Source organism: Barbatula barbatula (genome assembly GCF_947034865.1).
Source record: "Barbatula barbatula genome assembly, chromosome: 20".
NCBI lineage: Eukaryota > Metazoa > Chordata > Actinopteri > Cypriniformes > Nemacheilidae > Barbatula > Barbatula barbatula.
In genome coordinates, this window is record NC_136783.1 from 14,269,913 (window position 1) to 14,382,512 (window position 112,600).

General features: G+C 38.4%; 13 protein-coding genes and 1 long non-coding RNA gene across 26 annotated transcripts; 9 read left to right on the plus strand and 5 right to left on the minus strand.

Annotated features, from left to right (window-relative positions):
• Positions 1-8,216: 8,216 nt before the first annotated feature.
• mafbb (v-maf avian musculoaponeurotic fibrosarcoma oncogene homolog Bb) lies at positions 8,217-9,803 on the minus strand. The gene has a single exon (XM_079483973.1). The coding sequence runs from the start codon at positions 9,657-9,659 to the stop codon at positions 8,637-8,639; it is 1,023 nt and encodes a 340-aa protein (XP_079340099.1). The 5' UTR covers positions 9,660-9,803; the 3' UTR covers positions 8,217-8,636.
• Positions 9,804-10,984: 1,181 nt separating this feature from the next.
• Positions 10,985-14,148, plus strand: LOC306909804 (DEP domain-containing mTOR-interacting protein). The gene is made up of 9 exons (XM_079483846.1): positions 10,985-11,115; positions 11,314-11,492; positions 11,660-11,783; positions 11,897-12,075; positions 12,330-12,539; positions 13,265-13,402; positions 13,579-13,649; positions 13,736-13,840; positions 13,920-14,148. The coding sequence occupies exons 1-9, from the start codon at positions 11,033-11,035 to the stop codon at positions 14,046-14,048; spliced, it is 1,218 nt and encodes a 405-aa protein (XP_079339972.1). The 5' UTR covers positions 10,985-11,032; the 3' UTR covers positions 14,049-14,148.
• Positions 14,149-14,254: 106 nt separating this feature from the next.
• adnpa (activity-dependent neuroprotector homeobox a) lies at positions 14,255-20,673 on the plus strand. Of its 4 annotated transcripts, XM_079483220.1 has the most exons (6): positions 14,255-14,350; positions 14,538-14,827; positions 17,225-17,337; positions 17,448-17,537; positions 17,630-18,437; positions 18,540-20,673. In XM_079483220.1, exons 3-6 carry the CDS (start codon positions 17,230-17,232, stop codon positions 20,315-20,317), a joined length of 2,784 nt encoding a protein of 927 aa, XP_079339346.1. In that variant the 5' UTR covers positions 14,255-14,350; positions 14,538-14,827; positions 17,225-17,229; the 3' UTR covers positions 20,318-20,673. The 4 variants fall into 4 exon arrangements, with proteins under 4 accessions (XP_079339346.1, XP_079339344.1, XP_079339343.1 ...); XM_079483218.1 differs by having other exon boundaries at positions 17,630-20,673; XM_079483219.1 differs by lacking the exon at positions 14,255-14,350 and having other exon boundaries at positions 14,452-14,827.
• Positions 20,674-21,706: 1,033 nt separating this feature from the next.
• gata1a (GATA binding protein 1a) lies at positions 21,707-27,598 on the minus strand. 2 transcript variants are annotated; one of them, XM_079483684.1, is made up of 6 exons: positions 27,468-27,598; positions 26,296-26,506; positions 25,643-26,131; positions 25,396-25,541; positions 24,347-24,472; positions 21,707-24,252 (listed from the first exon to the last, which is right to left on the minus strand). In XM_079483684.1, exons 2-6 carry the CDS (start codon positions 26,501-26,503, stop codon positions 23,971-23,973), a joined length of 1,251 nt encoding a protein of 416 aa, XP_079339810.1. In that variant the 5' UTR covers positions 26,504-26,506; positions 27,468-27,598; the 3' UTR covers positions 21,707-23,970. The 2 variants fall into 2 exon arrangements, with proteins under 2 accessions (XP_079339810.1, XP_079339811.1); XM_079483685.1 differs by having other exon boundaries at positions 23,639-24,252; positions 26,296-26,531; positions 27,468-27,597.
• A 2,805-nt stretch (positions 27,599-30,403) lies between these two features.
• Positions 30,404-36,767, plus strand: LOC306909356 (ras-related protein Rab-7a). 2 transcript variants are annotated; one of them, XM_079482958.1, is made up of 6 exons: positions 30,404-30,505; positions 33,673-33,821; positions 34,550-34,676; positions 34,764-34,982; positions 35,061-35,186; positions 36,440-36,767. In XM_079482958.1, exons 2-6 carry the CDS (start codon positions 33,769-33,771, stop codon positions 36,527-36,529), a joined length of 615 nt encoding a protein of 204 aa, XP_079339084.1. In that variant the 5' UTR covers positions 30,404-30,505; positions 33,673-33,768; the 3' UTR covers positions 36,530-36,767. The 2 variants fall into 2 exon arrangements, with proteins under 2 accessions (XP_079339084.1, XP_079339085.1); XM_079482959.1 differs by lacking the exons at positions 30,404-30,505; positions 35,061-35,186 and having other exon boundaries at positions 33,656-33,821; positions 34,764-35,013; positions 36,440-36,620.
• Positions 36,735-54,196, minus strand: hcfc1a (host cell factor C1a). Of its 2 annotated transcripts, none has more exons than XM_079482953.1 (28): positions 54,047-54,196; positions 52,806-53,010; positions 51,077-51,225; positions 50,826-50,986; positions 50,530-50,738; positions 50,359-50,443; positions 50,154-50,260; positions 49,864-50,043; positions 49,382-49,711; positions 46,689-46,840; positions 46,396-46,590; positions 46,056-46,280; positions 45,871-45,975; positions 45,581-45,797; positions 45,205-45,341; positions 44,976-45,114; positions 43,234-43,430; positions 42,271-43,144; positions 42,010-42,137; positions 41,535-41,858; positions 41,145-41,373; positions 40,804-41,064; positions 40,614-40,717; positions 40,394-40,531; positions 40,133-40,318; positions 39,739-40,036; positions 39,595-39,658; positions 36,735-38,170 (listed from the first exon to the last, which is right to left on the minus strand). In XM_079482953.1, the coding sequence occupies exons 2-28, from the start codon at positions 52,999-53,001 to the stop codon at positions 38,131-38,133; spliced, it is 5,430 nt and encodes a 1,809-aa protein (XP_079339079.1). In that variant the 5' UTR covers positions 53,002-53,010; positions 54,047-54,196; the 3' UTR covers positions 36,735-38,130. The 2 variants fall into 2 exon arrangements, with proteins under 2 accessions (XP_079339079.1, XP_079339078.1); XM_079482952.1 differs by having other exon boundaries at positions 46,683-46,840.
• A 3,830-nt stretch (positions 54,197-58,026) lies between these two features.
• On the plus strand, positions 58,027-60,606 carry opn1sw2 (opsin 1 (cone pigments), short-wave-sensitive 2). The gene is made up of 5 exons (XM_079482957.1): positions 58,027-58,727; positions 58,870-59,038; positions 59,489-59,654; positions 59,917-60,156; positions 60,340-60,606. The coding sequence occupies exons 1-5, from the start codon at positions 58,352-58,354 to the stop codon at positions 60,439-60,441; spliced, it is 1,053 nt and encodes a 350-aa protein (XP_079339083.1). The 5' UTR covers positions 58,027-58,351; the 3' UTR covers positions 60,442-60,606.
• Positions 59,210-61,945, minus strand: LOC306909357. Its single transcript, XR_013788081.1, has 3 exons — positions 61,424-61,945; positions 61,130-61,158; positions 59,210-60,465 (listed from the first exon to the last, which is right to left on the minus strand). It is a non-coding gene; the product is annotated as an uncharacterized lncRNA (long non-coding RNA).
• A 749-nt stretch (positions 61,946-62,694) lies between these two features.
• LOC306909353 (red-sensitive opsin) lies at positions 62,695-65,564 on the plus strand. Of its 2 annotated transcripts, none has more exons than XM_079482954.1 (6): positions 62,695-62,976; positions 63,110-63,406; positions 64,003-64,171; positions 64,304-64,469; positions 64,561-64,800; positions 64,884-65,564. In XM_079482954.1, the coding sequence occupies exons 1-6, from the start codon at positions 62,874-62,876 to the stop codon at positions 64,980-64,982; spliced, it is 1,074 nt and encodes a 357-aa protein (XP_079339080.1). In that variant the 5' UTR covers positions 62,695-62,873; the 3' UTR covers positions 64,983-65,564. The 2 variants fall into 2 exon arrangements, with proteins under 2 accessions (XP_079339080.1, XP_079339081.1); XM_079482955.1 differs by having other exon boundaries at positions 62,779-62,976; positions 63,170-63,406; positions 64,884-65,555.
• Positions 65,565-70,202: 4,638 nt separating this feature from the next.
• Positions 70,203-80,551, plus strand: gnl3l (G protein nucleolar 3 like). Its single transcript, XM_079483394.1, is given in 23 exon segments — positions 70,203-70,272; positions 70,357-70,397; positions 70,543-70,650; positions 70,760-70,876; positions 71,176-71,259; positions 71,363-71,498; positions 71,601-71,704; positions 71,785-71,929; positions 72,071-72,158; positions 72,246-72,513; positions 72,517-72,659; positions 72,825-72,961; positions 73,038-73,189; positions 73,312-73,486; positions 76,080-76,084; positions 76,088-76,315; positions 76,488-76,712; positions 77,055-77,150; positions 77,793-77,904; positions 78,029-78,085; positions 78,180-78,255; positions 78,421-78,568; positions 78,651-80,551. Coding segments are annotated over 23 exon segments (3,108 nt in total). The 5' UTR covers positions 70,203-70,259; the 3' UTR covers positions 79,101-80,551.
• Positions 80,552-80,911: 360 nt separating this feature from the next.
• LOC306909772 (uncharacterized protein) lies at positions 80,912-82,258 on the minus strand (the record flags this gene model as incomplete). The annotated part of the gene is made up of 3 exons (XM_079483804.1): positions 80,912-81,225; positions 81,560-81,799; positions 82,138-82,258. The coding sequence occupies 3 exons, from the start codon at positions 82,256-82,258 to the stop codon at positions 80,912-80,914; spliced, it is 675 nt and encodes a 224-aa protein (XP_079339930.1).
• A 1,228-nt stretch (positions 82,259-83,486) lies between these two features.
• cxxc1b (CXXC finger protein 1b) lies at positions 83,487-87,875 on the plus strand. Its single transcript, XM_079483954.1, has 14 exons — positions 83,487-83,762; positions 84,160-84,272; positions 84,412-84,512; positions 84,657-84,781; positions 84,896-85,051; positions 85,143-85,280; positions 85,465-85,566; positions 85,660-85,838; positions 85,950-86,157; positions 86,353-86,463; positions 86,621-86,670; positions 86,755-86,851; positions 86,972-87,124; positions 87,202-87,875. The coding sequence occupies exons 1-14, from the start codon at positions 83,760-83,762 to the stop codon at positions 87,346-87,348; spliced, it is 1,683 nt and encodes a 560-aa protein (XP_079340080.1). The 5' UTR covers positions 83,487-83,759; the 3' UTR covers positions 87,349-87,875.
• Positions 87,876-88,401: 526 nt separating this feature from the next.
• mbd1b (methyl-CpG binding domain protein 1b) lies at positions 88,402-93,836 on the plus strand. 3 transcript variants are annotated; one of them, XM_079483411.1, is made up of 15 exons: positions 88,402-88,505; positions 88,991-89,353; positions 89,440-89,580; positions 89,671-89,797; positions 89,924-90,099; positions 90,324-90,406; positions 90,564-90,595; positions 90,694-90,855; positions 90,970-91,023; positions 91,126-91,155; positions 91,237-91,314; positions 91,512-91,676; positions 91,868-92,089; positions 92,382-92,546; positions 92,674-93,836. In XM_079483411.1, the coding sequence occupies exons 2-15, from the start codon at positions 89,010-89,012 to the stop codon at positions 93,142-93,144; spliced, it is 2,250 nt and encodes a 749-aa protein (XP_079339537.1). In that variant the 5' UTR covers positions 88,402-88,505; positions 88,991-89,009; the 3' UTR covers positions 93,145-93,836. The 3 variants fall into 3 exon arrangements, with proteins under 3 accessions (XP_079339537.1, XP_079339539.1, XP_079339538.1); XM_079483413.1 differs by having other exon boundaries at positions 91,252-91,314; XM_079483412.1 differs by having other exon boundaries at positions 88,495-88,761.
• Positions 93,837-95,007: 1,171 nt separating this feature from the next.
• ccdc120b (coiled-coil domain containing 120b) lies at positions 95,008-110,090 on the plus strand. Of its 4 annotated transcripts, none has more exons than XM_079482735.1 (11): positions 95,008-95,221; positions 102,700-102,821; positions 102,904-103,006; positions 103,094-103,224; positions 103,470-103,577; positions 103,678-103,798; positions 104,643-104,699; positions 104,801-104,957; positions 105,372-105,473; positions 105,966-106,994; positions 107,100-110,090. In XM_079482735.1, the coding sequence occupies exons 3-11, from the start codon at positions 102,958-102,960 to the stop codon at positions 107,197-107,199; spliced, it is 1,854 nt and encodes a 617-aa protein (XP_079338861.1). In that variant the 5' UTR covers positions 95,008-95,221; positions 102,700-102,821; positions 102,904-102,957; the 3' UTR covers positions 107,200-110,090. The 4 variants fall into 4 exon arrangements, with proteins under 4 accessions (XP_079338861.1, XP_079338859.1, XP_079338862.1 ...); XM_079482733.1 differs by lacking the exon at positions 95,008-95,221 and adding an exon at positions 99,002-99,257; XM_079482734.1 differs by lacking the exon at positions 95,008-95,221 and adding an exon at positions 99,095-99,257 and having other exon boundaries at positions 102,901-103,006.
• Positions 110,091-112,600: the final 2,510 nt, after the last annotated feature.

The following is a 112,600-nucleotide window of genomic DNA, read 5'->3' on the forward strand; positions in this document are numbered from 1 at the left end:
ACAATTGAGATAAACAATATGAGATCTGATGCATTTCTCTCAATCGCTCTGTGACCTCGGTTCAAACTTTCAGCAGTCAGTAATACAAGCCACAGTATCGTAACTGCTGCCAGTGAAGGTAACCACTACTTTCTAGATGTGTGTGTGTCAGCACTGAGCTATTAATAGAAGGCAGTGAGTGTCTCAGGTTAAAGCAGTCTTTGTGTCCTGTGGTCTTTGCTGTGTGGGCTGTGCGTTTGTGACCACCAGTGTGCGGTGTGAGGAAGGTGGCAGGTGCAGCTTTGTGCTGGAACAAGCTCATCTGTTTTGCACTTTTGCTTTTTTTAATGCAGGAGCAATGGCAAAAATAGAAGGGAAACACTGAATCTTGATGCTAGATGTTATAGATTGTAATTCATATTATTTCAAACAATTCAGCACGAGCTGCATACTAAAACACTTGTTATGGCTTATAACCACAACTTTTAATATAAATGCGAAGGTAATTCACTTTTTTCCGGATTTAGATGTAAAAATCCGATTGCACGTGATTCAAGAGTTGCCTGAGAGCAGAAGGCAGCTCAAAACAGATAAGGCCCATCTCTGCTTTGCTCAAACACACTCTTCCAGTGTTTTGTGCTAGTCTTATCACCTCTCATCTCTTAGCTTGGATGCACCACAAGCCCCTTGCTCTCATACGGTTTAACCAGCCACAGTCAAGGACGCGCACGCCTGCATTACCAGCTCTCTTTCCATCTGCCTCATCAGTTTATGAAAGAAGTGTGAGGTTACAACAGATACAGAGAGCTGTTAAAGCCTTTATTAAACTTACGCCAGTGGCTATGATCAAGAGATAAGAATGTGAGCTTTTAAAGGCACAGTTCACCCGTCAATCCGAATTCTATCGTAATTTACTCACCACAGTCTTTCGTAATCTGTATGAGTTTCTTTTCATCCGTGGACCACAGACGTTCAGTTAAACTTCTCCTTTGGTGTTCTACAGAAGGAAAACATTTTGGGGAAACCGTTCCTTAAGTAAAGTCTAAAGAAAAATCCTTAAATATTCATCAGATTGTAAAACTGAGTTAAGTGAACTGGTGGAAAAGCGGTTGCTGGTGCTCTGGCTTTTTTTTGGCTATTGATCATCACTTGGTGTTGGTTTCAGTTCACTCGCCATCCACTTATTGATTCGTTTAAATTGATTTCATATTGATTTTGTGATGTAATCTATTAGCCGCTCATGTGTCTGCTGGAGGCTTTTAAATGATCAGACAAATTGAGCGGCAGGTTGAATGAGGGCGAGGTTAATAATCTGAATATGAACTGCAAAAGAAACGAAAACAAGGCAGGGAAACAGAATGTAAATGCTCTGTCATTTCTAAGAAGGAAACGAGGAAGGTTATGGATCAGTCCGACTGTTCATGATGAGTCATTTTAAGATGTGAACAGATAATTCATATTATTCAAATGTTCTGTGCTTTTTATGTGTCATTTAGAGATCCAAAGTACAAAACACCTAAAACATTACAATTATTTTTGAAAAAGAAACGAAAAGTCACACCAATAAAAGTAGATAAAAATAGATTATTGTTCTAATAATGTATTGTTCTAGATCACCTAGAAACTAAACTAAAAAATAGTTTAAAAGTAAACAGTTAACAGTAAATTGAACTGAAATAAATTTTGATGTACAGACTTTTAAATGCGGTTTAATATTTTCATAGGTTTTATAAAACGTGTTGTCATCAGTTTAAATCACACATGGGATTCCTTGACAAAACAGCTTTTATTTTATTTTTTAATTAAACAAAGCAATTGTGTATTTACAAACGTTTGTGACCCTTCAGCAGCCCAGAGGGGGTTAGGTAAGATGTTTGAATGATTGAAAAACTAATGCAATAATGAAACAATTAGTCAAAAGCACTTGTCTTTGTCATTGTGTATGCTGTCTGAATTATGCAGATGGTGCAGTCTGTATCTCTCCTGTGAGCTGCTATGAACTTGAATTAAACTCAAGGGTATATCTAGCTCTCTAAACTGGCTGGCCAAGAGAAGAAAACAAATCGAGGTGACGTCTTCTACACATGCTGACGTTTAACATGGAGCGTTCGCTGGTGGTAATGTGTTTAGACGCGGGACCACCATTTAGGTTTGAGGAGGGGGGATCAACGCTTGTCCTGCAAAATCAGCACAACATTAATTGTATTGATTGACTGCAGAGGACATCTTAAGAGTATGACATTAGTGCATAGAGATCGGAATGTCTATAAATGAACATTTGTAAAATATACATTTAAACACAAAAAGAAATAATGTTATTTGATTTATTTTTTAATTTATGAATTTATTTCACGCATAAATATCTATACATTAAAACAATTTTACTAACAAGAATGTTATAAATTTAAATATTGCAACTAACAGCTTTATGTCCATTTGTTGGTGATACAATTCAAAACATGATATCATGAATTAAATAAGAAAATGAAAAAGTATTGTTTACTATAAAATAGTATTTATATTATGCAAGAATACTGTTTAATATAAATGCCAAAAATACAATGGTTGGTTTATAATTAAATTTTCAATTACATTTCTTTTTTTTATTTATTACTTATTACTATTAAATTAGATCTTGTAAATGATTGGACTGATTATACAATGTCCACAAACACATATCACTGTGAGAACACATAGATATGTGTTTATGTATATTTGTTTATGTTTTACATGTATCTAATTTGATTTCGGATCACAGAACAGGGTTATTTTGTATACAACAATGGACATTACAGACAGTTCTAATCATGTGACTGACAAACATAACAGTTTTCTCACACCACAGAAAGATGTTTCTGCAGACTCAGTGCTTTGTTTATCGGCTGTATTTATACACTTCTTCTTTATGGTGGCTTCTGACAGCAGGGAGTGGCACGCCACTGTTCACTGTATCACAGTTTGTTGTGGAGGTAACCGAATGGATCTTTTCCCAGACTTGTATATTTTTCCTTTTTCTTTATAACAGAAAGTAATTCTTGTTTACACTGCACATGCAGTAAAAAGGGATATTTGCATATATTTTGTACTGGTTTTGCACTTACACACAGACACTGAACTGTTTTCTGACACTTTGTAAATGCAGCAGAGGTTTTTGCGAGCTGACCGTAAAAATGAAGTGCTACGAGTACAGGAAATACTATACAACGTAGATATCATAAAGAAGAAACAGACTGCCTCACCCACTCTACAAGTCCTGTTTTGGTATGAAGACAGATCAAACACTGATGGATAAACAGATAAGATTGGGGCTGAAATGTCAGAACCAGCAGTCTCTCTTTATCAGCTTCTGTGGGAAGGTGTGCGTCCTCACCTTTCCACCAGGTATGAAGGTCAGAGAGAAGAGATGAGGTTGAGTGAAGAGAGACTGACAGGCCCCATGTGCATGAGTGGGGACGAAGCACATGACAGTTTCTCAAGCAACTGTTTGACAGCTGGCTGTTTCTTCAACTTGTTCATGTATGGCCTTTAGTAAACTTTAGTAAATAACCCCCCAACTCATTTTACACTCTCACTAGTTTATTTATTTTGTTAACTAATAGTACAGTAAACGAGTTGTGTATTTTTAACCTGCAAAATCGAATTTTTACGCATCCTAAATTATGTGCTTCTTTGATAACATTCTGCATTGCGGTTGTTGAATAAAATGACACTTCTTTGTTTTCCTAAGACTTTATAGCTAACACGCTGTTTATTATATATACACAATGTTAAAAATATTATTTAATATTAAACATGAATATTAAATGTATAAATATTGCATATAATATGTAATATTTTGTGTTAACTGTAAACCTTTTTTTTATTTGCATGATTTGACCAACATTACAACTTAAAGTGACAGTGCACCCAAAAATGACAATTCTGTCACTATTTAGGCCTACTTGTTCCCTCTATTCTTTCGAAACCTATATGACTTTCTTTCTCCCACAGAACAAAAAATAAGATATTTTAAAGTACTGTATGTTGTTAACCGGCACCAATTGACTTGCAATGGTTTTGTGTCCATACAATAGAAGTACATTTCTTTAAAACCTCTTTTGTGTTTTGCAGAAGAAAGAAGGCATACATGTTTGAAACGACAAGAGGATGAGTGAATAATGACAGAATCTATTTGGTGAAATATCCTAAACATTTAAAAAAATTACATTTGTTTTACTTTGTTGTACCACTTTGTATGCCTTTTTGTTTTGAATTATGTAAATTTTTTATATTATTTTAAAGTAAAAAATCTGGGGGGATTTCAATGCAGCAAAACATAAATGCTAAAAAAATGTGATGATATATTTTTTAAAATGTGACCTTCATTTAACATATAATATATGCATCATCCATCAGCTTTGTGTTAAAATGTTTTGATTATTTGTGTGATGGTTTTATAACATTTAACTAAAAACATTTACATAATTAAGCGTTTTTATGGGAAACGATTATGGCGATAAATGTGTGCGGTTCACAGTCTTGCTGTAAAACGTTACCTCAAATTAACACATTATTTACTACTTCCCTATTCTGTTGATGCTCATAAGCCAGAGTGAGAGTGTCAAATGCTCTCAGTGGAGAAAGTGCTGACAGGCAAGCTCAACATTAGATGGTGAGACCTGATAACACCTTTTTGAGCCAGATCCTTATGCTCTAACTGTGGGAAAGCTCATCTTTACTGTCCCCCATGTCCTTCAGCCATCATGGTCCTGTTACACTACAAGCCGGTTTCAAGATTGGACAGAGACAAAAAAAGCCAAAACATTGGCAATTCTGGATGGAGAAGATTGCCATGGGTTCCAGTGTTTTGTGCACTGCTAAACAAAAATTTTATCAGGTCATCCACTCTAAATTTGACACGGTTTTACCACTGAAATTATTGACAAATTGAGCTTATTCATTATTTGGTAGCAATATGAGTTCCTTTATCCACTCATGTTTTGACGCTTTTAGTAACATTTGTGATATTTTAGATACAAACTTATAATGAGTCAGGTTTTTAGATGCAATAGTGTTGGCAAGAGCTAAATTTGCTGTTATATGCACACGTCCAGCCATTTTCTTTATTGAGGAACTTTAGTCGTTCAGGCAACGTCATTTACTCCGTTACACAATGAATTACTCCAAGTTATTCTGCTAAATCTGACCCCACCTATACTATAATAAGACAACATGAAATCAGGGTGAAAGTCTGTGCCAATGCTTAGATTTAGTTCCACTGAAGAGTGATGACTGTCACTCAAGCTGACTGACTTATGTAGCCTGATCGAGATGTGATGTTAATGTCCGTGTGAAGTACTGCACGCAAAGCATTGTAGGATTACTTCTAGCATATTTGTATCTTGAATTTATAAATAATTATTCATCAGATATCAGCCGAAAACATATCCATAACCATCCTTCACGTCCTTAGAATAGAATCGCGGGTGACATATTTAGAATTTCTTGACTCCAAATTTAAGGCTGTGACAAATTTGTTTTTTTAGCTTAGCGGTCATTAAATATTTAGAGATGTTTTATGTTTGTGGTTTGGGAATAAAAGGCCAAAAAATACTTGCTGAGTTGCACAGACCAGTTTAATCCTGTGCTTAAGCCTGGCTCAAACACAAGTGAATCAGTGCCAGAGAGAGAGGGAAGTGTAGGAGGAAGCTAGAATTCTTCTTACTGGGTCATGTGGATGTTGTGTGCTCATGAATGATGTTGTCATCAGTTCTGACGCACAAGAGACCAGCCAGCAGCTGCTTATCTGAAAAACCTTTATAATCAAAATGTTAAAAAAACGTGTTTGCAATGTAACTCCGAAATTACCTTTAGCCAATATTACATTCATTTATATTTACTGTCCATAGTTACAAGACAGTATGGTCAATATTAATGATATGAATTAATGTAATTTTTAACTAAACTTAATAATTTACAGTTCCAACTTTGCTGAGTCCTTCATCTACATAGCTCTCCATTGTTGTGTGTTATTACCCTAAAATCAGTCTCCACATCTTGACAGGAGGCCATTAGTGCAATGAATTCTAGTGCTTGTGAAACTGTAAATCACAGTGAATCACAATTCCTCAGCTAACCGTCAAAGCTCCAAACATACTGACAAGTGGACATCCTGAGCGGAAACCACTAACCCCACCACCACGTTGCATTCCTTCACTTCATGTCCCCTTACTCTCGAACAAAGTCACATGACCAGACCCCTATTTAGGAAGTGAAAGAGGAAGCTCTATATATCCCCATCCATCCTCACTGCCACACGGCTGCTGCTGGTCACGTGAAGGTGCGAGAGAGAGAGAGGACATTGGTATTATCCACGCTTCAAAACAGCCTAAAAGCAGGAACAGACCAGTTCTGACCAGCCAAGTTCTGGTTGAGAGAACAGGCCCTTTTGACTTGATGTTGATGTTCTGTTGGAGAATGTTTAGCGGTCTAGCTACGCAGATGAGTCGCTCGGGTCAATGTACTGCAGTTACGTAGAACTACAGGAAATCTCTTTTCCTTTTAATAGAAGCTAAAATGTTACATTTTCTTGCAGGTCATTTTCGTTTTCGTCAAATAATGCAATAGGCTTTCAGAGAGTTTGCGCAACAGTTATATTACTATAACTAAACATTGTTCTCCGTCGGAGTAAACCCCTTAAAAATTCTGTACAAACTCATAGTACAAAATCGGTGATGCGGGTTCAGTTTTCAAAATCTAGAGCCATAGCTCTCTGTTTTATAATCCTGCCAGCGTTTTACATTTCAGTGACCCTCTGATGCCATACTGAAGCAGACACCTTGGGCAAAGTGCTGACTCAATGACCCCTCCCCTCCCCCCGGGCAAAGGGAGAGTGGGGGAAGGAGGGGGCTGAAGGGTCCAGACATTATATATCTTAAAGCGCAAGCACAGAGGTTTTTGCAATGGTACTGTATATGCTGTGATAGAGTAAATTAAATATAAACGAATGGCGTGGATGATCTTCAGAAATTAAATAACAGAAAATTGTATACAGTCAACTAAAAGGGAGCTGTGCGATGGTATAGCTGAATATATTCTCAAAACAAACAGAACAATATACTTCGATGTCCGAAACTCAGACTTTCTTCACAATTCTCATTCTTTTAAATGGCAGTGTTAGTCTGAGAAGCTGTATTTTTCTATTCTTTAAGGGAGAATATAAATTCTGTCATAATTTAAGGCCTAGTCACCTTTGAGTTTTTCAAGATCTGTATGTATTTCTTTGCTTTGATTTACACAGGAAAGGTACTTGAATGCTTATAACCAAACAGTTAATGGACCCCATTGACTACCATAGTAATATCATACCATAGTATTTCATGACAGAATTTTCATTTTTGGGTGAAGGAAAGACTACAGCTACTTGTAAATATGTTGCTTAGTAGAAAAAACAGTTTTGCACCTGTGACCCTGTATTGCACAGGTGGCACGTCATTACAAAGAGGTCAATTTTGCTGTAACTGTTAAGAAGCAGTTGACAACAAGGTCAAGGGTTAAAGACCATTTTGCCACACATGTTGTTTGGATCCCGAGAAAAGGAGAGTTGTGTAAATAACAAGCATTGTTTGTGAGCTTGCTTCTGATAGTGTATTTAAAGTGTATGAACTGTAAAACCATCACAACATTACATAAAACTAAATCTGCAATTGATATGTGGCCCGTTTGCACACCTAAATCTACAAATACAAATATTCGAGTTATTCAGATTAACATTTTGCTCAGAAAATGTTGTTTTTCATGGGCTGATGGAAGGATTCATTTCTAGGGAAACCTGTAGTGTTCCTAAACCCATTACTTTCAAGAAAAATACAACATCAGGTCAAATATATGACCTTTATTTTCCTTTTAAGAAGAGGGCAGAAGGCTTAACTTATTTCCACCTAGGTACAATCAGTGCTGTGCAGCTTCTCTCTCAGTCTCTTGAGTCATTAGAAACACAGTTGTCTCAGGAAACAGCCGTTAAGCAAGGTCAAAGGTCGCAGCAAGTAGACATACCTGCGCTCTGGGTCTTTAATGTCCTCTCATTCTCTCTTTTTCCCTTGTGTGAATATGTGTGTATGAGTTCATGTGTTCAGGTCAATCTGTGTTGACATCTCATGGTCATTTATGTTGATGGGTCTATGTTGATTGGTACAAAAGAACTTGCTATAATGCAAGATTCAAGTAAAAACTGCATGCACAAGAAAAAGATTAGGAAGAATGTATTTTTATTGAAAAAATTATTATTCTAAAAATGAAATGTGAATCACAACTGTCTTCAGATGTTTTAAGGGAACATAACTTGGTAATGGTAGGCAACAATTGATTAACAAAACAAAATGGAAGATAAACAAAAGCAACAAAATCTATCTTGATAAGACATTTTGACAAATTATACCAATGCTATGCATCTATTGCCGAAAGGGTCGAATGTCATTTGCATAGCCAGAATGACTGATGGTGTTGTGAAAACAAATGATAAAAGGTACAATATCAAAACCAGCTTGACATCTCGAAGATAAATTCTCTAAAGTAAAAATATAAAATACTAAAATGAGAGAATCAAAACTTTTCTCTGCAAAAGAAAAAAAGTCCAAAGTACATTATTACGTCCATAAAATGCTGGAAACCCGGTTAAATTATCGCAGAAATTCAGGCGATGATGGATTTTCACTGGTGGATCCGTTATTCTGGCAGTTCAGTCCCACAACTAACCTCTCGCATTTCAGTTTATACGCGTCCCTCTCGCGCACAAGCCGGTTGAGCTCGTGCTTCAGCTGCTCCACCTGCGTAACGAGGCTTGTCTTCTCGTGCTCCAGTGTGTGTTTCTGCTGAACCCGTTTGTGTCTGCACGATTGAGCGTATCCACGGTTTTTCAGCGTACGGCGTTTCTGCTTCAGGCGGATAATATCGTCCTTGGTCATGCCACGGAGGTGCCGGTTCAGCTCGCGCACAGACATGGACACCAACTGCTGGTCCGAGAAGCGGCTTTCCACGCTCACGCCGCGCTCGTTTCTTCTGTGCTGCTGCTGTTGGGTATTATGGGATTTCAGCAGGTGTGTCGCACCTTGAGATGAGCAGTCGAGGTGTTGCATGAACTGATCTAGGCTTTTGCCGTGCGCAAACTCGTGCGCACCTGGGCGCACCTGGAGCGCGTCTGGATTCTGCCCGAGTTCGGTGTACTGCTGGTGATGATACTGTTGCATGTTTGACGCGTGGCTGTGGAACTGACCCATGCTCCTGTATCCATCCATATTTGCTTGGGGTTGCTGTTGATGCATCTGTTGATGAGCTCCGTGTCCATGCATAAAATTTGCGCTTAGGGCTTCCCGGACGTCCTCGGGTGTTAGTTCGAGACAGTGTGGATCTGGGTGCTGTTGATAAGCTCCCGTGCTCAGGGTCCAGTAGAGATCATCAGCACCGTTTCTCTGTCCACTTGGGCTGAAGCTGGGCGATGAGGGCACGGAGCTGCACGGGGTGCTCATTGGTGTGGTGGACAAGGAACCCGGTACGTGTACCCCGCACTGTTGAATAAACGCGCGGTCCTGTCCCGCAACCGCCGCCTCTTTTTTCACATCAAATCTCGTCATGTCAAAGTCGCCGTAGTCCAAATTGAGCTGACTTTTGGCCAAATCCAACAGGCCATGCTGCTCCGCCGTCATGATGTCTGTGCCCGTTTCGATGAAGTAAGCAACTTGTACAAAAAGTTATTGCTGTGGTTTAGGCAGCATTAACGTTGACTGAAAATAAGACTCGATCGCTATAAGATATTTTGCGCTTCGTGTTTTTAACATGCAGATGGTCTCTCGGTGACCAGCGCAAGATGTATGTTGAGAAGTAAATCACGTTGCTTTAAAAGCAGCCGCGCTGGAAGGAAACGCCCTCTTTCTACCTCAATCTCACTGGGTGAATCTCTCGAAAACATGTTCAGCTCACATTTCACATAAACACCGAATGAAACTGTTTAACTGTGATAAGAAGTGTATTTGCAAACTTTTCAAGACATTTCAGGATCGTGGTAATAAACACTGCATACTCCCATTTAACTCTTCAATAGGCCAACTTACTTTTAATGGGGATAATGTTTGTTGATTTTGGTATTCATCAAAAAAATAATCAAATGTAGTGTTAGATTACAAACACAAGGCTAGATAAATAAGCAAATTTCATGTACTCATCTTACTCTAATAATATACAGTATATATACATTTTTTGCAATATAAAAATACCATAATACGTCAGTTTTAGATGAAACAGGACACATAGGTGTTCATAAGTTAAAGGTGATTATTTATGTGGATATTTATAATGGCATACGGACGTCCTGTACTAGGTCTACTAGAAATACAGTATACAGTATGTACTGTGCATATTTTCTGTACGCAAGAGTACTCCCACACCTACAGCAAAATAAAACAAATGCACACTGCCTGAGATATTGTATCCCACAATGCGAGCCCTTAATTTCACCTCATTATGCTTTTTTAGTTTTACATCAAATGTTCAGAATAAAAATATATATTAATAATGTAAATTATTATGGTTTATTTTATTGAATACATAATACTTTCAAATTATTTTGAACAACAGTAATACAGTACGCTACACAATATCCAGTTCATTTCATAATAAAAAGCTTACTGAAAACTGTTTGGTGGGAGTGTTTCTCAATTAACTCTTTTACTGACACCATGTGGCCACTATGTAGACATGTCTTCCTGATATCTGATTAGGCAGAAGTTTTTTATTGTGTAAAATATGGCGATGTTTATACAAGATTTAGTCATTTAGCATCAAACAATTCAATCTGTTTATTATTAATGTTTCAAAGGAGGTGTTGGCCATTAACTTGGGACAATAGGCTTACTTTATGCTCCTGGGACAGGGAAGTAGACGGAGAGAATATATTTGTGTTCACAACATGTCACAGTACAGTCGAATGGGTGTCTCAGTTCACTGGATATTTAGTAAACACAAGAGTGCCAATAAAGTGAAGGAAAGAGTAGCACAAACGCAGCGACATGAACGAACATTCATGGAGCTCCTGGGCAGCATTCAATCTACAGTGATGAATAGGCATCAAAAGGCTGAAGTTATGATTGCAGGAGAACAGCTAAGGTATGTTAGATCCAAATAATTGTATTGAATTTATGTTTCAATGACTTTATTATAAATCTAATCAATCTACAACTGCAGGACTTTATACTACTTCAACTATGTGTTGCATATTGAGTGCTGGATTAATTAATGGCAGACAATTGTCCTTATATATGGAAAACAGTGGTTCTGATCTCTGTTTCAATCTCTGTTTTGAAGGTTGCGACTGCATGATAGCAAATTGATCAAGGACCGCAGACACCATTTGCGCACATATCCAAATTGTTTTGTGGCTCAGGAGGTAATCGATTGGCTGATTGCTCATAAGGAAGTGCCAGATCGAGACACCGCTGTACAGCTCATGCAGCACCTCATGGACTGTGATATCACACATCATGGTAAAACATCAATTACTTTCCATCATATGAGAAAGAACACGGTTATGGCACACCATGCTTTGCTACTATGTTAATCTCTATCTACAGACCCATTTGGTTGACTTTGTGTCTGGAGGTATAAATTGCATTTAACATTGTTTAAACTACACTAAGTTTTTGTTTTATAGTGTGTGATAAGTGGCCGGTGTTCAAAGATGCCAAACACTTGTACAGATTCAGAAAGGATGATGGAACGTTTCCGTTTAACATAGAGGTTAAGATCTTTATGCGTGGACAGAGGCTGTATGAACAGTAAGAATATTGTTTAAATATTTAAAACCTTCTTCCATAATTCATACCAGGTTTTTTTTAATGGAAAGCAACGCGCTCCCAATGTTTTTAAAGGCATCTCTTGTTTTTAACAGTCTTATAACATGCAAAGACTCCATCTTACAAGAGAGACAGGAAAAGGGTGTGGCCTATGAACGTTCTTTCCCTGGTTACATGTTAATTGATTGGCTGCTACAGAATGGCGAAATAGAGAGTCGACGACAGGGACTAGATCTCTGCATGGCCCTATTAGAGCATGATATCATTCAACATGGTGAGAACAATATTTAGCATCCATAATTTGCTTTATTTGGTCATTAGCAGGTCTAAATGCAGTGTGTGGTTTTACGGCATCTAATATACATATTAATTTCAGTGTATAGCAGTATACAGTATATGCAGATAATAATGTAACTACCTGCATACAGTACAACATCCTCTTCTTGTGCTGCGATCTCTGCTCCATCAAATGTGCAGTTCCCTCACCATGCTTTTTCGTGCTTAAACACTCCATTTCACTCCACACAGTCTCCCAGAAACATCACTTTTTTGACAGTGGGCTGCTCTATCAATTCTGCATCAACTTTCGCCGGCGACGTCGCCTTTCCGAGCTGTTGCATGAGACAGAAAGTGAGGAACAAGAATGTACAACACAGCAAAATCAAGTCGACCAAGCTGACAGTCCCTTCACGCTACGCAAAACCCCTCCATCTGAGGGCAACAGTAACTTCTCATCTGGTAGCAAAACGACAACACCTACAAAAATAACTCTATTAACTTTAGATAAGTACCATGGTACATTATTTTGGTAAAAATCGCTGATATAGTCTGACATTCATACGGCACAAGTACTTTTAGAAAACTAGATTTCTGTGGTGTGACTGACTACAGAGTTTGACAAGTTTAGAGATGCTGCGCAAACAGTTCTGCCCATATTACCCAAAATTACTTTCAGCACACTAATTGCGGGGACAGCCCCTCTGGAGCAATGCAGACTTAAGTGCTTCGCTCAAGGGCACGGCTGTGATATTAAAGCATCATGAGCTCAGTAACTCTCCAGTTCCTTGCACATCTATACCTGCTACCTTTGTGTTAGCAACCCTTAACCCATTGTGTCTCAAACCTCTTTACCTATACAAAACTAGAAATAAAAATGTGGCTTTTATTTTCTTACTCTCATGTCATACCCAAGATCTAAGAGCTAGGTCAAGAAGGATGATACTGCTCGAATGGTCCCCATTGGCTTGACCATAGCCATTTTTTTACTATGGAAAGTAAATGGGACCATTTTTTTGGGTGAACTATTTCTCTACATGAAAATTAGGGGTAGTGAGGGTGTAAGCCTCTGCATAGCATCTGAACGGAATGCTACCATTAGCATGCTTACGCATTAGTGCAAAAGATCTTACACTATAAAAACAATGCATTGATGTGCTTATGTTAAATTCATTTGACTTTTTCAGTTGAATCTACTAAGGATTTAAATGTGCCTACAAATGGACGATGTGGAAGTTTGGATAATCAAAGGCATGGTTCAAGTGGATACCCCATCACTGCCTCTCTCTCCAATGCCTATGCAGTACAATGCAATCCTAAATCAGGTTATAAGAAAGCATTTGTATGATTGTGAATGCACAATTGCCATATTTTAGCACTTTCTTTATGAGACATACAATTATAAAAGTAAAAATGAATACGGACTCATCTTCGCAAGAAAGACAAAGCCGGCGTTATTCTACCTGTCACCAAAATGCATGTGTATTATTTTTATTGGCAGTGCTAAAAAGAATTGTGACCTGTGAGGAGCTTTTATCTCCAGGTGCGCCTTACGTCAAAAGAGTTCTTACGGTAAGTCATTAATACATCATGCTTAGTTGGCCGTGACAGAAGAAACCTTGAACCACAGTGTGTTTATGAGTGTTTTATAATTACAGATCCTGGGAGATGCCCTAGGCTGGGGCTTTGTAGTACGGGGTAAATCACCTTGTTACATTCAGGCTGTGGATCCCGGAGGCCCCGCTACAGCAGCTGGAGTTAAGGTGACACATGCATACACTGAATCAATTGCCTATACACTAGACGTCCAGAATCCAATATCTACAATATTTCTTTGCTTAGGTACGCCAGTTTGTGTGCCGAGTGAACGGCTGCAACGTGCTTCACCATGACTATCGTGCACTGTCAAAGCTGGTGATGACTGGACCTTGTGTCGTTACTTTGGAAGTGATGGAGCCACTGACAAATTAATTTTACTGCAATTTTCTTCTATATACCCTGTAGAATCCCCCTAAATGTCTTATTTTTCTAAACATTACAGGTCTATGTGAAATAAAATTATGTCAGCTTTAATATTATGGTTTCACATGTTTTGGTCACTTGATATTAAGATTCTTTCTCATGACAGTGTGGTTATTGTGTAACCATAAAGTTTGATTGGCTGAACGACAAATACAACCCACAAACAGTTAAACAAGGGCTGATTTTGGCATTTTCAATTCATCTCAATTCGTATCCAACCTTTTTATTACACAACAACGGCTTCTGCAAATGTAAGTAATTCCCTAAGTATTCCATTTGTTCTTTAACTTACTTGAATAGTCCCTTTTGAACTTACAAAAAACACAAATATGTCACTTCCGCCTGTAACCGTCCGCCATTTTGAACAGGCTGGGCTGGTATGTGGAACAGTCTCGGAGAGAAAAACTCTATTTTTTCAGCCCCGTGTTTGTATTTCAGTTACAAAGCCGGTTTTCTAGAACGCGCACTTGATGAACACATCCATGGGCTTGACAGAAACATCACAGTAATCTTTATAAGTCCAGTCGATGACACATGGTGCCGATTCTCAGAATGAGTTGCCGAGATCCACCGGCGGCAGCAGCAGAAGCGGCGCTAAGGACAACTGCAGCATCTGCTCGGGCCGAATAACCCGCCACAACCGCTTCTTTTCTCTCACCCTGACGATCAGTTGGTGCAACGCAAAACGCTTTACGGGAAATTTCATGCGAGACCGTGAAGAAAATCAGGTAGCGTGACATTATGAACTATTTTCAGTTTTTGCACTCGGCGCTTTTGTGTGTAGTTCAGCGTTTACATCAAACATCCCGCGGCTAGGCTAGCGCGCTACCAGAATATCTGTGCACGGATCATGTGATGTTGCTCTTGTGTTAGTTTTTTGTAAACTAAATTTGATCGTCGTCGAGGTTATAAGGGCTTTTATTTCATTGCGAAGATTTGCTGTTCCGGGTGACGCCTGTGTATGTAACCCGTCAAAGTAAAGCGGGTGTTATTTCGATGAGCCCATCAGTATTAATAAAGGCCTGCTGTGGCCTGTATTGTCTAGTGGAGCTGCACACAATTAGCTTGCATAGGAGCATGTCCTATTCTCTTCAAAAACTCTGTGCAGACTTGACCAAATCTTTTATCTGAACAGCCACAAATTATTTGTTTCTATTATATTCCCACAATTCAATTTCATTGATAGCATAGCATCCGAATCTCATGTTGTTCCCTTGTTAAGTTTTTGTTTTGTTGTAAATTTGATTTAAACCGTGATTGTCTACATACTTAATTTCCTAACCAAACAAATCATCTGTAGTTTAATGTAGGGATGCTCCGATCCGATATTCGTATCGGGTATCGGCGTCGATACGTAATAAAATTCTAGATCGGGTATCGGTGCAATTTGTCACCGATACCCGATCTGACATAAAATTTTTGCTAGACGATGTAAAAGTTCATGGAGACACCGGCGCTTAAACTCTCTCGTGGGCGGCTGTGCATTGCGCAACGTGCGACATCATACGCTAGCAACGTGCCAGCATACGCTAGCAACGTGCGACATCATACGCTAGCAACGTGCTCTGTACGTAGTGCACGTGAACAAGTGAACATATAGCAGCGAACAGCATGGAGCGAGCCAAAATATCTGTCATTTGGAGTTATTTTACAACAGTTACGCCAATAAGTTCCACCGCTTTCATTGTTATGGATGGGCAACCGCTGTCCGTCGTTGCGTATAATGGCTTCAGACTCCTTATAAACCACCTGGAGCCGCAGTACGACACGCCGAAGCGTAAATATTTAACTCTACCTTGAACTGTACCGAAAAGTCTGCAAACACATATCCGAAAAAATTAAAGATGTCAATGCGGTGAGTTTTACAACAGATATCTGGAGCTGCGACGTGTCCCCCGTGTCGCTTTTAAGTTTAACCGCACACTGGTTGGATGAGAATTTTGTGCCACAAAATGCCACGTTAAATGCAACAAACATGTGCAGTTTTACTCAGCTAGGGAAGCTAGCGTTTTATTCATCTGTTTCTGTGTTGGATGTTAAATTTTATTTTCTCTAAACTTTAGTTTAGTTAAGTGGACTTTGCTTTAGTGACTAAAGCATTCAAAAGATCTGATTCATGTTATTTTGAATATCTAAAGCAGTAAAGCTATTACTTTTTTTGCTCAATTTCAGCTGCTTTATTGCGAATTGATTTTTAAATTATTTTTGCACTTTCTTAAAAATTATTAAGAGATTTTGTTTCTATTTATTTTTGCACTTTCTTAAAAATTATTAAGAGATTTTGTTTCTATTTATTTATACCCGTTTATAAAGCTAGTGAAGCTGTTGTTATATTCAGCTGCTTAATTTGCACCTTAATTTTGAATGTCTTTGGTCCAAAGATAGTGAACAGTTTTGTTTTATTTTTCATTTGTTTTGCACCGGTGCTGGTTTAATAAACTATTTACAAAATTTTTGAATCATTAGTTTGTTATTTTGTTTTACGGGGTCAGGAAATTTATGTTAAGTCGAGCCTGATGTCTTGTACTGCAATGCACATAGTTTATTAAGTAATTGTGCACTTTACATTTTTTACCTTAGTATCGGATCGGTACTCGGTATCGGCCAATACTGAATCTCAGGTATCGGAATCGGTATCGGAAGCAAAAAAGGTGGATCGGAGCATCCCTAGTTTAATGCTTTTTTTTAACGCATTTCAAATTTAGGAGTAGTTCACCCAAAAATTGTTGTCATTATTTACTCACCCTCTGCATGAATGACTTTAAATAACGTTGGTAACCGAACAATGCTGGTACACATTCACTTCTATTGAATAGACACAATATTAATGCAAGTCAGTGGGTACAGCTGTTGTTTGTTTACCAACTTTCTTTAACATTTTTTCTCTTGTGGTCTGTAGATGACAAGCCATACAGGTTTGTAAATGATGACCGAATTTCCTTTTTTGGGTGAACTATGCCTTTCATAGTATACTACATACAAAATACATTTTCTACTACATACTTATTTGTTAGCTACATAGTGATTGTCTTGTCTTTGATGCATTCAAGTGTCTCAGAATAAACACAACAGGTGATCCTCAATGATTAAAAGCTTTTGTAACATTCTTGTGTTTCAACATGTAGGAGAGATGTTTCAGCTTCCAGTGAATAACCTCACTCGGTTGAGGAAGGCCAGGAAAAAAGTCAAAACACTGTTGGGTGACATTGGCCTTGATTACTGCAAAGAGCATGTTGAGGTAAAGTGTTCGATTTATATTTTTAACCCTTTGATACATTTTGAATTATTACAGTCTAATTGAACACACAAAGCCTTTCTATATGCATGTTTTTCAATCTCTTTTTCTAGGACTACAAAGAGTTTAGTCCGAGTGATTCTTACATGAACCAAGTGTATCTTGATCTTTGTCTCTGGGATCCCTCTTGGACCAAGTCACAGGTATGTCACACAGAGCCACCGCAACAGTAGCAAAATAGTGGAACATTAAATGGCAACAAACCTTTAAAGTTTCTGCTCTTCATGTGTTGCAGGACTACAGGACAAAGCCGTTTTGCTGCTCAGATTGTCCATTTGCCTCTAAATATTTCTCCGCCTACAAAAACCACTTCCGCAATGTTCACAGAGAAGACTTTGAGAGCCGAATCTCTCTTAACTGCTCCTATTGCACATACAGTGGGAACAAGAGGTCGTTGGAAACCCACGTCAGGCTCTTCCATATGCCCAACAATGTGGTGCGACAGGGTGCTGCTGTTCCTCAGGGAGCCCAGGTGGGGGTTAGGGACGCAGTGCGGGTAGACAAGCCCATGCTGGGCGATCGCAAGGAGCTACCAGTGTACTACTGCAAGAAGTGCACCTATCGGGATAGACTGTACAACGTGGTGCGCAGGCACATCTACAGGGAGCACTTCCAACATGTAACTACGCCTTATCTAGGAAAAAACTCAGAGAAGCAAGAAAACAGCACCGATGCGCCTGGCAACAGTCATGGGATTCACTGCAAGAGCTGCCACTTTTCACCTCGTTCTTACGAAGCGCTGGTGCAGCACGTTATTGAGTTCCACGAGCGCATTGGCCATCAAGTCACCGCCATGATTGGACACACCAATGTTATAGTGCCGAGGCCTCAGCTGAACATAATTCAGAGGGGCGTTACAATCGCTCCTGGTGTGCGACCTCAGACACCTCAGATGAATCGTTTTAATATGCCCAAAATGGTGGGGTTACCCGTGGGCAACCATTATACGCAAAACGTTGCAGGCAATTCTGTGCCTGGACAGGTGCGTGTTACTCTACCCGATAAAGCTTTTGTGTCAGGGGCGGCCTCTCAGTCCCACGCAGGTAAACACCTGGGTGGCTTTGGAGCCCACGGTTCAACGCATATTAACGCTCAGTCTGCTTCTTTCTCTCCCTCACTGAAGAGTCTACCTCTCTCTTCATCAGGCCATGCTGCTGCTGCTGCTACTGCCACGTTGACCTCATTACAGGCCAAGAAAGCTGCAGCCAGTGCTCTCAACACCTCACAAACGCAGAAGTGGAAAATTTGCACCATCTGCAATGAACTCTTCCCTGAGAATGCGTACAGCGCGCACTTTGAAAAAGAACATCAGGCCGAAAAGGTGAGAGCCATGGCTAAATACATCATGAAGATCCACAACTTCACTAGCAAGTGTCTGTATTGTAACCGCTACCTACCCAGCGACTCTTTGTTGAACCATATGCTTGTGCATGGGTTGTCATGCCCACAGTGTCATTCCACATTTCACGAAGTTGAAAAAATCGTAGCGCACAAGCGGCTGGCACATCAAAATGAACCTGTAGACCCACCCACTGGCTCTCCCCTCACTTTTGATCTCACGCTTCAGCAAGGAACTCCAAAGAACGTTCAGCTTCTCGTAACCACCTACAATATGAAGGAGACGCCAGAATCGTCTTCGGCTGCTCAGCCGCAAAACAGCAATGTGACCAAGCCCTTTAAAAGGGCAACAGAGATCCAGAATGATTCTGTAGTCCGAAACATGTCTCAGTCTCCAGCATCACAGAAGAAAGAAGTCGGTAAAACCCTGTGTCCTCTATGCTTCACTATTCTCAAAGGTCCCATCTCGGATGCCCTCTCGCATCACTTAAGAGACTCTCATCAAGTACTTCAAACTCTGCACCCTGTGGAGAAGAAGCTAACCTACAAGTGCATCCACTGCTTGGGTGTGTACACTAGCAACATGACGGCTTCCACAATCACACTTCACTTGGTACACTGTCGAGGTGTTTGCCAGTCACCTAAAGGCCATAGCAGCAAGTCTTTTCCGACTGGATTGTGCTCACCTGGAGCTGGGTCTCTCAAGCGTGAGTTGGTTACCCCTGATGCATCTGACCCTAAGAGAAGAAAAGTGGTTGAGCAGTCTAGGTATTATCCAACAGGCTTTGTCGAGAAGCCAGAAGAGCCTGTTGTGTTGGCATTGGACCCCAAAGGTCACGGCGACGAGTCCTATGAGGCACGGAAAGCTTTCCTCACCTCGTATTTTAATCGACATCCTTACCCTTCCCAACGCGAGGTTGAGAAACTGGCTGCAAGCCTTTGGTTATGGAAGTCGGATGTCTCGAGCCATTTTGCAAACCATAGACGCTCATGTGACCGAGACTTCATCACACGTAAACCTGCTGTATTACTGGGCTTTAACATGCGGGCGATGAGCCAGCTCAAGCATGACATGGACTTCGATGCCGGTTGGCTGTTCAAAGTCTACGACGAGGACAAATGCAGTTTGTCAAGGACCTCCAAATTTGGACTGAATGCTCCTGTCGGTTTCCGTACTGTAGATGGTTCCCGAGCTATTCATTTCAAGGAGGAGAATTTTAACACTGGACAAAGTAGTCAAAGCAACTGTGCCTTCAAGCCATGCCCCGGGTCAGCCTCCGAGCCCATTGCCATTGATTCTGACAGCGAATCCGATCTAGAAGAAATCCCTAATAACAGCAATCAGCATTCAACGTTAAGACCTTCAGCCGTTGAGTCCCACACAAAAGAGACACTGATGCAAGACCGGTTTCGTTATGAGAGAGGGGGGAGCAGTAATCCTCCCAAAGGTCTAGATAGCGCTGTTTCTGCTTCCAGTCCTGAAGAGGCAGCCTGGTCAGGCAGCATGTCTTCTGATGAGAGCCACTTCAGACCGGCAGGACAGTTTGAAGTGAAGGGGAAAAAGGTGGGCTTGCTTGGTAGATGATGGCATGTGGTGATGGTCCCTGCTCCACTAACTCTCCATGTAGGTCAGAGCCCTTACCTCACATATGGTTGACATGAAACTTCATGATATGAACTTTAAGCAAAACCATGTGTAAAGCCAGAGAAGTTACACACTTAACTGAAAGAACTGTTTACTCTCACAATTCTGCTGTCATAGAGCGGAGAAACTAATATACTGTATAATTTTTTTCTTTCAACCGATCCATAGTACTTCGTGATTATTTTTCTTTTTTTGTATACTGCTCTCTGTATTTAATCATACACATGTTAAAATTGTAACAAAATTGATAGGTCTATTGTTTTCCTGATCAAATAAAAGGACAGTGTAAATCACTATCGAGTGCTTGGAGGTTTTTTATTTTTTTTAATGTCTGCTGATTTAGTTAGAAGTGGATTTACAGAACCAGATCACTAATTCAGTTAAAGCTGTAGAATGTTTAAGACGTTTATTTATTAACAGTTTACATCAATGCTACTTTACTCCTATAGTTTTATATTATAATGAACAGGCTGCTGTTTTCAAATAATGTAAAACTGCTGAGAATGAAAGTGCTGAAATGTATTTCCTGTGCTCACTAAATGCATTTTACCCGACATAATAAAGGTAATGCTCTTCATTAGATTATTATTATCTTTGATAATATACATTTAACTTACATTGTTATCTTTGGAAGTTAAAATACATTTTAAAGAAACAAAGTTTTCCTAGTTCATTATGGGTATACTTTATGAGAATAATTACTTAAATATTCCTAATAATTTTTAATTACCTAAATTATAATTTTTTTTGTAGGCCTCTATGAAGAGTTGTATTGTAATTGCATTGTATTTACACTTCACTGCCCTTAGAGGTCACTGTCTGTAAAATCATTTTAATTTATTAATACACATTACAAGAATTTCTAAGACATGCTCATGACAATTGTGTTAATGCCAAGCCAACTGAAACCCTAAAACGTTGTGAAGGTTGTTTTAACTTGAAAATGTTTTATTCCCATTAGCTTATACACCTGACCGATTTAGCTTTGTTTGCCATTGTATCCATATCATATGTGGCCCACATATATGTGCCTATTTGTTACAGTTTGTGCTAAATTTAAATGTAATTCTTTTAGGTTAAACTGATCTGTAAACTATTATGGATGTGATGGTGGATCTTTAAAATATGCTGTTCATATTTGCAAATATTTGACAGGGAAGGATACTGAGGCAGAAGAAACGGATGTTGTTTCAAATTTACTCTGTTGGTCCTGTGGTTGCTAATCTCTTGCAGTCATTTGTCACCATTTCCCCAATATATAGCTGGGCGTCCCAGCAGATAAACACAGCAAGGACAAAATAGAAACCCACCTGCCACTCAGTGTCTATTAGTTCAAGGTTTAAAAAATATATTATGAACAAACATTTATAACACTTTGGATATATGGTTATAATGACATGAAACAACTGCAAGCTATCAAAAAACACCAACAAGAAAAGCAAGATATGAGTTCACATTGCACTGGAAAAGAAAGAGAGATTATTGGAGGAATGCTTGTAAACAAACAGTTTTTGGTCACCATTGACCACCATAGAAGACTTGCTTTAACTTTTTGTTCTGTTGAACACCAAAGAAGATATTTTAAAGAACGTAGGAAAGCGAACAGTTCTGGGCTACTATACTACCATTGTAATTTTACATACTATGGTAGTTACATTTTGGCCGAAAACTGTTTGGCTACAAGCATTCTAACAAATATCTTCTCTGTGTTCATCAGATCAAAGACATTTGACGTCTAAAACCTCACGGAAAACACGAGGCGCGGCTTTCTCTAATCAAATTACTCTGAAAAGTAGAACCATTTCTATCTTGAAAAATGTGTGCACTCCAAAAAAATTTTTTTGTTGAATTTACTTTAAAAAAGCTGCGTCAAGTGGTTCCATGGAGTTAACGCTCATTGAATGAAAAATACAACAAACTCTTTTTAAAACTCAAAATAAATGAACATTAAGGACGGACAAGTATTTTTTCTTTACTGAAAAACACTTAAAATATTTAAGTAAAATTTTCTGCCTAAATGCAGTCTTACGCAAAGCATGCTGGGAACTGAAAATCCCCCACAACCATTCATGTTGAATTAACTTGTTTATATAATGTAAACTCAACAATATTAAAGTGTTTTGCGTTCTACTCAACAATGTTAAGTTGACCAATCAAACACTGTGAACAAGGAAGGGTTAAGTAAACTAACAGCAGAGACCGTTCATTTTTCTTTTAGTGTGCTGCATTTGCGCATAAGACGCGAAATGTGAATCATCACATATACAGATTTGGATCAACTCGTGAGTAAATGTTGCCAGAATTGTTATTTTTGGGTGAACTGTTACAGACTATGTGCCAGTTGCAAGCCAGCAGATTTTTGTAGGTGGTGTCCCCAGATGTTCATGGTGTTTTGTGAGAAGTCATCTGTTCTTCACTCTTGAACCGGTGACAAATGATCAATCATGCAAGGATATTTGGCCGGAATATACCAACATGCAAATAACAATTTATTTCTGGAAGACCTCCATACTATTTATTTCAAGGTCTTCATGGGGAGCAGAAATTGCAGCTGCTGAAATACATTTTAATTTATGTAAGACAAATGTGGGAGGGATCGGTGTTGAGAATGTTGTCAGCATGATAACATATCACTTTCACAGCATTCTAAACTAAATCATTCTAACACCTTAAGCTTGCAAAAATGAAGCGGTTAAAGCACTATAAGGTGATGACACTTCTGCTGCATTTAGTGGAATGATTAGACACAAAGTAGAGCAATTTCACAAAATTCTCTGATACCTTTTTATAGACTCATAGTTATTCAGCACCTAGTTATGATATTGTCTGCGTGAGACGTTTAGTGCAGGTGCAGTTATTTTGCCAGCATCTGAGCACGGGGCGTGTCTGTTTTATGTATACACAGATATAACAGTTTTTCCGTGTGAGTTAAATTTAGGACCTAGTACAAATGGAACTTTGGTAAAGTGTTTTGTCGCCCTCTGCTCGCTTTATGGAAAGTGTTTAATTTGCATGTTCATGCTTCAAACGCAGATCAATTGTCTCTGCATAGAGGATAAATGGACAATGACACTATTATTCTATGGCCAACGTGACCTTAAGTTAAAATAGTGTGCTGTAAACCACAAGGTCTGAAACAGTTCTGAAAATGTAAATACCATTAGAACGCTACAAGACGTTACCTTTTAGAGGACCTTTGTGCATGAACTGAACATTGTTTGTGTGTTGTTATATATCACATAACTGATTCCAAAACAGGGTTGTGAAACGGTATTGTATTATTTTATCAATGCATTTTTTGCCTTCAGTCACATTTATTTAATGTCTCAGAAAAAATATTAATACATCAAACACAATAAGCCTTACAATCATAAATATTCACATTTGTCATAAGTTTCAATGTTTTACACTATTTAAACTCCATTACAGGTTTAAAATCTCAGCAGTTATAGACTGCTATTGTGGACCAGTTTTCAACACATTCTCTCTTCATTTAAAAATGTGAAAGGTAGTCACAAAACACACGTTTACGCAAGATTTATGTACAATGTAATGTACAGTCATGCCTCCTTACGGTCCAGTTGAAGTTTCCCTCACACCAATGAGGGCACCATCCCAGTGTTTGGGTGGTGGATGTAAGACAGACTCGGGGAGGAGTGGAGGGTGGAGGGGGGCAGTAAGTGATTGGTGTGGCTGTAGGACAGAAGTGGTCCTGGGTTTAGAGAGTAGGGTCCACCGTGCTCATTAGGAGGGCCAATGTGTGACATATCAGGGTAAACCTCCGGACCTCCTTTTTTCCCCTTCTTGTTTCTGTTAGACACCTTGCGATTGCGTGTCTGTATTCCATCCTTTTTCATAGTTAAAGGCCTGTTGACCTGCGAAAATGGAGACGGTATTGGCTTTATAGAAAGCTGCTCATATTTTGAAGATTTTTGGATGAATGCAACAGGAATATACGTGCATACTCACATTGTGCAGTTTAAAGTAAAGGCCACAGGCATTACACACAGGCTCACCGTTGGCATTGCGTCTCCATAGTGTTGTAGTGCTTGTGTGGCAGTTGGCACACTGGGTTCCAGCACGCTTGCTTACAATCTGTTGTAAGAGTGTGAAGTTTATAGTGATGGCTCTAAAGTCAGTTAAACCTGTATTGAACGCATGATGACTGCTACAGGCCACTTCACAAGATATAAGCATGGGTCCAAAAGCACTTCCAGTTAAAAAATTTTATTTTTTTAAACCTTTTATGTATAATAAATCTTAAAGACGTTTGTTTAACATTTTGATTCGGTTATAAAAGTTCTAACTGTTGCATTCCGCTGAAACAGTGTTAAAAACAGAAACAGGAAGTTGTTTTGGACTAGCGTTGTTTATGTTTTCCGAAGTAGTCTGTAGGACAGAATCTAATCAAATTGGTTTCAAATTATATATTGAATTATATCAAGTTAAATTAAATTAAATGGCATAGACTGTGGAAAATGTTACTTTATAACACTATAAAGCTTTTTCTTTGTCAATTTGTTTACCTTTTTTACCTTTACTTTCTTACTTTTATTCAAAAACTCAAAATATTTAGCACTATACTACCAAACACCAGAAAGTAACAGATTTGTAATGTATTAAAGGTGAAAACACACACACACACACACACACATATATATATATATATATATATATATATATATATATATATATATATATATATATATATATATATATGAAGTATTCTTTCCTAGGTAGAAACACTGAAAAAGTGTAGATACTTTAAAAATGTACTTAACATTATTAAAAATAATAATACTGTCCACCTCTGGATTATATCAAACATATAACATAGCGCAATTCTGTCAATAGTCTGTACATTCATTCTATTGCTACACAATACTGTCTAGTACACAAACAAGTGTTTAAGTAATTCCTCACATTTAATTCCCACAACTTTAAAAAAGGTTTACTGAGATAATAACTTTTCTGATATAACAGAGAGTTACGTTTTATAATGCTTTTACATAGCCTACCAGTCTCTTTTTTGGTCTGATGAGTGGTCTGTTCTGGCCATTCATCTTATGGTACAGTCCGCAAGCGTTGCAGAGGTAGTGGCCTGTTCCATCTCTACGCCATAGAGGTGTGGCAGTTGCTCCACAGTTGACACATTCACGTGCCTCTGTTGAAATAAATCTCAACGTAATTAACACCTAAGACCACGCAAAATTGTTTCATCTATACATTCACCATAATATATTTTTTTTACAGCAAATGCTTTACCTGGTGGTGATAGTCTCATCTTGTTACGAAGTTTGGGTGAGTAGGATGGGTTCATCCAAGGTCCCACAGTAGAATAGAGTGCAGCTGAACTGTAGTCTTGCGATGTGGCCACGTATGATCCATAAGGACCTAGCATGTGCGGAGAAGGACCGTATACTCCCCCAGCAGGTGAGGTCAGATTGAGAAAACTTCCCCCACCACCACCCATGGGGCTCAATCTCTCAGCTTTCAGGACTTCCTGGAGCCTGGGACTGTCCTTCCCATCATAACTCGGTGAGGTGAAACCCTCTTTGGGAGAGGTGAAAGAGGAGGTGGTGCTACTAGAGTACAAGGGTGGTGAGGTCTGGGGGTGAAGATGGGTCTTTGAGAATGGGCTACCTGTCCAGACTGTGGATGTGGGGTTGTAGGTAGAATTGAGAGAGTGACCTGCAGTATTGTCCAGCCACGGGATGTTTCCCAGAACTGATGGAGAAGAGTAGACCTGGCGAACTATTACAAAAAATATCATGTTAGAATTGTTTATTTTCATTATTCAAACATCCTGACATAGTAACATCAACTCCAGTGTCGTGAGTTTGGGATAGGACCATCGGTTCAGCCATTCACTGTTATGCGAGTATTTCACGGGTCTATAACAGAAGTGAAAATCTCACCTGGGCTGTGTCTATAGGACGACGAGGCTCGGCTCTGGCCGCTGGTGGAATAATATGACGAAATTAAATCAGTCTCTGAGTTCGTGTAGAAAGGCTCATCGTCTTCACTGGGTGGCAGCAGTCCGGGTTCTGCATTGTAACTTGCTAATGGGTCAGGACTGACCAGGTTGGGAGAAACCCATCGAGACTGCTCAGATGAATTCTCCATCTCCTGAGAGGAACATCACGTGTTTGGACTATCGTAAGAAAACTATTAATTGCAAATGAACTGAGCTTTCTTAAACTAGTATAAGTATAATTCATAACAGTAAATTTCAAGCCATTTCGGACCACAAGTTTTTAAAATAGTGAGCATTGGTTGTTGTTGTATGAAAACGATGGCACATGGAGTAGATAGGCTGATGAGATGCTTTTTATATTTTTTCTGTGGGACCCTACAATACTTTAATTATGGTATCTAAACAGTATGGCTTGTCAGACTTCCCTTTGAAAGGTCCTCATTTGACTGTGGCAGAAAGTCAGCGCTAAAAATATATCTATGTCTGAATTGGTCTTAACAACAGTTAGCTTTACCTTACAACAACGGTCAGTCTCTGACTACTAATATTACATGACTAAATATTACAGAAATAAACCCTTGACTTTAAGTTTATACACTATACAAATGCTGGATTGTTTCAACCTATGGTCGGATCAGATTTTGACCTTTTCTGGATTAATTCAAACAAACGGTTGGGTTTGTCCATATGTCCTTATTTTACCCAACTAATGGCTGAAACTATTTTATTTCTTCAAAGTATTTTTTAGCTTTAATTTTAGCTTTTCTTTTTTAGCTTTAAAGCATTCGGCCTTACTTGAGGAATATATACATCAAATTGAAATAATATATACAATACAAGAGACAAATATTTTGATCCTTTACACATATCATTTTTTATTAAAGAAATGTTTTATCCTTTTTAAGTGTTTTATCTATTAAAATTTTCGACTTTCACAATATATCTCCTATTCAAAGTACATTAATTATTTTTCAAATAATAAAGTGCAAAAGGTCATTTAAATTAATTTGTTAATAAAGTCATAATATATTTATAAGAAAACACTTTCCCCTTCAGAAATTAACAAATGAGCACATGTAACGTAAGATTGTGAGACTACATACAAGATCTTACCTGAAGATGATGTATTGTATTGGTCAGCAGATAAGTAGATATATTACGGTGTCCACACCACAGCAGAGGTCATGGAAGTCTACTGGAAAATGAGGCTGTGCACTGGTGCTCTCTTCACTTGCTTATCTCCTTCACTCTTTAGAAACCACTAACTTTATTTAAAATTCTAGGACACCAATGGGTGGAGTTGGGGGTACTTTTTGGACACTCCTACCTTACGGTGCTTAGCGTTTTAAATATTTTATGGCTGATCACCGGCTGACACAGATATAGACTATAGATTAATTTAGTCGTGTGCATAAAACAATGAATGACTTTTGACAAAATATACTTTTTAATGAACATTTACATATAATTTTTCATTTTCAAAAATGATTGGTCTATCAACCATAAGTAATCAAGTTTTGGGGTTTAATTTAATTTCCAATACAGAATCATCGCTGTAAACTATTAGACTTTTACGTAAAATATGATGTCAATTTTATTACAAAAATATATCAAAGGCACACAGACAGCTTGAAACATCTTCATCCATGCAATTAACAAAAAAATTTATATATAAAAAGACCTAAGTGTGTTCCTTGGCTATTAAACCCATGATCTTATACATTATGTGTAGGCTTACAGAAATGCTATGGTTTGAGAAAACAAACAATAAACATAATAAAATAAAATACAGGAGTGACGATTCAAGCTTAGTGTTTAAATACATTCTTAAGAAAAAGTATTCTAAACGTGTGCATGATATACTCCATATTAAAGCGGAGCAAAGAATTAACAAAGAGCAATCCAAATGGAAACAGTGACAGTTAAATGAAGCAAATGAAAATGCAAAAGCACTTTTCCTTGGTGCAGAACAGCAAAGCTGCGTAGAACAGTAATGCAAATAAACTCAAATGCTGCAATCATGGTCAGAGATATGGACCCAGCATGGGCTACCTGAGCACAAGACTCAGACTGTCACTGTCATTTGACAGTCAAAACACCTCCAACTTCCCTCCTCCATTGTTCATTTACAATTTTCGGGGAAACTGGGATGAGATCCAAAAGCAAATTCTTCAACAAGGCCCAGGTTATTGATTTACATAAGACCCCGTTTTAGAATGTAAACATGCAGGAAAATGTAATGTTACACTGTAGTTATTGTGTGTTAAAAACAAACCAATTAGAAGAACACATAGCTTAATTTCTCTCCTAAAATACATATGTAGGGTACTCTGGTACAAATGGTGACGTGATATATCTATAACACAAACTGAAGACCGAAAAAAATTCACTGAAACAAAACTGCCGAAAAGACAGAACTGTCTAAGGACCAGAGAGAGAAAGAGAGAGAGAGAGAGAGAGAGAGAGAGAGAGAGGCAGGAGCAGTGTTGAGGGATGTGGCTGGTGGCCTGGTGTGGGCTGGCTGTTGAACTGTGATAAGAGGTTATCAAGATTGGAGAGGGAGGCTGGGGAATTGTAAGCCATGACACTATGAACCAACTCACATTAGTTTCACACCATTTATTGCCAATGAGACTTACACTCACACATGTACTGTATGTTTTTATACATTGTGGGAACTTTCCAAAGCCGTAATGACTATACACAAACTGTATATTCTATTGCCTTCTAACCCTTGCAGATAACGTTTCATATTTGAAAATAAACTTTTAGTATGTTTAATTATCTGAATCATAGGGACCGGCCAATAGTCCCCACCAGTAGCAAAACGTGACGCATGCGCATGCGCAACCCAACCCCACCAAAACCCACACTCTTAACCTTATTTTTCCTTACTTTGCTTTCCTGTAGAAGTGCGCTTACATCATTATATCATCATACTTACCACATGATATATTTACAATGCTACTCCAGCAGGACATTTATCACCAAAATAACACTCAATACAAATACAAATCCTTATTACACATATGCATTATGATTGGCGTGCCACGTGTATGTGCCCAGTCTGATCATAAAACCAACACAGACTAACGTACACAATACCAGTTTAAAAAGCAACACATCATGACAGCACTCTCAGCAAAGAAAACCTACACTAGCAGACAGTAAACAGAGATTCACCACCAAATAAACTATGATTATAATAAATCTTAATATTAAACTGGTAACGTTACAGTGAACTAAACATATGAAACTGTCCATAGTATATTTAGTTATCTGAAAAAAGATCACTGTCATGCAGAAAACAGCAAATATGAACAAAATGTACTGACCAGTCAAAATCACTCAGAATGAATTGAGGCCTAATAAATCTTAAATATTCAATTTAAAAGTTTTTCGATATAATTTCATACGACAGTTTAGGTCATCACAGAGGGCCTCGAGCGGCCTCAAGGTTTTCTACTGGTACCCGCAATGTAGGTGTGTAAGACTTGTCTGTCATTGTGGGGACATCTGAACCCACACTGTAAAAAGAAACCCACACCCACTTTGCTTAGATGTCTATCCAAGAATCTAAAGTAACAATGGATTTCAATTTTTACAATTGAAGCTTTTAGAATGTCATTGTCAATGAACAGACGCCTGAAGTAGAAGTGAAAATTTTTCCAAAAATAGAAATTCTGTCATCATTTACTCGCCCTCTTGCCATTTCAAACCTTCGTGACTTTCTTTCTTCTGCAGAACACAAAAGAAGATATTTTGAAGAAAGTTAGTAGCCGAACAACACGAAACCAATGCAAGTGAATGGGGCCCGGTTAACAACATTCTTCAAAGTATCTTCTTTTGTGTTCTGCTGAGTCGCTGTTTTCCGCACAACTGGGATATTTTGAAAATGCAGTTGCGGTAAAAATATTGGAGCAACAGGTTTTGGGCTACTTTCAAAATGTACTCTGGACGCCAAAGTGTTTATTTATATTCTAAGGATAAATGTTAATTGATGAGTTTCCTAATGTGTGTTAATACACATTTACTTAGAGTGAATACCTGGCAACTCAAGGACCGGACCCGTTCTCAGAAGTGTGGGGAACGACTGTCTAAAGGCTACAGTACATGGAGAGACGCGGGAAAGAGGACCAAATATAGCGGTGGTAGGAGACAATGCATCCGAATTATGTTTGTACCAATGTTTAGTACTAAGGTGCATATCACGTCGCACATGAGTGTACAACAGTTGATACTTTCGACGCCAAATATCACGTTTGAGTTGCGCTATACACGGTATTGAACAACTAAAACATTGAGGTGCTTGAACACATTGTTCATATTCAATACATTTAACCATTCTTATTTCTGTTTAGCAATTTTTTGCATGTCTTACGAAGAGTTTCTCATCCATTTCCGTGCATGGCCTCTAGCACGAGCACTCATGGGATCTTTTTAAAGGGATACTCCACCCAAAAATGAATATTCTTTTATGAATTACTCACCCTCTAGTTCAGGGGTCTCCAACCTTTTTGTAAGCGAGGGCTACCAAATATCTAAAATCCTCTAGAGAGCTACTTGTTAATAACATACGTTCAAACTTTTAACATGTGATGCTTTATTTTTACATTCACTGAAACAAATTCAGTTTTCTTTCAGATATGTTTGCACTTGAAAATATTAAAGCTTATAAAACTTGCTAATAATAAACTTTCATGACGATGTAGCACTTGGCTGATCGGTATAGTCACATATTTGTCAACTGTCTTGAGCATCATTGGTGAGCCCTGTGTTTAGCGGGCTTTACAGCGTTTGTGTGGGATACCAGGTGCCCACGTTGGAGACCCCTGCTCTAGTTGTTCCAAACCTGTATACATTTCTTTGTTCAGTTGAACACAGAGATGTTTGGAAGAATGTTAGCATCTGAACATTTTGGAGCATCGTTGACTAACATAGAAAGAAATGAAATGGTATAGTCAAATGTGACCCAGAAATCCCTCAAAATATCTTGGGTGTTTAACAGAACAAAACATATACAATACCCAGGAAACCATTCAGATATAGCAATATGCATAGCAATAGAAAACGTCTTTTGGCAGTTGTTAACTATTTTTAACAAATATTATGAGGGGTCATTGGGCTGAAATTATTTCTTGGACCTGTCGGAAGAAAGTCATGCAGATTTGAAATGACTAAAGGGTGAGTAAATGATGAAATCATTTTTGTTTTTGGGTGACCTATCTCTTTAACTTCTGGTCTGTGTTGGTATTCATTTTGTATATTTTGTATATGAACATCAATTCATGTTATAATTTATTGTATATTGATTGTATTAAATTAAAACTAGTCAACCGTTATTGATTCTTTGCGGAGGTCTAATGGAAGTTAAGTTTGGGGCACATAACCTTTGTTATTGTTGTTGCTGCTGAAACCGTCTATACATTATATTATATTTTGAGAAATAATTATGCCTTTAGAAAAGTATCCAGTTCCCCCACATGAACTGTTGAACTGCATGGTCAGTATGATGTGGGGGAAAGAACTGAATGGTCAGAAGGTTGGGGCAGTTGTGGGTTTTTGGGGGGCAGTGCTCCAGTTCCAAGGAAATAAACTTCCATGAAGCAGGTTCTTATCTCTCCCTCACACAGCCAGCTGAGCGATTCACTGTCATCCGAGTACCGCCTCTCTCTCTCGCTCTCTCTCCTCATGCTGCTGTCATCTGCTTCAGCTGCTTATTCACTATTTCCAAATTAATTTCAACCACGCTTCAGAAATATGTACTAAGGATGCACAGTGTTAAGACTAAATTTAGATTTATTCTTAAAATAATTACATATCTCATTCTTAAGACTTAAAAATCATTTCTTGTCAAATGTCTTATCCCAAAGATAAGAAGCCGGAGTGAAAGCTCACAGAATGCTTCTTGTCTGTGGTTCGCAGACTGTAATAGCATATCTGGCCTTAATAATTCCTAGCCTGTCCATCTTCTGCAATATTATTTACAGTTGGGCTATCAAACTCAACTCGATGAGAGCTATTGTTATGCAATGAAACACACCTGAAAACATGTCAAAACCGCTCCCTATGTAGTGCAATACGTTGGTTGGCGGCAATTTTGTGAGCAACTTTATCTTCATACCCAAAATGCACTTTGAATATGAGTGTATAACCAGTGTACACTTGCTACAATATTTCCCAGCTTAAGAAAACAGAAAACCTCATAAATTTGTGATTCTTTTTTTTCATTTATTTTTTACTTTGTAAAATAAACAGATAATATAACAGATAATAAAAATGTATATAATAAACATAAGAGTAAATAAACATGGAGCAGTTGTTTTTATTCTCTTTACCATCAACCAATACAAAAAGCGTAACAAATATGACAAACAGTGAGAAATTGACCTAGTTGTTTAATAATACGACCCATAAATCCCCACAGAAGTTAATTTAAAAAATGCTCACGACAGTGCTGCTTTTTACATGTCAGCTTCCGAAACCGTTCGCTTATTGTCATTAATGTCTTCATCATTGGCTCAAATGTTATTGGCTATCTAGGGAATAGTGAGTTTCAGTTTGAGACACTGAATAATTAGGCAGATGTGTTCATTTAGGGTTGAGACTATACTGTAGCGCATACAAAACAAACAGCAAAAAAGGTCTGCAAAAATCTGTGTTTTAAAATATTTAAAGAGGATGTGCATCTGACCTCAAAGCCACAGCTCCCAAAATTAATAATGTGACCCAAAGGTACGTGCTAAGTTTGTCTGTGTTTTTTAGAGGTAAACAAGTTAAAACCGCGTTTCGGTTGAAGACAACTTGTTGCCATATTCACTGTTACAACGAACAGTTTTGGCCTCCACACCCTTAACTGACACAAAACAAGACACCTCCCATGTGAGGACTTCTCTCGTTTAGTGGGGTCTGCCAATTTTGTCTTGTTTTTATACGTTGAAAGCAACAGGAATTAAACAAACTTATCTCCCTAAATCTGAATTTATCTGAACTGTACTATGCTTTATTTAATTTGCTGAAATATTGTGTAAATTTGGATTAGGTCGAGGTAAATGTCGCACTCTCCCTTATTTTCAGTCTGTGCTGTTTGGTATCTGGTGAATGACATTGGGGAATTCCACTACTAAGTTTTTCAAAGATTTCACTATTGGGCCCATTAAAAACAAAGAGCAATGCCATTTGATGATTTCCAAATGTAATTTATTGTCCAACAAAACACAGACATAGCCGCACCTATTTAGTTTAGCAAGGCGTTTGTTTACCTTTCGCTTACTGTGGTTAACCATTACCTATTTTGCCATGTTTTCATATGGATCAGTGATATGAACAGGTCATGTCCGAAATGCAGTGATGGGATATTAGGATGACCACATAAACAGCCCTTAATGAGGACGGCTTTTGGATATTTTTTATCATGACTGAATGGAGCACACCACATTTGAAAGTGGTTCTCATTGGAAATTCTGGGTGAGTCTGTCTTAAGGGTGCACACTGTATGAATATGGCCACACTATCTGAGACAAATGTAGTCTTTAATTGTTTTTTGTCTTTTTATAAGTTCATTTTATAATTAGCATTGCGATCAATTTTTCATGATCAATTATTCCAGTGTCTGAAATACTGAGATGCAGTCTTGCAGTGTGACATAATCCTCCTGTCTTTTCCTTGTGTCCGTTTTCAAAGCCTTTACTGTCCAACATTGATGACAACTGAGATCCAGTGTGACATGAATTTCAGCTGTACAATCATCTACAAACATCATAAAAGACATAAAATCATACAGTGCGCACCCAGTATTAGACTGTATTTGCTTAAAATTGTTTTTGTATTTTGATTTAAAGTCTATTGAGCATATATGTGTGTTCACAAGTAGGCCTAAGTGCATTTTACATAAAAAGTAAATGAGTAAAAAGCATTGAAACTATAAACATTTTCAAGCTTGTTTACTCAATCTTAAATATGGAATGTTTTTTTATCAGTATTGGGTCAACACTTAATCACAAAACTAACACATTTTGTTTTAATAAAGTTCACATTTATATTTGTCGACAAAACTATTTTAAAGGCAAAGCATTTAGATCAAAACAATTTAAGCTATTGTGAAACAAATTCGTTATGTCTACACTTTCTCTGATATTTGTTTACTGGTTATTATTTTGATCAAAACTTTTTTCTTTTCTTCTGTGTGTTAACAGAGTTGGAAAATCTTCGTTCATGACCCGATTTGTTGATCATCGTTTTACTAATTTGTACCGAGCCACAATCGGGGTCGATTTCCTTACCAAGGAACTCGCTGTTGATAAAACATCAGTGATACTTCAGGTGAGATTTATGTTCTTTCATTTATGTAAAATAGGAGATTTTCAAACATTGTAATGCAACAGTCTGCTGTTCTTGACTTGCACCAAGATCTGGGACACAGCAGGCACAGAGAGGTTTCATTCACTGGGCACTTCACTGTATCGTGGGGTTCACTGCTGCCTCCTGGTGTTTGATGTCACCTCGCTGGCTTCCTTCTCTGCACTCGAGGGTTGGAAGAAAGAGTTCCTGGTGCAAGCTGGACCATCCGACCCCACAGGATTTCCTTTTATAGTAATTGGCAATAAAATGGACTTGGAGAATCGTGAGGTTAGCCAAAATCCCAAATGCAAGCTGAAAAGTAAGACTCGATGCATCTATTAATTGATAGGTGAATTTGATTGACAGGTATCCACCAAAAAAGCAAAGCAGTGGTGTAGTGCTATGGGAGCTGAATATTATGAGTGTAGTGCCAAAGAAGACATAGATGTGGACAAAACCTTTCATAGTGCAGCTCGAGCTGCCCTGCTTTATGTGAGTTGGGAAGTCCTTCATAAATCCACATAGACTTGACTCATAGCTGCAGTGAATACATCCAGACTAAATTCAGACAAATATTTAATGTGGAGGCACATAAAAGCCATTTCTGATTGAACATTTAAAGTAATTGTTCACCCAAAATTAAAATGACCAAATCCAAGCCCAAATGCTTTTCCCCCTTGGAACACAGATTTCCTTGAGGAGTTAATTGACTGATGCAGTATTGATGTATTTTGTAGGCCAAAATCAAAAAGAACTGTACTTTTAAAGTACAATAGCCAAAACTGGGGTGGTCCCCTAATGGTTGCTTTTTGTACTAACTATTAAACTACATAGTTGTACCCCTAAGGACCTATTGTGAGCCTAAAGGTACAGTTCAATGTCACTTTCATCCAAAGCAATTTACAAGAAATAGGAAACAACAAATCTTTATAATTACGAGAAGTTCTACATAAAAAAAGTTACCTGGTTTCACAATCCTTGCCCAATATTTGTTAGAGAAAAAAAATTTGTACCCAAAAATATTTGTCACCTCAGTGACGGTAAATAGCATAGTACTTTATAGACAGTGACTTATGCAAATAAAGTTTTTTGTCAAGGGAACCAAACCTCCAGGTTGATGGCAGCACCTACAAATGGTGACATTTAACTTTTTAACCTAAAAACATTTTGTACATGCTTGCTTGTGCACGGTTTTATGCTATTGGAAGGCACATCATAGCTTTAAAGTACATTCTAAAAATTTAAGGAATTCATCCAAAAATAAAAATGCTTGTAATCAAACAGCTCTTGAATGCCATTGACAACCATAGTAGGAAAAATTACAATGGTAATCAAAAGTGCCCCAGTACGGTTTGCTGTCCTACATTATTCGGGACAAATTATTTTGTGTTCAGCAAAACAGAGAAATTTATTAATATTCATCATCTAATATGGTAGTCAAGAACTGTTTGGTTATAAGCATTCTTCCAAAGATATTTACAAAGATTTTAAACAACTTGAAAGTGATTAAAAGACTTAAAGAATTTTAATTTTTGTGTGAACTGTTCCTATAAACCATTACCCACCGAGACATAGAAGCTATTGACTGTTTTTCCATCTTAACAGCTAGTCACCAAAACTTGAAATGTTTTGTAGTAAATCAATTTTAATTTTGGGTGCAACTATTTTCTTTAATCCAGAGTTTCACCAAACAAGGAGCAGTATTAAATTACCGTTTAATTCTTTGTGCCGCATTCCCTCCACAGCTCAGACGTCATTCGGCTGAAAATGGGAAAGACGTCCAGATTACACAGAAACAACATGACAAGACCACAAATGAAAAATGCCAGTGTTGAAGCACGGTTGGTCTGACAAACTTCTGCACTACTGTGAACTCCTTTACACACATGGAAAATAAAAGCTCACAAACTACTACATAGGAATGATAACTCATCTTAGTATTCATTTCTTTCAAAATATATTCATATTAATGCAAAAGAGCAGACTGTCGACTCTCAGTGCTGAATGAAATATAGCTACTAAAATTCAATTGAACCAGATAGAATCAGGAACAGACACGCTGTACATATATTTCTGTATCTTTTATAAGTCAAGACAAAAAGGCAATCAGGAGATGACAACATGTAAAAACGTTTTGTTACAGGTAAATATATAAAAAGGCCAAGATGTCATCTTTTACCTCTTGCAGTATGAACTATATTACAATCGAATCCATACTTGGCTTTACCAAGAATGAAAACCTCCATCCTCATCCACATGGAGACCATACGGGTATACAATAAACATTTAGCTCGCATACCCTTCAAATAGTCAAAGAAAAAAAAGGCAGAAATTTATTTTATCTTCACATGGACAACTTCCTTCACAATCTAGGGCAGAGAAAATTCTACATAGTTATTTTGTGTGAAAAAGTCGGGAAGGAAATTCAGAGGAAGGGTTCATGAATCATGGCAATTTGGTGAACAAAAAGTTAAGCAATGCTTTATGATTTTTACATCTCTAGGTTTGGCATACACAAAGTAAAAACCAGCGTGGAAATATGCGGCAAACAAAGTAAAAAGCCCTTCAGATGGTCAAATTTGATAACGTTCTTTCAACAAATGAACACTTGGCTTTAGCCTACAAGAGTCAAACAAAAGCATCACCCCTTCAAAAGCCCTACTTCCCTCAAATCCACGAACCAATGGGGGATGAACAAGATTTAAAAAAAAAAAGAATAAGTAGTGAGTTAAAAAAAGCACACAGACATACACACACACAGGAGAAAACTTTAAAAATACAAAAATAAACTACAGAAAAGATCTTCTCCATCATCTCCTCACTAATTTTTTGGGAAGTTTTCGATTTTTTTTCAATTTTTTTCTGTTTATATGGCAAATCTCAGTTCTAGCAAAGTCTCTGTCTAGCCAGTAATGAACGTCCTTTGCCATGTCTTTATCTGCAGTTGTGCAGTGATGACATCACCAGCACACTGGAGTCCAAAATGAATCTTTGCGCAGCTCTTATTTCACTGAACCATATACTTCCGTTTAGTGGAAATCCTCTTGTCTGAGAACAAGTGCTTGGTTTGTTTTCCCCCTACATGACTATGACATCATGACGTTACCGAAAAGTTCACTGTTGAAGTCCATCACAGAAACAAGAGCAACTTCATCTGAGCCCAGCGGATGCATACCAAACACCTTACAAAACAACAAACAGAAAGAAATGGGGGAGCAGAAAGGAAGACTACAATAGAAAAAGCGATTGTTTTTTTCCACACTCCATATAATGCGGCTTCAGTGGAAAATACTCAGAAATGTAAACACTTTTCTCCAATCATTTCAAATAGAGAAAAAGGAACATTTTGCCTAGTTTCTTTCAGACTGTGTGCTGGATGTTTACACTTGTGATGGTGTGCTGGGAAGGATGAGCATTTCTTGTTTTGGAGGCTGAATCACTGGTCCATTCTTGCTTTTTTCTGACCAATCCCTTTCCTGTAGTAAAATGTACATTTTATATACTTTTAACACTTTACAGCTGATGCTTCAACAGACAATTTTAACTACTTGATTTATATCATATGGTCTTGAAAACATTTTCTATAAAATGTTGTATATATAGGTTGTTTGCAAATGACGTCCTGGCTCTGTGCGAAGTGCCGATTGTAGGGCAGCAAGTTATTTTCTCTATTTGAATATATTATAACAAAATATCGGGAGATATGAAATAAACTAAACTTAAACTACATTATTTCAGTGTTTTCGTAAGGCTGCCCCACAATGCGAATCGCAACCAAGCGCTTAATCCACCCCTCCCTTTCGAAACACTACGACGGCAGACCATGGCGAATTACAATCAAGGGAACCCGCGGTTATATGTAGATCGAAATAGCTAATTCTTAGGTAATAAAAACATGACGCTTCATTGTGTAAGCTCTTTATACACCTCTGAAGGCAAAGCTATATATTGCATTTCTATCAATAGATCATCCCAAAAATTACACATCTGACCTTTGAACTAAATTAAAATCTAAAGATTATACTTTCACAGGATATTCTTTACATTATGTTTGTTGCCCTGCTGCAAAAGATAACAGAAGCCTTCCCAAAACACAATAGATGCAGATGGGAATCAATAGAACACCCATTATGCCAAAAACATTTTTTAAATTGTGTAATAGAAAAATTTGTGGTTCATAATTTGTCAGTTAAAATTTTAATGGAAACCACTAAAATTGATGCAATCCTATTTCTTAGCAGGGTGTGTTTATGTATATAGGGTGTGTTTATGAAATAGTATATCACATGTAAAATACTTCATAGGGTTTTCATATGGAATTAATGTAACGAAACAACGACCATGCAAAAGCAAATTTCTATTCAACTTTGATTTTATAAACACTAGCTACTGTTCAAAGAACAAGCACTTATTCCAGGAATAAGAATAGCTCACGTTAAGCATGTTCTTCATTTAAGTTCATTACAAAGAAACCACATAACGTGGCTCAAGGCAGCGACATACTGAGAACATGTAACATTTCTGTAATCATTTTTATGTCTGATATCAGTGATAAACAAATGCATTTATTTTGGCTTTGGTACGTTAAGATGTTTATTTATATTGTATTTCTATGAGGAAGAAACGCTTAACGCAATATTTTTCACTTTCACCATTTTATAAGGACTCGTTCTTTTAATGGAAGCTAGTATTTATTACAAGTAAGGTTTTACAGCAATTTGGGCCTGGTCGTTAAACATAGGTACTTGAGTTTGTGATCGTGAATTCCTCTGGAGGAAAATCACTTGCTGCCCTCCAGGCGCGTCATATAAACCATGTGATTGCAAACAACCTATTGCATGTTACGAAAATAACATTAATCACATTTCTGGAGAAAAGTCTAGATAACATCATCACTCACGCATCTGGTGAAGAAACTGGTCTTTTTGGTGCAGGCTTTGCAGAGACGCCATCTTTGCTCGACTCTACAAAGCAAAAAAAAAACTATCATTGCCTGAACCCATAAGTTTTATCAACCACATAAATTGTTTAAATAGCAAACTACCTTGAAGCCATCGCACTTGGGTAGCTGGGCCGTAACCTTTCTCGTTGCGTGCTGCGATGCGGAAGATGATGGCAGGTTTTGTGGTGTAGTCTATGTGTGCGTTAGACAGGCTGGAGGACTGGACCAGGCAGGAGGGGTTAGGCCCACAGTAAACACGCATGAAAGCGAGCTGGGCTGGGGTAGAGGCTTTGGCCTCGGTGGTCTGGCTACTCTGGATGGCCAAATACACAGAGTACTCTGTGATCTTTCCGGACGTCACGGATGGAGGCTCCCATGTAAGGTGTGCACCATCTGGACTCTAAAGAGAAAATACACCCATTAAGTTAAACCAGAAAGCCAACTTGAGTCCTCAATCTTTTATAACAAAACACCAAGTGCTATTTGATCTACGTACCTTGCTTATCTTAATAGCACACGGTGCCCCTGGGAATCCTGGTAAGCAGGTCTTGAAAGCAGATATTTCAGAAAAAGTGCCACGACCACACGTGTTTACACCCGCCACACGGAACTTGTAGGCAGTCCCAGGCTGAAGCTCCACCCTCTTCATCTGAGTGTAGTCTGGGATTGTGCCAGAATCGTCCTAGAACACACATACTTAGTTTTTCCAAACAAAAAAACTATTTTATATTACAAACTAGAATGTTTAGTGCCTTACCTCAACATAAGCGGAGTCGTCTGCGGGCATGTAAAAATGTGTTACAGCCATGTTGGTCACTTTGACGATGCCAACGTCATACCACTGGTTTTCTTTCTTTACTGGTGGTTTGACGGTAACATTGGGAGGATTTTGTTTCTGTGGAACATAAGAGGATTAAATACAACTTTCATTCTAGAGTGTTTCACAGATGATTATCTTCCGATAAAGCACAACTTACCCCAGCCTCAATTCCATTGGCCACTTCAGTCAGAGCTGCAGCTGCTTGCATCTTGGCTGGACTGGCGACTACAGCAGGTGCTAAAGTGCTAGATGGAGCCAATGCTACAAACAAAAAGTTGGTTTCACATTAATATGACTAATATTAAAACTAGATACATATTGAACCTTAAAACAAAGCTCACACATACTTTCCGTGGTGGTGCGTGGCAATAGTCCGGCCTCTGCACTTGCAGCTGCTATCTCGCCGTGTCCATTGCTCTCTGAAGATGGATCATTTAGGCTGTCGGCCGGGGCCAAGCCCTCTGTGGGCAGAGCTGCCTGGGCAGCGGCCAGTTGCTGGGCTGCCTGGAGCTGTTGCTGCTGTTGAACCAGGGCGGCCAGTTCCTGCTGAGTCAGAATGATGGGTATGGTGTGGGTCTGCTGGTCATCTCTTCCGCCTTCACCAGAACCTGAGAGAAGATGAGAATACCAATCACTTGCTGCATATGGAATAATTAGAGACACAATCATGTAACAAAGTAGCACTTACTCATAACAGCCTGCTGTGCTGCTTGTAACACAGCCTGGATGGCGAGGGCCTGGGCCTCCTCAGTAGCTGCAGCCTGGGCCGCTGCCTCTGCAGCCGCCGTGACAGCCAGCTCCTCCGGGGTCAAACCTGTCACCATTAGCGTTGTGGACTGCCCGTCCGACATTAGCTCCGGGGGCAGGTCCAGAGCCTCAGCATCCTGGGACGTTGATGCCGCCTCTACACCCTCCATCTAGAAAATAAATTCAGTCAAAGTCAGTTCAAATCTGAATTATACTTCTTAAAATGTTCCTTCATAGCAGCGAAAAACAATTGCAAAATTTTGGCAGCAACACTTAGAATGAGTTATTGTTAAACCAATCCAATAAAACCGCTGTGCATGATTCAACGTACCTCTCCTGCTGGTAGCTGTTCTGCAGCCATTTCTCCCTCTGCCATACTAGTGGACTCATGTTCCATGGGCACCGTGCCCATCTCTGCTTGACTTTCCGCCTGCATGGCCTCTGCTTCTCCCTGGAAGTCACTTGGCAAAGCCTCAGCGTCTCCCTGGAAGTCGCTTGGCATGGCCACCGCCACTGCCTCCGCTTGGAACTCAGCCTGCGTGGTGACCGCCTCTGCTTCCGCCTGGCCCTCTGTTTGCAAGGACTCTGCCTCTGAGCTTTCCATAACAACAGCCTCGGCACTTGCCTCCGAGGACTCTGTGATTGAAGAGATAGACTGCAGAGAAAAAAAGGTGACCCTCACAAACCTTAATACTCAAGTAAAACGAGCCAAAAGCTTTCACATTGGCTTTAAAATGAAGTAAACAGAGATATTGTTTCAGGATAACATAACAGCTTCGAAAACAAGCAAAGTTGTGGGAACTTACTGGAACAGCTGGTCCTGGTAGAGGTGTTGATTGTGTGACTATGGTGATGGCTCGGCTCTGAGGTGCAGTAGATGATGGCTGGACTTCTGTGCTGCTGACGGACTCTGATGCTTCACTACTCTGTTGGGCTAAACAGGGGAAAAACCTTCATGAGCCACAACACCAAGTATTGAAGACATACACCAACATGTATGGCCAAGTCTATGAAGATTTAAACCAACAGCTGTTTTTGTATGAATGATAAAAGCGGAAATAAAGCACCTGCTCCCTCATCGGTCTCCATACTGCAGGTGGCGGTAGTGGCCGTGTTGGTGGTACCAGTCTCGTGCGTCTCGCAGGGTGGGTTGGAGCAGACCTTCTGGACTGTTCCTGTTTGGTTTCCACCCATGCTAGATGATGCTGTGGTTGCAGTGTTGGTGGTGCCAGTCTCGTGCGTCTCACAGGGTGGGTTGGAGCAGACCTTCTGGACCGTTCCTGTTTGGTTTCCACCCATGCTAGATGATGCTGTGGTTGCAGTGTTGGTGGTGCCCGTCTCGTGTGTCTCACAGGGTGGATTTGAGCAGACCTTCTGGACCGTTCCTGTTTGGTTTCCACCCATGCTAGATGATGCTGTGGTTGCAGTGTTGGTGGTGCCCGTCTCATGTGTCTCACAGGGTGGGTTGGAGCAGATCTTCTGGACCGTTCCTATTTGGTTTCCACCCATGCTAGATGATGCTGTGGTTGCAGTGTTGGTGGTGCCCGTCTCGTGAGTCTCACAGGGTGGGTTGGAGCAGACCCTCTGAACAGTGGCTGTCTGGGCATTGCCCATATTGGCAGATGCTGTGGTGGCTGTGTTTGTTGTACCCGTTTCGTGTGTTTCGCATGGTGGGTTCGAGCACACCTTCTGGACCGTGCCACTTGGCACAGTGCCCATATTTGCTGTTGCGGTGGTGGCTGTGTTGGTGGTGCCCGTCTCGTGGGTCTCGCACGGGGGGTTGGAGCACACTAGCGTAACAGTGCTGGCAGCGTCACCTGCTCCAGACTCACTAGAAGTGGGCTGCTCAGAGGTAGGAGAAGCCAGGATGGAAACCGGCAGGTCTTGGCCAGGCTGAGCCTCCACACTACTGGGTGTAGTTATGAGGGTGACCTGGGTGGGCTTTAAAAAACCAAGGAGATTTGACCCAATATACCTACAGTGATATTGAAATGAATTTCTGAAAACTAAACATGTGTTGTGGTTCTAACCTGCACTGTAGATGAGACAGTAGTCAGGCTGCTCTGAGCCGCAGACACAGCGGTAGCATTGATGACCTGGCTGGACAGGGTGGCAATGGTGCCGAGAGTGGTAATAGGGGTTGCCAGGGTGGCATTGGCACTGGCTATGCTTCCTCCTGCTAAGCTGGAAGAAACTGTACCTGTGACGGTGCCAAGAGTTGTTGCACCTTAAAAAAGGACAGAAGCAGGTTACATACTTCAATCATTCATAATAGACATTGCCAAACTACATTTGGCACAGAGATGCATTTAAATATTTAAACATGAAAAAATTTATGTTTAGATATTAGTGAAGCGCTGAATTGTTTTAAATCGAATGAATTACATGATGTTGCGATTAATTCATCTAATTTATCGCAATTTAATCACACATTTGAATTATTATAATTAAAGTCTCAAAAATTCTTATGAAATATCTTAATTTTCACAAAAAAAAACTAATTGAGTGGTAAATAAATGTAAATAAGCTGAATTTTGGGGGCAAACTATCACCAATTTTTATAAGTATTGTCATTATTTAACTTTTTTATTTTAATACTGTTAAAATGATTTGAATTAAAAACTGCCAGTAGGTGACGGTAAATGTCATTAATGCAGTACTTCAGACATAAATCAAAATTTGACTAACCCTCAAGGCATCTTAAATGAAAATGTTTTTTTTAAAGAATAATGCAGTCGGAGTTATAACAACACGTATCCTTTTACTTCCAACCAGTAGAATGCAAGTGAATGGGGGGGCAATTTTTCAAGCTCCAAAAACTGCATCCATTAAGAAATGTCTTCTGAAGCGAATCCATGCATTTGTTTCAGAGAAATATCCATATTGACAAGTGCTATTAACGATAATGTCTAACATCCGGACTCCCTCAGCTACAGGAAAATGAGAGGCTGCTTTTCCGCTAAATTATGGTGACGAAAGCTCACACGTACAGGAGGCGGTGTCCTATTGGCTGGAAACGAACAATGCTGTGTTTGTCACAGGAACTTAATTTAAGACTTATCATGTAAGGAGTCTGCGTCATGTGCCGGAAAAACAATCCTCTCGTTTGCTTGCAGCGGATGTTAAACATTATCGTTAATAGCGTTGTCAATATGGAAATTTCTCTTAAACGCATCGCTTCGCTTTAGAAGACCTTTGTTAAGACCACAGAATCGTGTCGAGCCGTTCTTTGATCACTGGATGCAGTTTTTGGAGCTTCAAATAATTGTCCCCCATTCACTCCCATTGTACCACTTGGAAGTAATAGTATATGTGGCATTATACCTATGACTGCATTATTCAAGTAGAAAGTTACATTTACTTAGGATGCCTTGAGGGAAAGTAAAACACAGGAACATTTTAATTTACCTGAAGTATCACTTTAATTCATTAGATCCACTAAATTCGAGACCACTCTGTGTTCCTCGTCACTTCTGCCGAGGCTTTCTAGGTAATATTTTTTTGAAAATTTATATTTTATCAAATATATCTTAAAATTCATTTCTTATTTAATTAACTATTGTTAAAATTAACAACAACTGTCTTTCTGACAGTATTCTGTATGTCATATCCCGCAGTAAGTTGTTGCCGGCATCATATTTGTCACCGGTCAACTGTATGAAGATGACCTACTTATGTCTGGAGCTTTAAAAATTGTTAATCGTGTTAATGTTGAATAACACCCTAATTATAATTAACGCATTAAATGCACAGCCCTAATAGATATGCTTACCAGTCGTTCCCTTGACAACCAGTGTGGTTACAGTTGGCTTGACCCCACTAACTGATACCGGAGACACAAGACGCATTCCTCCCATTGGCATGGTGCGAAGAATGGTTCCGGGTTGACCTGGAGCACCCTTTAAAACAACCTATGAGAACGGGCGAATAAAACAACCCAAGTGAGATAATGACTTTTTATTGCTCCACAAATCAAGATATATTGTGGCTTGCCGCAATACCTGTGTTAGTCCTTGCTGGCCTCCTGCTGTGCCAATCTTTGGCACTGCTGTAATGATTTTGCCTTGAGTTCCAGATGTCATCATTTTAGTAGTGAAGATGGTTATAGGGCTCTTCACCCCTGTACTACTAGTCACACCTTCAACACAAAACAGATTCACTCAAAGAGATCAGAACGAGACAAAATGATACGTTTACCTGTATCCATTTTTAAGACGCTTTTATCCAAAGCGACTTAAATTGCATTATACATTTGTTTCAGACTGTGCAATCCTGTGGGATTGAACCCATGACCTTGGCGTTTCTAGCGCCATGCTCCAACCACTGAGCCAAAGGAAAGCTATTTTACTGTCATTGTTTACAAAACGGACACCTCACCTGCAGCTCCCTGTTGTAAAGCAGACATGGGGATTGTTTTAAAGATAGTGGTGGTGCCCGGTTTGCCGGTGGTACTGGGAGACATGCCACTGATGCCCAGGATGGTGGGCTTGTTTCCTGTGCCCCCTGATTGAGGGGTGGTAATTATGGTGGTTGGTTTTCCATCAGCAGATGTTACCAGCTTCAAAATGGTGCCAGGAGGAAGGGGACCCTTTCCCTAGAAACAGGTGGACATTATTTGTAAAGGCTCCTATATTGTAATTTTATTTAGCAGTAGTGTAGTAATTTACCTGTAAAATCTGAGCTAGTGAATTGGTGGAGGCCTGTCCAGTCATGGCGCCCGTCTGAACTGGTTTGGTCTGAACTACTGACACCACTTTGCCCAAATTAGAGAACTAAACAAAAATAAAATATGTTTGTTTGAAAGCCTTTCAGGTTGGTACATTTTAATGGCAATATGAAAAATATACAGTACCAGGGTGCCACTGCTTCCCATGGAAAGTGGGCTCTTGACAAGAGTTATGGTCTTGGTGACTCCGCCCACCACAGTGGTCACAACTTGTGCCTGCTGAGCTACGGTAACAGTGCCTGACTTGTGCACCGTGATGATGGGGCGAGCAGCTGTAGTGGGACTCGACACTGTTGGACTCCCCACCTGAGCAGCGGCTGTCTTCAGCATGCGTGTGGCAGGATTGCTTACCTACAACAAAAATAAAGATTTTCATGTACTGTACAAAAGATATACAAAACATCATTTTAAAAATCATAGCACAAAATTTGAAGAGCTACGTATAGTGTATACATAATGATATTACCATGACAGGAGATCCCACTTTAACCGTGGCGGGAAGAGTGGTGGATCCAGGTGTCATAGCCAATGTTTTGACTATTGTTGCCCCAGCCGGTACATTAAGAACAGTGGTTCCGGCAGAGGGGGGCATTTTCTGTGTAGCTGCGGCAGCTGCTGCCAAAGCTGCCATTCCACTCATCTGAGGGCTGCTGCCTATGGGCTGAAGAATGCAATGTACAAGATGTTATAAAACAATTCAAATCAATGAAGACATAATGCAATACAGTGTTCATCTCCTGGTTTGTACTTTACCATTACCGTTCCTTGAGTTGTTTGTGTTGGCATGACCATACGAACACCCGCAGGAAGGGATGTCACAGTGACTGGGGATTTTCCAGCTTGGGTGGCTTGTCTCACGGTGACGATTGATGTGCCGGTGCCTGACTGAGGGGCTGCCACTTTTAGAATAGCTTTAAAAAAATTGCATGTTGTATTTATGCATTTGGCAGATGCTTTTTAATTAAAAGAAAATTACATTATACAACTTGCAATAAAATATATCTGACTATCTGTATAGTAAATTTTAAGAGGTTATAACTCAAGACTGTAGTTTCTGTATATCTCATGTTAATCTTGAGTACTAACAGAATAGTATAGCACCCTTCAAATATCCGCAGCGTCTTTAGTTTGATCACATTTATTAAAGAAAGATCCAGCAGTACGATTATTTAAGAAAACATGCAACGCGCATGGGGCAGAACATAACATTGTAAAGAAGTCAGAATGCATGACACACCGTTGCATCACCCCTTTAAATTCAGTGTATTATAAAGAAAAAAATAAGAAATGACATATGATGGTCTCAGCAAACGAGCACCGCCTTGTAATGCCTTCGCATTAGGGCATTAAATCGCTTTCCCGTTCATTCTCTTTCACAACTCCTACCTGGTGGAACATCTCTCACAACCTTCAAAAAACTACTTAAAACACACCACTTCTGTAAATACTTGACAGACAAATGAAACAAAAATGTACACTACCCCACTTCTCTCAACAGGTAGTGGTCTAGCTGTTGTTGAAACTAGTAACTTTGTATTAGCACCTAATGTACTATTACTCTTTCATGACATATCGCGTATTGCTCCCGGAACTCTTTGTAAATCGCTTTGGATTAAATCGTCTGCTAAATGACTAAATGTAAATCTACTTACAGGAAATGTGCAATGGTGATTCATGCATTCTGACTTCTTTACAAATGTTAATCATTTCTCATGCTTGTATTCCACACAGTTGGACGTTTGACATAGTATTTCTGTGCTTGATACACTCCCCCCAGGTTTGTGTACATTTCTGAAAGATTTTTTAAAAATGAAATTCCCTTACATAATAACTTTTCTTAGTCCCTTATTGGACAATTCTCCAGGAAAAGCATGCCCACACCTCAACCACGAGAGCGGGAGAAAGAGCATGCCCACGCATCAACCACCGAGAGCGAGAGAAAGAGCAAGCCCAAGCATCAACCACGAGAGCGGGAGAAAGAGCATGCCCAAGCATCAACCACCGAGAGCGGGAGAAAGAGCATGCCCAAGCATCAACCACCGAGAGCGGGAGAAAGAGCATGCCCAAGCATCAACCACGAGAGCGGGAGAAAGAGCATGCCCATGCATCAACCACCGAGAGCGGGAGAAAGTGCATGCCCACGCATCAACCACCGAGAGCGGGAGAAAGAGCATGCCCAAGCATCAACCACCGAGAGCGGGAGAAAGAGCATGCCCAAGCATCAACCACCGAGAGCGGGAGAAAGAGCATGCCCACGCATCAACCACCGAGAGCGGGAGAAAGAGCAAGCCCAAGCATCAACCACCGAGAGCGGGAGAAAGAGCATGCCCAAGCATCAACCACCGAGAGCGGGAGAAAGAGCATGCCCAAGCATCAACCACGAGAGCGGGAGAAAGAGCATGCCCAAGCATCAACCACAGAGAGCGGGAGAAAGAGCATGCCCACGCATCAACCACCGAGAGCGGGAGAAAGAGCATGCCCACGCATCAACCACCGAGAGCGGGAGAAAGAGCATGCCCAAGCATCAACCACCGAGAGCGGGAGAAAGAGCATGCCCAAGCATCAACCACCGAGAGCGGGAGAAAGAGCATGCCCACGCATCAACCACCGAGAGCGGGAGAAAGAGCATGCCCAAGCATCAACCACCGAGAGCGGGAGAAAGAGCATGCCCAAGCATCAACCACCGAGAGCGGGAGAAAGAGCATGCCCAAGCATCAACCACCGAGAGCGGGAGAAAGAGCATGCCCAAGCATCAACCACCGAGAGTGGGAGAAAGAGCATGCCCAAGCATCAACCACCGAGAGCGGGAGAAAGAGCATGCCCAAGCACCATGCCCACGCGTCAACCATGGAGAGAAAGAACACGCCCATTAATGTGCTCCTTCATCGCAAAGTTCAGCTGTGTTTGTTTGTTCACTGCATTTCGGTGAGGAAGGTTAGATAAATGGTGGATATAACGCTGGATTTGTACAAGGCTTGAAACTGATAGATGGAGCGGTCCCAGTGCTCAAAGAAGCCAGACATGATCTGCACGCGATAAGTGAACGTGCAAAAGGCACACAATAGGAACTAATACTGAATCGACAGTTATGCAGGGAAAATGCGATGATGTATGCATGTGTGATGTATTGCTAGTGCTTTAGTTCAGCCCCCCATGCACGTCTTCGGGGGGCCGTCTGTTTTTGGAAATAATTGTACAGTTGTATCTGTCTTATAAACGTGATCAAACTAAAGACTCTTCAAAGTTATTAAGATTAATATGAGATTGGCAGAAACTGTGTGCGTTACATCCGCTTTAACGTATTTGAGGTAAACCTATAACTACACAATTTCAGTTATAAGTGTTCCCTGTAAATTAAACGCATGGCGACTGTACTACAAGACACATTTTACTGTTGTCCTCTCCCACTTTGTTTAAATTTTGTGACTTTTTACAATAAAACAAATCTGTACCTGGGCCACGAGCTGTGGAGGCCGCCAGAGGACTTCCTGGTGTGACTGAGGCTGTGGGGGATGCAGCCTGCGGGATGAAAGTGATGCCACTCTGCGGCAGACTCTGTGCAGATGGAGCAGCTGCTGCGGGCGCTGGACTCTTTGGCGAGTTTCCAGGGAGAGAGGGAGCTGCGGTGAGGGCTGGTGAGGTGGCAGCAGTGGCGGTTGGGATATCATATTTCTGAAGCTGAAGCAGGTACATATCTGCTGTAGACACAGCTCCCCAGCTAACCTCTAAAGAATTTGTGTTGGCTCGGACAAGCTGTACTCTTGAAGGAGCATTAGGTCGTTCTGCAAGAAAAAACACCCACACAATGTCAAAAACAATGCAAATGTGACTTCAACTGATATACTGAATTTCCACCTAAATAAGCAAAGATTGTTACTGATTCTCTTTGAGAAAATGTAAGCAAGAACATATATTACATAATCGCCACTCTCACCTGTCTCCAGGTACCACAGGTCTTTGCAGCACACCTGATTATTCCAGGCTTTACGATACCCATCTCGTCCACTCCACACGTAAAGCCTGTTGTTAATAGCCACTGTACAATGTCCCGCTCGTGCCCGGGGTATGTTGTCCTCCAAAGTGTCCATCAAAACAGTCTCCCAGGACAACGAGTCTAGAAGAAATTAAAGTCTGATCAATAATCAGCATCTACTACTTTGAATCACTTTTTAAGCACTTTTGCCATTACATCTTCTACACTTTGCCTTCAGAGCAAGTACATACCCATGTTCAGACAGGCCAATGTGTTTGTGCACTTCCATTCCTTCTCATGTGTGGCCACTTTAACATCATCCATCACCAGGGGAACCCAGCCTCCAAATACATACATTCTACAGATCAAAGCAGAATGGGACAAAAGGTCATTATTTCCATAAAACATGTATAATCAATGAATGTGGTGATACAATTTCAATTCATGTTAACGTACTTGTTTGTGATAATGGTGGCCGAGTGAAGACTCCGGGGGAGTGGTGCAGCGCCGCCTATCCCGGGTTTGTTCCAGGTCATTGTATCTGCAAAGCAATGAGTGGTGTAATTATTGATTGATTCAATTGATGACCAACGTGTGCCAGACCGGCTTACGAAACCATGTTCATACCAATGTCTAATGTCCAAAGATCTCCCAAACGACAGCCACTCATTCCTCCGTATATGATGAGACGGGACTTCTTAGTAGTTTTTTCAGTATAAATAACAGCAGTGTGACTCTCTCGTGGAGGAGGCAGAACTCCATACGTGACTGGTATATCCCAACCCGTGATGTTGGAGCCCGGACGAAGCTCAAGAGTATAAAGGTCATTCAAATATCTGAAAATCACATGTGAAATTGTATGAATGAAAGGGTTTAAATATAAAGTGCTTTTAGATGTACAGAAAACTGTCCGGAGAGTGTACCTGGGAATGTTATTCTTGGGGTCTTCGCTGTCATTGGCAAGCCCCCCAAAGAGATAGCACTTGCTGCCCACTAGAGAAAAACTGTGGCCCAGACGTGGACATGGCGGCGCCCCATTTTTTGGGGCCTTTGGTTTCAATTTCTTCCATTCCCATCTGCTTGCCTGACAACAACAACAAAAAAAGATAAAGTTACTGACAGATTCAACAACAATGAAACTAAAACCAGATATACAATAAAAAAGAACCGTTACCTGTAACTCATAAAGGTCATTGCTGTATTTTCCATACTCCACCATTCCACCAAACACCAACAGCCGTGTGCCATCACATACAAAACCGTACGCCGCACAGCCTGGAGGAATGTCTCCACGAACAGCCGGTATAAACCACTGGTTCGTTGCTGAGAAAGATACATACATATTTTATTGTTTGGTCATTATTACAGTGATTAGAAGTACTCTTTCTTGGAAAATGCAACCTATGTCAATACAAAACACTATACATTTATATAATTTCATAACTCTATTTCAGTGGTTTGCAGTACTAAAGTGTGGTGAACCAGAAGTTGGTTTGTGGACTGATTACACAACAAAACTAGTAATGTGAGCTAAGAAACTCAACAGAGTACATTTTGATTTAATGGATACTGCATTGCAAGGCACCCTGTAAAATACATCGATCAAAGAACGGCTCTACACGGCTATGTGGTCTTAGCAAAGGCCTTCTGAAGCGCATCGATGTGTTTAAGAGAAATATCGATATTGACAATGCTATGAGTAATAATGTCTAACTTCTGCTGCAGGCGTACAAATGGCTTGTTTTTCCGCTAAATGATAGTGACAAAAGCTCCCGCCCAGAGGCGGCGGTGTTTCTATTGGCTGAAAATGAAAAATCTTGTGTCCGTCACAAGAACAACACCTGTATCGTTTGCCGGGAAAACAGGCATCTCGTTCGCCTACAGCGGATGTTAGACATTATCTTTAATAGCGTTGTCAATATGGAAATTTCTCTTAAACGCATCGCTTCGCTTAAGAAGACCTTTGTTAAGACCACAGAGCCGTGTCGAGCCGTTCTTTGACCGCTAGATACGATTTTTGGAGCTTCAAAAAAATATAATTCAAAACAATTCACCCGTTCTCTCCCATTGTACTGCTTTGGAAGTAAAAGTATACGTTATATTTTAACGCCAACTGTATTATTCTTAAAGCAAAAAAACACATTCACTTAGGATGCCTTGAGGGAAAGTAAAACATGGGGGACATTTTTATTCAAGCCTGAAGTATCACTTTAAATACTTTTATTGTCTTTATTTTTGACTAAATTTGAAGTTAAGTTTTAACATTATATTATGAATTATTTTGTTGTAGCATTTTCTTCTGATACATTACAGAGACTGATGGTCTGAAAAGTGTGTACTACAAATGTATATTAAATGTTGTCTGTGATATACCTTTTATTCATTAAGTGATTAAATGTTTTCGCTGGTACTTTTGTGAATTCTGTGCTTGCAAGCTCAAAACGTTTTATAGCAAATATTAATAAACCATTCATTACACAAACAATTTTGACACGGAAAACAAAAGGCGCACTGGTGCACGTGCACCATCGGGGGCGTGCGCGTGACGCGGCAGCTTCCTTTTTTTCTGGCGCCTTTTTTCGTCTCATACAACAGTCCACAGAGCAGCAAGCCATAACACGGCGCTTAAATATTACCGATTTTAAAAACACACACATACAAGACGAATCATTTGCATACAATAGCTAAGTCTGTGATATATAAAATCACTATATTTATTTTTTATGTAAGCAGACACTGTTACTACTGCGACAAACGTTTCATGCTCCGGTTAAACGAAATGTGACAAGGTAAAACACCATATAAAGCACCACACTGCCATTATATTGAACAAACATATTGCAAAATCGTGTAGTTAATTCCATATAAACGTTTCTGGTGCCCCTTTTGCACATAAGACTTACCAGTATTATACACATGCAACTCGTCGACGATTCCTTCATTTCCTCCGCCGAAAACAACCATCAGCTCCTTGATGGCCACAGCTCTGTGTCCGTGTCTTGGGCGGGGGACCGGCCCGGACCACCCCAGAACCCGCTTCCATCGGGGCTGCAGCGGAGCTCCGGTGGTTCCAGACACAGTGGAACCTGGGGATGTCATGTCCTTTTACTGAGGGGAAAAAGGGAATGGGCTTCAGAAACGTTCTCACACACAAATATATACAGTAACACCTGTTATTTAAATAACTGCACTATTAAAACCCCAAACAATATGGACAGTCCGGGAACCGCCATTTTAGCGCCCGCTGGGGGGCTAAAAGCCGGTTAGGCTGGGCGTACTATACGCATACAATAAAACGCAGCAACTTGTTCATCCATATATATGTATTTTGAAGACGTCTTGCGCCACGAACTAGTTCATAAGGTTTTACATTATCGGGTTAAAATGTCCCTAATGTAGAAAAGTATGAAGCCATGGAAGTCGCCATCTTGAAACAAGCCTCCGCCAGTCTGAAAAAATGGCGGAACTACAAATAACAACAATTACTACTTAACGTATCTGTACAACACAAGTAAACTACCACGCTCTGCATGCACAAATACTCGAAGTTACAATTAATAACGTACTCAACGAATTGCTGGAAGTGCAAACATGGATAGATATTCGTTAACTAACACTCGAAAACTAGTACCCATTTGCTGCAGACGGCTATTTTCATGCCTCTCTGGGAGTCGCCATCTTGTTAGTCACCCAAAACAGCAGTAATACTTCATATAAATCGTGCAAATTAATTCCAGTGCAAAGCGAACCTAAACAATCACAAACTCGCTGCAGTTTCCAATAGGAATGTACATTTTGGCGATACTTTTAAGCATGCATTACACCCATGCAGCGGAATGCCGCTAGCAACAGCGCAACTAAAATAGCCGACTAGCCTGGTTTAACTCAATGATCCACTAATAAAAACGTGATCACAATTGCATTCCGATACCTACTATTTGTGGATACGTTCGCGCTCTCTCGTCACGCTTCAGATAGAAACAACAGATTAAGTTATTTTATTTAATTCATGCCGCCCCGGTGTAAGCAGCCATCTTGTCGTCAAATCGCTCCGCTAGCAGCTCAAACAAAAAATGGCGTCGAAGTTTATGTTCACCATCCAAAATACGAATTTTAGCGTAATAGTTTTCATCGCCATACGTACGAAAATTGTGTTGCGATATCCAGGGAGATGTTTGATGGTCTTGTTTTGAGAGGATAGCCCGGGTTCGTCCGATTTGTTAAGAAGTATCCACTCTCATGCCTGCCTGGAAGCCGCCATGTTCTCGACAATGCACAGCCGCCCCAACAACCCGTAACAAATATGGCTGCATTACCACGTCCCCCTCAAGAGCTCCTAGCAAAATACAGACTCAAATCCGAATTCAGCTCTATTATAATTTATTATTTTCGGAATGATTTTATAATGACATCATGTAAATGCTCGCATCTTAAATGCGTGTAAACTATCAAGATAATTTTAACGGATTTATATGATTAATATGTATGGGTTATTGTCCCACACTAAGATGGCGACCTGACGTTAAGTTATAGTTGGAGATAGTTGACACATTTCGTGCCGTACATTCATACACATAATTGTAGAATAAATTATTTGTCATTAAAGGGAAGTTTGTAAATTGACCGCAGATGTAAACACAGAGCTTGTATTTTTCTGAAGAAACGCCTCCTTACTGGAGTTTGTGATGCCGCCCGTGGAAAGAACCGAGTAGGCTACTTAGTAGTCTACTTAGCAGTCCACTTGGTGGAGACCGACAAATCTAGACGCCATCTATAGTAATAAAAATCAAATATTTATGATTATACAATAATTAAAAATAGAATGCAGACACTTTAAGCGCACACATTGTGTTTTGCTGATTTATTAATTGCATTGAAATTTACTCTTTATTCTGGTTCTTTTGTTTATTCTTATGTTTGTCATTTCAGAAATTTGAGTTTGTTTACTAGTGAACTGAATATGTTCGATTAAATTTATATTTTAAATTGAAATACCGTAGTAATTATTATTCTTAATTTACAATAACACGAGCGCTAAACGGGACGGGAGTCTTTTGCTCTCTGTAACATCTCATAGCTGCCTAGAATAATCAAATGTAGTCCCTATAACTGTCATGTGAAAGATTCCATCGGTGTTTTTGTTTGTTTACTGCAGATCAAATTGAAATCCAAAGGATTATACAGACTTTCAGTTTCACAAATGATCTATCAGCATGTGTCTCTATATTTATACACTCATTCTCATTGGCATTTAATTAAAATTCTATGGTGTCCACTGGAGTGAACAAAACAGTACTATTTAAAATATATAGTACTTTTTCAAAACTACTATTTAAAATATATAGTAGGCCTACTTTTTCAAAACAGAACTATTTAAAATATATAGTTCTTTTATAGTAGATTTTAAAGCATACATTATTTTTAGATTACTAATTTATGAACTATTTATTGATTTGCATTGTTATATTTCAGCATTAGCAATTGTGTAAAAAAAAAAGCAATTGTGTAGTCCAACTTATAGGTCCAGTTTGTAATTTTTTGAATGATTTATTGATAGAAATGAAATATAATATACATAGCTATACCTTCAGATGTGTATAAAGAGCTTACACAATGAATCGTCGTGTTTTTATTACCTTATAATTACCTTTTTCTATCTACATACACCGCGGGACCCCTTACACGTAGATCGCCATGTTCTGTCAGCCGTCGTAGTGTTTTGAAATGGAGGGGGAGGGGTGGAGTGAGCGGTTGGTTGCATTTCGCAACCTTGCCGCTAGATTTCAATGACTGGACCTTCAAGTGCAATTCAGTTCGATTTCTCAATCCAGATATGTGTGAAAATGGGTCAAAGCTAGGAGCCTTAATGGCTTTGCTGTAATTTTCCACTTTATGTTGGATATTTCTGAATCTAGATAGAATAGCTCTTTGTAGAATTTGAAAAGGAACATCAAAGGTTATTGTTGAAACATTTGCAATAAATAAACTGCGAGCTTCATTTGAAACTTCCTTAGATCTTATCCCTCTTCAGCTCACTGTATTAATGTAATGGCGTAAACATACAATGCCACTGAAAATATGGATCTTGCAAGTGTCTTTTGCCATGGAACTTGGGTATTTTTAGATATAGGCTATAAACATTTCTTCTTGTGTGCTGAACGAGTGAAATGAGGGTGTTGAGGCACCATGAACATTGGTATGTGGTCATGTGGTGAAAGCGGTAGAAAATTTGATGAAAATGGTTATTCTGACATCAGTTAAAAATAACTAACCATTTCCAAAACTAACCATATACTGGTTAACCAAACCATATAATCATATTTATAAGCCCGGTAATAATCTGTTTATCATTATTGAATAACACCATACTTAACCAAACACTTGGGGCAGTTTCCCGGACAGGGATTATTTTAAAACAGGACTAGGCCTTAGTTAAATTAGGATATTAAAGTCATTTTTAAGAAGATAATTTACAAACAAACATTACTGGTGTACACCATAAGACAAAACAATCACACTGATATATTTTAAGATGTCATTGCAAGTTGATTTCGATCAAAAAAACTTCTAACATTTAAATTTGTCTGGGACTAAAGGCTTAAGCCCTGTCCAGGAAAACGCCCCTATAAGAGTTAGTGTAAGTGTTGCAAAAAATATTGGTTTCAACTTCAAGCTTTTCACTATAGGAATAACTGTCCCTAATGACACTTTTACTATAACATCTTATCACTTCAAATCACTGTCTTGCAATAAAATGTTTATTTTTTTCTGTTTTAGAAAAAAAATCTGTTCTTTTAATAATAAATTATCAGGATTATTAATATAAAAAAACTACTGGCAGTGAGCATATTGGCACAAACTCCCTGATACACGGTTTGCTTTGAAGGTTAATTGGTAGAGATAACTGTGTGACGCACTTGGAGGTGCGTCTTTATCCCGGGCTCCCCTCTTAACTCTTCCACACTGACTATGGTAGTTAAGAGCCTTAGCACAAGTCCAATAATGATCCCTGAGCCACTAAACAGATCAATGTATGGGTCATACAAATGAGGAAGAACAGAGATTAAAAGAGGATAGGAGAAAGGGGAAGGAGCTTTGATCACAGGACATGATGAAATTAGCAATTAACAAAAAATTATTTTATCAACCAATACTGATTATTTGCCAGATATTATGTCAATTGGATTCAGTGATCAGGTTTCTGGATTATGAATAAAATATCTAAAAGAGATTAAAAAAATAATTCTGTTTCATCCGTATTTTAGACAAAGTATAGCATCAGATGTACCACATGAAGACAGACTTAATTCTGATTGTGTCATTTATGAGAAAAGTATCAACAACCTTCGAAAAGTAATCCTGTTAAATAGTTTACGTTTTGAATGTTAAGCACCTTCTTTCGTTTTCTTCCTTTCCTTGTTTTATGAACTATAATAATAATACATATTTTATAGATTTATGGTTTCAATAAGTAGCGTGGGAATGTTTGTTTTGAATGAAATAAATGAATAGTTAAAACGTTCTAGCTATACTAAATTCAGCTCTTTGTGCTCATTCACAGTTGTATTTTACATTATCTATACATGTTACAAAACCATCTTATCAAGGTGTTTTTTAAATGAATGAAAGCTAACTAAATGTTGGAAATGTACTGTATTTACAGAAAAAAATATAGCCACAGTGTGTCATGTGATGATAATAAGCAGAACTTCACAACAAGATTATTCACAGCATGTCCTGTATAGCATCTGTACAGATAATATAATTTGCTATCTCAAATCATGATTATCATTGTGTAGGTATGATAAGGTATGAAGGTTATTTCTAAGATATGAACTTTCCTGGACCATTTAGCTTCCGATTCTCAGCTAAGACAGGAACTCTCTGCATACGAGAATGAAGGACAATCCAACTGTCACATATTAGAGGTTCTTCACAAAGGCCGTGATTCAGGCACAAAGCTGGAGATAATACCACAGGAAAGCAGATTACAGAGGGGTTAAATGAGAGCGATTATTTGATTAATCTGCGTTGGCCGGCAGATTAACCGGCACAGCTAACACAGAACCAAACGGCAGAGTGAAAGAGATGATCCGAATTAGCCAGGTTTTGGTGTTGGAAATAAGATTAGGTGTGTCGTTGTGTGGCACAGGTGTAGTTTTGCATTGGGATCCATTTATTGTGTATGTGTGCATGCACAAGAGTTGGTGTGTTTTCTATTATAACAAACCTCAAATCCTTCCATTAAGACTTGATGGGAGGAGCAAAATGATATCTTATGGATCCCTATAAAAGAGGGATCATTTGGCAATAGTTTAAGGGAGGCTTCGTGTCATGATCAACAAAGAGAAATTTGAGATATTTTCAATGCTGGAGTAGGAAACAACACGGCCGGTTTTTAAAACATTTTCAAAAGTTCCTATTGGAGTGGCAGACATATACAAGCAAGATGAAAAAAGGGCAGATTGAGTTTCAAGAAGACTTCTATCTTCCCATTCCTTTAGATACCAACAACATCACAGCTTTCAGCCCTTTTCTGGTCCCTCAGGACCACCTGGGACACCATGGTGTATTTATGGCCATGGCTGCCTTTACATTCTTCCTTTTCATTGGAGGGACAGCAATTAACATTCTCACCATTTTGTGCACAGTTCAGTTCAAGAAACTTAGATCTCACCTTAACTATATTCTTGTGAACCTTGCCATTTCCAATTTGTTGGTATCGTTTTTTGGCTCTTCATTAGCATGCTATTCCTTCTTTAACAAGTACTTCATCTTTGGGTCGACAGGATGTAAAATTGAAGGCTTTGCTTCAACACTTGGAGGTATTATGAGTCGGCATTATTGTGAATGCTTCTGTGTTAGCCTTTTGTTAAACATTTTAGTTGATTCAGATTAATCGATCATTTTTTTAGAAACCTTTAGAATCCGAATAATACGGGAAAATGTCATGCTCTGTTTTGGCAGGAATGGTGGGTTTGTGGTCTCTATCTGTGGTGGCATTTGAAAGGTGGCTGGTTATTTGCAAACCCCTTGGGAACTTTACCTTTAGGACCCAGCATGCCATTGCTGGCTGTATCATTCCTTGGATTTTCGGAAACGTGGCTGCTCTCCCTCCACTACTCGGCTGGAGTCGGTAAGTAAGAAAGAAGAATATAAACACAATTGGTCCAACGCTAAACACCTCTAGTGAATGTAATGAAAGATTAACTAATCAACATTCTGAATTTTTCTGCATCACTCCTTGTAATTTGAAGGAAAGTTCACAGAAAATGTAAAATGATTTTATCATTCACTCACCCTCATTCCAAACCTGTATGACTTTATTCTGCAGAACACAAAGTATACATTTTGAAGAACATTAACTAAACAACATTAGGCCTTATTGACTTGTATTGTATGGCCAAAAACACTGAGACATTTCTCAAAATATCTTCTTTTGTGTGCCACACAAGAAAGATTTGTACGTTTTGAACGACATAAGGGTGAATAAATTATTTTTGCGGTTTTATTTTTGGATGAACTATCCTTGTATGTTTGTGTGAAATTGTATATCCCATAAGCCTTACTAAGATCTGTTTAACAGGTACATACCTGAAGGCTTCCAATGCTCTTGTGGTCCTGATTGGTACACGACTGACAACAAATACAACAATGAATCCTACGTCGCTTTTTTGTTCTGCTTTTGCTTTGCTGTTCCATTTGGCACCATTGTGTTCTGTTATGGTCAGCTACTCATCACACTCAAATCAGTAAGTACATTTTTTATGTCTATTAAAAAAAATATAAATTATTTTACGACGAGTTTTCGGATAAACAAAAGTATTGACTATAAAAACAGCCCCTCAGTTCATCATAAACCTAAAAAATTGGTAACTGTGATTTATTGGTGTTTAAATGCTGTGCAATACATGTTCACATATTCTCCCTGCTCCAGCAGACTATTTCATATATATATATAGTGTTGGCCAGACACAATGGCAGCTGCTTTGATATCCCCCATGTGTCCACTAGGCGGCCAAAGCTCAAGCAGATTCAGCTTCAACCCAGAAGGCTGAGCGGGAGGTGACAAAGATGGTGGTAGTGATGGTGTTTGGCTTCTTAGTATGCTGGGGACCATATGCAAGCTTTGCTGTGTGGGTTGTTTATAACCGTGGTCAACCTTTTGACCTGAGACTGGCGACCATACCGTCCTGCCTCTCTAAAGCCTCTACAGTGTACAATCCTGTCATCTATGTCTTGATGAACAAACAGGTATGGTATTTTATACAAAATGAACATTTGAAGTTTGGCATTACAACATGCAAATACAATATTCACACTAATAAACAAAATCAAACAAATTCCTATTAAAACATTGTAGTAGAATATTACTATTAAATGTACAAGTAATAAAATAATGGCACTGTTCATTTGGTTTCCTTTGAAATCGTGCAGTTCCGTGCATGTATGATGAAGATGGTCTTTGGCAAGAATACTGAGGAAGATGAAGCGTCATCTCAAGTCACCCAGGTCTCCTCTGTTGCACCAGAGAAATGAACCCATTCTCAATGTAACCTCATCCTGCAGACATAAATATTTTTTGCAATGATTGTAAATACTAAACAGAGCTTATAGGAATTTTGCTTTTAATGTTAATTGTTTAATCAGGCTTTACAAGTAGAATGAGTAGATATGTTATCTTAACTATTGTACAATAAATGCAAAGAAAGAAAGAACTGTGTTGTTATTTTTTTTCAATTGAAGAGTAGTGAACAGAAATTACAATTGCTCTAACTTAAAATACTTTAAGCATTTTATAAGTATGTTCATAAAAACAAATGTATAGTATGATGCTATGTAAGTCGCTTTGGATAAAAGCGTCTGCCAAATGCAAAAAAGGTAAATGTAAAATGTATAAACTTATTATTTACATACATAATTAATATCCTTTTTCTCTATTAAGAATATCACATTAAAACAACAGGAGTTGGTTTCATATCATTTTACAAAAAGCAAATCCTATATACATTAATATACATTAAGCACAATAATGATCAAGTAACACATCCAGAGATGGTCTAAAAAAGACAAATAATTAAAGGATGTTGGTACAGAACTGCTTTGAACTTCTGGACAAATAATTAATAATGCGTTATCCACAGTGGGTTTTATTGGCTCTGTGGAAATCGGCCTCAAATTAGTCTTATTGCTCACATAAATGATTTGAGAATTTATGTTTACTTACCATTTTTTTGTCACCAAATAAATAATTAACTTCCAAGCCAAGGAAAAAGGAAGAAAGAATGAAAAAAAGTTAGAAAGTTAGCTTTTTGTATAGTTAGCTCTTCTATTTTCCAAACCAACATAATGAAAAACAAGATCATAGATTATAGTTTGTCTGGAAATTAATCCACAAATGATGTTAGAGAAACAAGGAGCAGCGAAAGTAAACTTTTGCTCATGTTAAATTAACATCAGTTGAATATGGTTTAATTCCATACATTTTAAACGTATACATGAAACGTTCATTACAAAATACCATAAAGATAGCAGATGTCCAATGGCAAGTCGTGTGAGACCAAACTGTGGTATTTTCTTGAGCTTTTGTTGAAAATTCAGGTGTATATCCGAGTTCTGCTAGTAGTGAACTTTTGCCAAACACGAATAGTTCAGAACTAGCGGAATTCCAGACATATGACTGACTGAGCTCTCCAAAAACACCTGCAAAAAGACCTTTCCCGTCTGTTTCTGAAAAATATCCTATTCTGCTACAAATCTGAATATCTGACTTCAATTAATCAAATTAAATTCCAACAATCTTACATAAATGTATTTGAATAAGTGTCCGATTAGTATAATCATATCAAGACATTTCAGGAGCATCATAAATACCTGCTTTAAATGATCAAGTGAAAGGAAGCAACTAAAAGAATAGATAAAAAAAAGTTTACAGACTGCTCTCGTTCTTCCTGTTGGAACCACCTCACCTTGGTATGGTGTCTTCATATCCCAATGTTAACTTCTTACCGCTCTACTTTCTTACACTAGATGAGAGAAGCCCACGATTGGAAAAAACTTCTATCGTCAGAAACAGAGAGAGATTAACTGACCTCATCAAGATTTTCAGATAAACCCTACTTTCCCTAAAGTGAACCATCAATCCATTGGGATTAGGAAGGTTTGGGCTGCATCCTTGTCGATGTTAATTATGCTCTTTTGTGTATGGTACCTGGGTACCCCAGTTGTCCCAATAAGCTGATTTTAGCTCTGACTTTAACCTACATGTCTGACTTACAGTTACCCTCTACATGATGAACATTTGCACAAAAGTGTGTCACATTAACGTTATGAGCCAATGCAAATGAATGAGTGTTATTGTGTGTAAACTGAAGGGCAGTGTTTCTCAAATAAAAAAGATATAATAAAGGCCTAAAATTGAAAAAATTGCACCAGGCTTCCTGTTGTTGATGAAATCTTACAAGCAGGAGTTTTTAAGGATCATACTGCATTAGGGTGAATTTGTTCACAGTAGACAGATGAGCACAACATAAAAAAATTATTTTCTTTTTCTAGAAATACTTAGTTAATACAATTTAGCCAAAGGCAACACAGGAAGACCTTTAACCTAAATTTTAAAGCCTCCAGAAGGCATCACTAAATTGTCACCTTATAATCACTGCCGACGTCACTGTGCCAAATGGCATAGTACAATGTTTTTGTTCACCTTTCGTGGCATCGACAATCCTAGGAAGCAACAGTAGCTTAGGCCTTCTGTAAGCCTAAGAAATGACTCTTTGTTCAGATTCTGGTGCCAGTTTTGACCTAATCACTCAACCTTAAGCCAGGGCATCTTTTTTTGGAGTATAAAAGCACTTCGGTGAGAACTTGAAGTCTGTCGGTGTGAGTCGGCCAGAGATACAAGACAGTAGAAGAGTCCCAAACTTTATCAGCAAATAAAAGAGTAAGGGCTATACAACAACACCAAAAAAATGGCAGATCAATGGGGAGATGCGATGTTCGCAGCCCGGCGAAAGGGAGACGACACAACGCGGGAATCGGCCTTTGTATACACCAACAGCAATAACACCAAGGGTGAGTTTTTGCAACACAGTAGGGACTGATTTAATGCATTCAGTAGGTTGAAAAGAAAATAAGAAAAAAAATCTCAATTTAAAAACATTTATTAACACAATGCTGAAAATTATTCTTTATTGCTCATTTCCAGATCCCTTTGAGGGACCCAACTATCATATTGCCCCTCGATGGGTGTACAATCTTTCAACAGCCTGGATGTTCTTTGTGGTCGTCGCCTCAGTCTTCACCAATGGCCTGGTGCTGGTGGCCACAGCCAAATTCAAGAAGCTCCGCCACCCTTTAAACTGGATCTTGGTCAACCTCGCTATAGCTGATCTTGGAGAGACTCTTCTGGCCAGTACCATCAGTGTCATCAACCAGATCTTCGGCTACTTTATCCTTGGACACCCCATGTGTGTTTTTGAGGGCTATGTAGTCTCTACATGTGGTACGTAACTTTAAACTCAAAGGCAACATTATTGACAAAGTTTTAAATAACAACCACTAAAAATCAAATAGTTTAATACTGTATATGCACGATTTACTGTATTATCATCCATTTCAGTATTGGCCAATAAATGGTTTTAATGTTATAGGTGAAAAAATCAGGCCAATACATTAAAGCTGATTAATTATGAATAATTTCCTCTGGTTGAACCACTTCAGGTGCATGCTGCTTACAGTTCAAATCCAGTATAGTACGATCTTTCTGTCATCATCATTCACTTAATGCTATTAGCAATACATTGTTGATGTAGGTACAGTATGTAATCTTTAAATAGTGTAGGCTTGGTACATGATGTTCGTAAAAAGTAACTAAATGTTACCTTTTTTTCTGAAGTCAATGTTTTAAAATCAAAGCAGTTCATATTTAGAAACTGTATATTGGCCAGTATATCGGTTTTCGGCTTCAAACGTAAAGAATGATCAATTACCGCTATCTGCCAAAATGTACATATTGGTGCATCTCTAATACATACAGTCTAAAATGTACATAAAATAAATAAATGTAATTAGCAATGTCTTTCTGTTTTTCATAAACAGGCATCGCTGGTCTATGGTCTCTGACTGTAATCTCATGGGAGAGATGGGTAGTCGTCTGCAAACCATTTGGAAATGTCAAGTTCGATGGTAAATGGGCATCTGGTGGAATAATTTTCTCCTGGGTTTGGTCTGCATTCTGGTGTGCACCCCCCATCTTTGGATGGAGCAGGTAAAACAGCCTCTCAAATTTATATTTACAAGTAAGACCCTTGACAGCAATGATGTGTCATTAATATCCTGTATAAGTAGGAACATGTGGACAAAGGAAAAGCATGTCTTCATATTTATTTTATCCTCACAGGTATTGGCCTCATGGTCTTAAGACCTCCTGCGGTCCTGATGTATTTAGTGGAAGTGAGGACCCTGGTGTTCAATCCTACATGATTGTACTGATGATCACCTGCTGTATTATCCCTCTAGGAGTCATCATTCTCTGCTACATTGCTGTGTGGTTGGCCATTCGCGCTGTAAGTTATCGCATGGGTGTTGCAAGCACATTGAAGTGCTCATAGTTCATAAAAAGCCACTAAGAACTACCATTGCATTTTTCTTCAACAGGTAGCTCAGCAACAGAAAGATTCTGAGTCTACACAGAAGGCTGAGAAGGAAGTGTCCAGAATGGTGGTTGTCATGATCCTGGCGTACTGTGTTTGCTGGGGACCTTACACATTCTTTGTATGCTTTGCATCAGCAAACCCAGGCTATGCCTTCCATCCATTGGCGGCAGCCTTGCCTGCCTACTTTGCCAAGAGCGCGACCATCTACAACCCGGTTATCTATGTCTTCATGAACCGACAGGTGAGTCTGTGCTTTTTAACAAACCATAAACCTTTAGCACAATGAAAAACAACATAATTTCTCCACAAAAATCTTTCTTGCAGTTCCGCGTGTGCATCATGCAGCTCTTTGGAAAGAAGGTGGATGATGGTTCTGAGGTCTCCACATCAAAAACAGAAGTTTCCTCTGTGGCACCTGCATAAGCCACACATCGAACCTCAGAGCAAGGAACCTGAGCCAGATCAAGTTGGAAATGAGATCAAAATGGGACCTTTTATATTCCTTGTTTGCCCTCGCCATTTGACGACTACGCTTCCAGATATTTCCCCCAGAGAGATGAGGAATGCATTGTTGCATGGTAGTGTGTGTGTTCAAACATTACTTTCTCTACAGCCTGCTGTGGGGCATCCGATACGCAGAAATGACTTCCAGAAATGTTACAGTTTTGATAGCATTCCATTTTCCACACAGTCACTAGCTACAGGTTATTCAGAAAAATGAATGCCTGTACATAGCACTGCTTTGGCGACTACGTGACACTCCAACCAACAGTGAAAACAAATCACCTCATATTGTACAAATGTTTTTGGCTTGACATTCAATGGTGATGTAATGTCTCTGTAACCTTAATTTTGTAGCCATCTTGCAAGAAAGCAAAAATGACAAAAAAAATTGATAGATAGATGCCTGCCCATGTACAGCATGTAATATGGTTCTATTTTTCTTTGTTGAAAATAAAAAAACAAGCACAATAAAAACGAAGTGTTCATTTATTTTGACCTCTTCAGAAAAATGTTTTTATTGTGGCAAGACTTGAAACAGTCAGTGTACTATTCCCTTTCAAAAGTGTACTAACCTTCACTTTTACACACTAAAGAGGGACGCTCCCAAAAATTTAAAATCGGTCAGGAATTACTCATTAAGTTGTTCCAAACCTGTATACATCTATTTGTTTGGTTACGCACAAAGAAAGATATTTGGGTCAATACTGTTTATTATCTGTTAAACACAAAAGATGAAATTTTGAAGAATTTAGGAAAACAAACCTTTGACTACCATATTTTGACAACGTCAGAAATCTCAGTTGCTAACATTCTTTTAAAATATCTTTCTTTGTGTTCAAGAGAACAAAGACATGTATACAGGTTTGAAACAACTTGAGGTTAAGTATTTCATGAAAGAATTTTCATTTTTGGGTGGCGTATTCCTTTAATGTCAATTTCTACCTTACGGAAACAACAAATAAAGTGTGATTAAATCCCTTAAATTACCAAAGGAAATCAACCCAATACATTTCACTAAGTTTCATTGCGCTTGACAGGATTTAAAGCTTGAAAGTCACTTTTAAGTTTACAACTAAGAGCAAGTCAATTGCAATTTCTTTATTTAAGCCTAAGGGGGCTAAGCAATATCCACATGACACTAAGGGAACTTCTTATCTCAGGAAGATTAACCTCAAATTTAGGTCTTACCTTTTGACTCAGAGAATCAAAGTGACCCTGTGCGCCTGCGCACACTCATGTGTGGGTCTATGTTTTTGGAAATGTCTTTGCATTTTGAGTTGTTTGTAGGGAATCCGAGTTTGCATACCTCCGTGTCAGCCTCAATTTGTTACACATCAGTTACAGTGCATATCTTTATGACGACGAGCTGGTTTAAAATGCTTCCGCCCCGTCTTTCAGATTTTTGGTCGCGATCTGAACAAAGGAGGGTCCAACCACCAACGTAGGAAGAGCAGAACCCAATAACAGGTACAAACATGGCCCACTGCACAATTCATAGTCTTCTTACAATTTTTTTAATGAAAAAAGGGTGATGATATTAATTTCATGTCTCTCTTTGAAGATTTAGAAAATGTCAGAGGAGTGGGGAAATGCACTATTCGCTGCCAGGCAACGAGACTATGACAGAACGAGGTTTGTCTACACCAACAGCAAAAAACACAAGGGTGAGGTAATCTTGTAAGCTTTATCAATTGTACAGTATAATTCAATGTTTAATTTTTTCACAGGTCCTTTTGAAGGACCCAACTATCACATTGCCCCTCGATGGGTGTATAACGTTGCAACAATCTGGATGTTATTTCTGGTCATCGACTCAGTCTTCACCAATGGCCTGGTGCTGGTTACCACAGCCAAATTCAAGAAGCTTCGCCACCCTTTAAAGTGGATCTTGGTCAACCTCGCTGTGGCTGACCTTGGAGAGACTCTTTTGGCCAGTACCATCAGTGACATCAACCAGATCTTCGCTCTTCTTTATCCTAGGACACCTCATGTGTATTTTTAAGGGCTACGTTGTCTTTCAAAGACAATTTATTGCCAAAGCATAGACAGTTAGATATAGCTTTAGATAAGATAAGTGATTGAATGTCCAAGATCGTCTTTGGAAATGTTTTATTGGTTTTAAAATACATCCAACAACAACAGGTATCGCTGGTCTGTGGTCTTTGAAAGCAATCTCATGGGAGAGATGGGTTGTTGTCTGCAAACCATTTGGAAATTGTCAAGTTCAATAGTAAATGGGCATCAGCTGGAATTATTTTCTCCTAAGTTTAGGCGGTTGTCTGGTGTGCACCCCCCATCTTTGGGTGGAGCAGGTAAAATCATTATATGGACATTTTATTTATTACAACTCCAAACCTCATTGAAGCAAAGAAAGCTGACAGATGAGAAGCAAGTCTTCTTACAGTATATAATGTATCCAAAACAGAAGTTTCCTCTGTGGCTCATGCACGAACTTTTAAACACAGACATTTAAAGCTCCGATCGAAAACAGGGACAGAGAAAAATATTTAAAAGAACTGAACTCACAGACATGCAATTGTATCAAATATACATACAGAAATCCTTTAATAAAAAATGATTCTCTCCTGGAAAACATTGAACTCAGACTGGACACCATTTAGTAAAACGTGGAGTTTATTTTTGTGTTGACACTCACATGTTATATCAGAAAACATGCTGAGAGTTTTCAAAAACGGGTCCAATTCACAAAATTAACAAGTAGTATTTAAGTCGCAAAATGCTTTTTTTTATGTAGGCCTATATTGTCTTATTACGTTGTCATTTCTTTTCTAACTAACTTAGTGTAACAACAGGTGTATTCTATTTAACATATCTTAATTGCTTAGATTATTTTACTTTATAGGAAGTTTCATACATTTTTAAAATTTCTCAAGAGCATGTGAATAGGCTTTAGTTAAATTATTTACTATTTATTTTCTTTTTTAAACAGCATCTGCCCTTGTATGTTGTTTATTAAGTATATGCTCTAAAACTGGATATAAATCCAATTTGTTGTAGTGGTTTGGTAAAGAATTGATGAAAAAAACAAGTGTAAGTGTGTGTAAGTGGATAGAGGATTGTACCTCCAGTAAAGTCACGACTTTTGCTAGGAGGCTTATATTGAAGAACTCATTAGGTTAAAACACTGCTGAGTGCACATGTGCACGCAGAGGGCGTTATGTGACCTGCTTGTTGATTCTGCATTGTTAATGTGAATGTGCATCCGTGTTTGCTGTGATGTTTGGATGGATACTAATAAGCTTATATTGAATCACTTTGAGGTGGTGTTGTGAAAGACTCTCACACATCCTAATGTTAATGGGTTTAACATTACTAAAAGGAAAAATACACTGTAAAACTTTGCTTACAACATAGTTCTTATATTTTCATTCATAAAACAAGACTTAATATCGTAGATAGCTCTTAAATATCTCTTATCACTTTTCTTGTATCGTAACTGAGGGCTTTTAAATATTTTTACTAGAAAACAAGCACTGTGCAAACATTGCACTGTTGCTGTGCTAATGCCAGTAATGAGAACGGTCTCTCCTTGCTCTTTTTGAATATCAAGTCAAAGTGTATACATTTTTTGATTAAAGTAAAGTTTAATTCAAATTTAAAACAGTACTAATAGGAACATATTAAGTAGTTATTATATCTGCAGTAAGTTACTGGCAAAACCAGCAGTAAAACAGCAAATTTTTACAGTGTCCTTTTAATAAGCTCAATAAAATAAATTTCATGTTAAAAATTGATAACTTGCAAATCAGCAATGTCAACAAAGTGTTTTTTTATCCTGTCGCCATCTCTTTACATTTCAGGTTTAAAATTGCTGGTATATATACACGTCATGATTCTCGTGGTGAGACACAGAGAGAGGACCCAGGTGCAGACAACGGGTAAGGGGTTAACAAATAATAAAACAAAGACCCACGAGGGGGTTACAGAACAAAACATGGACACAATAACATGACTAAGACTAACTACACAAACACTTAACATAAACTCAAAACAAGAACTACAAATACACTGAACTCGACTTGACAAGCCACATGGACTCACCACACAACCACAATGAACCAGCACAAGACAGAAGACACAAGGGCATTAAATAAGGGAGCAAATCAAGAGGGAAACAGGTGAAGGGCATTAATCAATAACGAGGGTAACGAGAGGATGGGAACAAAGACGAGACAGGAGAGAGAGTATGGAAGGCCATAAGAACAATAATTGCCTCTCTCCACACAAAACATTAGATTCTGTCATGATCCTGCCACTAAACCAAGAGAAACATGACATGATGCGGCAGAATCATGACATATATATATATATATATATATATATATATATATATATATATATATTTTATTATTTGTATTAAATACGATTTCCATGTAGAATCATGTATTTGTATTTTTATTGTGTGTTTTACAATGTTTTTGTGTGTAAATATGTACTATATGTGATGCTCTGCTTTTGTTTTTAGGATTTTATTTTAACATTCTGTCAAGAGCCTATACTGAAAGGCTGAATACGTTAAAGCCTACCTAATCACAGTAGCCTGACGGATGAACAAATAAAATTAAAACCTTATGAATAAATAGGATATCTTGTAGGATACTGCATGATCCAAACATAGTATTATTTGATACATTTTTAAAGTTTTCATTACATTTTAGGCATGAAATCCACGCCGAATCCACCCTTCTGATGTGATCAGTTTAATCCAGATATTTTGGATCAAAGTGATCCAAATCCTACAAAAAAGTTCTGAAAAACCCAAACTAAAGGTTTGATCCGGATCAAAACCAAAATGGTATTACGTGATCTAATCCGATTATGTAATCCGTTTTTTCTTTTGAAAAACACATTTTCAAGATTTGATCCAATCCGTTATCCAAAATCCTAGTGGATTACTTTTGAAAAACCGGCCCCAGATGATAGTCTTTCGGCTAATTCTGGCACATTTACAGTAATGTTTATTAATGTGCACTACCCCTGTGAATAAATAAAATAGTTAAATAAGTAACTTTTATTAAAAATCCTTACAAAAACAATAGGTTTTCAGCACTTCGTGCTCGAAACCCTAATAACTAAAGTTTCTATAACGTGCATAGTTTGCTTTTATTTTGAAAAACCGGGTGCTCGTTGCTAGCTTCACGCTAGCACTTTTGGCCTTCCTTCACACGTGCAGTCATGTCTAAAGCAAGTGAGTATATGTAGCGTTACATGGCTTTCAAATGATCACAAACCTCTGCTGACCGACATTCGTTTATTCACTTTCATGTTACAGAACAAAAGCGAGCCAAACGGCTGGGCTTCTGCGGTAAAAAGGTACATCAGTCATCGTGTTTTGAGGCTCTCAACATTAGTTCAGGGTGCATATGACTTTATTATTGATGTCGGCATGTCATGTTGAACATGAAACTAACGAGAAGTCACTTATGTTTGCTGTCATCTGTGCTTCTCATCCTTGAAGGCTAACAATGGACAACAGTCTCAAGGAGGGAAGAGGGATCCTGGTTTACCTGATGTCCGCAGCTTCAAAGAACACACACAGAGACGAGCTGATCTCAGAAAACAAAGGGTGAGAAAGTAAATAATTTACTTGAGATATCATTTTTTAAGAAAGGTTGTATATCCTTGTAGATGCTGGTGTGCTTTGTGTCAGTTTGACTGTGGTGAGTGTTTTGCAGTTGGAGGAGCAACAGGAGAGGCAGAAAAAGTCCAGAGATAAGGAGATGATGAAGAGGAGAAGTCTGGACACTTTCCAGAAAGATATTCAGCTACGACAGAGAGAGTTTGAACAGAGGGTTGGTGTACATGTCATTTTCTAATGATGAGAAAGTATTAGCATTTCCTTTAAGATTTTATTAAATATGTCAAACATTTTCTGTAAGGAACAGTTCTTTGGGACTATGCGCAAGTCACTGACTGTTTTTGTAATCCGTTATTGAATATGATCAATTGTCTGTATCAAGGAACTGTTTTATGTGTAATTTAAATGATAAATATCAGAGACTCTTTAAACACCACTATATAAACACTTTTTTTTTACCAAGTAAACTCTAGTCAAGCTTAATAATGCTTTATTGTTGTTGTCCTGATGCAGGAATTTCAAATGCAAAACCTGGAGAAACATGTCAATTTTGAAAATGAGAACTCAAGAAAAGCATACTGCAGAGAATTTAAAAAGGTACTGTTTACTTTTTCGGTTTTGGACACCTCATTTACTTTATAATGTGGGCATCTAGTGCTAAGTTTCTAAAATCGACTACTTTGATATATTTTCATGGCAGGTAATAGAGGCATCAGATGTTGTTTTAGAGGTTCTGGATGCAAGAGACCCTTTAGGCTGTAGGTGTCCACAGGTTGAACAGGCGGTTGTCCAGAGTGGAACCACCAAGAAAATTGTCCTTGTTTTAAATAAAATTGGTAAGAGAACGTTTTTTGCATGTTGTTTTATAGGATTAAAAATGTAATTATTACGCAGACATTAATATTTATAGTCATGTTTTCTGCTTTGTCTACCTGAAGATTTGGTGTCCAAGGACATTATAGAAAAATGGATCAAGTATCTCCGCAATGAGTTTCCCACTGTGGCTTTCAAATCCTCCACTCAACAGCAGAACAAGAATTTGGTATGAGTGATACATTCACATTTTCTTTTATTGTGTGACATTTCCCACATGATGACATCTCTTTTGTTTGTTATTCACAGAAACGCAGCCGTGTTCCTGTGACCCAAGCTACACAAGAACTCCTCGAGAGCAGCGCATGTGTCGGGGCAGATTGTTTAATGAAACTGCTTGGAAACTACTGCCGTAACCAGGATATTAAAACTGCCATAACTGTAGGAGTTGTTGGTGAGTTTCTCACAACAGCTGGGAAATAGACATTTGATTTTTACATTGTCTTCATTGTAAACTATATTACCTGTCACTAAAAGCAAATTATACAAAGTTATTTTGCATTCACATTGATTCATTTGTTAATAAATGTTTCAGGTTTTCCAAATGTGGGAAAGAGCAGTTTAATTAACAGCTTGAAGCGTGCTCGTGCTTGTAACGTCGGCGCCACACCTGGAGTTACCAAGTGCGTCTAATGTTTTTCTGTTCTCCATTTTGTTTTTAATCATGCAAACTGTTTTCTGCCTTTCACTCAAATCAAGATGTTCCTCAGGTGTTTACAGGAGATCCATCTAGACAAGCATATTAAACTCTTAGATTGCCCTGGTATTGTCATGGCAACATCAACCAGCGATGCTGCCATGATCCTTCGAAACTGTGTGAAGATTGAACAACTTGTAGATCCGATCCCACCAGTCGAAGCCATCTTGAGGCGCTGCAGTACAAGACAGGTACCACCGATAATTGAAGGAGTTTTAGCAAATTACAATATTGCACAATTTTGTGTGTGCCCATTCCCTCGTTATTTTATCTTTTATATATAGATTACAGAGCATTATGGCATTGCAGATTTCCACACAGTACATGAGTTCCTAGCCTTACTGGCCCGTCGGCAAGGAAAGCTCATGAAGGGAGGACTGCCAGACACTGACAAAGCTGCCAAAAGTGTTCTTAATGATTGGACAGGGTAAGGTTGAAGTGACGGCAGTATTTCACCTACCTTTTAACCTACAATTTTGACTTTTAACAATGTAATGGCTAACCCAATGAGCACTTTATTGCTGTTGAAAGCTTACTTTATGCACTACGTATATGTTCACATTATAATAATAAAAGCCTGTGTCTGTTAAAGCGGTCGCATCAGCTACTTCACACATCCTCCAGAAACGCACACTCTGCCAACACATGTCAGTGCTGAGATTGTAACTGAGATGGGCAAAGCATTTGACTGGGATGAACTGGAGAAGGGCAATCTAGAAGCACTTGCTGGTAACCCTGTCAACATTAATAAATAGTGAGATATAGTTTCTCTTAACATTTATAAACCTGTTGTTCTTTTATTTAGAGTGTGGCACATCTGATGCACAAATGGGGTTCTGCATGTCTACATCTGGAATGACACAAGGAGGTCCAGGAAATGAACAAATGGAGGGTTCTTCAGGGGACCCTGAACTCCAGGACACAGCTGAATCAATGGATGCAGATGAGGATGCAGAGGTACATCAATAACATAATTTAGTTACTAATGGAAGAACATGCATTATTTTTGTATCTTTTGGTGCTCTGTTTCAAAAATCCAATGCCATGTTTGGTCTCCGTTTACAATTCATTCAATTAAGTTCGGACCAATGACTGTTGAACTCAAAGTCCCCAAGATAAAGACTGGTGGTGCAGCTGAAGCGGTAGGCCCAAAGCCAGTGGACTTAAAAGAAATACTGGATGTTGACCCACTGCTACAAGGCCAGGCACTTTTGGCTGCCAACAAAAAGCGAAAAAAGCAGCAAAAAAGAGCTGGTAAGACCTCTTATATATCATGCATATCGATAGCATGTTGTCATGGCCTGAATAAGAACATCTTTTTTTTCCCCCTAAAGATAAACTCGGCACCAAACTTTCAGATTCTCTTACGGCGGCTTTGAATTTCTCCTTCTCTGACAACTGATGGCAGCAATAAACCACAATCTGTATTGTATACCATGATTGTTTCTAATGATTTTTAATGACAGATAATGTTCTATATTTGCTCTACGTCATGCAGTAATACACTTGTGCAAAAACACACAGATCCAAAAAGTCTAATTTGTCCAAAATCCAGTTCATTTATTCATCGCATACTGTCCAGTTTTTTTCACTAAACTACCCACTGTAGCTCAATAAACTCCCCACTGGAAGGTTTCAGGACAAGCACGGCGGATACAACTCGAGCCACTTTTTGAGTTTTTATTTAGAACACCTACACAGCTAGTTATGTGTGACGTTTAGCTCGTCATTTTACTAACTGAAAGATCGCTAGGTTGTAAACCTGCAATAAAACCACAAACAATACATCAAAATAAACTAATGAAATTACACAATCTGGAAATATTAACTTTCGATCCAAATTACTGGCAATTCCAGATTACAGATACTCACCGGCAAGCGCACCAGTCCTGATCAACAACAGAATTAAAAAATGAAACTAAAGGCGGCGCCTGCGCACTCACCAACCACACACATACAAATACACAATCTGGTAACTAGGAACAACAATAAACATATCTGCGACCTAGTAAGATTATAACATAAATATTCCCACAATTAGAATGAGTACACTTATTTCCTCAAACAAGAAAAATAAAAAATAACATCCATCAATCCTAATATACCCCGCAAACAGTAGTGACACTCGCAAACAGTAGTAACACCCGCTGGAAAGTTCTACACATACAGCATATGCCCGACTTTCTGACTGGATGCTTTGATGGTTTCACATACGCATTACACTATAACCCATCATTCACTTAATTCTGTTGACATGGACGGCCTCTTTTTTGCTGTGGGTTTCAATGGGGTGGGAGTCATAGTTACCATATTTATACTCGTACTTATTTTTCTGACTGAATGCTCAAATTGTCACTATTGTTTGAATGACTCATACAGGCAACATTGCATGTCCCATATTGGTTTTCCTTCTATACAAATAAGGAGCCTCATTATTTGAAGTGGGTCCCTTTAAAGTTATGTAAATATACACACATATACAAAATAAATAAATAAAACACGAGATTCCAAAGTGTGCATAATATGAAATATCTATAAAGGGCTGAATATATCAGTAAGTCCATGCCAGTGCTGTAACAAGCAAAGTGGACATATGTGGTAAGAGATGTAAATAAAGAATAGGTGGGTGTGTCCAAACTTTTGACGTGTGCATTCGTTTAAATTAGTAAAAGTTACATTTGTGTGAAATCAAACGGTGCTAATCAGAGAAAAGCGAAAACAATTATCAAACGCAGGAGTGCAAGAAGAAGGAGGAGGAACAAGGAAATCCTCATGCGAGTAATGGCGATGACTCCAGCACCCTCGCGTTGCTCCCGCTAACACCAACCAGGTAACATTAACCTAACCTAACTTTTCTTTTGACCTTTATCGGGGTGTCGCGTATTTATACTATTATACAGTTGTGTCATTGGGATGTATTCGGAATTCATAAAGTTACATTTCAGACAACGTGCCAAGCTGACGTCGGTTGACAGGTCAGCTAGCTAACGTTAACTAGCCTAGCGCTAACAGCTGGATGCTGTCAAAAATGAATCTTGCGTCTAACTTGTGTAAGTAAATGTAGTACACAGTTGAAGTCAGGTGTTATTACGGGTATAAATAACTTATAAATAGTTTGTTAGCTAACGCACTTTCTCAGCTTTTAAGTTTTATTCTTCAGCTAAGCACCATTTAGCGATCTATTAACTTACATAACGTATCATCTGTGGTCGCCTATTTAACTGCAAATACTTTTTTTCTATTTTTTGGTGAGACTCAGAATAGTGTTTGTGCTTAGGTTTTGTTATTTAAGGACTGTAACGCCGAATCTAGCGTATTTTTGGTTTAGCAGTTATCTATACTTCCCCATGCTTGTATTACATTCGTACGTTTAACTCACTCATGTCTTATTAAAATGTATTAAATTAAACAAACTTGAGTTTTATGTATATTCAAAATGTTTCAGTTGTTTTTGTGTACTTTTCCTTACTGCCATTTCATTTATTTAGTCATGTTTTTTTGTTTTAAATGGGTAAAATCTGTAATAGTGTACTTTTGCCTGGAGTTTCTTTCTCCCATAGGTTGATTTGACAAAGTAATCCAATACACAGATTTGTGTTTGTTTGAAAACATTCATGATCGTCTTAAGAGTTAAATTTATTTACAAATAGACTGTTGACAGAGTATTAGATTTCTGGAGGAATGTAACTGTGTATGATGACTCGGCCAATTACATTTCCCTTTTTATTAACCCATGCATATCCAAAAGGAGAACTTACAGTAATTTTCTCCCATAGTTCCCTCTTATCCTAGATGCATCTTTTAGAATAGTCTGGCCCATCACTAACTTTCTTGTCCATCATTGCAGCTTGTTAATTCTTCTCACACTTGACCTGTGGAACCTGTGTAGCCATGTCATCTCGAGTGTTGCTACGGCAACAGCTGATGCGGGAGCAGGCTCAGGAGCAGGAAAGGAGGGAGGCGCAGCAGCAGGCATCTGTCGCTCAGCTCCGGCCGACAGATTCCACACCTGCCATCTCGGTCACGGTCCCACCCATGGCTGCATGCCCTCCTCCTGCTCAAGTTCCAGTGGAAGTTCTGAAGGTAGGCTGGGCCTTTCAAAGATGTTGCAGTTTATTCGCCTAAAAGGTTAAGATTGAGTAATCATGGACAATAAACTGTTTAAAATAGAACCAGAAGTCTTTCACTTTAGAGAAATAATAAGAATTAGAGTTACAGATGGGTTTTAATGACCATCACTGTTTTTTTTTTGTAGGTGCAAACTCACCTTGAAAACCCAACTAAATACCACATCCAACAGGCTCAGAGGCAGCAAGTGAAACAGTACTTGTCCACCACACTGGGCAACAAAGTTTTTACACAAACACTCGGTGTGTCCCCTGTTCCGCAGTCAAGCTCCGCCCCTGAGTTGGGACCCTCTACAAGCAGTATCCCCAACAGTCCAATGGCACATCTTAACCTGGGCTCCAACAAAGAAGAGGTACAGCAGCTTTAAGCAGCCCAAAAGCCGTTCTTACCTTAAAAGCATTTAAAACAGCCTTTTATTTTTGTTGTGTAAGCTTTGTTGCATTATTCTGCAAAGTATCACACGGACATCTTTGTTTTTTTTGGCTTTCACACACTATAGAACTTCTGCTTTAGATCCCCTGTAAAAAAATGTCCTTAAGTTCTCTAATTATTAAGAATACTTTTTTTTTTCCCTAAAAACGTGTTAGGTAAACCCTTAAAACTGATTTAGGTTATTTAAGTACTCAACATTTCATTCATTTGAGGTGTTATACCAAACTGTCTAACATCTTTTAATGTTTATGTTGTCCCCCAGATGGATGACGTTATCGATGACATCATTAGCCTAGAGTCCAGCTTCAATGATGACATCATGTCACTTATAGACTCAGGACTGCAACTCCCAAACACGGTAAGCCGAATGATCCTTTTCATTATTCATGATTTCATCCATATCATAACGACTGTGTTCCAAATGAAAGCCCCTTTGAATGGCTGTCGAATTTGTGGTAAACCTCCACAAGTCATTCTAAAAGCAAAGAAGAAAATGCCCTTATACCTCTTAACAGTGAGTGCTAACCACTGCACTTATGAGACGCTATATAAATGGAGTTTCGGACATCAGCAACGGACATAAACATTCACTTCTGAAACATTACTTACACCTGCCAGGCAGGAACTGTGAGGGTAAAGTCAAAAGGGAAACTCCTGTGCCCTAGCACTTCACATTCCCTTTAGAGTATTCTGGAGGAATATGTTAAGAGAACGTACTAACTTTAATTCTTAAAAAAACTCTGCATTGAACCAGTTCTGTTTGAAATGAGAATATAGGTAATTATTGTAAATAATTGCATGTTATAATCTCTAAATTCACTTTGAATAAGTGTCAAAAGATTGTTCCTCAGTTCGTTGCAGTACATAGACATGCTATTTGTAGATTTTTTTTAAATATTTTGGTTTCTTGTTTAATAACTAATTAAAAGTGTGGACAATCAATGTTTTTTTAAAACATTTTGGTTTGTATATTGCATTTATTTCTCTTTAATTTTCCTAGTTACCAGGCAACCTTCTGGATGTCTACAACAGTGCTGGTATGGTGACTCCCAGCATCACCATTAGCAATTCCTGTCCAGCAGATCTGCCTAACATCAAAAGGGAACTTACTGGTAAACACATGTTCCGTCCATTTTCTGTATATATTTTTCATTTCCTTCATTTGTTTGTTTTAGTACTGTACGTGTAGTATTGAATATATGATGTAGTACATACAGTAATCGTTCTCTTTTATAGACACAGAGGCCAGGGCCTTCATGAAGGAAAGACAAAAGAAAGAAAATCATAATCTCAGTGAGTTTTAAAGTAACAGTGTCTTCTGATATATTGTTTGTTTACTTTGAGTAGTTGCACGACACAGCCTTAATATATGCTTTGCTTTGTTCAGTTGAAAGAAGAAGAAGATTTAATATAAATGACAGAATACAGGAGTTAGGGGCTCTTATACCCAAGTCCAGTGATCCGTAAGTTTCTATTTATGAAGATTTAAGGTTGATTCCAATTATAGATTTGTGATTTTCATTTGACATGCAAAAGACTCACTTTGTCACAACAACATATGCCACCAACATTTAAGCCCACTTGACTGATACACATTTTGTATGTAAATGCCTATCCTCAAATGCCAGGGAGATGCGCTGGAACAAGGGAACCATTTTGAAGGCTTCTGTTGACTATATAAGAAAGCTTCAAAAAGAGCAACAGAGAGCCAAAGAGATTGAGATGAGGCAGAAGAAGCTTGAGCAAGCAAACCAGACCTTGCTGCGACATATACAGGTATGTCATCAACAAAATATGTCTGCCAAACCGAATGTTTGCAAAAAGATGGAATGTAACACACTCTGATGTTTGTATGCAGGAATTGGAGATGCGAGCCGGAGTCCATGGCCTCGCCACTTTGTCACCTGGTCCAAGCTCAAACGTTTCGTTTCTTCAGCAGCAGCTACACCAAGCAACCCAGGCTTTGCAGCCCAGAGTTGGAGAAAGCCAAGCTCAAACCCAGCTCACTATGGATGGGGCCATGGCAGAGACTTCCCCTTCTTCCTTCCTCACTGTAGGTTCATCAGGTTCTCTGGCTGGTGCAGTTGTAAGCGGCCCTCTTGATTTGGGTACGTTTAGCTTTGCGGAGCTGGATGAACCATCGGCTTCGGATCTTTACACTGATGTTGGTCTCAATGACATTCTAATGGACGAAGGCTGCACGTTGCCAACCATCAGTTCCTCAGATCCACTTTTCTCCCCAATGTCCCCTGGTGCCTCCAAGCCAAGCAGCCGCAGAAGTAGCATGAACATGGAGGACGACTTGTAAAGGAACTGACCACTATTTGTATGTGTGTGTATGTGTGTGTGAGTGAGCCCCTTATCATCATATGATACGGGTCCCTTTAGGTCTTTCAGGAGTGTCTTCTGATCTAACTAATACCCTTTCCAAAGACTAAGTGATGATTCTGGAGCCAGTGCTCGATCTAGAACTATTCACTAAAGATTACAATTGGTTTCACACCTACCCCTCTAACCTGGTGGTCTTGAAAAATGTGTTTGAGATTCTTTTGGGTACAAATTAATGTTATTTTCATTTCCCCCTCACCTTTATAACATTGAATGTTTTTTTCGGGTAGTCAATAATTACAATAATACAAATTTTTATTCAAATGTTTTGGACTTTTAGCCTTTTTCTAGCTAAAATGTTGGAAGATTAAGCTTTTTATAGCTTTAATGCATAGCTGTAATTCCCTAAGGGTAGTTCATGTTATGTCATTACTGTGTTAGTCTTAGCATTCAGAGCATGCAAGTACACAAACACTTTATAGTGACTTAATGTACCAAAGGGATCTTAATAGCATGTACTTGTGCAGTAATTATTCATATGATGAAAATGTTCAAGCAATATTACAACAACACTCCTGGTTTCATATTTACTACTTTTGAAATGTATACAGCAGTTTATTCGGTTTACATCATTACATCATCAATTCATTTAACCTGTGATGTCAATGTTACGTTGCAAATTACGTTGCTCATGCGTGTTTTTAGGCTTTGCATAGGGAGATGAGCCAATTTAATGCAATACACAAATAGCTTTCCAGGTGTAATGTTTCAAAAGCTACCTCTCTCCAAATTGCTTTTTAACTAGATCTTAATAATCAGAATTTTGTTCAACTAAATATACACATTTGTTCTGTACCTAAATGTATGTGTTGTGCTCATATGCAAATGATGTAAAAATTCTGCCGCTTAAAGCCAAATATAGTTTCCTATCTGATCAAACAGTGTGATGATACTCCTAACTGTGCCTTTAGCATTAAGGAACAAATGTTATTTGTTTGGTTTAAAAATATAAAAAAGACAAGTAAGCAAATTACGCTCCAAATGTAACAAGGGCCTCCTGAGTTATTCTCTGTCAATCCTGCAGCAATTCAGATAAATGTTTTGTTTAAAAGTATACATTTTAAAGATAAAACATCCCTTGTCAAAGATATTTTTAAACTTTAATATTGTAGTAAATGCAATTGCCATATTTTTGTCCAAGGCATAAAGATGGCTATGTTAAGTTATTGAATATAATGAAATCAGAGCAACATTATCATTTTCTGACAATACGCAAGACTTTAGATGTTTTTATTCCCTTCTTTAAATGAATTACATCTTTATTGAAAGGGAATGTGTGTTTTTTTCAAAGCGCATAATTTATTATAATGAGAACCTTTTTCTGTTGGTGGTTTAAGTGGCTAAAATAAACTGATAAGAAAACAGATCATGATCATGCCTGATCTTTTTAATCCATGGATCTTTAGCATATTCATTACAGCATCTTTGCATATAGTTTGAGTTTCATACTGGCTTCGATGAAACATTTGAAACATTTACAATGAACTTATATTCATTTTCACAGTAGATACGAGTTACGGCTTTAATGATTTAATGTAAGAAATTATATATCATCTGGTGCAAATGACAGCATATGCTTCTCATTTAAAAATGCAGTATAAAAGGCTGCAGTGCAATTTCACAGCCACCATCAATCAGCAGATGCATCTGGAATCAGCATGTGACATTTGTTAACATTCCAACTTTATCAGATTGTCATGACTATAAATTAGTTTGAGGTTTCATGAGCCATTAGTGAAACAGAAGTTGAGAGAGTTCCATGCCTAGTTCAAGACACTCAGTAGTCTGTAGACAGAGATCGCAAATGGAGCAGTCAAAGGCGCTCTCTCCACAGCTGCAACCGCATGCATCCATGTATTCGGTACAGCCGCAGCATGGGCAGAAGTCCATACAGACATCCAAAGCAGAGGGGTCGCAGCAACATGCTTTAGAGCAGATAGATGAACAGATAGACGCCACGCAGTATTGACACCCGTCTCCAACAGTTAGAAAGCAATCCCAGAACTTGCAGAACAAACAGGCCAAAAGAAAGGATGCACATAAGTCTAGAAAAGTATGAAAAAAAAATTGATTAATGACTGAATTAGTAAAGTCAAGGCCACTATGAGAAAATACTTCAACTAGCAATTTTGTTTGTATTTTGAGCATCACTATACTGGCCTGAGTTTAAAAGTCATACAGATATACACCACAAAAGAGTGAGTTTGAGTTTGCATCCTCATTAATTGACCTAAATGCCTATGATAAAAGATGAAAAAAAGCGAAAGCTGTTAGCAAGGATTTCAGGTGCATCTATAATGCATTAGATGTCATAAAAATTGAATCACTCACTTCATTGAGTCAACTGTAATCTTAAGTGTTGGCGGAACTGGTGCTTACCTTCTCCAGGAGGTTTCAGGCTTTGCTGACTTTTTGATGTGGAGGTGGAGAGCCTGATTCCACGATGGCGGTGTGTTGTTTTATAGGCAGTGGAATGTGAATGTTTTAGGTGGTTGGCAGGTAGCTGAGTGCAGATAGGAAGACCATCCGAAGAGCAGATGTCCCTGTCAGGTGAGTTCAAAACATTCTGAAATGGCCTTTTCAGTTCCATTGGGGCGTTTTGGATGTGCACTTCTAAATCTAATATGAGGATAAACAAAATCACGTTTAGATGCGTTACATGCAGTGATAGCTTTGTGAATGATCTCCAACATCTGAAGGATTTTATTATTTACCAAACGCAAGTGGATTCGATGTGCCAAGACTGGAAAAAAGGCAGGAGTTTTCCTTTCTGGAAAGGTCTTCGGTTGAGGACAGCTCACTATCCTTTAGACACATACTGGTACATTCATTTTCATTAGAAAACTCTTTATAAACAAACAAAAACACCCTATTAGTTTTCCTTTATATGTTCAAATAACAGAAAAGTCTAACCTATTATATTTCTTCTATATGTAAATAGATTAGAAAAGTCTTACCAGTGTCTTGCAAAGTTGATGCATTAGGAGCAGAATTCATTTTAGGGTCATCTTCATGAAAGCTGGATTTAGATCCATTTAATAAATGGCCACCATAGTTATCCTTACAGTCACAATCCATTTTCAAACTTATTTCACCTTCTGCGCTACAACAAGAATACGTGAATGTAAAGATGTGGAGTGAGAAAGCAAGAGTATTTAAACTCTTAACTGTGTCATTAAATATTCAAACAAAGGAAGCAAAGAATATAGATGTGCCATATTTTTTGGCAATAGGACTATCTGAACACTTGACATGTTGATATTATACAATTTACACGTGTATACTGTCAATTGGTCTGTGTTGTGATTGTGCATTTTACTTTACTGATGTATGTTTTTATAATAGATAAATCTATTAAAAAGTTACATATATGCATGCAAAACAACAGCAAAAAAGAAATATCAGCAAAAAGTACCCTACTGATAAAGCAAGAAGTGGCAGAGTATTTAATCTATTATTAATATCCCATTTGGCAAACATATTGTGTTGGACAGAGATAAGTGGCATAGAAGTAAAGAGGGCAATAAATTTCAGCAACATATAAGGCCAGTGTGTGCTTACACTGAATCTGAGAGATGTCAGGAAAAGTTTCTACAGCACTTAAAATCGTGACAAATGTAAGAATATAAAAGTTTGCATTACACAAACAAAGCAAAATACACTCTGCATTATTTAGTCATCCCAAAGAATTTACAATACAAATATTCGACAGTCATCAAATACAAAAAAGTGATTATTTATTACATTCCTATGCAGTACTGTATAACCAGATACGAATCTATTAAATAACTATACGTTTTATTTATGGGATATTTATCGCAAACAAAAAAACAACAACTTTTAAAACAACATCATATTGTTTACGATGTTTCTCCTTTTTATTTTTCCACCATATAATTTGTACCATTAAAAGAAATACACTAAAACGTGTTATTCTATCGGATTATTCAAGATGATAAAAATTCACTAACCTTTATCACATCCCATCTCCCGTCAATTTCCAGATTGATGATCATAGCGTGTGTGCTGTATAGGTGCTGTAGGCGGATCTAATCCCAACGCTCACAGCGTTGATAGGTTGTAGATGCACACCAAAATAAACAAACAAACAAACAAACGATTGAATAAATACCAGTGTTAATATAATACAAAAATATATATCATAAAGTATAATTTACAACGAACAAAAAAGGTGACGAAATATACAATTTTACTATGAATTATAATTAATAATACATTTACTATGAACTCTATTCGGTTTACTAAACGAATCACTATAAAAGTCTATAAATCACAATCACTCAAAGTACGTTTTCGTTGCAGGCAATTGTCAATGTTTTGTCAGGTGCCTTTTATTATGAAAACCAACCTCCTCCCCAAACAGAACCGACTTTATACTGTTAGCTAGTGACCACAACAACGAGTGGATAGATAGGGTTTCTTGTTTTGTGAGGCAATGTGTACTATTATCGATGACTGTAAACCCAAGACACGTTCACTATTTTAAACAGTAAACCATTTCGTAGTTACACATAGTTTGCATTGTTTAATCAGGTCGTCCACAGGGCGGTGAGCGGCTATGGTAAGTCTGCTATATGATAAGATAGCATGATGGCTACATCTTAATAAAAACGACATAAAACGTCTACTTCTGTCACGAATTTGTTGCAAATGTTGTGACTAGTATTTGATATGCAGTAGTTTGTTGTGCTCCTTGTGTCCGAGCGTGCTATCATGCTAATAGACGTGTATCAATCCGATATTGCACTGTTATAAACGTGTTTTGTTTCTACTAAATGATGTTTTCTCTTTTACACGGCCTAATGTGATACAAATACGGTCCCAGATGAAAGATGTTGAAACGTAAAAACTGGTTGTAGTTCGTATCTTTGTACATCGCTTTCATTTGTTTAGCTTCCGTAAATTACTCAATGATAATAATAATAGTATATTAATGTTGTAATATTCTGTCTTCATAGGACAGTGAAATGTCTGATATGGATCAGACTCCGGGTGGGGATAACACCATGGATGGAGAGAACGCCCCTTTGTACTGCATATGTCGAAAATCAGACATAAACTGCTTCATGATGTAAGGCTCATCTGTACAATCGTGTGTTCGTAAAAGTTGCTCTTCTAATGTCAATGAACCCATAAGATCCTTTAAAAAGCATGAATATTCCATGCCTCTAATAGCCTATGTTAATATGGATCAAATCCTTTCCTTACAGTGGTTGTGATAACTGCAATGAATGGTTCCATGGTCACTGCATAAATGTGACGGAGAAGATGGCTAAAGCCATCAGAGAATGGTACTGCCGTCAGTGTCAGGGTAAGTGACTAATTCCACCTGTCCTAACATTGTGAAAATATGTGGCTTGCTTACTGAATCATGAAATGTACTTCATGACAATTGTATACCAATACAATGGTGTGAATTAGAATAATTTAAAACATTCTTCTACATTTCTCCTAGGAATGGACCCGTCTCTTGAGATAAGGTATCGGAAAAAGAACCGTGATAAAGATGTCGACTCTGAAAGCTATGACAAACGATCCAGTACTTCGGATTATAAGATCGATAAGCGCCGTGGATCTAAAGTAAGTATTTCTTGAGATCACTTTAAGAAATTATCATGTACTAACGCCTATTTGTGAATGTGTTTTACTTTATATACTTTATTTCTAAATAAATGTCCTCTTCCTATTTTCCAGGTAAAGCGTTCTGCTCGTATGTGTGGGGAATGTGAACCCTGTACCAGGACAGAGGATTGTGGCCAATGTGACTTCTGTAAAGATATGAAAAAATTTGGAGGCCCAAACAAGATTCGTCAGAAATGTCGTTTAAGGCAGTGTGTTGTTCGTGCTCGGGTACGCATGTTTTTTTTTTTAGGTTGTTCATTATTCTTTTATATCATTTTTTGTTTAGACATGTTGACCTTATTGCTCACTGTTTTTAAAGAAAATGCTGCGTGTTCGGGATGAGGAGTTTTCTCTCCGTGAGAGGCGAGACAACATAATGCACAGAGGTAGACGATACTCGGATGATTACGACGAGAATGATATGGACTCATACGAGCACTACAGGGACAGAACTGCGGTAATGCCTAATTGCTGTAGCTCAACCACAGGCACTTAAGTCTATAGGTTACTTTTTACTTATACAAATATTTGTTACAGTATACTGTTGATTGTTTCTTTTTTTAACAGCGTCTTGTGGATGACCCTTTAGTTATCGTCATTCAGAAATAAACTTTCTCCTTGTTTTGTGCCTTATATTTAAGTGGGCCAGTGATGACGAAGAGCAGCTTTACAGTCCTGTCCCACGGAAGAAAGCTATAAAAGTCAAGCACGTCAAAAGGAGAGACAAGAAATTTGACAAAAAGGTGCACAGAGTAACAAACAGTGCTTAATAAATTATTTATAAATTAACTGCACTTAATACATTATGTATATCTTGGTCAAACTTGTTGCAACAGAAAGAGTCTCGTCGGCACAAGCAGAAACAGAAGCACCGAGATCGCTTAAGACACACTGAGAGGGGAGATGGCAGAGACATCGGGAACTTTCGGCAGTGCCTGGGGCCAAATTGCATAGAATGTGCACGTCCAAACTCCAGATACTGTTCTGAGGACTGCGGAATGAAGCTGGCTGCCAAGTAGGTCACTCTCATGGATTCACTCCATGTCACCTGCACATATCTAATGTGGAACGGTCATGCTAATGCTTGATTTGAAAAACTGACCGAATGATTTATTGATCTGCACAGCCGGATCTATGAGATCCTTCCCCAGCGTATCCAGCAGTGGCAGCAGAGCCCTTGTATAGCTGAAGAGCAGGGCAAAAAACAGCTGGAGCGCATTCGCAGAGAGCAGCAAGCCGCACGAATGCGCCTAGCCGAAATGGAGCGACGGTTTCATGAACTGGAGGGCATTATTGCAAAGGCCAAACAGCAGGTGGTGCAGCAGGATGAGGATGTAAGTATTCAGTGAGTCTTTGAAAAGTCGTTGACTTTTATAAAATAACTGGTTATATATGGACTTTGTTATTATTAGTGGAGTTTTCTTGGAACACTTGTTTGCACTTGGGATGTGAATAAGAGTTTTTTACTACAAGATAATAAAAATGAGATACATAAGGCTGATTATTGTAATATCTATTTATTCTTGCAGGTTAATGAAACGGACAGTGAGGACACAGACCTTCAGATCTTCTGTGTGTCCTGCAGTCACCCCATCAACCCCAAGGTGGCTCTAAGACACATGGAAAGATGTTATGCCAAGGTGAATAGACGTTGTGCTTTAATCTGTTTGTCTGATTTTTTTTACCAGATTGAATTTCGAACATATCCCAAATAAGTTACTGTTACACATTTTCTAAATTAATTAGTAATATATTAATATTAATAATATAGTAAAACTTGGTATAATATTTTAACAGTATGAAAGCCAGACCTCTTTCGGATCCATTTTCCCAACAAGAATAGAAGGGTAAGAGGACTATAATTTAATTATTATACAGGGCTGTTTTGTTTGAGTGTCTCAATTGTTTAATTTTCTCTTTGCATATTTTAGGGCTACGAGGCTTTTTTGTGATGTATACAACCCACAGAGCAAAACGTACTGCAAAAGACTTCAAGTCCTGTGCCCAGAGCATTCCAGAGACCCAAAGGTGAAAATTTACTGCCATCCCACATATTTTTGTCTAAATTAAACCTTAAGAAATCTCTGTAAAACACATATAAAGGTGCACATATGGAAGTCGTTACTTAATCAATTTTTACTTTTTTAGTTCTCTGTGGATGAGGTTTGTGGATGTCCACTAGTGCGCAATGTTTTTGAGCCGACTGGAGAGTACTGCAGGGTCTCAAAGCGCAAATGCAACAAGCATTACTGCTGGGAGAAACTCAGGAGAGCGGAGGTGGACCTGGAGCGTGTCCGAGTGGTCAGTCATTTTCTAGTCTGACTGTCTAAATTAAGTTAAAATAAAGAACATTGATATACTTGTTTTCCCCTGAACAGTGGTACAAGCTAGACGAGTTGTTTGAACAAGAACGCAATGTGAGGACAGCCATGACCAACAGAGCAGGACTACTGGCCCTGATGCTTCACCAGACCATCCAGCATGACCCATTGACCACTGACCTCCGGAGCAATAAGGACAGATAGCCGTCTGATATCACTTTGTGAAACACTTGTCTATATTTGTATACTTTTCATAATGTATATTTCTCACTGTTTGGACAGTCATTCATATTAAACATGATCTTCATGTTTTATCTCCTCTTCAGTCTGCATTACCTACATTTGTCCAGGCAGTTATGAAATTGGAAGTTTTTTTTAGTTGAACCACATAGGAAACGATTCCTAGTAGATTTTCTTAGTTTGTTGTTGATTGGATTAAGTTTATTAATATTTCATGTTAATTTATTGGTTTATTTTGAGAACGTATTAAGGCAGTGAATCTCCTTTTTTACTTCTAGAGCCCCCCATTGCCCCAACTCACCATTTCTACCCAATAAAATATTCTAAAAAGGTGTATATTTGTTATAAATTTAACACAAATGTCTTTTTAGTTCTTTAGATTATTATATGTGTTTTTTGTATTTTAAAAAGTTGGAAGTTATTTGAGGCCCTCTTATTACAAAATAAAAAATATGAAAATACAGATAATATTGCTACACTAAAACAATCATTTATATATAATCTATTTTCTTTAATACATTTTTATAACATTTAATATGACTCCAAACACTACAGTTTTATCGTTGTAACTATTGTATTTTGTGAAATCTTTGGTTAACAATATTTTTTCTCAAGCACAATTTCACTACATATTTATAAGTGTGTTTCATATCTAATACATTTGACGTACAAATCAAGATAAACTGTAAATAAACCTTTAAAAAATACATAGAATGTATATATACGACGTGTATATCTTGTTTGAATACACGATGTAATTTTAGGTTTCAAAATATAAGCAAATGTGTGCATTTTACTATTTTTAGCAACCTTTTACAAATAGACACGTTTGCAAATAAGCACGTCATGTAATCTTTGGGACAACATTTTAAAGATTTGTGAGATGTGAAAGGATGGAAACAAAGCTTATTTTACTACTGTTGGAGCCCACTGTATATTTAATATCTAATTACCTCTTGAATATTTTGTGTGCACCGACTCACACTTGTAATAAAAAAGTAAAGCGACTTTAATTCTGAAAGGAGATCGCTGTCACGTGCTTCCGGTTTACAAATAACTTCCGGTCCCTCTGCTGTGTCAGTTTAAAATAACGAATGTGAGGCTGGCGTAACGTTTCGCAGGTACGTTTTTAAATTCTAAGCTTCTTTTTATGTAGCTTAGCGTGGCAGGAGCGTTACAGATAAGTAACAAACCATCTATACCACTGTGGCATTGATAGTCACATTTAATGCCCGCGTGCTATCACTTTAGCCACAGCGCTAAATATTGACACCAATGAGTGAGGCTGTGTTTCAAAACCTAGTGAGCTTACTACCTAGACAGCATTTGACGTATCTATAGACGTGGTGTCAAACACGATGAGCTGGTCCAAATAAGGTACCAACATGCTTTAACTCTTGCTACAGGTGACTGAGCTGAGTGCTTTCAATATAGCAGAGAGTCTATTCATACAACTCATAGTAGAGCTGTAAGCCATCCAGACGAACAGACGTTTGACATCAACCTCAGCAAACCAGATGTTTAACAACATGTCCTTTCAATAACAATGCTTTCTGATACATGGACTCTTAATTGTTGCTGTATAACGCACACTTCCTTATTGCAGCTCAAAAACAACAAGGGGCATGGAAACAGAAGAAGTTATAGCTGAGATATCTGCAGAGGTACCTGCACAACCACCAGTTGAAAACAAAGAGCCCACAACAATCACAGACCCTAACGGTGATGTCACAGACAATAAAAAAGACAAGGCTGCAAATGAGGTGAAAGGAGAGTCTTCGGAAGTCATAGATAAACCTGCTTGTGACTGGTTGGAGCCACTTGAAGAAGACTGTGAAGACGTTGATGCCCAGAGCTTTGACCAGGATGGAACAGGAGATGCAGAACTGGAAAGCCTTGCGGGAAGTGAATGGAGTGGGAGTGTGACTAGTCGAAGGAACGTGGGGGAAAGAGGGGGCAGAGGTGGTGGGTAAGTAAATAATCTGGAAAACTCATTTTATATTTAATGACAAGTCGTAACTTCATAATGAAATTTGGCGTTTGTATGTTTTCAAGAGCAAAACCTAGACGGAGGAGAAACTTTGAGCCGAACGAAAACTGGGAGGATTGGCCTATATTAGGTCAAGGATGGAAACGCAGACAGGTTTTCCGTCGATCGGGCACAAGCGAAGGGCGCAGTGACACATACTATATGAGGTAAATCGATCGTTTTTAATTTGCAATACATTAGCCATTTTAAAACTTTGATTATTTATCTTGTTCATTGATGATCATCTGTCTCTTCAGTCCAACCGGTCAAAAAGTAAGAAGTAAGGTTGAGCTTTTGAAATACGTAGACGAATCCTTGGACCTCAGCAACTTCGATTTCAAATCGGGAAAGCTTGTCGATGGTGTGCCTCGAAGAAGAAGAAGGGTGAGAAGCAAATGTTTATCAGCATATAAATTGGTCGAAAGATGGCTCAGTGAACTGACTTGCCTTGAAAGAGACTTTGTCCGTAGTCTAGGACCCTCCATAATTCTCAACTATGGTGCCTTCCAGAAATTTGTTCCATTTTTGAACCAAAAGGATGCAGATGCGACACCACCAAAAAGCAGTCCCCATACATATCCTGTGACAGACGTCAGTCCTACTGAGCCGACTGAAAATCCAGTTACCCCTCCTTCAGGGGAGGGTCTTGTCAATGGCAATGGGGAAACTTCACAATCTTCGTTTCGGTATGCATCCTGTATATGCATAATATTCCACTCTTGTCAGATTTTTTACTTTTAGCAATGGAAAAAAAAGACTCTTTATTCTGAAGATGAGAACATCTTGCTAAGCAAAACAATTACATAGAATTGTTTTGTCATGTAAAAATAAATAGACCTCTACGCTTTAAGTTAAATGCAATAGTTTTAACAGTTTGTTTTCCTTCTGTGTTTATTTTGTATGTATTTAGCGTCTGCGAGAGATGCAATAAAACCTTTTCAGTTGAAGAGGGACAGTCTATATGCCAGAACTGCAGGGGAGAATTGAACGCATGTGAGTCAAAATGTTTTTATTCTCTTGGCAATGTTTTGAGCATTGCTTTAGGTGATAAAGCATCTCTTATTTTTACTTGTTTGTGATATCAAATTGTCATTGCATTTTAACCTTATAATTATTTTCTAAAATGACTAATGTTTGTTATTTGTTTTAGCAATAGATAAACGTCGGAAACCCAACAAAAAGGTTAGTTTCCCATTTGTGTGTTGTCATTTGATGTAATGACTTCATTGTCAAAGAAACTTAAACTTAATTTTTCTTGATATTACTTTGTGTCACTTTAGTGGATTCCATGTGGCCAATGTCGAGCTTGCCAGATTACAGTGGACTGTGGAAAATGTGTTAGTTGCAGAAATATTCATCTTCAGCTAAATGTCCATTCCCGAAAAGTTAAATGTCGCAAACGGAAATGTTTACATCCGATTCGCAGGGACAAAGGCGCAAAGGTACAATTCTAGTTTATTTAAAGTCAACTTTTACTTTTCTAGTGGACAGGTGATGTTTTCTCTTAATAAAGTAATTTAATTTAATAACACCAAATTATTCATGTTTATGAATAGGCATCACAGAAGCTCTTTCTAAACACTGATTCCCTGGACACACCTTATTTTAAAGTGAGAACTACTCTTAAAACAGTACTGCAATATTTTTTATATTTCCTTTCCTGTGCCCTGAAGATATATTTAGTCATTTCTTTACCCTTCTCTTATTTTCAGCCACCAGGCTCCGATTTTGAGGAATCACAGGTAACAGAAACAAATAATCTGTTGGACTGATCCAAAGGATTTTTTAATCAACTACATCATAGTATTTTTTTCTGTAACTAGAGCTCCTTTCTGCAGTACAGCGATTCAGAAGATCTGTCTCTGTTCCTTGGTAATGATGGTGACAGTTACATGGATGAGGTAGAGTTTAACCCAGATGATCTTGATTATTGCTCTGCAGTACTTTGTGTCTTGATCACCAATATGAACAAGAAATGTCTGTCATTTTTTTAAATTAAAGAAGTGTTTGTGTAATGATGTGATCAGAGCATTTTCATTGGAATCCTTTCTGCTTTTCTGAATATAATTCTCTTCGTTTGTTATTTCATTATTTGCAGTTCGGCTCAGCAAAGATACGTCGACGGTCATGTGGATGTTGCAGAGGTTGCATTCGAAGAACAGACTGTGGAACCTGTGATTTTTGCATGGACAAACCAAAGTTTGGAGGCAGAAATAAAAAAAGACAGAAATGCCGTCTAAGGCAGTGCCAAAGGGAGGCTATGGTGGGCTTGTATTTATATTAGATTTCTCACCTTTTTTCTGTAAATCTTTATTATGAACCAACTGTTATTTGTTTCTCATTTGGCTTTAGGAATTTTGTGTCCTGGCTTTTACACTTTCTCTGTACAGATCTTACACTTTAGTCGACACGACATTAAACGAAATACACGTCTCAATGCTTGTTTTTAAACAGAAGCACTTGCTGCCCATGGATGAGAGTCAGATGGAGATGTATATACCTCAGGACTGGGTAAACAGAGGCAGACCAAGGGCACGTGGTAGACCCCAAAGCAGAAAACAGTGGGATTTAGAGCTCTCTGATAATGAGGCAGAGCAGTATGAGAGGGCAAATGCTTCAGGTGCTGCACTTATGGGGAATAGGAAAGCATTCCTTTTTCCCAGTTACAATGGAAAGGTAAAGTAATGGAGTCCTTAGTAGTATCACGCACAGTATTACTGTAGTGTGCTTTCACCAACAGCTTTCTCTGGTTTTGACTTACAGTTTGACTTACAGTTATTCTGACATTTCACCACACATATCTGATGCATGGGGTATTTCTGCTCGTGTATTTGGAGGGCAGCTTAAAATAATGCAGAAATAAAAACATTGTTGTCCATTGAGAATATATGCTTTTAAAATATAGCTTCCTGTGTTTAGTACATCTGATTATGACGCTTTATTATTTTTATTTTCACTTCATTTTTAGAGACCAGGTATGCAGTACAAAGAGCTTTCTGCAGCAAAATATGAGAATTCAACATTTCCACCAAGCTATGTGGGGGAGAGTTTTAGGCCGGAGAAAAGATCACAAATCTCTGCAACTCTGGGACCATATCAAGAACAGCAGCATGAGAGCGAGTCTTCCCCATCGGTAAGGACACATGTATTTGTCAAAATCAAATTTATTGTGTATGGTACTGGTGATCTTTTCAGTACAAACATTTTTACTCTCTATCTAAATGTGCTTCATGACGAGGTTCATTATGCTGATCTTGCAGATCACTCAGATTTTCAGTATGGCCGACAGCGCTACCAAAGGCATTGACGCTGACCACGAGCTGATGCCGCTTCTAAAGTCTCTTCGTAGCATGGTACTTCCTGTCCTCTGGTTCTGCATTGTGGCAGAAGGTCCAAGGTTACAGTTAATGCAGTGCTCCAAGCGTTCAGCTATGGCGGACACCATTGTTAATATTGAACCCAGCTTTCAATATCACATCAGTGTCCAGGGACAGCCCCTCCTGCCCACCCACAAACTCTATGACATCCACCCAACTCGTCTTACTATAACAACAGAGATTGTTGCTCTGCTTACAGACTTGGAAAGGCACTCAGTCTGCCTGGGTTTTGAGAACAAAAATTGCAGACCTGGACCACAGCCTGTTCTTCCCGAGCGGGCTGCGACATGTGACTTTCTTATTTTGCCAGAGTTGGAACGTTGTGCAAAATGCTCTATAAAACATCATGTATAACATGAGGAAATTGGTCTTTAAATAATGCTTTTCACATTTCTTCAGTTGTTAAACATTTCAGTCCACCTATACTTTAACATTTAAATGTCGATGCTACAGATTGCATTGACTGCAAAGTCACTTTGTTAGTTTAATCCACAAGAATGACAGTACAATGTGATCCACGTTACCTCTATATTTTTCAATCTCTTTCCCTTTATTTAATGTTAATTAGTCACCACCGCTCTTTTTTGGGGGTCCAAAAGTAGGTGACAAATATATTTCATTCACATTTATGTAAGAGGAATTTTGAAATATAAAATAAGAACTTGAAAGCAATGAATGGACAAGTTTTATGGTTTAACATTACATTTTTACACAAGTTGTATCTACACATGTTCATACTGAAAATGCTTATGTGCTTCTCAGGGGGGATTTTTCAGAATGCATAAATATCATGGAAGATCCATATTTGATAAAAAGGTTTCATATTTGCTATATCACATGGTGTGAGGCTGCTCTGTTTTGAATAGACAATTTTGTATATAGCCTACCGCAAAAACGATGGCAGATGATTTAGATCAACTAAAGTATTTTTTTTATAATGTTGTTGTTTTCTTCGTTACAAAACACTTTGAATGATCTTTGTATGTGCTTTCATATGATGAATCTGGATTCTGTTTATTTAATAAATCATAATTGGTTGACAGAGATGTTTAAAGGTGATGTTTTCGTTTTGTATTAAGACATCGCTGAACAACCGAATTTAAAATAAATGAACAGATAAGAAGTAATCTGCAGCCGCTGTAATTTGGCATTTATGCATAACAATTCGCAATTTATCATAAAGTTGCCGCAGCATGCGCACATGCGTTTTTTCTTCTGCGGTGTCATGCGTATCGCACATACACCAGTGGGGGAGCCATAACCCAGTGAATGGCACCTTGCATCCAGTTCTTGAAAAGTTAAACCCATTTAAATGCGACTTTTTCTTCACTTATATGTTTTTAATGTGTGCTTTTGAAATGTACCATTTCAAAAAGAAAAGAAAAACATAATTTCTGTATTTTTATGGATTAACTCTGACATCTAATTGCAATAGCCTATACGACTTAAAGCAAGAAGAAAACCTTACATTTCTCGGGTCATGCCCAGGTTTGTGCGGTCATTATTACGCACAATATCTGTCATGAAATATAAAAACGGGCGAGGCTGAAAGAGTTAACCAGACAAGTGGATGCGTGTTGATCTTCCAGTCTTTTCCCAGTGCTGTGACAGCGCTTTGCTCTGCATCATGTGTGGGGTGAATTAACACCGAAATGTGAAAGAAGATATTATAATATTGCCATTCAGTCGCGATGCGGGGATACCATGCATGTGTTTCTCAAGGGGAGGTGATCCGCAAGATGTGACTGAGGAGAGCCACGGATGAATTTTAAGAGGCATCGCAGGTCCGTGTGCATGGTCTTTTTCTCCACATTCCTTCTAAAACATAACGTTTACTCAAGCAAATAACATGTTTGTGCGTGTATAGTGAATGAAAAAGAAATGTCACTCGATTTAAATGCAGCCGGAGACTGCAGGGAACCGCGCAAGATGCTCTAACATTGAGGGACGCATGAAAGGAAATACGCCTCGTGTCCTGTTGTATTTTTCCGACGTTTGGTTGTGTTTATTTAATGTGTGGCGAACCTGTCACGCAAATGTGCATTTTAAACACCGTATCTTATTCACGTTTCATTCTGTCAGCGCGCAGTCGTGCTGCTGATGAAAGCGTCGCGTGCGGCTTTCAATTGGATTTTTCCATGGCATGTTGCTATGCGATAGATTAATGATGCTAAACAGTCACACCTGTTATCTGTAGGTTTGGATGTGATTTGGATTGATTTACAGCAAACGTGTCATCTGTGAATGCGTGTTTCTTCGGTTAAGCCACCGTAATAAGGCTCTGTATCGTCTTACTCAGACCTCATGTTCACGCGAGGGTCTGTTATTTTTGAGAAGTTATCATATTATTCAGAGACCATTTACAATGTCGAATATATACATATATTTGCTATGTATATCATCACAACGGAACAGTCACACAACGTGCGCAGTAAGTTGTAGTTGTGACGTTTTAGGACTTAATTTATATTCCACATGTGTCAGTCCTGTAACCAATATCTTGTGTGTAAATTGTGTTATTTTCTTTCACATTCCATCAATGATTCAAAATGTTTGCCTAAACGATTTACTTCTATTTTCGTGGAACCATAAAAATGATCTGAGAATGGTCACATGATTTGGCATCATGATCTACTCAGATTTTGGAATCTCTTAGGAATCATATGACAACGTTTTAATAGTCAGCAATAGTATTTAATGTATCAGATGCTAACTGCAATAAGTCAAGTTTGATCAGATCTGCACCAACAGCTGTGCCTCTAAAGACTGAAATGTTTCACTACAAGCTTCCATTTGCAGTTAATATTATAATTATATAAATTAGACAAGAAGGAACATATAAATAACAAGTAAAGAATAACAACGCAACATGCATTTTGTGAGATTCCAAGTTGCAGTGAAATAGAAAAAAGTTTTTAGGTGAAATAGGTATTTCTTAAACAACCATCATACTGTCCAGGTACCTGTTTGAAGTACCTCGCAATCGTCATCGGCCTAAGCAAAAACTGTATAATCCCATTGTAATGCTAACTTAATTCAATAAACCAATTAGTCAATTCATTTCAATGAGATATTCACATTTTGCCTCCCATGGCACAGAATGAATTGCGCTTCTATAATTGATGCTTTTGACTTGAGCTCTCAGTATATAGTCACTGCAAACGGAGTACGGCGTGTGTGGTTTGAAGTGTCTAGACTCTGAGTCACTCCACATTGCAAAGCACAGATTTCTTGCTTCAGCTAGCTCTGTCAAGAGTGTGTTTCAATGAAGTCCTTCTGTTCCGAACTCCTCCCATCCGGGGTGCTAAAGCAATAAAAAGTTCAAATTGAGTCAATTGTTACTTGATGTTGTAGCCATACACAAGCTGGAACAAAAAGTCCATGCTAGGGTGACATGTTTTAATTTCCCCTCTGTCCTGGAAACAGCATTATTTTATGTTCTTAGCGGTTAGCTATATATGGGTTGATGCTATAGCGATTGCAGCTACAGACTTGAATACCGGGTTGAGTCATCACCACAAATTACACTACAGGGTGTGAGTGTTAATGTCCAAACAAATGGCTTTTTGTTATGTGTCCACCTCGCTGTCTGACCCCAGGACAGGGTTTAAGGCTCCAAAACAGTGTCTCCACCCTGGCTAAGCTGTGAAATGTTCATGTTTTCACAGAGATTTACCACAGTGTGGCCAAGCTGTTGTCAGCTTTGTTGCTGACTGTCTGTTTTGTCTTTGTTTATCTAGAAGTAAAAAAACATGGAGGAAGGAATTCTGTCTTTCGGAGGAGAGCAGGAGGTCTGTAGTTATAGCAGAAATAACATGATTTTAATATGGTGTTGTTTGGTTGACTTAAAAAAAGTATGTTTGACCTGCTTTAAACGTGGATAAAAAAGACAAACCAAAAGTAGTCCATGTAGACTTCAAAGCACACAGTAAAGCTGCACTTTGATTTGAGCTAATACTTGATCAGACATTCCAGAAAACTAGGGTTTGTTCTTTCCAGAGTGCACTCAACCCGTCTGTTAGACAATGTGTAAAGACTTGAGTTAAGAATGAGGATAAACAAGGAATCTGGGTAAAACGTGAACTTTATAGGATTACGTTTTTGTCTGTACGAACATATGATCTCTACTGCTCAGGCTGTTAAAGACATATAGAATTGTATAGTTCACCCAAAAATAAAAATTATTTAGTTATTTATTCACTCTCATGTCTTTGAAAATATGTATATGACTGATTCATCTGTGGAACACGAAAGAAGATATTTTTAGAATTGTCTCAGTGGTCCATACAATGGAAGTCAACAGGGGTTTATGTTATTAATATTTGGTCACCAACATTTTTCAAAATATATTTTGTGTTCTGCTGATAAATGAAAGTCATACAGGTTTGAAATGTCATGAGGGTGAGTAAAAGTCGAAAGAAGGTTCATTTTTGGATGAATCGCTCTTGTTTACTAATGTTAGGTGCATATAACCACAAATATATTGCATTTATTTGTAGTTGTAAGCATGACCAAAAAAAACAAAATGTCTAATGAACAAAAACATACAACGAATGGAAATGTCTAGTAGACCTGTCCAATTCTGCAGATCATTTCACAAGTACAAGAAATGTTACAGGCTCATTTTTTTGCAGCCATGATTTTAGTGTGTCATCATGTGACCAACGTGGATAATATACAGTACTTGCAAGTTGACTGTGGAAGGTGAACGATTGAAATATTATAAAACTTTAGCATAAAACGCTTAATAGGGCAGGTGTTTGATTCTATAACTGCTAAAACATCTGAACATAGAACTTGTTTGACCCCTGTAATGTGATCTGCATAGATCAAAGTAGGTTGGCAGGAAAGCAGCTGGTTGTTCTTAAGAATCAGCTGTAAGGAAGGAGGGTCATCTCTGGTCACACATGCTCCGAGCTTCAGAGGAAGGCTCTGTTTTACAATATATTGGATGCATGCATTGTCAGTGGTCTATTTAATTGTGTCATTTTAATCAGTTATTTATCTTTCGTTTGTTTATAAAGTGAATTATTGCCCTATGACACCATGATGCTGAAACAAATTTTGTCAACGACCCAGAAACACTCTATATTGCATCTGTGTTGTATTTTGAACTCAAAAGTGATGCAATCTTCAGAGAGAGAGAAAACGGAGAGTAATCTCCAAGCAGTAATCCTGTGATTTTGTGTGGAAGAGCCTTATTGGTGTGCTACAACAGGGCAGTGCAAATGAGAGACAGGTCACGACAAGTCTTTGGAATTGCCTTTGTCTGTTTTGAGAAACCACTTCTCCCCCAATGGCTAACCCAGGACCCTCCAATTTCTGCAAAAAGGTCTCATGGTCACAAATAATGCTAGATGCCCCCTGTTATCATCATTCATCATGTTGTAATCTCTGGAAGAAGTGCACATTAAAGTCCATGTATGAATATATTTTAGTATCCTAGAGAAATTTGGAGTGTTAGCAATTTAAGAAGAAATGAGGGAAAATGGTGAATAATTAATGAAAATGTAATTTTTTTATGCGTGAAAAAGTAAGTCATTAGGCGTTTATACATATTGTTTTGTTTTGTTTAATAAAAAATATGATCAACCTGATATTTCAAGAACTTCTGGAAAAATTTAGCAGGAGCCCAGAACCTAAATTTAAATGGTCTGCATTTTGCACTTTTGCACAGAATCCAGAAAAAAGTGCTTGATAGTTTTCAACTTCAATAATTATAGCAGATACTTATTTTATATCCTATGTTGGTAAAATTGTTCTTTCCCAGCACAAAATGAAGTTGAAAGGAATGCTGTTAAGAGGTCAGTAACCTACAAAGTGTACTATGTTGCTCTTTTTGGCCATATGGATTTTGAGTCAAATTCAAATTTGTTGTGAAGACTTTCTATGTTTGTTAAGCAATGCACTCAAATATACTTTTAACGGAGATTTTCCAAGTTTCTGCAAAACGAAAGTATCTTTTGCAATTCATTGTGAAGTGCAAAAAGAGTAATTATTCCTGTCTATTGATGTTTAGCCAGAAACCATATGGTTGTTACGGACGCCTCAGACTCACCTGTCCGCTTGTCGGATAAAACCATTAAGATAACTTGCAGCATTAAGTTGTCGCGCAGCTGTCGCCAAATTTAGTTAATAAATGTGACTTCACATTAAGCAGAAATGTTTGGAAAGCCGTCAGCATTTAAAGTTGGTTTTAAATTCGGACTGTGCGGTGTTTTATTAATTTTTCTTGGGTGGCTCATCCCCCGCAAGCGCTTGTAGATGGTCTCGTCCTTATTGGCTTTAGGGTTTGGAGAAATACTTGTTTGAGAGAGCGTGAGCGTGTTCTACAGGCAAAACAATTGCGGTCCTGTAACGTGAAGGCTTGCATCTTGATACATCTTAATGAAATGTGACATGCAATGAAACGAAAATCGCGTTTATGGTCTATTCTGTGGATATTCTGACGCGAATATTGTGTTCAGGTAAGCCCATGAAACAGATGACCGCACTTTCGCTGCGAAACTTTTCTAGCGTTGTTATAAATCTGACGCGGGTAGATTATACCGATCGCTTTCTTGACTAAGAAGTTGTAAGTGTTTGTTCAGCTGGTGGTGATAATCTTTGATTTAAGAACTGACTAAGTTTCTCTCTTCTTTCTTAATATAAAATGACGTTGTACGCGTTTTTCCATACGGTTTGTGATGGTTGTCCTGTTAGTGTGTTTATATACACAGACAGCACAGTTGTAAAACTTTTTATCTCAAATGCCGCAGTTGTTAGTATAAAACTATAAATTCATACTTACTGTTGTATGATGGTAAATTGACAGTTTTAATGTTTAATGCATAGCCTATATCATTTCGACTGGCAACTTCAAGAGTGGATTTTTGTTTTAAATTGAATTTGCTCATTGAAACCGGGTTCAATGAGTTTAGGGCTGCAACAACGAATCGATAAAATCGATAAAAATCGATTATTAAAAATGTTGGCAACGAATTTCATTATCGATTCGTTGTATCGCGCGACTATAACGCGCGCCGCATGTTTGAGTGGCGTGAGCGTGGCGTTTCTGTTGCGTGTCAGCTCTGTGGCGGCTGCGTCGTGTTTTCTGTATCTTTGCACACCAGCACCGTGCCTGATGCGGCGCTGGCGCGCTGCTGCTGCTATAGGTGACATAGAGGGAGGCCGCCGACAGACAAGGGTCTTGTATTCACGACAAGTTTAAACTTTTTTCACATAACCTACACCTTCCAAAATCCGAAAAATGAGTAAGTAGGCTGTCTGTTTATTTAAATAACATTTCCAAATGTTTTGTAGCTTTATTACCTGATGTTGGACCGTCACTCAGATGACACACTAGACTACGTTGTTATTGTAGTGTGTCATATTTTTTTCCATTTTTAATCACATTGTTAAGAGCATAAAAAACAAAAATAATTCAGTCACCAATACATTTTGGGGTTTAATACGAACCACAATTCGTATTAAGATGATTCTCAGATATGTTATTAAAGATGTAACGTAATCAATTGATGCACGAGTTTACTTTATGCAATATGTGTTTAAGATGGACATAAATTAATATTCCCATTCAATGCAATGTATCTTTTCATTGGATATAGCCTAAGCATTTTCTTGGAGGAAGATTTTATGGAAAAAAGTAGTTAATTGGAGTATTCATTTGCAACATTTTAGTAATAATATCTCATACTTAATAGGAATATTAATGTATAATTTATTTCAATATTCACTTGTTGTTTCTCCAAAAATGCATTATAAACATGATTTAAGTCCTGATGTTTTCTACAGTGGACATGTAAACCCCGTAACGTGTAGATGTTGGTTTAATGAAATTCAATTTGAAAATACGTTCAAATAAATGATGATTAGCTTTCAAACATCAAAATGGCATTCATTAATATGTATTCGTGTACAAAATTACATATAAACATCTTTTCCTATTCTATTTTGCCTGGAAACGCTTCCAACACGCTTGCGTGTCTCGTGAAAAATAGGCGTCGATTCAATTCCTAGCATGCACGCGTTTTCCGTGCGGCTCGTCTCACGCAGGCAGTGTGCAAGCTCTAACCTGTTAACATGGGAGCCGATTTAAAAACGGTCACGCCAGGCTTCTGAGACGCTCACGCCACGCATCTAGTGTGTCACAGGACTAAAAAAAGTTGATCGCGCCGCGCAGCATAGCGGAGAAAAAATAAATTAAAAAAGCAGAGTGGAGGTAGAGGAAAGACCATCAGAGAGACCCGAAAAAATTCCAGAAAAAAACAGCAAACCATGAGAGGCTTCTTGATGGGAAATGCATCATGTAAACCACAGCCAGCTGTAATAATAATATAATAAGTAATAATAAAGCTTTTGAAATATGTTTTGCAATGTCAGTTCTATTTTTCAATAAAGGGTTGAAAATGAATGCTTTTAAAAACTTGTATCCGATTCATCGATTAATCGAACAAATAATCGACAGATTAATCGATTATTAAAATAATCGTTAGTTGCAGCTCTAAATGAGTTATTTGCTTATTGGACAAAAGAAACCCAATATCACAACAATTTGTATCAATATTACCATGGTCTGCGTATACCCGAATATACATAAACTTACTGTAGGCTAAGTAAAGTTGATCAACATAAACAACAGCAGCACCGGTCAACACATTGAAAAAGTTACAAGTAAATAAAATTGGTTATTGAATAATTGTTTCTTTAGTGAAATGAATAAACCCTGTGATAAGCCTATATTCTGGTTTTATTAATTACATAATTATTTGTTTTTTATTGTTTAATCCAGTATTTTTGTCTCTTTTGTCTGTAATCCAAATTGAAGAGATAAGCAAGCCGTTTTTGCTTCAGGATATGTGTGTAGAATGTATAATATCTATACTTAAAGGGATAGTTCAGTGGTTTTGTGTCTATACAATGGAAGTCAATGGGCTCCAATGTCGTCCAATAGCGTTCTTAATAATATCCTCCACTGTGCTCTGCTGAAAAATGAAAATGACACAGGTTTGGATGATACAAGAGCGAGTAAATGATTTGGAAAAACAATTTAAGCTGAACAATCGTAAAAATCTTTCTCTCTGTGTTTCTCTCTCTTTCTCTCTTTCTCTCTCACTCTCGTTTTGTCCTCAGATGTCCTCTCTTTCTATTTTTCCTTTCCCTCACTCTTTATCTCTTTCACATGTTTTGTCCCAGGACGTTTCTCTCACTCTCCCTCCCTCTCTCTCTTTATCTGTTTCACATGTTTTGTCCCGGGATGTTGGGTGCTTTGTCATCAAATTCCCATAAACCTCTTGTTTATATCGCTCTCGGTCAGGTTTTGATCTCTAAGCATTTTTCCGCCTCTCAGCTCCCATCATGCTCTCTGCCAGGTCACTGCTTGTAAGCTGAGGTGTGTGATATCTGTTAGCATATGTGTACCAGATGTGCTCATAGTCTTTTCCAAAATCTCTTTGTACTTCTACGCAATTATATGAATTATGAGAGCTTTTATAAATGGTTTGAGTTAGACTGCACTGAGTATTTGCTGCACTGAATATTGTTCTTGTAATTCGTTGTTGTCAGTTCACACTGCACATGGTAGCAATACGCCTGATTTTGTTGTGGGGTACATTCCCAGCCAACCATCCTGCCACATGACCCATGCCACATGCCACTTCCTCACAAACAAAAACACATTCTTTTGGGTTTGACGTATTCTTCTAGATTTCAATGAGGGGTGAATACTAAATGTTTTGTGATGTTTGGCCCTTGTACTTCCACAAATAATACTAAAGTACTTTCAGGGTTTCACACTGTGATGTTTGAAAAAGTAAATGCACCGAATACGAAAATGGGTAATTTGTTTTATTAAGTATTTGGAAAAGCATTTATTTAATTCAGTATAACAAAGTGTCCTCTTTCCAATAGGTGCTCAGCAGTAAACTAAGTAGTTACACAGTGGCTCCCCCATCTGGCCGCTGGGACACCATAGCATCGTGGATATCAATCTGAGCCACAACACAGAATGACATGTCTCATGTGACTACAAGGTGATGCGACTTTCTCAGAAAAAGTTCTGTTAAATTGAAGCTCAAGTGATAACATCCCTTTTTGTTTCTTCTTGGTTAGCAGAAGCTGAGGGTTAAGTGGGAGGCTGAATTCACAAGACCTCCTGAGTTACATTCTATGGAGGTCAAAGGTCGCCTGATCACTGCCATGGGCTTAGGGGCTCCAGGTAAACCTAAGTAATTCCTTGTTGATAGTGTTCCTGGACATTGCTTGTTTACAATACTTGACTTTCTAATACACATCATGTTGACAGATGTCCAGGGCTGTCAGGACAGCAAGCTGCAGGCAGAGCGAGTTTCAGAGCTGCAGGAACGAAAACAGAGTCTGCAAAGCGTTTTAAACAGTCGCCTCGGAGAACTTCGACAAATTTGTCTTCAAGAGGCGGTACGAGGGTTTATTATTCTTTACTTTTAAAAAGCTGCTGTGTTTTAACAATGCTAAAAAATCCAGCTGCTAAGGAAAAGTTTCAATGTTATACATTGTTTTGCATGACTCGGTTTAAACTTTGTCTGTTTCAAATATAAGTTGTCTTATTGGATGTGCAGTGTTTGAGGTTTAAACTCCCTGGCTATTTTTATAATCTTAACTTCCATTTAAAAATGGACTAAAATCATAAGATGTCTCCGCAGGAGCTCACAGGAAAGCTGCCGGATGATTTTCCTCTAGAAGCAGGGGAAAGACCCCCCTTTGTTCAGCGCCGGACCGGCATGACCCTTTACGTTACCTCAAAAGGAGAGGTCAGTCTTTTTCCCGAAAGGCATTAAAAGGATTCTCTTTACAGACACCCACAACTTTGTTGGTATAATATAATTATAAGAGCATCTGTTTTCCTCACAGGACGATCCGGGCCAGCGAAGGCAGATGAAAGCTCTGTTCAGTGGCGCTCTGCGCAGGAGCATTGAATCTGATAAAAACATGTTGCACAGTAAGAGGACGGTTCACCGGGGATGCCACACAGGTGACATTACACACGGGCATTAATGCATTTCTTGTAAACTTTGGCGAAAGGGGTTTGCAGGATATGTAAGAAGTTGCACTTACTTTAAAAACACACTTGTTTACCTGTGCATTTACAACCTGAGCACTGTGCTAGTTTTCATCAACTACATTTACATTTAGGCATTTGGCAGACGCTTTTATCCAAAGCGACTTACATAGCATTATCCTGTACATTTTACATAGGTATCTGCAATCCCCTGGGATAGAAACCCACAACCTTGCGTTGTTAACGCAATGCTCTTACCACTGAGCTACAGGAAAGCCCCATCATGTTTTGTTATTATGGCTTAAATCCATAATTTTGGAACCAAACTCTTCATATAGTGTCAGACTTGGATATCTATACAAATATCAATTAATTGTGTGTTGTTGCTCTCTACAATTAATTAAATTACATAACCATGTGTATAATGAGAAGTGGAAATGCGACGCCATCTTTGTCCTGTTATAGCCTCTGTAGTCCTTCCCAATCCGTTGGTTGCAATTCGCAATCCGTTGGTTGGAATTCGCATTATTATTATCAGAAATATGTTTCCATGATTTTAATGTTCTGATAAGCATCATTATGATGATCGCATCTATTTATATCCCTGCATATCACAACAATGTGAGGACATACTTAATTCCTCATTTTTATTTTAGTATCTTAATGTGAGTTTCACATCTGTTGCGATATGGAGATAAGGATAAAAAACTTTCTATGATAAATTATAAATTTATGCAAGCAGCTTCTATAGTTGACAGATACAAATTCCAGAATGTGGCTGTTTTTAATGTGGTGTTCTCATTTGTTACATTTTCAGAAGAAACTGTCAAGTCAGAGAGCAGTTCGATGTCGGACTCAACATCTCACGACAATGGTAAACGATATCAGATGATAAAAGATTCAGAAAACACTGGCTTGTCTATGACAGGCTACGTAACTGAGATATCACATAACCCTGTCAACTGTGGTTTACAGAAGACTCCTCTCCGAGTGTGGCACCTGAGCACCGCTCTATGTCTCATCCCCGGCTGGCTCCAGGCAGCCCTGACAGCAGGATCTGTAGAAAGCTGTCCCCTGTGGAAATCTACTACGAGATGAGAACTCGTCGTAACTCTGCCTCAAGCTCTGTTAGGTAAGCGGGGATGAATAAAGGGTGGGATATGTATAGCTACTAGGGGATATCAAAATCTCACTGTGCACTTATACCTCGGAATAAAGTACGATATTCATTGCGATATTTAAAAAGACAAATGATGACTTGGAAACGTACCTCAAACAGAAAAAAACGGAGTGCGACTGAATAAAACAGAATGAAGAGCTCACGAGACTAGGTTTTGAAAGTTAGACTTATTTTATACTTGACACAATGTTTTAAACACACTGCTCATTTCATACAGCATGAGACGAGATGAAAAAGAAAACACAAATCTATCTAGGAAATTGGCTAGTTGGTTGTTGGGTGACTATTCAACGATCATGGTCGAGAGTTTAATCGTATATTGGTTAAGGTTTGCTATCGTAATTGTATTTCTGAATGTTTACTCAGCCCAAGTCACTCACTCCCAAGAAGTGCATCCAATGTGGAGGGCAGAAGTGTTCCAGCCACGCCTTTATTGTCCCGTACAGCACCAATCAGCGTTCATGTGAGGTATAAAATCTTTTCTAACACTTCTTCTGCTGTTAGAACACCATGTTACTCCGTTTCTGCGTAGACAGCTTCCTCAGATAAGTGAGTGATTTGTAATGTCGTACGTGTGAAGGAACTCTGCCCTCCACTAACGTCTGTGTGACTGGAATCAATATACAGTATACAAAAAAATTAAGAGACTATTTCAAGATTATTTCCAGTTTTTATGAATTTACTATTTATAGGTGATAATTTTTTTATTCTGTGAACTACGCTCTTTCAAATTTCAAATAAAATGTCAAATATTTGCAGACAACAAATACTGTAAAAATAGGTCAAAAAACTGAAATATGCTCTGCAGTATTTGAGGTTTCAAAAAATACAAAGAAAACGACTTCATAAACGACAGCAATGCAACAGTGATATAAACACATTTGGGAAAACCCTTAAAAAAGAAACAAATTATGTGATTAACCTAAATGTGCTAAAATGTACTTTTATTGTGTCTGCTAGGCCGGAGATGCCTGGTGGTATTGCTCTTAAGCAGTGGTGTGGCAGTCCAGATGTTCCTCAGTTTGTACCGTTAGCATCTTTGGAGGGCTCCTCATCTGAACGTCGCAGCTGCCCCTACAGCTCCCGCGCTCGTCGTAGCAACAGCTCCGAAGCTCTGCTCGACCGTTCCAGTCTCCCTGAGCCTGGACCACCCCACAACGGCATGCCACCCCGAGCTGGACCATATAAGAGCTCTGAGTCCCTCACAGATGGCAAGCTCCGTCAGATGTATCAAGGCAGCCCAGAGAGGCAGATGATGGGATTTAAAGAGCAGGGTAGAATGCGCTCCTCTCTAGGCGGCCAAAGCAGTGGCACTGGTTACAATGAAATTTTGATGGACTACATTTGGGGAAAACAACAGAAGAGGCCCGTACAGCCTCAGCAGAACCAGTCAGCGGGTCGAATCTGGCCAGATTTCTCCACCCCTCCATCCGGTACCCCGCCTCACTACAATGGGTTCTCCCACTCACAGTTACACCTGGCTGCCGCTCCACCTTCGTATAGCCCCATGCTGCTGCGGGGCCAAGAGGCTGAGCCACGTCGGGTCAAAGTGACGCGGACAAAATCTTGCGGACCCTTTATCCCTTTACAGCCGCACCAACAGGACACAGTGTTGTTCTCGGCTTACGATCTGTCGCACCCCTCTTCTGGGTCCACCACTTCTTCGATTCCCAACCTGTTGCCCCATCACGCAGACCTAACCACTGCTGCAGCTTTCGGTCGCAGACCCCCGCAATTCTCTCTGCCCACCCCAGAGGACTCCACCCGCAGTCTACACAAGGCACTGGCTCTGGAGGGGCTTCGGGACTGGTATCTGAGAAACGCTTTGGGTTATTCCACTACGGCCAAAGGTCATGATGGACTTGGCATGCGGCACTCGCAGACTCACCACCTGGTGCACCAGCCTCAGTCCATCGCAGCCGACCCACTTTATTCACACCGACAAATACCTCAGTCAGCATCATTTCATGGGCATCCCTTGCATGCTAGGTGCGTTTTCTTTCATTCTGGTTTATCCCACAGAACTAGCAAATTTTAAACTTGAAGTCAAGTGTGTACTGATGATGTCATGTTATGTATGTCTCTCAATGGCAGGTCCATGGAGCTCTCTCTCTACCCAGAGCCTTTCCCCTCTGAAGGAAGCACTCAGAATGAGTCGGGTTCTGAGCCCCCTTCACCTGGAACGCTGGTCTGACAGGCAGCCAAATTATCCCAGCGCCTCTAATGAGCATTGCACCTTCTTCTAGGGATGCACCGGTCTGGTACCGCCCTCTGTATCTACCATTAAAAGGCTCTGATACCAAAATATATGCATCTTATATGATTTGTAGCATTATTGTTAAAGCGCACACAAAAGTCATGTGATACACCAAACAATGCTCAGCAAAAGCTCTATGCATGTGTTGTGATACAGAATGGATGTCTGGAAACAAAAAGGCTGTGAAGGAAACTATTAGATGTCGATAATGTATGTATTGGCATGTCTAAATTATTTTTAGAGGCATTACACATTTATGTTTGTCAAGCATTACACAAGCATATAGAATTGTGTATAGTAGTAAATATAGAGTCAAATTCATTAGCCAATATTTCTGTCTAACACCCTGTCTACACCAGATGCAAGCGACAAGACAAAGCCATTAAAGGGACAGTTCACCCCAAAATGAAAATGCTGTCATCATTTACTCACCCTTAAATTGTTCCAACCTATAAACATTACCTTGTTCTGATAAACTCAAAGAAAGATATTTGGAAGAAAGTCAGTAATCAAACAGATCTCAACCATTTATTGTCAATCTGCTTTGTTACTGACATTCTTCCCACTATCTTTGTATTCTTTAGAACAATTGTTGGGGGTGCTGTCCCTTTAAGAACAAGGAATTGGTCAAGTTGCAATTTGACCACATCCAGTGTGGTAAACATTTCTATTATAATAGGTTATTTTGTCTCTTGTTGCATTGCGCTGCATTGTGTCCGGTGTAGACAGGGTGTCAGTCTAGATGGGCTTGTAAAATTGTTACACAAAAAACAGTTTCTATGTTTGCCAAGCATACATAATTAGCCCTGATATAATTCCTTTTTATTTGTATATACTTTGACAATACATGGTTAAACTGAAGTAAATAATATTTAGATATGCCTTGATGATCAGCTATATTTATTTACAGATACATTTAACCTCAACGAGCGTTTTGTATCAACGGGTAGCAAAATAATTGTCAATACTTGTACTTTCTCTAATGGTATCGGTGCATCCCTATCAAATGAAGAGGCATCTTTAAACAATTGTGCAATCATTGTGTTGGCGGTGATAAACCATAAAGCTGCCTTTGATTGTAAACCGGTCTATAAGGAGGGTGTTTTCTTCAAACTCTGTGTGTGTATTCCTGAAAGTAATTGTAGAGGTACATTTTCAGAACAAAATATAATTTTTTCTCTGCTTCATCCTGAGATATATAAATATATTTTCAGAGAACAAAATAGATTATAAGATGTACGAACGTATTGCTATTTTGTAACTAATATGGTTCAGGTTAATACTCAATTATATATGATCAGATTTTCATGCATTTAAATGTACTATAACAGCAGTGAATGTGTTGCATACCTGTTTGTTTGTTTGTTTGTTTGTTTATATATCTATCTATATATATATATCCATATGTAGCTATGAAGAGTATGATACAATTATTTCATATAGAGGACTTTGAAGTGAGGCCAAGATTTTAGGAGTGTTTGCAATGGCTGAAGTCTCGATGCGCAATCGAGTTTATGCTGGTTGTGTAAAATTAATTATATTATTATAGCTTTTAATACAAATTATGCCATGCCATTATAACCTCAGTTTTCCTGAGACTTGTGCCGTACACATTGTGATCCTGAAATTTGAAATGACTTGCAGTAAAAGAATTATGCATTGCACAATAATGCATCCTTATGAATTCCTGTAAAGCCCAAATGATGCTGTAATGATTTATACTCCGTTCATTCAGAATAGTTTTTTGTTGATTACATCGTTTAGTCTCATCTGAGTCTAGCCTTTAATACATATTCTAGAATATTGTAGAAATGTTATCTTGGCGTCTACTGTGGCATACATATAAGTAGCATAAGCTGGCCTTATGTTTGCTCTGTGTGCGAGGTGAAATACCTCCAGGATTATTTCAGTCTCGACTGTTCAGTATGTGATCATACTGTTCACCAGTTAGTTTAGTAATTATTTTTGTTACAGTTTCTAACTCTAATGAGTTGCTTTTCTTCCGTTTGGTTCGTCTATACAGCCAAGATCCTGTATTTCAGGTTTCAAAGCAACAACATCAACAAACGTCACTACGCATGCATGCTTTTGTGGCCTGAACGTAACTGCCGCTACACATCTGCTAAAAATGTTGTCCCTGCAGATTATTTCTGATAACAAGCAAAAGAAACTGAGAAGAACCTCTACTTGGCTAAACTTGCCTGGCCAATATTTTTTATTTAAACTGCAGTACCAATTTCAACCGCTAGATCCAATAGGGTTTCTTCAAATATGAAAAGTTTACAGGAGTAAATATACAATACAATTTAATTTAATTTAAAGTAAATAACAGTATAATAGTTATATTATTAGCCACTAGCCAGACCAATAAACAAACACAGACTGGAAGTTAACTTTGGGCAAGGTGTGTGTGTCCTATGAAACCGAAATTAGATACAGCGATCTGATGAATTCCCCTTCAGAGTTTCCTGTATGGATGTTTTGTTGTTACCTTAATTACAGCTTCATGAGATTGTAGGCTGTTTTTTTGCCTCTTCAGTCTGTTGTGACGAATATAATTGCAGATGGTATGGCCCGACTTTGATGGTTTAGGTTTCGTTAATACTTAATAAAATGGGTTAAGAACATGGTAATTAGTACTAATTGGTGTGTAGTTTCTACTCTTCAACTTGCAGGTTTGTGAGGTGCCTCCAGCTGGTATCTGAACTCATGACCAAACACCTGTGCATTGCTAGTCTGTTAGTGTATTTTGGTGACATAAATGTCTGTACTGTAATTGTAAATATCGAAATATATATGTAGCAACTTGAATAAAACAATCTATATTGTATATTTATGAAGTGATCAGATTTTTGTATACATATTTATTCCATACATGCTCTGGTTTACAGTAGTGAATTACTTTTGACATCTTTATAATATAAACAGCGTTCTGATTTTGGCTTTAAATTGTAAAATCATTGTTTTGCTGATTTCCACAATGCGCCAAGTGATTTAATTTAATTTAATACTTTAATGTATTATAATAATTATTATTGGGCGATGCCTTTTTTTAACGCAGTTAACACATACAGCTGGTAAAACAATGTATTTGGCGAATAGATTACCCCTGTTACGGTTTATGACCCTGTTCACAACTCACATTATTTACAAAAGACTGAGAAGTACTTGTTTTGTAGAATTTACGGTTTCTTTCCACATAAAAAATTAAACAAGATGGCTAGTAAACTGATGATACTTACATTTCAGGGATTTCTGACCGAGTAAATAAACAAGATCAATATATCAAATATTCTGAAGGGAGCTTCACATATGGAGGTGTTGTGTTGGCACAACAGTATATTGTTTTTGACACAAACAACTGTTCTGAGTGCTTGTTTCATGAGAATCTAAATGCCTCTGTCTTAATTATATAATGTTTTCGGTGTAATTTATAATTCTCATATTTGGTCAGTTAATAATACTATTTTATGTAGTTTTATATTATTTATTTGAATTTAAAGAGCTGTTTCATGTTTATCCTTGAATCACTTAACGAATAAATGTTGATATAGAATGTAAAAAGTAATTTAACTTGCCCAACACTGTATGTTACCCATGGCTGACCTGAACTGTTGGCTTATACAGTATCGGCAAACTGTTCAGATTAAAGTGTATTCAGGAGCATTAATCTTTTTGCCATATGCTTTTTCAGCTATGGTCCACTTTAGATCACCAGTTTAGGGTGTATAATCCCACAGTCCTTACTGCTTTCCATTTTTCCATTTTTTAAAGTCTATTCCTTTTCCCTTACTGAGGAGAGAGGACATAGAAGGTTAGACAGAATAGAGATGGGAAGATAAAGAGCAATAGAGAGCATATGTCATCTGAGAAGAATATGCATTTTTTATCTTGCAGATGAGTTTGGGTTGAAGTCTTGGGTTTAGTAAAAAAAGAATTTCAGATTGATTGATGAATTTAACTGAGAAGATTCCAGTCCAAGTACATTTCTTGTGGTTTACTTTTATTTACTCTCATTTTACTTTCTTGCTGCAATTCTAGTGATTAATAAGTTACATCAGTCTTTTACCTCATTTTGTTTTAATTGGCTTAAAGTGGGAATACATTTTTATGTTTATTCAATTATAATGTATGTTCAATGTTCATACAAATATTTTTCTCTTTCAGAGCAGACTGTGACATAAAACATATGTATTATGTGGTAATTGTGTCTGCCTCACATTTCCAGATGTTTATAGCTTGTATCAACAATTAGAACAAAAGCCCCAAAATGAAGTTAAATCTAGTTTTGTAAATGTGTACAGTCTGTGAACTTGCATCTGCTTCCTCAAGGAGCTTGTCTTGGAACTCTTGCTGGACAAATGCATGGGCCTTTTTAGACAAAGTAAGTTCTGTGTTCCTCCATAAATACAATCATTATTTACATGGCTATATACACTAATGTTTAAAGGTTTCAGGATTCCGTCCGGGTCAGGCAAGTGCCCCTATATATTTGATCGATGGTGTATATCCTTGACCTTGCTTACTGTATAAACATACATTTTCTATGCATTAAAACAACTGATAAAAGTCATGTCCTTTTATTATGCTTTAAACTGCAGTTTCAATGTTTACTTGTCCAGATTCAGGTTGTAGAGGGCGATTCTGAGTATTGGATTGTGCGCATGAGGGAGCACTTTTGTGATTGAAACATTTCATCTTGTTTTCTGGACCACTGGAAAGACCACTACCTCACTGACACAAAACTAATGAAGGCGTGTTTGGTTCAGGGCTGGACACTGTTGTCAGTCCCGTGTCTCTGTATTTCGGACATTGTTTTGAAAACCTAAGTTCCCTGCCAACATTCTGCTTTTCTTCAGAGTTTTTGGGAGTGTTTTAAAGAAGAGTGCAATTCTACTAATGTGAACTGTCCAGGATTCCAAGACAATTTAATATGTGTAGAATAACCTTTTTTTTATTAAAGCAGACTTTAAAATATTTATTTACGTATTATCAAAAGTTCATGTTTACTGTATTGTACGCTTTTCTATTTAAAGACAGCTTCTTCATCCATCAAATGCATAGTTTTACCCCTCACGACCACTAGAGTGCAGAATTACATTCGAAATGTATGCCCAATGTATGCAGTAAAACATGTAGTATACAATACATTGAGGCTAGCTTGTTGTGGTTATTGATATATATATATATATAAACTATTCATATAAATGTAGCCTAACTATATTTTATCAACACACACCACAATAATATATTACAGACACCCCACATGGGCAGGGAATACTTTTCTCCCGAACACTGACTTGCTTTAAAATTTTATAGGGGTGACAATTTATTTTAA

Bases quoted from the DNA above. Each gene is read 5' to 3' on its own strand.
- mafbb (XM_079483973.1), bottom strand. From the start codon at position 9,659: ATGACGGCGGAGCAGCATGGCCTGTTGGATTTGGCCAAAAGTCAGCTC.
- LOC306909353 (XM_079482954.1), top strand. From the start codon at position 62,874: ATGGCAGATCAATGGGGAGATGCGATGTTCGCAGCCCGGCGAAAGGGA. The intron at 62,977-63,109 runs GTGAGTTTTTGC...GCTCATTTCCAG, and splicing joins CAACAGCAATAACACCAAGG to ATCCCTTTGAGGGACCCAAC. The intron at 64,470-64,560 runs GTAAGTTATCGC...TTTCTTCAACAG, and splicing joins TGTGGTTGGCCATTCGCGCT to GTAGCTCAGCAACAGAAAGA.
- adnpa (XM_079483218.1), top strand. From the start codon at position 17,230: ATGTTTCAGCTTCCAGTGAATAACCTCACTCGGTTGAGGAAGGCCAGG. The intron at 17,338-17,447 runs GTAAAGTGTTCG...CTCTTTTTCTAG, and splicing joins ACTGCAAAGAGCATGTTGAG to GACTACAAAGAGTTTAGTCC. The intron at 17,538-17,629 runs GTATGTCACACA...CATGTGTTGCAG, and splicing joins CCTCTTGGACCAAGTCACAG to GACTACAGGACAAAGCCGTT.
- opn1sw2 (XM_079482957.1), top strand. From the start codon at position 58,352: ATGAAAAAAGGGCAGATTGAGTTTCAAGAAGACTTCTATCTTCCCATT. The intron at 58,728-58,869 runs GTATTATGAGTC...CTGTTTTGGCAG, and splicing joins CTTTGCTTCAACACTTGGAG to GAATGGTGGGTTTGTGGTCT. The intron at 59,655-59,916 runs GTAAGTACATTT...TGTGTCCACTAG, and splicing joins TACTCATCACACTCAAATCA to GCGGCCAAAGCTCAAGCAGA.
- LOC306909804 (XM_079483846.1), top strand. From the start codon at position 11,033: ATGGAGCTCCTGGGCAGCATTCAATCTACAGTGATGAATAGGCATCAA. The intron at 11,493-11,659 runs GTAAAACATCAA...TTTGTTTTATAG, and splicing joins CTGTGATATCACACATCATG to TGTGTGATAAGTGGCCGGTG. The intron at 13,403-13,578 runs GTTATAAGAAAG...TTTTATTGGCAG, and splicing joins ACAATGCAATCCTAAATCAG to TGCTAAAAAGAATTGTGACC.
- LOC306909356 (XM_079482958.1), top strand. From the start codon at position 33,769: ATGACTGAATGGAGCACACCACATTTGAAAGTGGTTCTCATTGGAAAT. The intron at 34,677-34,763 runs GTGAGATTTATG...ACTTGCACCAAG, and splicing joins AAACATCAGTGATACTTCAG to ATCTGGGACACAGCAGGCAC. The intron at 34,983-35,060 runs GTTAGCCAAAAT...TTTGATTGACAG, and splicing joins TGGACTTGGAGAATCGTGAG to GTATCCACCAAAAAAGCAAA.
- gata1a (XM_079483684.1), bottom strand. From the start codon at position 26,503: ATGGAGAATTCATCTGAGCAGTCTCGATGGGTTTCTCCCAACCTGGTC. The intron at 26,132-26,295 runs GTGAGATTTTCA...TTTTTGTAATAG, and splicing joins GTCCTATAGACACAGCCCAG to TTCGCCAGGTCTACTCTTCT. The intron at 24,473-25,395 runs GTAGGCTATGTA...CTCTTACAACAG, and splicing joins TCAGACCAAAAAAGAGACTG to ATTGTAAGCAAGCGTGCTGG.
- ccdc120b (XM_079482735.1), top strand. From the start codon at position 102,958: ATGGAGGTCAAAGGTCGCCTGATCACTGCCATGGGCTTAGGGGCTCCA. The intron at 103,578-103,677 runs GTCAGTCTTTTT...TTTTCCTCACAG, and splicing joins ACGTTACCTCAAAAGGAGAG to GACGATCCGGGCCAGCGAAG. The intron at 105,474-105,965 runs GTATAAAATCTT...TGTGTCTGCTAG, and splicing joins CCAATCAGCGTTCATGTGAG to GCCGGAGATGCCTGGTGGTA.
- cxxc1b (XM_079483954.1), top strand. The intron at 86,464-86,620 runs GTGAATAGACGT...ATATTTTAACAG, and splicing joins TGGAAAGATGTTATGCCAAG to TATGAAAGCCAGACCTCTTT. The intron at 86,852-86,971 runs GTGAAAATTTAC...TTACTTTTTTAG, and splicing joins AGCATTCCAGAGACCCAAAG to TTCTCTGTGGATGAGGTTTG.
- hcfc1a (XM_079482952.1), bottom strand. From the start codon at position 53,001: ATGACATCCCCAGGTTCCACTGTGTCTGGAACCACCGGAGCTCCGCTG. The intron at 45,976-46,055 runs GTACTGTATATT...ATTTTTGTTTAG, and splicing joins TGGGAAGCAGTGGCACCCTG to TTCTCTAATTTGGGCAAAGT. The intron at 41,374-41,534 runs GTACGTTGAATC...TTTATTTTCTAG, and splicing joins AACAGCTACCAGCAGGAGAG to ATGGAGGGTGTAGAGGCGGC.
- mbd1b (XM_079483411.1), top strand. From the start codon at position 89,010: ATGGAAACAGAAGAAGTTATAGCTGAGATATCTGCAGAGGTACCTGCA. The intron at 91,315-91,511 runs GTAGAGTTTAAC...CATTATTTGCAG, and splicing joins GTGACAGTTACATGGATGAG to TTCGGCTCAGCAAAGATACG. The intron at 92,547-92,673 runs GTAAGGACACAT...CTGATCTTGCAG, and splicing joins AGAGCGAGTCTTCCCCATCG to ATCACTCAGATTTTCAGTAT.